This window comes from Salmo trutta, chromosome 21, assembly GCF_901001165.1.
Source record: "Salmo trutta chromosome 21, fSalTru1.1, whole genome shotgun sequence".
Lineage (NCBI taxonomy): Eukaryota > Metazoa > Chordata > Actinopteri > Salmoniformes > Salmonidae > Salmo > Salmo trutta.
Window position 1 is genome coordinate 13,255,970 of NC_042977.1, and position 144,179 is coordinate 13,400,148.

The window sequence follows — 144,179 nt, forward strand, 5'->3', positions numbered from 1 at the left end:
GGTGAGGAGTGAGGGCCCCCGGCCCAACGGGGATGCTCATCAGCCAGTCGTCTGGCTGCAGGTGGCTCTCTGTCAGTCTCCTGGAGGAAAGCAGAGCTGAGCAGAGTCAATGAACCAGCCACCTGCCTGCCATCTGAACATAGTCCTCATAGCAGGTCTCTCTCTGCCCTACAGAGACAGAAACCTGACAGAACTCTCTCTGTGGTTTTGAGGCCATTTATGGGTTTTCAGTGCTAGTTTTTCTCAACAGTGGCCTGGAGAGGGAAAGAGGGATGGGAGAGAAAGTGAGGTGAGGAATCAAGGTGTGGGTGGTAATTGGAGCTGAAGTAGCTGCATCATGCCAGGTCGAAGAGCACAATGGCCTAGTGTGGTGAGCTCAGGAAGTGCGGTGCATGGGACCATGGCATGACTACTAGGATAGAACTAGAACTGAGTAGAACACATACAATACCTGGGAAACATTCAGAGGTCGACCCAGGACATAAATCAATGTAAGTTGGGGCAGCAGTCAGTTGAGAGTGAACGTATGTATCAATGTTCTCTCTGTATTTAGTGTATGCAGTATGATGGACTGACAGTTTTAAATGTGTGTGATGTGAGAATGTACAGTATGTGTAATGAATCCTTTTAATGTAAGGTGATGCCAAAGAAAAATGGCCATCATGGATGGACAAAGTTTTATTCTATAATGGCATACGTTTTGTTACCCTCAAGATCAATTTTTTTCCCCCAACAAAATGTACAGTATATAATGAATGATTATTACATATGGCATCCCCTGCTTGTAGAATAATGACACACTGAATGAACCAATTACAAAACGGTTCCACTTCCGTAGAAGATTGTCTGTCACTCACTTGCACAGAGTTTGAGTCATTTCCTTTACATACCCACATAGTCAGTCCATGGCTGCCCAATACGTTTACTGGCACCGTGGCGTCATACATACAGTATAGCAGCTGACACAGCTAGAAAGCTAGAGTAAACTGCTCATCGAAGAAGACAAGAAACATCGCAGAAAATAGCACCCTAAATTTCCTGTTCAATGAACACAATGTTCTGAGACATTGATCTTGATTTCCGACAAGGAGAAGAACCAGAGAACTGTTATCTTCAATGAGAGGGAAAAAATGTTATTCAGAAGAACTTTATTTTCGTATAGTAGTAACTGTGCTGATATGCCATATTAACAGCCAAACACAGTCCTTGTAATAACCCTAGCAACTATGAAATCTCGGTCTCCCCTCCATGCCGTTTCAGTACCAGTTGCAATCCATAATCCTTGTACCCAGAATGATAACTGTTTAAAATTCTTTGGCTTATGAAAACATTTAAGGTTGTTATTAGCCAAATGATGTCCTGCAAGGATGAAGTGGCCTTCTCTGAGTGACTGAATGACGGTGGCACTGGAATGCCTGTGACCGGAGTGAATGACATGGAGAAAGGAGATGGAGAGTGGTAACAATCGAGTCCACAGCTTGGCCTTGGATGCTTTTATTCTTATTACGCTCTTATATGCAATTATCTCATGTGACCTAATTGGCAGGGCTTGGTAATTCTGTTGGCAGCTTCTCTGGTTCTTTAGCCTCGGGCCAGGGTGAGCAGCCATGCACCGGGCAAGCCATCGTTGGAGGAACACTCGTCTCGTGCAATGATACAATCTGAGTGTATATCTTCTGATATACACTCAACGGCCAGTTTATTAGGTACACTACCCCGTTCATGAAAACGGATCACTCTTACAGACAGTGAGTCACGTGGCTTTCTATATAAAGCATGCATCGAGGCATTCAGTTACTGTTCAATTGATTGTTTCAATTGGCTAAATGAGTGACCTAAGCAACGTTGAGCATGTATGATTTTCGGTACCACATACAGTACCAGTCAAAAGTTTGGACACACCTACTAATTCAAGGGTATTTCTTTATTTTTACTATTTTCTACATTGTAGAATAATAGCGAAGACATCAAAACTATGAAATAACACATATGGAATCATGTAGTAAGCAAAAAAAAGTGTTAAAATCAAAATATATTTTAGATCCTTCAAAGTAGCAACCCTTACCCTTGATGACAGCTTTGCACACTCTTGGCATTCTCTCAACCAGCTTCATGAGGAATGCTTTTCCAACAGCCTTGAAGGAGTTCCCACATATGGTGAGCACTTGTTGGCTGCTTTTCCTTCACTCTGGTGTCCAATTCATCCCAAACCACCTCAATTGGGTTCAGGTCAGGTGATTGTGGAGGCCAGGACATCTGATGCAGCACCCCATCACTCTCCTTCTTGATGAAATAGCTCTTACACGACCTGGAGGTATGTTGGGTCATTGTCCTGTTGAAAAACAAATAATAGTCCCCCTAAGCACAAAGCATATGGGATGGCGTATCGCTGCAGAATGTTGTGTAGCCATGCTGGTTAAATGTGCCTTGATTTCTAAATAAATCACAGTGTCACCAGCAAAGCACCCCCACACCACCTCCTCCATGCTTCACAGTGGAAACTACACATGCGAAGATCATCCATTCACCTACTCTGCGTCTCAAAGACACTGCGGTTGGAACAGATTTCCATGGGTCTAATGTCTATTGCTAATGTTTCTTGGCCAAAGCAAGTCTTCTTATTGGTGTCCTTTAGTAGTGGTTTCTTTGCAGCAATTCAGCCATGAAGGCCTGATTCACACAGCAGAGGTAACGGTAACTCTGGGTCTTTCTTTCCTGTGGCGTTCCTCATAAGAGCCAGTTTCAACATAGCGCTTGATGGTTTTTGCAACTGCACTTGAAGAAACTTTCAAGTGCAGTCAGATTGACTGACCTTCATGTCTTAAAGTAATGATGGACTGTCGTTTCTTTTTGCTTATTTGAGCAGTTCTTGCCATAATATGGACTTGATCTTTTTTCGTTTTAGGGGAAACTTGGTCGTTTACCAAACAGGGCTATCTTCTGTACACCACCCATACCATGTCACAACACAACTGATTGGCTCAAACACATTAAGGAAAGAAATTCCACAAATTAACTTTTAACAAGGCACACCGGTTAATTGAAATGTATTCCAGGTGACTACCTCATGATGCTGGTTGAGAGAATGCCAAGAGTTGTGCAAAGCTGTCAACATTTTTACATTTTAGTCATTTAGCAGACACTCTTATCCAGAGTGACTTACAGTAGTGAATACATACATTTCATTTTCATTTCATGCATTTTTTTGTACTGGCCCCCCGTGGGAATCGAACCCACAACCCTGGCGTCGCACACACCATGTTCTACCAACTGAGCCACAGGGAAGTCTCAGTTGCAAAGGGTGGCTACTTTGAAGAAATCTAAAAACAATTTTTATTTTTTTAACACTTTTTTTTGCCTACTACATGATTCCATAGTTTTGATGTCTTCACTATTATTCGACAATGTAGAAAATAGTAAAAACCCTTGAATGAGTAAGTCCATAGATTTGGGCCTAACACATTTATTTAAATTGACTGATTTCCTTTTGAACTGTAACTCAGTAAAATCTTTGAAATTGTTGTTTTTATTCAGTATAGACGGGTAGACGTAATAAACTGGCCGGTGAGTGTATATCTTTCAATAGGATCTTACTCAAGTGAACTACGTCTGACATGATGTTTGAAATTAGTGTATGAAGGGGACAGGAAACAAGAGACGTGAAATGAGCTTTTCTCAGTCCGGTCTTTACTGCAACAGTTGATGTTTACAAATGTAATGCACAGAGTTGACGCTTCCCGTGTACATACCAAATCAATCCAAGCGCTTCAAACAGTAGCCATGGAAACAAAACGTAAAGCGGCGGTGCGGCTCAAGAGGTGGAGGGGGGGGTGTGTGTGCGTGTGTCCTCCTGAGATAGACTTTACAGCTTTAAATTAGCTACATATACAATACTATCCAAAGATGGTCACGATTTATGTCAACAAGGAACTTCGACAAAGCATTAGGAGGAAGAACATTCTTCTAATGATATGAAAATATATTTTTCCTATAAAAACTTTCTGCAGTTGTCTCACTGGTTGTGATAGGACCACAAACCAACTAGTATACACCTAGGCTGTAATTGACCAACACTAACATTTCTGCACATGCTCAGTTATGTACCTGAACTTAACGGCCACCTGCATAAGCAATGATAGACGTGCCATGGGTACTTTAGGGAGAGAATTAAGTGCTTTTTTCTGCAGGAGTAGGAAGTTGACCCATGTTGGCATATACTATAGAGAATGACGGAGGCCTCTTGCGGCCAAAAAGCTATTTTAGCATGGGCCTCACTAAAATGTATTGAACTGAGTGGGACTTCCAACTTCATTGGCTGATTCCGCCTGGTGAATCTGTTGGAGTCATGTCCAGCCAGGTCATCAGGAGGGATCAGCCAATCGTGAAGAAAATGTACTACTGGAAAATGGAGATTGCACAGGGAACACCATTGAGGCAATCTAAGACGCCATAATGGGAACTATGTAGGGAAGCTCTCTTTCATTCTCTATGGCATATATACACACACACTACCAATGCAACCCAGGATGGCTTAGGAAAAAAAAAAAAAAAAAACTAACAAGAATTGAGAACCAACGTGCGTCCAAAAACCTATCCACATAACAAATAAATATACCTTGGGGATTTTCTGAGATTGTAAGCACAGTGAGCTGTGGTATCAAACACTTGCGTTCTCAAACTCATACAACTTACATAAATTAAATGCAATAAATCCAAAGCTTTAAAGTTGTAAAGCTAAACTTAACAAGAAAACACTGCCCTTTGAACTTAAGGCTTGGGCTACTAACTTCTATATTCCTATTGTCACAGTAGACACTATCATTCCTGCACATTCCTATGAAGTCCATAAATGTATGTATTGCAAAGAGTATAAAGCAAAACATGTTTGGGGATTAAAAATAAAATCAGTCAACAAGCATGTTACTGAAAATCGGATTGAATAATGGCCTGCATTGTGAAATACCATTGTTTTCATCGTCCAATTAATGCTTTTGGATGGGTAAAGCTAGAGGTTAAAATGCCACCTTGAGTTCAGAGGAGAAACAAATTGTCCAAAAAGGGCAGGAGATAATGCAGAACTGAAATTCTAGAGTTCTATATATATTTTTTTACATCTACATACATACATATATAGATGTAAAAAAATAAAATATATATATATAAACCTGCGGTTCCAGTTTAATGGGTAGTTCCAATTCCAACTATTTCAGCGAAAGAGGATAAAGATACCATTCACAGAAATGGGGGGGGGGGTCATAAAGAGCAGTAACTCTGTTAAAGTCCCAGCCGTGGTTTACAAAAATGTCCAAAGGGACATGGGAGAGTTTGTTCGTACTGGTACCCAGGGTTGGAGCCTCTTGTCAAGGCTGTGGGTGCCCAGAGATGCCCCACTCTCTGGGTGTGTGGTGAGTTTATAAGGAAGTAGAGAAAGAGGGTTATTCCATGATAGCTCTGTATATGAGAGGCTCGATATAGTCCTCTCTGTAACGGGAGTTGATGACTCGCTGTCTTTTGGAGCCCTGCTTCACCTCCTTCTCTGTGAAGATCCCGTCGAAGCGCATGTCTGACGCCTTGGACTGAAGGAGTGAGAGACACAGGCCATGAGAACGTTAGTGACCGCTTAGCAATGAGTTAAGGTGGTGCCATTAAAAAGGTAGTATCACATATCATAAATAGAATTGAAGAAATACATTTACATGCAGCACCAGTCAAACATTTGGACACACCTACTCATTCCAGGGTTTCTCTTTATTTTTACTATTTTCTACATTGTAGAATAATAGTGAAGACATCACAACTATGAAATAACACATATGGAATCATGTAGTAACAAAAAAAGTGTTAAACAAAATCAGATTATATATTTGAGATTCTTCAAAGTAGCCACCCTTTGCCTTGATGACAGCTTTGAACACTCTTGGCATTCTCTCAACCAGCTTCATGAGGTATTCACCTGGAATGCATTTCAATTAATACGTGTGCCTTGTTAAAAGTAAAATTCCACAAATTATTTCCTTATTAATGCATTTGAGCCAATCAGTTGTGTTGTGACATGGTAGGGGTGGTATACAGAAGATAGCCCTATTTGTTAAAGACCAAGTCCATATTATGGCAAGAACAGCTAAAGTTCATTACTTTAAGACATGAAGGTTAGGCAATACGGAAAATTTCAAGAATTTTTAAAGCTTCTTCAAGTGCAGTCGCAAAACCATCAAGCACTATGATGAAACAGGCTCTCATGAGGACCGCCACAGGAAAGGAAGACCCAGAGTTACCTCTGCTGCAGAGGATAAGTTCATTAGAGTTACCAGCCTCAGAAATTGCAGCCCAAATAAATGCTTCAGCGTTCAAGCAACAGACACACCCACATAAACTGTTCAGAGGAGACTGCGTGAATCAGGCCTTCATGGTCAATTGCTGCAAAGAAACCACTACTAAAGGACAACAATAATAATAAGAGACTTGCTTGGGCCAAGAAACACGAGCAATGGATATTAGACCGGTGGAAATCTGTCCGTTGATCTGATGAGTCCAAATTGGAGATTTTTGGTTCCAACCACCGTGTCTTTGTGAGACGCAGAGTAGGTGAACAGATGATCTCTGCATGTGGAGTTCCCACCGTGAAGCATGGAGGAGGTGTGATGGTGCTTTGCTGGTGACACGTTCTAATTTATTTAGAACGCAAGGCACACTTAACCATCATGGCTACACAGCATTCTGCAGCAATACTCCATCCCATATGGTTTGCGCTTAGTGGGACTATCATTTGTTTTTCAACAGGACAATGACCCAACACACCTCCAGGTCCAAGAGCTATTTCATCAAGAAGGAGAGTGATGGAGTGCTGCATCAGATGACTTGGCCTCCACAATCACCTGACCTCAACCCAATTGAGATGATTTGGGATGAGTTGGACCGCAGAGTGAAGGAAAAGCAGCCAACAAGTGCTCAGCATATTTGGGAACTCCTTCAAGACTGTTGGAAAAGCCTTCCTCATGAAGCTGGTTGAGAGAATGCCAAGAGTGTGGAAAGCTGTCATCAAGGCAAAGGGTGGCTACTTTAAAGAATCTAAAATCGAATATATATTTTGATTTGTTTAGCACTTTTTTGGTTAGTACATGATGCCATGTGTTAATTCATAGTTTTGATGTCTTCTATTATTCTACAATGTAGAAAATATTAAAAAGAAAAACCCTTGAATGAGTAGGTATGTCCAAACTTTTGACTGGTGCTGTAGATGGGTATTATAAACATGGACCAGATCCAATATTCCTTTGATAAATGAATGATTTGTGATCTCATTTCATATGACCTAATCTGATATAAATCAGTTCGTATAAAGGAACATTGGGAGAGAGTGCATCTCACCAGTCGGGACTTGACTCGTTTGGGCAGCTCCTCGTCTAGACTGTAGACTTCTTCCCTCTTGGCAGACAGCGACGACCCGTCCTCAAACTCCATCTGAGTCAGCACACAACAACAATTAAAAAAAGGAATAATGTATGCATGTGTTCTGTATGAAGTGCATGGAAAATATGTGAATTAGTATGTGAAAAGAGTAGCAAGAATAAACAAAATGTTTACATTAAAGAAAACAACCCTGTCCTGGAGAGTTACCCTCCTTGAGGTTTTCCCTCCAACCCCAGTTGTAACTAAAACCCGATTCAGCTTATCAACCAGACAACTATTAGAATCAGGTGCGCTAGATTAGGGCTGGAGTGAAAACCTACAGGACCGTAACTCTACAGCAACAGGGTTAGAGAGCCCTGCTATAGAGCTTGAAACTGTGGACCACATCTGTGTTTGATGTGTTATTAGAACACATGTACTTGCTACCCTTATTACAACCCACGCTTTCGCTGTAAATCTGATGAACGTGGTTGGGGCGAGGAAGTTAATGTGGTCCCTATTACCTGGTACATTGGGATGGAGTGCGACGCGACAAACTTGGCCCCGTAAAGCAGGTTGTCGGTCCAGCGCACCTGCACTACGTCGCCCACTGTTGGCGGGCCCAGCTTCACGCAGTCCCGATTCTGAAACCAAACCATAGACAGTCTCATCATATAGGTCATATGGTTAAATACACCCGAGGGGGTAACACTAAAAAGCAGGATCAATGAGTCAGCTAGCTCACTTTGCTGAACCAGATAACTATTGATTTCTGGTTTGTTAAAGAAAAGATAAACATAGATACACGTTTTAGTTGTTGAGTCAATGAGACCATGCCCATTTCAAAAATGATATTTCAAAAAATTTTAGCAAGATAGCTAGCTAACGCATTGATCCTGCTTTGTAGTATACCTGTCTGGATCATTAAAGCATGTCAATATAGCCAACCGCCCAAATGGATTGATTTGTTTCCACTTTTTAGGATTGGTGAATTTCTATGACCAATACTACCACTGTTTTTGCCATACCACAGTAGCCCACAGCTTGCACTGATAACAACAGATTCATCTATTGGCACTGCTGCATTAGGGCTCCTCATTGTAATACAATGACATAGAGAAAGGTAGAGTTACAGTAGAAACTGTCGCATTTGTTGCCATGGCGATTGCAGCTTGTTAAGCATATATACACTGCTCCAAAAAATAAAGGGAACACTTAAACAACACAATGTAACTCCAAGTCAATCACACTTCTGTGAAATCAAACTGTCCACTTAGGAAGCAACACTGATTGACAATACATTTCACATGCTGTTGTGCAAATGGAATAGACAACAGGTGGACATTATAGGCAATTAGTAAGACACCCCCAATAAAGGAGTGGTTCTGCAGGTGGGGACCACAGACCACTTCTCAGTTCCTATGCTTCCTGGCTGATGTTTTGGTCACTTTTGAATGCTGGCGGTGCTTTCACTCTAGTGGTAGCATGAGACGGAGTCTACAACCCACACAAGTGGCTCAGGTAGTGCAGCTCATCCAGGACGGCACATCAATGCGAGCTGTGGCAAGAAGGTTTGCTGTGTCTGTCAGCGTAGTGTCCAGAGCATGGAGGCGCTACCAGGAGACAGGCCAGTACATCAGGAGATGTGGAGGAGGCCGTAGGAGGGCAACAACCCAGCAGCAGGACTGCTACCTCCGCCTTTGTGCAAGGAGGAGCAGGAGAAGCACTGCCAGAGCCCTGCAAAATGACCTCCAGCAGGCCACAAATGTGCATGTGTCTGCTCAAACGGTCAGAAACAGACTCCATGAGGGTGGTATGAGGGCCCGACGTCCACAGGTGGGGGTTGTGCTTACAGCCCAACACCGTGCAGGACGTTTGGCATTTGCCAGAGAACACCAAGATTGGCAAATTCGCCACTGGCGCCCTGTGCTCTTCACAGATGAAAGCAGGTTCACACTGAGCACGTGACAGACGTGACAGAGTCTGGAGACGCTGTGGAGAACGTTCTGCTGCCTGCAACATCCTCCAGCATGACTGGTTTGGCGGTGGGTCAGTCATGGTGTGGGGTGGCATTTCTTTGGGGGGCCGCACAGCCCTCCATGTGCTCGCCAGAGGTAGCCTGACTGCCATTAGGTACCGAGATGAGATCCTCAGACCCCTTGTGAGACCATATGCTGGTGCGGTTGGCCCTGGCTTCCTCCTAATGCAAGACAATGCTAGACCTCATGTGGCTGGAGTGTGTCAGCAGTTCCTGCAAGAGGAAGGCATTGATGCTATGGACTGGCCCGCCCGTTCCCCAGACCTGAATCCAATTGAGCACATCTGGGACATCATGTCTCGCTCCATCCACCAACGCCACGTTGCACCACAGACTGTCCAGGAGTTGGCGGATGCTTTAGTCCAGGTCTGGGAGGAGATCCCTCAGGAGACCATCCGCCACCTCATCAGGAGCATGCCCAGGCGTTGTAGGGAGGTCATACAGGCACGTGGAGGCCACACACACTACTGAGCCTCATTTTGACTTGTTTTAAGGACACTACATCAAAGTTGGCTCAGCCTGTAGTGTGGTTTTCCACTTTAATTTTGAGTGTGACTCCAAATCCAGACCTCCATGGGTTGATAAATTGGATTTCCATTGATTACTTTTGTTATCAGCACATTCAACTATGTAAAGAAAAAAGTATTTAATAAGATTATTTATTTCATTCAGATCTAGGATGTGTTGTTTAAGTGTTCCCTTTATTTCTTTGAGCAGTATATATATATATATATATATATATATATATATATATATATATATATATTTTTTTATTTATTTTTTTTTCTTCTTTTTTTTATTTTTCTTATTCAATAAAAAAACTTTATGGTCCATTTGTTATAGCGAACAACAAAAAATATGTCTTTTGCTCCTTTTCAACACCTCCAGATAGCCTTTTATGACGCCATCAACCAACAATACAGGTGACGCTTCCTCACCTCAATGTCCTCTGGGAAGAGGTTGTCGCTGTAGGAGCCGTCGTCGAAGACGACCTCGTAGAAGGTGGCGATGGTCAGCTCCAGCACCTCACACTGGTAGTAGCGGCCATTTTTGTGCTTACAAATAACATTCTGGCCCACCTCTAGCTCTTGCATGGCAGCCTTATTGCGCTTGGAGATAAGAGGACAATAAATCACACACCACTCCAAATAGCAAGGCCGTTAGCCCCCAACAAAAACTACTCCCCGGCGCCGATGACATAGATGTGGATTAAGGCAGCCCCCCCCCACCAAAACTTTATGATTCAGACGGATTTGATTAAACGCGGAAGACACACACATCCCCTTTCCCTAGCACCATAAACGGATGACCATAAAGATAAGACACGTATATTTCCAATAAATGAATATACCATCTGGCAAGCATAAATACATTTGAAGGTGGCCTCGTAAAAGCATGTGCTTTGCTATTGTTTAACTGTTTTCTACTTTTAAAACAGAGCCGTATATTTAAATTATATCATTTCAAAATATATGGCTCTGCTTTTAAAGTTAACAGCTAAAATATTGAAAACTAGAAAATGCATAAGCCGGTTAAATGTTTAGAAAAAAATCTTGCTGCCATATTGAGCGAAGAGATTAAAATCAAATGTTTACAATTATCACACCATTCAATATAGCACCATAAAGATAACAGTTTATTTCTACTTAAAGATTAAGACACTTGGTAAGAATAAATAAATGAAGGTAAAAGTAATTTCAGTAGCGGTGAAATTCCATCTTCATGTTAGACATCTTTTTAAGTTAACTCAACAAAAAAGGTATTAAAATGCATGAGCCGTCGGTTAAGAAAAAAAACATTCAGACAACATTCATTTGCATTTCATTGAATATCAGTCCTGTCTTATTTTACAACAATCAAATCTTGCCCGATTAGGGAAATAAAGCACTGAGGCTGAGCTTCGACAAAAACCAGAGACCCTTCAGCTCCTTAGGAGGGGAAAAAGTTTAGTCTGCAACCCGCTGCACTGACTGACTACATCAGAGCAGCCAAAAGGCACAGAGACAACCAGCAGAGCAGAAGTGTTGATCTTCGCTCCAACCTTGTCTTTTAGGTTATTGTCCTGCTGAAAAGTGAATTTGTCTCCCAGTGTCTTTTCGAAAGCCGACTGAACCAGGTTTTCCCTCTATGATTTTGCCTGTGCTTAGCTATGTTCATTTATTTTTATCACCCCCAAAAACATAGTCCTTGCCAATGACAAGCATACCCATAACATGATGCAGCCACCATCATGCTTGAAAATATGAAGTGGTAATTGGATTTGCCCCTAACATAACGATTTAGTAACTTACTGTAAACAAGTTGCATGTTTTGGAATATTTGTATTTTGTACTGGCTTCCTTCTTTTCACTCTGTCATTTAGGTTAGTATTGTGGATTAACTACAATGTTGTTGACCCATCCTCAGTTTTCTCCTATCACAGCTATTAAACTCTAAACTTTTTGAAAGTCACCATTGGCCTCATGGTGAAATCCCTGAGAGGTTTCCTTCCTCTCCGGCAACTCAGTTGGGAAGAACACCTGTATCGTTGTAGTGACTGATTGATACACCATCCAAAGTGTAATTAATACATTTACCATGCTCAAACGGACATTCAATGTCTGCTTTATTTTTTACCCATCAACCAATAGGTGCCCGTCTTTGTGAGGCATTGGAAAACCTTCCTGGCCTTTGTGGTTGAATCTGTGCTTGAAATTCACTGCTCGAGGGACCTTACAGATAACTATAGTCCATGCAACCTATTATGTGACTTGTTCAGCAAATTTGGACTCCTGAACTTATTTAGGTTTGCAATAACAAAGGGGTTGAACACTTATTGACTCTAAAAATGTCTAAATAAATAATTCCACTGACATTATGGGGTATTGTGTATAGGTCTGTGACAAATTCTCAATTTAATCCATTTTAAATTCAGGCTGTAACAACAAAATGTGGAAAAAGTCAAGGGGTAGGAATACTTTCTGAAGGTACTTGATTGTGGAGGCAATAGAAAATGGCAAGAAACTCAATATGCAGAAGTAAACCTACGTGTAGGAATAATTGCTGTGATATTTGAGATATATATATATATTTTTTTTTTTTAAGAGTTAGAAAACTCTTATATAACCCTCTAGAAATATCTAATGCCCCAAAAGTGTATCATCATATGTTTGCACTACATGAACCCCTCCCCTGTAATAGCTACCTCCGGCAGGACGGGTGACTTGTGCCTGTAGCAGGTGACGTGGACGATGAATGGCCAGTCGTCAGGCTGCATGAGCTGGCCAGCAGCCTGGGCGCAGGTGGGGTGGACGGCGGTGGTGCAGCGGCCATGGGAACACTGCACACAACAGCCCACGTCCCTCTTCACGCGCCGCTTACAGTAGAAACACTTCTGCGGGGGGGGGGGGTGTATAGGGAGAAGGGAGATGGAGGAGAGGGAGGGAGAGAAGGAGCAGCGGGAGTTGGAAAAGGAGAAGAGAAACAGCAGTCGGAGGAGTAGAAAGAGGAGTGAGAGGAGGGTCAGAGGGAGGGTGGGAAAAAGTGTGGGGGAAAACAAAAACAGAGGGGAGGTGGAAGGAGACATGGGCATTGAGAAAATTACAATGTCTCCTTTCTCACTGTTTCAAACTCCCAGGTGCCACATTTTCTGTCATTCCCAGTCCAGTTAGAAAATTGCCTTTTCTCATCTGGGCAAAACCCGTCCTCCGTGAGCCGGAAACCAATAAGTGGTCAAAGAGATGTGAATTAGTTAGTAGGCAAACGGAAGAGTGTCCTCCCCACCTTGATAACCATTTTTCATAGAGGATACTCATGTTTATCCTACCGGAGTCCTCCACAGAAGAGTTTTGAAATCTGCCACGTTTAAAACTAAATTTCTTTTTAGCACTTTACACACTTATTTGGGGCTCCACCCCTGTAAACCTAATTTGCTTGATGATGCGCGAGTGGAGAAGGAGAGTCATTTCATACAAGCATACTTTCAATCAAGTTCCCTCTCCTCGCCGGCTCTCTTCGATTACAGTTGACCTTTTTCAAAAGGAGGCGAGAGAGGACGCACTGTAGACTAACATGGACAAACAAAGGAAGCATACAGAAGGGTTCAGGACCAGAGTGAGAAGTGAAAGCCATGAAAAAGAGACTGACCTACCAACATGGCGGAAGTATGATTTTAGTATGAAAAATGTAAGAGTTTGTGGTCATATGTACATCTTTAAAAACATATGGGTGCTGGGCTAATGAAGAATACTTAGAAAAACCCCCCAGAAAGAACAGAGTGTACTACGCTCATAATAAGGAAAACAAGTAGTCCTAAACTCACAACAGACAGTCTATAGGGAACTTGAATTCAGTATCTCTCAACAGTTGAAAAACAGTGTCAAATGACTCAACACCAAAACTGAAATAACAGGAAGTTGATACACATCTGTCACGTAGAAGTAACCTTGACCATGTTTGGGTCCTGTTGTGGTCTTGACTGTGGCTGTGGTGGAATGGTAGCTCACCAGTTGGAACCTGGCCAGAGGGATGTAGCTGAGGTCCACGGGATTGCGGTGGGTGATGTTCACGAAGCGCGCCTCCAGGACCGCGAGCGCACACAGCACGTGCACCCACCTGTGTCACAGGAAACAGGACAGCACATCAAACACAGAGTATGTGTGTGATACAACAGGGGAGAGTATCCACTGAGGAATTTTACTGGGCCTTCATTCCACCATTCAAGGAAACGACAACGTAGAAACGTTATTAATAACTATCAGTATGGCTCGGCTATATTAAACATATTTATTTGTATAAATACAAAAACGTTTGCGTCACATGTACTCTAGACAAAAATGGTTTCGTATTAGATCTTGTAATGCTACAGTATATAGGACATTTCCCTCATGCTAATGCTAAGCTACATGACTGTTTTGCTAGCACAGACTGGAATATATTCCGGGATTCTTCCGATGGCATTGAGGACTACACCACATTAGTCACTGGCTTTATCAATAAGTGCATCGATGTTATTAACTATGCATAGTCACTTGAATAACTCTATCTAGACTACCGTTCAAAGGTTTGGGGTTACTTAAAAATGTCCTTGTTTTGAAAGAAAAGCACATTTGTTGTCCATTAAAATAACATCAAATTAAACAGAAATACAGTGTACACATTGTTAATGTTGTAAATGACTATTGTATCTGGAAACGGCTGAGTTTTTAGGCCCATTATCAGCAACCATTACTCCTGTGTTCCAATGGCATGTTGCGTTAGCTAATCCAAGTTTATCGTTTGAAAAGGCTAATCGATCATTAGAAAACCATTTTGCAATTATGTTAGCACAGCTGAAAACTGTTGTACTGATTAAAGAAGCAATAAAACTGGCCTTCTTTAGACAGGTTGACCAGACACTTGACTAGACAGAGGGAAAAGCTAGCTTGGTCTGCAGGCATTCCCTGCCTTTTACCTTTACTGACTGAAGTGTCCTAGCTGCAGCAGGTAGAGTAAAGTGAGACCACTGGCTGCAGACTAGAGTGGTTGTAGCGTTGTGTTTAACTACATGCATTTAGCCTGGACGCCTTCCATTAAATGGGTAGCTCCTCAAATCGCTGCACTACTCACTTGTCGTTGTTGGCCCTCTGTAGAGCTCCCCCTCGCAGTGAACACAGGCAGCAGTCCTGAGGGAGAGAAAGACACACAGATGACTGACCTAGTGTTAAACATCACATTTTGGTTACACATGATTTTACAGCCCTTTGCTTAGTATTTACAGTACATAGAAAAATGTCATAGTAAAATTGTAATTACATAGTCATTTGCCTGGTAATAGGGCGGCACAATTGGCCCGGCGTCGTCCGGGTTAGGGTTTGGCCGGGGTAGGCCGTCATTGTAAATAATAATTTGTTCTTAACTGACTTGCCTAGTTAAATAAAGGTTAAATAAAAAAATCACTTGTGTTTATTTGGGATTCATTAAAACATCCCCATTTCATGCAACCTGGTGCCAGTCAGTTACCTACCGACTTAAATTCCTTCAAGTCATTACCAGAATGTACTCTTTATTTAAAAAAAAATTATACTAATTAATTTCTCCAGGTTGTCTATGGCAATACCCTTTTGCAAACAAAGCTGGCCAGAGTACTGCTATTTAAAGTCCTTGCTGTGCTGCCTGGCAGAGGGTTTTCCATTATCTTGTAATGGGTGACTTTTATGGACCTAGGAAGCAACTCTTGGGTTGCCAGAGACAAGTACTTGAAAATAAGTGAGACCTTCTGTCATTTGTTCGGGTTTGAGATTGCCTAACTTGCAGTCAGGACTGCACAAAATCACTGACCAATAAAATCACCTTGCACTCCAACTAATTACTCATGTGACTAAGATCAGCGATTCTGCTCCTGGCTTTGCTTAAATACATTGGGTACACAGAGACAAAAGCCAGAATGTAAATCACTTCTCCCTTTAAAAAAAAACCCACAGCCCTCTAGCGGTTAAGCTTGGTTATAACAAGTTGGGACTTCATCCAAAATGGACATGATTGACAAGTACTTGTATTCTGAGGCAGAAATGCATTTCACTAAATAGTCCAATAATCAAGAACCACACACCCATACTAAGATTCATGACTTGACGTGCGAGACCCCATATTGGATAGGAATTGAACTATCCAATATGGGGTCAGCAAATTTAATGAGGTTAAATCCAAGTTCTCCCCAAAGAATGTAGGAGGGGCGCTGCGCCACCCTGTGGACTGGCTGCCACACTATGTAATACAACTCCTGGGGAGAATCCTGAAATCCGATTTGGCCTGCTCTACCCAAAACATGGAATGATGTAACGGTTTGTTATTATGTTGTGCATTTCAACTCTGGCGCCTGTTCACATGTAACCCCAGGGTGAAACTGAGTGACCTGCTAAATATCAGAACCTTATTCAGAAATTTGTGAAAGGGCTACATTCAACCTAACACTCTTTTCTTAATACAGTCTGGGAGTAGTGTGACTGTTGTGAACATAGATCCTCTCTTTTTCCAAGGCATAGATGTTCAATCTATGAATGATTCGCATGTGTTGATTGTATGTTGTTTTACTCCATGTGTAACTCTGTGTTTTTGTATGTTGTCGAACTGCTTTGCTTTGTCTTGGCCAGGTCGCAATTGTAAATGAGAACTTGTTCTCAACTTGCCTACCTGGTTAAATAAAGGTGAAATAAATAAATAAAATAAATGTGTATGAGCAAGAGTTAACATCCAGTTAAATGTGATTTGATGCTATACTTTGTTGTCAGCTTTCATGTATACGAGCTTAGCGACAACATATCTCCTATCCAACCTAATTGTCAGTATTTATTCTACAATTATTTTAAAAACATACCGTAGCAAGGTCTCTTTCGCAAGGGAGCCAGCCCCACATCATACTGTATGGAGCTAGCGTATAAAGTAGGTGCTAAGATCGTGTAGTGGGGCTAGTGATATGGCTTCAGATTTACAGTGAGGGAATAAAGTATTTGATCCCCTGCTGATTTTGTACGTTTGCCCACTGACAAAGAAATGATCAGTGTATAATTTTAATTGTAGGTTTATTTGAACAGTGAGAGACAGAATAACAACAACAAAAAATCCAGAAAAACGCATGTCAAAAATGTTATAAAATGATTTGCATTTTAATGAGGGAAATAAGTATTTGACCCCTCTGCAAAACATGACTTAGTAGTTGGTGGCAAAACCCTTGTTGGCAATCACAGAGGTCAGACGTTTCTTGTAGTTGGCCACCAGGTTTGCACAAATCTCAGGAGGGATTTTGTCACACTCCTCTTTGCAGATCTTCTCCAAGTCATTAAGGTTTCGAGGCTGACGTTTGGCAACTCGAACCTTCAGCTCCCTCCACAGATTTTCTATGGGATTAAGGTCTGGAGACTGGCTAGGCCACTCCAGGACCTTAATGTGCTTCTTCTTGAGCCACTCCTTTGTTGCCTTGGCCGTGTGTTTTGGGTCATTGTCATGCTGGAATACCAATCCACGACCCATTTTCAATGCCCTGGCTGAGGGAAGGAGGTTCTCACCCAAGATTTGACGGTACATGGCCCCGTCCATCGTCCCTTTGATGCGGTGAAGTTGTCCTGTCCCCTTCGCAGAAGAACATTTTCCACCTCCATGTTTGACGGTGTGGATGGTGTTCTTGGGGTCATAGGCAGCATTCCTCCTCCTCCAAAGACGGCGAGTTGAGTTGATGCCAAGAGCTCCATTTTGGTCTCATTTGACCACAACATTTTCACCCAGTTGTCCTCTGAATCATTCAGATGTTCATTGGCAAACTTCAGACGGGCATGTATATGTGCTTTCTTGAGCAGGGGACCTTGCGGGTGCTGCAGGATTTCAGTCCTTCACGGCGTAGTGTGTTACCAATTGTTTTCTTGGTGACTATGGACCCAGCTGCCTTGAGATCATTGACAAGATCCTCCCGTGTAGTTCTGGGCTGATTCCTTACCGTTCTCATGATCATTGCAACTCCACGAGGTGAGATCTTGCATGGAGCCCCAGGCTGAGGGAGATTGACAGTTCTTTTGGGTTTCTTCCATTTGCGAATAATCGCACCAACTGTTGTCACCTTCTCACCAAGCTGCTTGGCGATGGTCTTGTAGCCCATTCCAGCCTTGTGTAGGTCTACAATCTTGTCCTTGACATCCTTGGAGAGCTCTTTGGTCTTGGCCATGGTGGAGAGTTTGGAATCTGATTGATTGGTTGCTTCTGTGGAGAGGTGTCTTTTATACAGGTAACAAGCTGAGATTAGGAGCACTGCCTTTAAGAGTGTGCTACTAATCTCAGCTCGTTACCTGTATAAAAGACACCTGGGAGCCAGAAATCTTTCTGATTGAGAGGGGGTCAAATACTTATTTCCCTCATTAAAATGCAAATCAATTTATTACATTTTTGACATGCGTTTTTCTGGATTTTTTTGTTTTTATTCTGTCTCTCACTGTTCAAATAAACCTACCATTAAAATTATAGACTGATCATTTCTTTGTCAGTGGGCAAACGTACAAAATCAGCAGGGGATCAAATACTTTTTTCCCTCACTGTACTTGATTGCAGTACTACTGACCTCAGTTAAAGCATTGGCCTCACAGCGGGCACACATCCACTCATCTGACACTTGGTCTGCAGAAACTCCATAGCAACCTGTGGGGGACAGGAAAAACATTTAGAGGCCACTTTCCTATTTAAAGAGGTGGCTTGTCACATCCTTTATTAGTACGGTAAATCCATTGACGAAAGTGCAAATTATTGTTTAATCGTTAATTATTTATGTAGATTTTGGAACGCTTGTTAGTAGTTGTAAAATCTGAACTCTGGAATTAACTGGATTTTCCCTGAGGGCATATCATTGATTACATCAAACATATTGAACACGTGCACTGTGCTCTAAACTATGGCTTGCCGTTTGGGTCTTCGCATGGCAAAAAATATATATGTCAAACAGTATTTGATGCATCAAATATGCTTGTTGACCAACCAGGACCTGAATACAACTGCACGTCACATACTTTAAAGTAGTCACATTAATTTTTTTACGTAGTTATTACACATTGATTACACTATCACTCGCATTTCATATGTCACAGCAATTCACCGATATGTAAGCTATGACACTGGTAAAGTTGTGTCTAGTGCACCTGTCGCTGCCGCACGAGCGCAGACAAACCTCCAAGCTCTGGGACAGCGGTCATAAAAAAAGCTAGCTAGCTGATGGATGCAAACAATGTTTTTCCCCAAAAACATAGCACAACAACAATCTGTTTTCAGTAGCTATAGTTCTCTTGCTAGGTGTCATCTAAAATACCCCAAATTTATAAAAACAAGCTTCAGCACACACAACCTTCTATAATAGAGCGTTGTTATTTGACGTAAAAGTGTTACTTGACATTTATCCTTTTTGACACGCAAAGACCCAAACGGCGTCCCATACTAAACAGCGGTGTTAAACGGACTGCTGGCATGAATTAACTGGGATTCAGCAAGAGCAAAACATTCGTTATCAATGAAAAACGTGCTGTCTAAGAACCCGGTGTAAATGAACTAGAATTCATTGAAAGCGTAGCCCACAACACTACAATCAACTACTAATTAAATAAATGATCAATCTAACAGGCTGTAAAACATGGTGATGGTGAATGAAGCTGGATTACTCACTGGCGTGAACGCGGACACAGCACTGGGAGCAGCTGACCAGGAGGCTGGTACCGTCCTCCTCCAGGTGAGGGGTGGAAAGTTGGCCCTCGCCGCTGTCGCTGCTGTTGTTGGTCTTGTCATTGGTGGTGCTGAAACACATCTCCGGGATCAGGGGCTTGGACCTCTGTCTGCCCCCTCGCCGGCCTTTTAGAGTGTAGCTGGGGTTGCCGCTAGACTCCGACTGTCGGAGAGGAGGAAAAAGGGACCCGTATTAGTAGGGTTAAATAGTCATTTATATGATTGTTATTATGCTGACCGGGACTTGTTAGCTGAATGGTTTCAGTAAATCAAAATTGTAAAAAACATTTTTTGCACCTCATTATTATGTTTTGCGTTATCAGTCAAATAAAAACATTGTTTGGGTGCCTATGAACAACAACTGAACTGTAGTTCGAGAAAGACAATGGAGTTATCTTACCTGGTCATATGTGTGGAAAAGCAGGCAGATGGAGCAGTACGGGGCCTGCAGGCCCATGAGTTTGTTGTATTCCCTCTCCGCCTGGGGGTTGTAGGGTCTACTCTGCCACAGCTGGGCCAGGGGCTTGGCCCACTCCTCCTTCTCCTCCTCCTCTGGTTCATCCTCCATATTCACATACAGCTCATCTGTAGGAGAGAATAATAGGGATAGAGAGAAAGAAACAGAGTGAGAGAGATGAACGAAGAAGGTTAAGTGAAAGGAGAAACAAAGTAGGGCTCTGTTCGAACACTCTGAATATGCACAGAACTTGCGTTGAAATCAGGGCTTCAGATAAGCTTTTTTTGCCATTTATCCTTCCGACAAGTAGAACTGATTTTTTACTTGTCCAAAAGCTCAAGTCACATAGAGAAAATTGTATTTTATGATGCAAGGAACCAAGTTACAAAATAAAATGCATTACTATATTTTTTACCATAGAGAAATCAGACAAAACATTTAGGCTACATTCAGCTTATTGGCTTCTTTGCATATTCAAGCCTGTCTCAAAATACAACACTGCCCCTGGAGGATGGTTGGCCACCCTTTGTAGCCTATAAAATATTGCAACCTTACAATTACAACCAAATACTTTTGTACATGTCCACAGTTCAAAACAGACTCTGGGACAACAGATACAAAATTCATACAACCACTGCAAATTACAAGGTGATTCTTTTTTTAAATGTTAAAGGCTAATGCAACAGATCAGACCGTTAAGCTTAAAATATTGATAAGGTTTAATTTCATCATATTTTAAGCTCAACAATGCACACATGGCGTCAGGCTATTTACGAATGTTCCAAAGTGCAACAAGCGGGGGGAGTTTCATGTGACAGAGATGAAAATATCCGTTAGAAATTAGGAAAAGGGGGGACCTAAAAGAGGTCTCAACTAGCATGGGTTACTGATATGACTGATATGAAAAATAAAATAAAGTTGATTTGATTTGAAAACCAATAGAACTGGTTTCAAAGGAAAATTATAATTAAAAAAATGCCCTTAACATTTCTATGGTCGCATTCTACTAATAAATTGACACAAAACGTCCAGGTTTTAAACAACTACAGTTGAAGTGGGAAGTTTACATATGCTTAGGTTGGAGTCATTAAAACTCATTTTTCAACCACTCCACAAATGTATTGTTAACAAACTATAGTTTTGGCAAGTTGGTTAGGACATCTACTTTGTGCATGACACAAGTCATTTTTTTAACAATTGTTGACAGATTGTTCACATACACTAAAGTTGACTGTGCCTTTAAACAGCTTGGAAAATTCCATAAAATGATGTCATGGCTTCAGAAGTTTCTGATAGGCTAATTGACATCATTTGAGGTGTACCTGTGGATGTATTTCAAGGCCTACCTTCAAAGTCAGTGCCTCTTTGCTTGACATCATGGGAAAATCAAAAGAAATCAGCCAAGACCTCAGAAAAAAATAATTGTAGACCTCCACAAGTCTGGTTCATCCTTGGGAGCAATTTCCAAACACCTGAATGTACCACGTTCATCTGTACAAACAATAGTACACAAGTATAAACACCATGGGACCACGCAGCCGTCATTCCGCTCAGGAAGGAGACGCATTCTGTCTCCTAGAGATGAACGTACTTTGGTGCGAAAAGTGTGAATCAATCCCAGAATAACAGCAAAGGACCTTGTGAAGATGCTGGAGAAAACAGGTACAAAAGTATCCACAGTAAAATGAGTCCTATATCGACATAACCTGAAAGGCCGCTCAGCAAGGAAGAAGCCACCGCTCCAAAACCTCCATAAAAAAGCCAGACTATGGTTTGCAACTGCACATGGGGACAAAGATCGTACTTTTTGGAGAAATGTCCTCTGGTCTGATGAAATAAAAATAAAACTGTTTGGCCATAATGACCATCGTTATGTTTGGAGGAAAAAGGGGGAGGCTTGCAAGCCAAAGAACATCATCCCAATCGTGAAGCACGGGGTGGCAGCATCATGTTGTGGGGGTGCTTTGCTGCAGGAGGGACTGGTGCACGTCACAAAATAGATTGCATCTTGAGGAAAGAAAATTATGTGGATATATGGAAGCAACATCTCAAGACATCAGTCAGGAAGTTAAAGCTTGGTCGCAAATGGGTCTTCCAAAATGGACAATAACCCCAAGCATACTTCCAAAGTTGTGGCAAAATGGCTTAAGGACAACAAAGTCAAGGTATTGGAGTGACCATCACAAAGCCCTGACCTCAATCCCATAGAAAATGTGTGGGCAGAACTGAAAAAGCATGTGTGAGCAAGGAGGCCTACAAACCGGACTCAGTTACACCAGATCTGTCAGGAGGAATTGGCCAACATTCACACAACTTATTGTGGGAAGCTTGTTGAAGACTACCAAAAACGTTTGACCCAAGTTAAACAATTTAAAGGCAATGCTACCAAATACTAATTGAGTGTATATAAACTTCTGACCCACTGGGAATGTGATGAAAAAAATAAAAGCTGAAATAAATCATTCTCTCTACTATTATTCTGACAATTTACATTCTTAAAATAAAGTGGTGATCCTAACTAACCTAAGACAGGGAATATTTACTAGGATTAAATGTCAGGATTTGTGAAAAACTGAGTTTAAATGTATTTGGCTAAGGTGTATGTAAACTTCCGACTTCAACTGTATGTTTATGGATAAATAGTTTCAAAATGCTGACTCCGCTCAGATTCAAGGTGGGTGATGTGCGGTGCGCAGCAGGCACTGTCCTTCACTCTCCGGTCTTGTGACCATTTGATCGGAATGAACCGTGCCTCAAGTGCAGCACATTCGGAAAGTATTCAGACCCCTTTACCTTTTCCACTTTGTTACGTTAAAGCCTTATTCATCCATCTACACAATACCCCATAATGACAAAGCAAAAACATGTTTTTACAGAAATACCTTATTTACATAACTATTCAGTCAGACCCTTTGCTATGAGACTCGAAATTGAGCTCAGGTGCATCCAGTTTGCATTGATGATCCTTGAGATGTTTCTAAAACTTGATTGGAGTCCACCTGTGGTAAATTCAATTGATTGGACATGATTTAGAAAGGAACACACCTGTCTATATAAGGTACCACAGTTGACAGTGCATGTCAGACCAAAAACCAAGCCATGAGGTTGAAGGAAAATCCGTAGAGCTCCGAGACAGGATTGTGTTGAGGCACAGATCTGGGGAAGGGTACCAAAACATTTCTGCAGCATTGCAGTTTCCCATGAACACAGTGGCCTCCAACATTCTTAAATGGAAGAAGTTTGGAACCACCAAGACTCTTCCTAGAGCTGGCTGCCGGATTCTCTGGTCTGATGAAACCAATAATAAACTCTTTGGCCTGAATGCCAAGCGTTACATCTGGAGGAAACCTGACACCATCCCTATGGTGAAGCATGGTGGTGGCAGCATCATGCTGTGGGGATGTTTTTCAGCGCAAGGGACTGGGAGACTAGTCAGGATCAAGGCAAAAATGAATGGAGCAAAGTACAGAGAGATCCTTGATGAAAACCTGCTCCAGAGCACTCAGGACCTCAGACGGCGGCGAAGGTTCACCTTCCAACAGAACAACAACCCAAAGCACACAGCCAAGACAATGCAGGAGTGGCTTCAGGACAAGTCTCTGAATGTCCTTGAGTGGCCCAGCCAGAGCCCGGACTTAAACCCGATCAAACATCTCTGGAGAGACCTGAAAATAGCTGTGCAGCGACGCTCCCCATCCAACCTGACAGAGCTTGAGAGGATCTGCAGAGAAGAATAGGAGAAACTCCCCAAATTCAGGTGTGCCAAGCTTGTAGCGTCATACCCAAGAAGACTCAAGGTTGTAATCGCTGTAAAATGTCCTTCAACAAAGTACTGAGTAAAGGGTCTGAATACTTATGTAAATGTGATATTTCAGTTTATATTTTTAAAACATTTCTAAAAACCTGTTTTTGTTATGTCATTATGGGGTATTGTGTGTGTAGATTGATGAGGAAAAAAACAATTTTATACATTTTAGAATAAGGCTGTAACCTAACAAAATGTGGAAAAAGTGAATAGGTCCGGATACTTTCTGAAAACACCATGTCAACAGAATCAAGCCTGTGGATGTTAAGTATCCTTCATTATATTTGTCAAACATGACTGATGTTTAGCCTATATTTCTGTAATTAAAAGTCTCATTAAAGTTTGGCTACATTTTCTGCCACCGCATGTCAGCATCGGTTTCGACATGAGGCTGTAGCCAATATGCATCACCTATACTTAGACATGTAGGCTTTTGTATTTATGTACAAGAAAAATAGATTTGAATATTATTTAAATGTTGGCCTCACTGATCCAATTCTGATCAGAGTAATTGTTTGAAATTGTGATGTGTGCATTTTTTTTTTTTTTTTTTACTTCATCTATACTCTTGTCCGACAATTATTTTTTTTATTTTTTTTTTTACATGTCCCCGAGTTAATATTGAGCCCTGCAAATGGTTGCTTGTTGTAAAAGTCCATGACGGCAATACATCCAGGTACTCACCATCATCACTGGAGCTTTCCCTGGGCCTGAGTAGTGGGTGCTGTTTGGGCAGCTTGCGGAGGAGAGGATGCGGTTTGCTCTTCATGCCCTTGCATGCCGTCTGCTTACTCTGACTGGAATCCGTCTGCTTACTCTGACTGGAATCCGTCTGCTTACTCTGACTGGAATCCGTCTGCTTACTCTGACTGGAATCCGTCTGCTTACTCTGACTGGAATCCGTCTGCTTACTCTGACTGGAATCCGTCTCCTTAATTGAACTTGAGTCCGTCTGCTTACTTGGACTTAAGTTTGTCAGCTTACTTGGACGTAAGATCGTCGGCTTACTTGGACGTAAGATCGTCGGCTTACTTGGACGTACATTTGTCTGCTTCATTAAAGTTACATCTGCCTGCACAGGGGAAAGACATTGCTGTGGAAAGAGAGGGGAAGAGGATGAGTAGCCATCAGCTGGCTCGTGTCGATCCACATCTAATGGCGTTTTCTGCTGTATGGCAAGTATGGAAACATCCATGTCACATTTTCATTTTTAACATATTCACCTCTTAATATCACTCAACTATCATCACAAACTACACTACTAACTTATAACCAAACAGTAATAAATTCAAAAAAGATAACGCCATGAAAGAGGGCAAACAAACCTTCCGCCTGTCCCTTCGGACCTCCGCCTTGACCCTCTTGGCTGTCCTGGTGTGTGCTTGGGTCTGGACAGGCTCTGGACTGCTAGGGGACCTGGCTTCGGACCTCTCCTCCCAAGCCTGGGCCTCGCCAGGATGCTGCCGCCATTTACCGAGGACTTGGGTCTGGGCTTTGGTTTCAACTGGTTCTTCCTTATAGGGAATCTGTGCGTCGGCCTGGTTCTGCTCTCCTTTGGTAGATGGGACGTGGGACTCCTGCTGCTCGGCCTTGACTTGGGCCTGGGGCTTGGCCTTGAGTTGGAGGTGGGGTTGGAGGTGCCGTGGCAGGTGCTCCCTGGCATAACTGTGCACATGGAGGTGGGTGTGGTGAATCTGCTGCTGGTTCTCACGAGCGTAGCTATGGACCTGCAGGGCCTCCTTAGGGCTCTGGGTCTTATGAAAGAGCAGGCTGGCCACCCCTAGCTTTCTGATCGGCTGGGTGGAGGGGCCAGTCCTGGCTGGAGGAGCCACGACTGGAAGGTGCCCGTTTCTGTGCGACTGGGGTTGAGCCAAAATGGCCGCCGCATGATTGCTGGTGGAGGGGATGGTGACTTTTTGCGGAGTAGGGCTTCTGCTGCTGTTACCCTGCATTGGGTCCGTCTTTACATTAGGGAGGTCCCTCAAGGTGACTGAAATACAAACATGTGTATAAGGAGAAGCAATGGGGATAGCATTTCCAAGTATCAGAGTCCCATTGAGAATCAGTGATGCCGATCTATTTACTACAATAATCTGATTTTTCACTTAAATGTTTTTATACCAAACAAAAAACATTGATTTCAAAGTTTAACAAACCATAGAACTCTATGCACAAGGACTAATTTTAACAGTCTCAGTGAAATTCCGTTATAGGGGAATTGCCCTAATACAAACACAAGAGGCCTAGATTCAAACAATTTGACATTTGGTGGTGGGATTTGAACACAAGCCTCCAGAGGCGCTGACATGATACATTAGTTAAATCAGAGGAAACATGAAAAAGTATCATACCATGCATCATCTGTGTGGAGGTTTCATATAATTGCACAAGTTTTAAATTGTGAAATTAAGTGATGAGGTAGAAAAGCACAGCCTTACAGCCAGTGAGGTTACCTGTATCTTTGCACTCCTCTGCTCCCGTGCCCTGAGTGGTGAGGCCTAGTCTGGCTTTCTTTCCATACTCCTCTTCCTCTTCTTCATCTTTAGGGACCACCTCATCAGGTACATCCAGACACACTCGGTGCCTCTTGGTCCCTATCCTCTGTGTGGGGCTGATGGGCCACAAAACATTAAAAAGTTCATTCGTTTTTCATGTCAAGCATTTTAGAATGGGAATTTAAATCCATATACCGTAAAAAAAAAAAAAAAAAAATCTGCTCGACCAACATAAAAATGAACAGATCTCTTCTGACCTCTTTCTCTCCCCCTCCGTGTTGAGCTCATCCACACATGGCTCATGGGAGATGGAGTCCTTCCCCTCCTCCTCCCCCAGGAACTCCTTGGCCTCTGGGGTGGGTCGTGAGTGGTCAATGGACCCCGTGTCCCGACCTGCCAGCCACTGCTCGTAGCGTTCCGGCTGGTACTTCTTCACAAACAGGTCCATGGAGATCTTCACCATGTCCTTCCTGCACGAACACTGGAGGCAAGAGGAAGGAACTATAAGCGCTAGAGAAGTAATCATGCCCCCAAAGAATGAAGGTAAAAAAAAACCCACAAAAGTAAAACTAGTCAGTCTGATAGAGGTTTATCAGACAGTATTGATAATAAAAGGACTGTCTTTTCCCAGTTTTCATCATTTACTAATATATATATTTACTAATATATATATATATATATAAAAAACAATGTCATCTACTATAGCAGTCCTTGATAATGACATTAATATAAATGGCTGTTTAAAAGTGCTACATGTAGAATGTCAGAATGGCTCCCCTATGTGGAAGGTAGGGGAATGCAACAACACTTGGCTACATTCAAAACAAATCTCCCCCCTCCCCCGCATCCCATTTCCTCGTAACATGTCGGAGACTCATGCTTAAGCCTTTTACTTTTGGTCCACCAGCATCAAACCCCTGTAAAAACTATACTGAGCCAAAAATATAAAACGCAACATGTAAAGTGTTAGTCACATTTTTCCTGAGCTGAAATAAAAGATCACGGAAATTTTCCATATGCAACAAAAAGCTAATTTCTCTCAAATTTGGTGCATATTTTTTAATTTTACATCCCTGTTGAGGATTTATCCTTCGCCAAGATTATCTATCCCCCTGACAGGTGCGGCATATCAAGAAGCTAGGGGACAATGAAAGACCACTCTAAAATGTGCAGTTTTGTCACGCAACACAACGCCACAGACGTCTCAAATTTTTAGGGAGCGTGCCATTGGCATGCTGACTGCAGAGATGTGCACCAGAACTGTTGCCAGAGAATTTCATGTTAATTTCTCTACCATAAACTACCTCCAACTTCATTTTAGAGAATTTGGCAGTACGTCCAACCACTCACAACCGCAGACCACGTGTAACCACACCAGCCCAGGACCTCAACATCTGGCTTCTTCACCTGCGGGACCATCTGAGACCAGCCACCTGGACAGCTGATGAAACTCTGGGTTTGCACAACCAAAGAATTTCTGCACAAACTAAGCTACGGACAACGAACACAATTGTATTTTATTGATGGCAATTTGAATGCACAGAGATATCGTGCCGGGATACTGAGGCCCATCGTTGTGCCATTCATCCTCCCCCACCACCTCATGTTTCAGCATGTTAATGCACAGCCCCATGTCACAAGGACCTGTACACAATTCCTGGAAGCTGAAAATGTCCCAGTTCTTCCATTGCCTGCATACTCACTAGACATGTCAGCCATTGAGCATGTTTGGGATTCTCTGGATTGACGTGTATGACAAAGTGTTCCAGTTCCCACCAATATCCAACAACTTCGCACAGCCATTGAAGACGAGTGGGACAACATTCCAGAGGCCACAATCAATAGCCTGATCAACTCTACACAAATGAGATGTGACTTGCTGCATGAGGCAAATGGGGGTCACACCAGATAGACTGTTTAAAAAAAAAAGGGATCTGTGACTAACAGATGTATATCTGTATTCCTAGTCACATGAAATTCATAGATTAGGGCCCAATTCATTGATTTCAACTGACTGATTTCCTTGAACTGTGACTTTGAAATTGTTGCATGTGGAGTTTATATTTTTGTTTAGTGTATATTTTTATGTTATTGATAAGATATTTTGAACAATGATTCCCTACAGTATTCAGTGCTTGTTTTCTCACATCAATTGAAATTGAGCGAACAGTGTAGAATTTTAGCAACCAGGAAATGACAGAGGGATTTCTACATTGGCCGCTTGCCCTGGTTCCCACTAGATAACACAACCACCCCATTTTGATAAAATAATCCGGCCCGGCGGGAGAAATCAATAGGCGAATATCACAGCCAATCACACACTGGCAGGTAAGTAATACGGTGAAACACTATCATTCCAATATTACTGCAGATGTAATGAAACATTTCTGAAATGCCCCCAAAAATACAAATCCTATGTATAGCACCTTTAACTTCTCTTGGGTAGGGGGCAGTATTTTCACAGCCGGATGAAAAACGTACCCAAATTAAACTGCCTACTACTCGGGCCCAGAAACTAGAATATGCATATTATTAGTAGATTTGGGTAGAAAACACTCTGACGTTTCTAAAACTGTTTGAATGATGTCTGTGAGTATAACATAACTCCTATGGCAAGCAAAAACCTGACAAAAATCCAACCAGGAAATTGAAAATCTGAGGCTGTAGTTTTTTTTAAATTAATTCCCTTTCCAAACTACAGTGACTTAGGGGTCATTTTGCACTTCCTAAGGCTTCCACTATATGTCAACAGTCTTTAGAAAGTTGTTTGAGGCTTCTATGGTGAATTTTGAGGGAATAACAGCCGGTTCAAGCAGTGGATTGTCTGAGGTCATGTAGTTACTTCATGCGCATTCACACATGGCTAACATTTTTTATTTTTCTTCTGTAATGAATACGCTATTGTCCGGTTGGAATATTATCCATCATTTATGTTAAAAACACCCTAAGGATTGATTGTAAACATCATTTGACATGTTTCTACAAACGGTAATGGAACTTTTGAGCTTTTCGTCTATTGATTTCCGCTCCCGCATCGTGCCTTTGGAATAGTGTTCTGGACGCGCCAACAAAACAGAGGTATTTGGACATAAATGATGGACTTTATCGAACAAATGAACATTTCTAGTGGAAGTGGGAGTCCTGCGAGTGCATTCCGCCGAAGATCAGCAAAGGTAAGAAAAGATTTATAACACTAATTTAGAGTTTCATTGATGCCATGACTTGGCGGGTAGCTGTATAGCTTTTTTTGATGGTTGAGCTCTGTACTCAGAATATTGAACAATGTGCTTTCGCCGAAAAGCTATTTTAAAATCTGACACAGCGGTTGCATTAAGGAGTAGTATATCTATAATTCTTTAAATAATTGTTATGTATTTTGTCAACGTTTATGATGAGTATTTCTGTAAATTAATGTGCACATTCACTGCAAGTTTTGGGAGGCAAACATTGTCTGAACATCACGTGCCAATGTAAAATGCTGTTTTTGGATATAAATATGAACTTGATCGAACAAAACATACATGTATTGTGTAACATGATGTCCTATGAGTGTCATCTGATGAAGATCGTCAAAGGTTAGTGCTTAATTTTAGCTGTATTTCTAGTTTTTGTGACGCCTCTCCTTGCTAGGAAAATGGCTGTGTGGCTTTTCTTGTTTAGGTGGTGTGCTAACATAATCTAATGTTTTGCTTTCACTGTAAAGCCTTTTTGAAATCGGACAATGTGGTTGCATTAAGGAGAAGTGTATCTTTAAAATGGTGTAAAATAGTTGTATGTTTGAGAAATTTGAATTAGGAGATTTTGGTTGTTTTGAATTTGCCGCCCTGCTATTTCACTGGCTGTTGGGTGTGTGTCCCGCAGGTGGGACGGTCATGTCCCACATACCCAAGAGAGGTTAAAGGAGGAACACTGAAAGAAAATAAACCTCTTCCTTACCAGTATGGCTTGCTTTCCATACTCAATCCATCTTTCAGTGGCAAAGTTAGTGGACTCTGCACAGTTATAGCCGTGGTTAAAGCCGGCATGGTAGCTATAGGGAAACGTCACCATGAATTCACCTGGCTCCTGAGTGATCTGGAAAACAAACAGGAAATAGCAATGATATACTAGACTCTGTATAAAGCTTTATATATCAGCATAAGAGTTTGACATCACACATTAGGCTAGTATTACCTTCTCAAATGGAATGCCATATTTCCTCAATATGGAGGGAGAGATGAGGGTCATCTTGTGCCTCAGGAAGGCTTCGCAATTTTGGTGGCTTCCAGGGAAAAAACCTGCAGGGGAACAACAGAAAACAGTGTGTTGGATTAAAGCTTGTTAAAAATCAGTTGTATTCTAATATGAAGGAGAAGAAAAAAGAAGAAAAAAAACCAGCATCACAACGTCATACATTATCATCCCTCTCACCTTGAGCCAAGCGCTCCATTCTTTTCCCATGCTCTGGAGGAACGCAGTACCTGTGAGGGCATCATAATGACAACAAATCAGTTAACAGCTGCCATTTATTTCTACTCGTTGAGTGTTGCTCCGATAACGACAAAGAGTCCCCAAACCACACCTACATGACCATCATCAGTATGTTGATGCTTAATAATGTGGCTCTTACACACACACACAAAACTACCAGGTAAATGTATTATGTGAGTAATAGTGTAGTTAGTTACCAGGACTTGGGTGCTCCAAAGTGGAGGTAGTTGATACTGTAGAGATCCATGTCTTCGGTGTGCCAGGCGAAGGTGGTCTTCCACATGCCAAAGTACAGGTAGGGCGTGTTCACCCCCTCGATGGTGATGCCACTCTCGTGCTCCACCGTGTCCAGGATGGTGTTCAGTTTGCCAATGTTCCAATCAGTCACATCCTGGAGAGAACGACAGAATAATGTAACTATAGTTGCTGGAGATTCGTCGTCATCGCTGCAGTGAAACAAAACCATTGCAACCTTGTGTATTTGTTGTGAATTGAAATTGCGGGTGCAACACATGATTCTGAGAGAAACACTTACAAGTAATCTACACAACCACAAAACATCTCACTCTCATCAGCCAACATCCTTATAAACAGGAACGATAACAATATGTTAACTTCTCTAGGGTAGGGGGCAGTATTTTGACGTCCGGATGAAAGGCGTGCCCAAATTAAACTGCCTGCTACTCAGGCCCAGAAGGTAGGATATGCATATTATTAGGAGATTTGGATAGAAAACACTGAAGTTTCTAAAACTGTTTGAACGATGTCTGTGAGTATAACATAACTCATATGGCAGGCAAAAACCTGAGAAAAATCCAACCAGGAAGTGTGGAAATCTGAGGTTTGTAGTTTTTCCAATTGATTCCCTATACAGTGACTTAGGGTTCATTTTGCACTTCCTAAGGCTTCCACTAGATGTCAACAGTATTCAGAACGTTGTTTTATGCTTCTACTGTGAATATGGAGCGAACAAGAGAGCCTGGAAGTAGATGAGTGAGAAAATGACGAACTCAGAGGCGCACACTCGCGTGAGAGTTAGCTGTGTTCCTTTTCTTTTCTTAACCTGTTGGGGCTAGGGGGCAGTATTTGGACGGCCGGATAAAAAACGTACCCGATTTAATCTGGTTACTACTCCTGCCCAGTAACTAGAATATGCATATAATTAGTAGATTTGGATAGAAAACACTCTGAAGTTTCTAAAACTGTTTGAATGGTGCCTGTGAGTATAACAGAACTCATATGGCAGGCCAAAACCTGAGAAGATTCCATGCAGGAAGTGGAAATCTGATTTGTGGAATCACCTTTGCCTATGAAACACACCGTGAGTTAGGATTCATTTAGCACTTCCTAAGGCTTCCACTAGATGTCAACAGTCTTTACAAAGTGGTTTGAGTCTACCTCCGGTAAAAACTGACCGAACGAGAGTCCTGGAAAGTTGGTCATAGAGGGAGGGCCATTACTACTAGGATGCGCGCGCCCGTGGGTACCCTCTCATTCCGAAACGTTTAGTAAGACAATGCAATCGTCCGCCTTGAATTTTATTGAAGCTCTGATTGAAAAAGGCCCTAAAGATTTATGTTATACAACGTTTGACATGTTTGAACGAACGTAAATATATATTTTTTGCACATTCGTGACGACAAGTCCCGCGCGCCTCGTACATTATGAGTAGCCTTCAGAACGCACTAACAAGAAGGACCTATTGGGACATAAATTATTAACTTTTTCGAACAAAACTACATTTGTTGCGGACCTGGAATTCCTGGAAGTGCCTTCTGATGAAGATAATCAAAGGTAAGGGAATATTTACAATAGTATATTTGATTTTAGATGGTTCCAAGATGGCGCTAACCTGTATCGCCTAGCCTATTTTTCAGAGCATAGCACCTCGTTTATTGCAAAGTGTGATTTCCCAGTAAAGTTATTTTTAAATCTGGCAATGCGGTTGCATTCACGAGATGTTAATCTATAATTCTTTGAATGACAATATTATATTTTACCAATGTTTTCCAATAGTAATTTTGTAAATTGTAGCGCTGATTCACCGGAAGCATTTGAGGGAAAATATTTTCTGAGCGTCACGCGCCAATGTAAAATGCTGTTTTTATATATAAATATGAACTTTATCGAACAAAAAATCCTAGGAATGTCATCTGATGAAGGTTGTCAAAGGTTACTGCTGCATTTAGCTGTGTTTTGGGTATTTGTGATGCATGCTAGTTGCTTTGAAAATGGCAGTGTGATTATTTTTGGCAGGGTACTCTCCTAACAATCTAATGTTTTGCTTTTGCTGTAAAGCCTTTTTGAAATCGGACAACGTGGTTCGATTCAAGTGAGGTGTATCTATAAAATGGTGTAAAATAATCATATGTTTGAGAAATTGAAGTTATAGCATTTATGAGGTATTTCGCGCGACGCGATTCCACTGGCTGTTGACTACGGTGGAAACGTCCCACTTTGCCCAGACAGGTTAACATTGGAATTGTCCGGTTGGAATATTAATAATGTTAAAAACGTCCTAAAGATTGATGCTATATATCGTTTTACATATTTCTACGAACGTAAATATAACTTTTTTTAAACTTTTCGTCGTGACATTTGCACGCACTTCCTGCATTTGGAGTGGTGGACTGAACGCGCGAACAAAAGGAGGTATTTGGACATAAACTATGGACTTTATCGAACAAAACAAACATTTATTGTGGACCGGGGATTCCTGGGAGTGCGTTCTGATAAAGCTCATCAAAGGTAAGTGAATATTTATAATATTATTTCAGAGTTTTGTTGACTCCACAAAATGGCGGGTTTGGTTTCGTGTTTGAACGCTGTACTCAGATTATTGCAAAATTTGCTTTCGCCGTAAAGCTTTTTTGAAATCTGACACAGCGGTTGCATTAAAGAGAAGTGTATCTATAATTCTTTAAATAACTGTTGAATATTTTATCAACGTTTTGATGAGTATTTCTGTAAATTGATGTGCTCATTCACCGGAAGTTTTGGGAGGCAAAACATTTCTGAACATTACACGGCAATTTGAAATGGGGTTTTTGGATATAAATATGAACTTTATCGAGCAAAACATACATGTATTGTGTAACATGAAGTCCTATGAGTGCCATCTGATGAAGATCAAAGGTGAGTGATTAATGTTAGCTGTATTTCTGGTTTTTGTGACGCCTCTCCTTTCTTGGAAAATGGCTGTGTGGTTTTTCTTGTTTAGGTGCTGTCCTAACATAATCTAATGTTATGCTTTTGCTGTAAAGCCTTTTTGAAATCGGACAATGTGGTTGGATTAACGAGAAGTGTATCTTTAAAATGGGATATAATAGTTGTATGGTTGAGAAATTTGAATTAGGAGATTTTTGTTGTTTTGAATTTGCCGCCCTGCTATTTCACTGGCTGTTGAATAGTGTGTCCTGCAGGGGGACGCTAGCATCCCATGTAGCCATCAGAGGTTAACATTGTAAACACCATAGAACATTAAAAACAACCCAGAGGGGATTCGTTATTACTCACGGGGTCATAGAGCGTTCCGTTTACATCAGCCCCGTAGATGGGCGGGTTAAAGGTTACGTTCTTCCAGTACTTCCTCTCCAGCTCTTCAAAGTCGGTATAGCGAGGACTGCAGAACCTATGTTGGGGAAAAAATAAATAGGGCCAATCGACACAGCTGAGTAGACATTTTTAAATGAGTGTCTGTAAAGCCACAGCCAGTCATTCTTTCAACCATATTAACTTTTGTAGCTGTATCATTTCCAAAATCATATTGCATGTCCACAGAGTGGCTTTCCTAACCACAGACCAAACATACAGTATAGCTTATTCATACACTAGGTTCAGTATGTTATAAAAATATATGTTACAGAGTTGGTACAGTCAGACTCACTTGTCGCTGTTGGCCGTCTTGCGGAACTCTCGGACGGTCATGGGCTTCTTCTGGATGTTGTACTGGGTGAACAGACCTGACTGGCCCGTCACTACCTGCTGGATAGGAGCTGGGATCACCAGGTCATCTATATCGTCATAGGACTTCCTGGGTTTCCAATCCTTCGGTGGCACGATCTGTAAAAACAAGCATTTTGCACCACAAAGTTACAGTTCTGAAAGCAGGTAAAGGTAATGCAAAAAAATCGTCACAAGGCAGAAGGGGTTGTGTCGTTGCTTACTTTAGCCAGCCCGGCTTTGTGTGCTCCCTGGGACTCCATGTAGGCAATGTAGCGGCTGAAGTTCTGGAACTCCTCAGTAGTGGGGTGAAAGGTCATGATCCCTTTGGAGCCGGGAGCCTGAGGCCCCGAATCGGACGCCATCCTAAATAGAATGGCCCTGCAGATCAGAATTAAACAAGTTTCAAGATCACAAGAATAGCGACAGTTTAACAACAGTAGTCCGGGAGCATGCATGTTATTGATAATGCTAAGGATGTCCGTTGGGGAAGAAGAAAAAAAATCTGTGGAGACTGGGTGACCAGATGGTGGGAAAACATCTGTGTGATGCATAATATGCTGGTTCATGACCAAGTCACAGCCCTTTGTTAGGCTGCTGAGTGTTTACAATGTGTTGGTCAGTTGTAAATAGCTATGTAAAACAACAAGTCAGTCGAAGTTGATTTAGTCCTTTGTCTCATGCATGTACCCATTGAGATCCTATTAAAATAATACGAGGGCTATGTCATAATCCCTCAAAGTCCCAGAATGGGGTCAAAATGGCAGCCATATTGGTCTGGGAGAAATCCAAACCAGTCTAATTGGAAAGAATGTCAGTAGAGGCATAATACTGACTTTACTTACGCAGGAAAATAAAAAAGGCATGTGATATCAGAAATGGTGTAATAGAATTGTTGTCAACCTAAAATATTGTAATATAATTATAAATACAGTTTATATGGGTTTTATACCAAGTTTCAGTATAATAACCTCTAAAATATATGTAAACAGACCATTTTTGTTTTCATGGAAAGCTGTGAGTGCTATTATATGATACAATATCAGTACTTGCTGTCCTAAGTCCTATCATCAACTAATTTCAGCCAGTGTGTGGCTGTGGATTGATTGTATTGTTTGAACGGAACATTGGCATATTGTCAGTTAATTTGAAAAATGTATGGAATCATTCCTGGTAAAACTGTCTGGCAAGCTAGTTAACAAAAATGTTAAAATGAAATCCACTTTCGAGAGGTGAAAGACGACGACCAGAGCTTACCCACGATGTTGCACAACAATGTAAGTCAATAAGTCATCATTTTAGTCTAAGTATGATATTTTTGGGCTTGAAGTGACAAAACCGAACTGCCCGCTTCGTGCCAATGATGTGAGTTTTCCTAATAAATGACGTGTAAATAATTTTTTTGTCTGTTTCATTTATGTGCTGGGTTTCATTTGAAATGGTGCCACCCACCAGCCACCCATGGCATTAGAAACACCTGGAAAGATCACAAGTCACGACTGAGCAATATAATAGATAATCTTTGGCTAAAGTAAAGATGGTGGATAAATGAAAATAGTTCACCAAGGCCTTTTACGATAAAAAAAATGTGTCTCCCATAGACACCAATGCAAAGCAGCTGGGTCTGGTCTACTTAACTTGGCTGCCTAAGCCATGGAACAAATTAAAATAGGGGGTGTAAACTTGTGCTTTTGGGCCCCCACTTATTTCCCCCTGCAAATGAAAATAATGTCAAGTTACAGTTTATCTGTATAAAAAAAACATACGTCCATTTATTTAAAAAATGTTAGAACCACGCTCCCCCCAAAGAACTCTTCACCCACCCGGGGCACCAGGCCATGCAAAACGAACGTGCCTATTGCTTCAATAATTAGGCTATCCATATTACCGGAGCTTATAATATTTATATGGCAGATTCACAACCATAGAATAAAGCATTGCTATATATATAGTGCCTTTGGAAAGTATTCAGACCCCTTGACTTTTTCCACATTGTTACGTTACAGCCTTATTTATATATATATATATATATATATATATATATATATATATATATATATATATATATATATATATATATATATATATATATAAATAATTTAGAATATATATATATATATATTTTTTTTTTTCCCCATCAGCAATCTACACACAATACCCCATAATGACAAAGCGAAAATAAGTTATTCATTTTTTGCAAATGTAGCACACGCTCCAGCAGGTATATCTCACTGGTCACCTCCAAAGCCAATTCCTCCTTTGGTCGCATTTCCTTCCAGTTCTCTGCTGCCAATGACTGCAACGAACTGCAAAAATCCCTGAAGCTGGAGACTCATATATCCCTCACCAGCTTTAAGCACCAGCTGTCAGAGCAGCTCACAGATCACTGCACCTGTACATAGCCCATCTATAAACAGCCCATCTATCTGCCTCATCCCCATACTGTATTTATTTATCTTGCTCCTTTGCACCCCAGTATCTCTACTTGCACATTAATCTTCTGCACATCTACCATTCCAGTGTTTAATTGCTATATTGTAATTACTTTGCCACCATGGCCTACATATTGCCTTAACTCCCTTATCTTACCTCATTTGCACTCACTGTATATAGACTTTTTGTTTTCTTTTTTTCTACTGTATTATTGACTGTATGTTTTGTTTATTCCATGTGTAACTCTGTGTTGTTGTATGTGTAGAATTGCTATGCTTCATCTTGGCCAGGTCGCAAGTGAGAACTTGTTCTCAACTAGCCTACCTGGTTAAATAAAGGTGAAATAAATTTTTTTAAAAATAAAATAAACAAAAAACAGAAATACCTTATTTACATAAATATTCAGCTCAGGAACATCCTATTTCCATTGATCATCCTTAAGATATTTCTACAACTTGATTGGAGTCCACCTGTGGTAAATCCAATTGATTGGACATTATTTGGAAAGGCACACACCTGTCTATATAAGGTCCCACAGTTGACAGTGCATGTCAGAGCAAAAACCAAGCCATGGGGTTGAAAGAATTGTCCATAGAGCTCAGAGAAAGGATTGTGTTGAGGCACAGATCTGGGGAAGGGTACCAAAACATTTCTGCAGCATTGAAGGTCCTCAAGAACACAGTGGCCTCCATCATACTTAAATGGAAGAAGTTTGGAACCACCAAGACTCTTCCAAGAGCTGCCCGCCCGACCAAACTGAGCAATCGGGGGAGAAGGGCCTTGGTCAGGGAGGTGACCAAGAACCCGATGGTCACTAACAGAGCTCTAGAGTTCCTCTGTGGAGATGGGATAAACTTCCAGAAGGACAACCATCTCTGCAGCACTCCACCAATCAGGGCTTTATGGTAGAGTGGCCAGACGGAAGCCACTCCTCAGTAAAAGGCACGACAGCCCCCTTGGAGTTTGCCAAAAGGCACCTAAAGACTCTCAGACCATGCGAAACAAGATTCTCTGGTCTGATGAAACCAAGATTGAACTCTTTGGCCTGAATGCCAAGCGTTACGTCTGGAGAAAACCTGGCACCATCACTACGGTGAAGCATGGCGGTGGCAGCATCATGTGGTGGGGATGTTATTCAGCGGAAGGGACTGGGAGACTAGTCAGGATCAAGGCAAAGATGAACGGAGCAAGGTACAGAGGGATCCTTGATGAAAACCTGCTCCAGAGCACTCAGGACCTCAGACTGGGGCGAAGGTTCCAACAGGACAACGACCCTAAGCACACAGCCAAGACAACGCAGGAGTGGCTTCGGGACAAGTCTCTGAATGTCCTTGAGTGGCCCAGCCAGAGCCCGGACTTGAATCCGATCAAACATCTCTGGAGAGACCTGAAAATAGCTGTGCCACAACGCTCCCCATCTAACCTGACAGAGCTTGAGAGGATCTGCAGAGAGGAATGGGAGAAACTCCCCAAATACAGGTGTGCCAAGCTTGTAGCGTCATACCCGAGAAGGCTGTAATCGCTGCCAAAGGTGCTTCAACAAAGTACTGAGTAAAGGGTCTGAATACTTACGTAAAATGTGATATCAGTTTATAAATTTGCTAACAATTTCTAAAAACCTGTTTTTGCTGTGTCATTATGGGGTATTGTGTGTAGATTGATGAGGGGGGAAAAAACGATGTAATCAATTTTAGAATAAGGCTGTAACGTAACAAAATATGGAAAAGGTCAAGGGGTCTGAATACTTTCTGAATGCACTGTAGCTAGCTCGCTGAAATTATGAGAACGAAGAACATAGCTATTTGATAACGTCCGTGTGCATGTCCAAATATTAATGACGTGTGGAATCCGACACAGCTTCACTAGAATTATCAAAAGGGCAGGAGTCAGACAGGTCAAATCTTAACATGTATAAAGCTCATATAGGCATGGTTTAGCAGAAACGTATCTTTTGACACGTAGGCTGGTAGTCTTTTTCTGAAATTATTATTTTTACTTGACTTAAGGCGTCAGCATGCTTCAGTACGGCTGGCGCCTAGCTCGGCTTGGCAAACCGAACGAGTGTTCTCGCATACTGCCTTAAAAGACATTTACTTGAAAAACGAGAAAGAAAGCATCAATTTTACAGTTTGTCCATTTTGAGACACAGTAGACACTTACTCAAAATAATCAGAATGAATCTAAGATAATTCAAGAAATCTGTCATAAATTTTGCAGTTTTTGCCAAGGAGCGCTTGATGTTTTCGCTTAGTCGCGCGATTTTACATCTAACTAAGATGTTTGGTGCAGCATTTCTCAATGAAAAAAAATGTGCATGGAAACGAGTCGACTCTCAATGAATGACAACAAAGACTTTATTGAATAATCCCTACTGTTGACCAATCACTGACAAAGGAGCGTAGACTTCAGCTTGCCTCAAGGGAAACAAAATGTGCCCGAAAAGCTGAAATAACCTTTACAGAAGTCCAAAATTAACAAAAACGTCATCATAATATATGCTCCAACTCTTCTGAACTGTTTCGGCTGAGAAACATGCGGACGCCTTAACAGTATGCCTGTCTTAACTGAAATGGTGCTCACTTAACTTTTGGGGCGGCAGGTAGCCTAGTGGTTAGAGTGTTGGGCCAGTAACCGAAAGGTTGCTGGATCGAATCCCCGAGCTGACAAGGTAGAAATCTGTCGTTCTGCTCCTGAACATGGCCACTGTCCCCCGGTGGGCTGTCATTGTAAATAAGAATTTGTTCTTAATTAACTGACTTGCCTAGTTAAATTGTCTAAAAAAAAAAAAAAAAAAAATAGCTGGCTATGGTTAGCTTAGCATGCTAGCTAGTTACATTGACAGCTGTCATTCAGTGCCCTATGTGTTGACATGTCTCTGCTACAACTGAAAAGCACCACAACATTCCCACCCAAAATTCCTGAATATGTATTGTGTCAGTGTCAGTCTTCCAGGTGGAACCAATTATTTATATACGCTAGATGACTGACAGGGGGCGTTGTTTTGAAGCCACCGTGCCTCCCTCTTGGGACTCCCCCACCGTTGTAAAAAATACTTTGGAAGCTATTAAAATATATTTATAAATGTATACATTTATTTTTGCCATATTTATTCTAAACATGAAAATAAAAATATATAAAAACATTTCTTAAAGTATACTTTTTTAGATAGTACAATTGTTACTGTCTCCACCACAACAAAAATACATGTAATGTTATCCAAGAAGCATTTAAATAAAATACTGTAGAATACTCTATTTATTCCTATTGAGGACTACTTTTCTGAAGACTGACAATATGGCCGACCAGTGGCTTCAAAGCCTCTCATTAGCCAATACATAGCATCAGCAATATATTAATCCTAAACAAGAATTCACGGTCTAGGACTGAAATTACTCAAAATATATGTAGCAACTTCCTCTGAGGTGGGCCTTTAAAAATCATTATTATACACAATACACAGCACTGGCCAACCATAGTTGACCAACTCCCTGACCAAAATGGCTGACATTTATCCTATCATAAGAAGGTTCATTCCATTCTAGTATTATAATTCTATTTACTAAACAGACCAAAAGAAAAGCAGCAACCTGATTGGTCGAGAGCAGTGTCTCTTAAAGTCAAGTTCGGCCTACCCTGAAGTGCATCTAGTTAACAGCTCTAGTTAACGGCTAACAGCTTATAGCAAATGTTCTAGCCTAATGTTATGCGTGTCATAAACAATATAAATAATAACACGTCAATAAGAAATCATGTTTTATACTAACTAAATATCTCGCTTATAATACATAGAAAATAGCTAAGTTAGCTAACTAGCAAGCCATCTTATTGCTAACGTCTGCTAGCTAGCTAGCCATTGCAATTTCAACGACGTGTTCATGATGAACAAATCCACATATGGCGTTAAGTTACAACTTTAAAATAATATAACTTACCAACAATGTTAAATAGCTTCAACCGATAATTATTGGGCAGTTGTTGTCTTGATATCAATAGTAATTCCGATTTTACCCCGAAGAGAAGGACCTGTCCTCCATTACTACCAGTACGCAAGCGCACGCTCAGATGTTTACCATCATACGCATAAATTCAGACGTAGCTAGCGAGCCAATCACTGAACGATTTTGTCGACGTGCAATATCAGCCAACATCTTTTTCCAAATAAATTAGATTATACTAAACAAATATAGATTTAGACTGGGTTAAAAGAAAACGACATTATCGTTGGTTGATGCATGGTGGCATTTGATGTGAAAAGGCTCGTCTCTTGATGAAGGAACACTAACCGTATTCTACAACGGTATGATAAGAATACAGTAAGTAATCTAACGTAGCCGAAGAAAACGAAACACCTGAAACAAGATTGGCCACATACTGTGATGCGTTCAGTTCGCTTAAACGTTTGCTACGTTGCCGAACCACAGTTCTTGAACAGACTTTGAGGTACGTTTGCTCCGGTTTGGTGGGTGGGTGTGGTTTGAAGCAACGAGTTACGTATTTAAAGGGCAGTAGCCATGCTGACACATTTGTGATTTGCTGAACTAAAAGGACTACAGTTCCCAAAGTACAACTGATGTTACCAAGCTACGGCTGTGTCAAGTCGTGGTTGTGTGATTGCGTTGTGTTGAACAGAAACTATCATACAACTGTCTCCTGAAGTGCACATATGTGACCTACCGGCTCTTTTTGGTCTTATGTAGCAACATTTAAAATTTAGTTTTTTTTTACATTTGATAAACTTGTAACAACACTTTTGAGAAAATGGCCCTTGAATGTTTTTGTGCATCTGCTATAGAGCTCTTCTTTGTCTACACAACCATCCGTTCACACAATCTAAAGCCTTAGCCCCAGACATCTCTTTTAAGGATTCACATGTGAGGCCAAGTGCTAAACAAGTGAGTAAGGCAGTGTACTAAACAACCAAAGATTTCAAGACTAAAGGCTGGTTTATACTACGTCTATCGACATGTTTGTATATAGTTGTCGCAGTGACATCATGAAAATTCTATTGTCGTTCGAAATCAAACTTGTTGTTGCTGTTATGAAAAGGATAAACTCAAAAATGACAGGCTGCATGACATCAGCAGCCTGGTGGTCCAAGATAGCATAAATTGTGTAATTTAACACCAATAAACTAATCTGTTTTAAAAAATAATTTAGTATATGTCAATCTAGCAAACCAGGCAACTAAAAGCAACTTTCTAAACAATGTTTTGGTTCGTTTCTAGCTTGTCTCCGGATTACATCTTCAAAATAAGGGCAAACATGGCATCCGTGACAGAGAGGGAGAAGCGTTCATCCATGTATACGGGTAGCTAGCTACATTTTCAGATATTATACGTTTCTAATTTTGTCAGAAAGTTGTTTTCATTGCAAGTTAAAGCGTACTGTTAGCTAGCTAGCTAACGTTAGCTAACGTTACGTGTATGATCTGTGTAGTAACATTATTCGTATCTCAGAACCATTTACATTGCTAGTTATAGCCTAATGGTAGCTAGCTAGCCTCTTACATCTAGACGTTCCGCTAGCGGAACACCTGCTCCAATATCCAATGATAGGCGTGGCGCGAATTACAAATTCCTCAAAAATACAAAAACTTCAATTTTTCAAACATATGACTATTTTACACCATTTTAAAGACAAGACTCTCCTTTATCTAACCACACTGTCCGATTTCAAAAAGGCTTTACAGCGAAAGCAAAACATTAGATTATGTCAGCAGAATACCCAGCCAGAAATAATCAGACACCCATTTTTCAAGCTAGCATATAATGTCACAAAAAACAAAACCACAGCTAAATGCAGCACTAACCTTTGATGATCTTCATCAGATGACACTCCTAGGACATTATGTTATACAATACATGCATGTTTTGTTCAATCAAGTTCATATTTATATCAAAAACCAGCTTTTTACATTAGCATGTGACGTTCAGAACTAGCATTCCCACCGAACACTTCCGGTGAATTTACTAAATTACTCACGATAAACGTTCACAAAAAAACATAACAATTATTTTAAGAATTATAGATACAGAACTCCTTTATGCACTCGCTATGTCTGATTTTAAAATGGTTTTTCGGTGAAAGCACATTTTGCAATATTCTGAGTAGATAGCACGCCATCACAGGCTAGCTATTTTGACACCCACCAAGTTTGACCCTCACCAAACTCCGATTTACTATTAGAAAAGTTTGATTACCTTTCCTGTTCTTCGTCAGAATGCACTCTCAGGACTTCTACTTCAATAACAAATGTTGGTTTGATTCCAAATAATCCATAGTTATATCCAAATAGCGACGTTTTGTTCGTGTGTTCAAGACACTATCCAAGGGTGACGAAGGGTTACGTGACAAAAAAATTCTAAATATTTCATTACCGTACTTCGAAGCATGTCAACCGCTGTTTAAAATCAATTTTTATGCCATTTTTCTCGTTTTTGCTGCCTTCTGAGAGCCCATGGGAGCCGTAGGAAGTGTCACGTAACAGCAGAGATCCCCTGTTTTGGACAGAGATGATCAAGAAGGCCAATAAATGGTCAGACAGGGTACTTCCTGTACAGAATCTTCTCAGGTTTTGGCCTGCCAAATGAGTTCTGTTATACTCACAGACACCATTCAAACAGTTTTAGAAACTTTGGAGTGTTTTCTATCCAAAGCTAATAATTATATGCATATTCTAGTTTCTGGGCAGGAGTAATAATCAGATTAAATCGGGTACGTTTTTTATCCGGCCGTGAAAATTCTGCCCCCTATCCATAACAGGCTAGCTAACATTGAATCTAGTTGGTTAGCTTAAGCTATCTGTAGATTCATGCAGGGTAGTAACATTATGAGCTGGGATTATGGTTCATTGTTTAGCTAGCTACATGTCCAAACAAAATACTCCACTATGCAAGTAACCATTTCACTGAACCGTTTACACCTTCTGTATCCTGTGCATGTGACAAATAAACTTAGATTTGATATAGTGTGTATTTACCAGAGAGGGTAATGTGAAGAACAACATGACCTGCACTAAAGTTACATTTACATTTTACATTTTAGTCATTTAGCAGACGCTCTTATCCAGAGCGACTTACAGTAGTGAATGCATACATTTCATACTTTTTTCTTTTGTACTGTTAAATTAGGATATAACGTTAGGCCAATGAGACAGTGTCCAAGTTCTAAAATTCTCCAGTATATGCCCTGCTTTTATTTTGTCACACTCACAACCGTAAGCTATTTTCTGTAATTTCTTCGCCATTAACTTGTAAATAATTATATTTTTGTGAGTTTAATTTCTAGTAATAATGAATACAAATTAGCCAAAATGAATACGTTGTCAGCTTTATGATATGGTCATTATTTTCTCAAAAGTGGAGTTACAAGTTTATCAACATTCAAATAAGAATTACTTTCCCATCGTTCCTCAACTGTAGTGTATGATATACCATTTTCTAGAGCTGAGTCTACTTTTATCAAATGTTGCTACATAAGACCAAATTGAACCGGTCAGTCACATATGTGCACTTCAGGAGACAGTTGTATGATATTTTCTGTTTAACACAACGCAATCACACAACCATGACTTGACACAGCTGTAGCTTCAGGTGTACTCTGGGAACTGTAGTCCTCTTAGTTCAGAAAATCACAAAGATGTTTTTGATTATGTTTCATTTTTGTTGAAGACTGATCTCACCAAATCAGAAAGACAACAGTTCATCAGACTTTGGTGTAGGGTACAGTACATTCTGACTTGGTTCCCCTTCCCGGTGGCTTGGTTCCCCTTCAAGTTAGTTTTTTTAGATCATAACACATTCCCTTAACCTGAAACTAAAGCATGTAGAAAATGTAAATGTAATTCTCACTAAAAGATAAGACATTAAATAATACATTTTCTTTCATTCACCCCAACTGACATAAGTGTAATTCTTGTGATTGCTATATCAACAGAGTTAATTGGACATTGTTTCAATCCAGCTCATGCAAATAAGAACAGTACACAGTAAAAAACAAAACACCATAAAAGAAAGCATTCATATTGCATCAATACTCTAGATATTGAGGCCCACTATACATACTAGGGACAACTGCTAACCAGAAGAGTATTGTCCTCACTAAAGTGCCTGTGAGAGGAAGCTACTAGACTATTGAGATGCAGCCCCAGTGCGTGTCCTCAAGGTGAGGTGTTGAATGTACCCCCCAGGGATCGGGGGGATGCGAAGGGAGAGAAGTCCTTGTGGGCGAACATGATGACGTCACTCGGTTTTTCGTAGTAACCGGAAGTATTCTGCAAGAAGTCGGCCATCGTGGCGGCGGAGATCCGGCTGCTGCCGTAAGTATGAGGCGTGTTCGCCTTCAACTCCTCCTGTAACACCATGTATAACACACACACTCACAAGTCAGGTCATGTTGGAAACTTAGGGGTTAGTGGTTTGAGGTAAGGGGCTAGGCCAGGGTGAGAGTAGGGGAGTAATGGTAGGGTATAGGGAAATAATAATCCAGGAAAGTGCATCTACATGTCCTCCTAAACACACCAGACGCCTCTTTTCAAACACTGGCTTATCATCCCTCACCTCAAACACAAGTACACCCAAACATGTAAATAGGGGAACACTCTTAATAGTGTGTGTGTGTGTGATGTCCTCTTACCCGTCAGGTAGGAAGTAGCAGTGCCAACACTGAGGAAGATCTATTAACCTGAGCCATGGTGCACCCGGCTATGGCCCGTGACATGAACAAGAAAAAGTAGTGAGGGAGGGTCGCCCTTCACAAGTCGAACAGTAATCTGCGCCGCTTGGTCAAAAGTAGTAGGCTTGATCACCAACAACGATGAGACGGCCTATAGGGAGGAGGTGAGGGCACTCGGAGTGTGGTGTCAGGAAAACAACCTCTCACTCAATGTCAACAAATCAAAGGAGATGATCGTGGACTTCAGGAAACAGCAGAGGGAGCACCCCCCTATCCACATCGATGGGACAGCAGTGGAGAAGGTGGAAAGTTCCTCGACGTACACATCACGGACAAACTGAAATGGTCCACCCACACAGACAATGTGGTGAAGAAGGCGCAACAGAGCCTCTTCAACCTCAGGAAGCTGAAGAAATTTGGCTTCTCACCTAAAACCCTCACAAACTTTTATAGATGCACAATTGAGAGCATCCTGTCGGGCTGTATCACCGCCTGGTACGGCAACTGCACCACCCACAACCGCAGGTCTCGACAGAGGGTGGTGCAGTCTGCACAACGCATCACCGGGGGAAAACTACCTAACCTCCAGGACACCTACAGCACCCGATGTCACAGGAACGCCAAAAACCACCCGAGCCACTGCCTGTTCATCCCGCTACCATCCAGAAGGCGAGGTCAGTACAGGTGCATCAAAGCTGGGACCGAGAGACAGAAGCTATTTTTCAATCTCAAGGCCATCAGACTGTTAAACAGCCATCACTAACACAGAGAGGCTGCTGCCTACATACAGACTTGAAATCATTGGCTACTCCAACAAATGGATCACTAATCACTTTATTAATGGCACTTTAATAATGATGTTTACATATCTTGCATTACTCATCCCATATGTATATACTGTATTTTATACCATCTATTCCATCTTGCCTGTGCTGCTCAGTCATTGCTCATCCATATATTTATATGTACATATTCTTATTCCATCCTTTTAGTGTTTTTTGGGGAATTGTTAGATTACTTGATATTGCTGCAATGTCGGAACTAGAAGCACAAGCATTTCGCTTCACTCGCAATAACATCTGTTAACCATCTGCTAACCATATGTATGTGACCAATAAAATTTGATTTGATTTGTCAACAAGGCAGCATGGTGCATCGTTCAGAATCATTCATCGCTTTTCCATAAAATATGTCTTTGAATTTTCAAACTCGTTTTTCTTTGGGAAGGCAGATAGTGCTTTTTATCAAAAGCAATCACTTTTGCATGTGAAAGCACAGAATCCTACCCATTACTCCATGTGCTTAACCTTCGTCACTTTTGTTTTGAGCTGACTTCGACGTCGGCCAGAGCAGGGCACCTGGCTGATGCCCGGGAGGCAGCCCGGATCCAAATTGAGTGCAATCAACTTTCATCCTTTGCAAAACACCTTCACGGGTGCCCAGGCGATATTAATCAACAACCTCACTGCCAAGTGGCTGGGATGTCCTCCACTGAGTCCACCATCCTCTTCACCCCAAACACCTCCATTGTTTCCAGATACATAGACAGTTAGGCTGTTTGGAAAGAGAAACAGAGTACATTCCTCTTAGTCCTGAATAATTTACTTGCGGACAAAAAAATATGTACTTTTTTCAGTGGTTATGTCACGGTTGCGTGGTGGTGCTTAGCACCTGCAGATTTCCCCTTCCCCATTAATCAAGATCCACGACCCCGCTCTAGCTTGCGCTGGAATGCATGTCCTCGCTCCTGCACATGCTGGGATTGGGCTCAAAGGTTGGGCTCAACTGGGCTCCAGTGCTAGCGGGCACGTAGTAATGGGATCCTGATACCGGAACTAGCAAGATGTCAGCCCCCAAGAATCGACGTAGGCGACCGTGAGTAGATTACCTTAAAAACAACGGTCGGGCTATCTCTAGTTCTCATTATAGCTCAATAGTATACCTGGGATGGCGTGCTTCCCGACTGGAAACCTGGCCCCTTGGGGTATCTGGTCAATATAATGGATCATCAGTGGTTAACGTCCAAAAGCGGAAGTTGCATCACAGGCTCTCTTTCCAAAACGGGATCATCCAGTTGTTTGGGACTCGGCAGAGGCTACAGTAGCCTAAACAGAGGTGGCTCCCCAGGCCTCAGAGCCAGAAATGTACACTCAAAACGTCATGGTTACTTTTGTCTGTCACAACAAAATTGTCCTCATTCATTCGTTCATACAGTCATTCACAGAAGAGCAAAAACAACCATATAATGCAAACATTTGTTTTAATTCATGCCAGGAAAGGCACATTCATACACTCAATTGAACAGTTCGATATATCAGAATTTTGTATGCATATACATTCAGGCAGTGCATGAGTTCTGATGTCCATGAATAAATGCATCAATTACATTCAAACATTTTGAACCACAAATGATAGCACACTGGGTAGGAACACTGACCGATTTGTATACATTTAGCGGAGGAAGCAAATGTGCGCGCGCCCTGCAGTCCATATTGCTGTTGGATCAATCTATACAGTGCAAAAACAGACATTACATCAGAAGCACTTCATGGTAGTGGACAGTCCCCATGAATTCATTTTCTTTTCAACAGCTGGGTCGAACTAGTTTGTTCCTCAACCTATTTGTTTCCATTACTTATTAGTACATTATCTTAGTCTACAGTTCATAACTTCTCTTTTCTCTGTTGAAATTGCATCTTTTCTCAGAATAATGCATATGCAATAAACAGTGTGCAGCAGTCGAAAAGACCGAACTGGAAAAATGCCTTACTGTGCTTCATACTTCTTAATCGCAGATTAATCACACATTCTCATTATGAGACACAAAAACATTCACAAATGAGCACCTGATAACGTTATGTCCTTTAGTTTATTATCATGGTTGACCTTTGACATTGCAAGCAGTAAGCACATACAGATTGACTGGAGGGCAGTGGAGGAAAATGCTTTGCTACACTAGCTTGTAGACTGGAGAACAACATCATTCTAAATGGTGTTACATCAAATTCTGAGGTAAAACGAGTTGAACTTGCAAGATTGGATGTTTAATAACTGGCATCACTATTATTAAATAATAGTTATAGAATACTCTTACATAATTTCAATGACTACTTATCACTGAAGCTTTGGTCCAACTTCTTCTCTGTCCATAATGACCCTTAGATTATACTCTGAGGACACGGGAGGTTTTTGGATTTCTCGACTGTCAAAGTATGTTGTCAAGAAAATCCTCGAAATATCTTAAAAAGCCCATTCATGAAACAACTTCAAATGGTCTAGTTAGGTTAGATAATGCATACGCAAGTGTAGACGCATACAGTAAGCATAGGTTTCTAAATACATAACATTGGACAACACCGCAAAATGTTCTTAAGGCAAAATACTCCACTCCATGTTGTGCATAGATGAATCATTAGGTTTCAAAAGCAAACCGATACCCTAAACTTCAAGCGTGAGTTAATGCACAGTGTACAGCAAAGTTGACAGATGCTGACTGTAACTGACAGATACGTAGTTTGCTCAAGGATATGTTTTAACAGCTTTCCTTTGGCGTGATGATATTTGATGAGGCTGTTGAAATTGTATGGTGAATTTGTTTAGGTGTGTGGTGTGGTGTATGTCTTTATTATGCCTGCAACATACTTTATGTAATTATTTATTGCATGTTTATTTGCCATAACAATTTCCAATCCATTCACCACTACTTCCATCCAGTCAACACTTGAGTCTATAACCTGCTTAATAAGGGATGATTATTGAGGATGACCTCATGCAAACTGGGCGATCTTATTCCCATAACACACCACAGTCACCCATTGGCTAGCATTATCTGGATAGTTTCTCAGTTATCCTATTTAGTTAATGGTTCCCTTGAAGAGAATCCATAATATGGACCCAGTCTTGTAAGATCCTTAACTTTAAACTGATGACAGGAGGACACCTATCAGCAGTGATATATTATTCAAGATAATGGACGAGAGATAGTAAGGCAATCCACAGACCATTTAATAGTCATGCCTTCCTCACTTTGGTTGACAATGGCCCACTCACCAACCCAAGTTTGGTACTTCAGAGCATTACGAATGGATATTGTGTTTTAAAAACATCCTCTGGACCCAAGGTCTATCTGATTACAAACACCACATTACAAACAGCACAGACAGCTGTCAAAGGGGAAACAGAAACACCCATCTCTGTCATTGTATTAGATTCCACCTCTCTTCTTTCCATAATTTCCTGTCTTCTTTCGACAGTGCTAAGTCCCATTCAAATGCCACTCTAGCTTGGCGCACCAGTTGCCTCCCCTCCACTTCAACAACCAACTCTGGCCCGGTTAATAACAGCTTTCAGCCTGCGAGCAGCCCTAAGACCACATGCCACCTGCCAAAGACAGGCCCTCGGATTGGGGTTGCTCATGTAAAATGAAACTCCTTACTGGTTATTTGTCCATGGGCTTGTTTGGTTTTGGTGTCTGGACGACAACGCCATTGACCGTAACAGTCTTGTCAGGATCAGTCTTAGCTGTGTCCTTTTTGGACATGTCGGGCTCCCATAGGAAAAACTCGTGCAGGAGAGTGTTGACTGTGTCAGGGCACTCCATCATCACCATGTGACTGCCCTCCTCAATGACTTTCAGGAACGCAAACAGAAGGATCTGAAATGAAAAGGATAATAGTTACAATCAAGATACAAAACAGTGGTACAGATAACGTTGACCATATTCAATCTAATATTAGTCATTGAAGATGACAGGCTTGTGATATGATAAGAACTGTTCATAATTCATATCATAAAACATTCATTGATATAATTTTTCTTTTGTTCATGAGTAGTAGAGCTTCTGAACTAAATTCACATGGATTGGTATTCATTTATTTATGTCTCCTTACCTCTGCCATGCGTTGGTCCTCATCCATAGGCACAAACTTGTCGTACATGCCGTGCACCAACAGGATGGGGACAGTAAGCTCAGCATGGTACACCTCATCCCCCTCGGGCCAATACTGCCCACTCATCATGGCTCGCAGCACAAATGGATTCACATTGAAGGCATTGCCCTGCTTCAACAGTTGCTTCTCTTTGGCTCCCTGACGGGCAAACCCAGCCCTGAACATGTTGGAAAAAGAGGTCAGACTCATAGCCCAATGATATATTTTTGTTTTTGTATACCCTTATTTTTCCGGGTAAGTTGACTGAGAACACATTCTCATTTATAGCAACAACCTGGGGAATAGTTACAGGGGAAAGGAGGGGGGGATGAATGAGCCAATTGGAAGCCATCAGTATTATCTGATATTCTAAATTCTGTGTAAATTCCCCTTACTTTGTGTATGCAGTAGTAGTTAAGCATTGACAGTGTACGTCAGGGGTCCCCAATTACATTCAGCTGTGGGACGATTTTACCTTGGTTGGTCAGGGACCCAGAACATAGTTATAAATAACTTGTGCACTACAAAAAAGGTACCGCAAGAACCCCAAACAGATATATTATTTGACAAAAACAGAATAATTTCAAATCTTGATTCCCTGGGGATACGATCACATATGCGTCTCTCTTTATGCGCGGGAAAACTTGGGAACAGATTTCCTAAATTAAAATAACTTTGAGCTGATTTCCTGGGGCCTCATGTATAACATTTGCGTAAATATCTGCGTGCGTAATTTCTGAAAAATAATGAGATTTATCAACTTGGCGCACACTAGAGGTTGGCCGATTATGCTTTTTCAACGCCGATACCGATGCCGATTATTGGAGGCCCAAAAATCCGCTGCCGATTAATCGGCCGATTTTTGGAAAATATATATATATTTGTAATAATAACAATTACAACAATACTGAATGAACAATGACTACTTTTATTTTAACTTAATATAATACATAAATAAAATCAATTTAGTGTGAAATAAATGATGAAACATTTTCAATTTGGTTTAAATAATGCAAAACACAGTGTTAGAGAAGAAAGTAAAAGTGCAATATGTGCCATGTATAAAAGCTTATTTTATATTAACGTGTATGTTCCTTGCTCAGAACATGAGAACATATGAAAGCTGGTGGTTCCTTTTAACATGAGTCTTCAATATTCCCAGTTAAGAAGTTTTAGGTTGTAGTTATTATAGGAATTATAGGACTATTTCTCACTATACCATTTGTATTTCATATATGTTCTTATAGGCACTTTAGTATTGCCAGCCTAATCTTGGGAGTTGATAGGCTTGAAGTCATAAACAGCACTGTGCTTCAGGCATTGCTAAGAGCAGCTGGCGAACGCAGTAAAGTGCTGTTTGAATGAATGCTTACAAGCCTGCTGATGCCTACCACCGCTCAGTCAGACTGCTCTATCAAATATCAGATCATATACTTAATTCTAATATAATAAACACACAGAAATTACGAGCCTTTGGTCATTAATATGGTCAAATCCAGAAACTATCATTTAGAAAACAAAACGTTTATTCTTTCAGTGAAATACGGAACCCGTTCCGTATTTTATCGAATGAGTGGCAACCCCAAGTCTAAATATTGCTGTTACATTGCACAACCTTCAATGTTATGTCATAATTATGGAAAATTATGGAAAATTAATTACGGTCTTTGTTAGGAAGAAATGGTCTTCACACAGTTTGCAACGAGCCAGGCGACCCAAACTGCTGCATATACCCTGACTCTGCTTGCACTGAACGCAAGAGAAGTGACACAATTTCCCTAGTTAATATTACCTGCTAACATGAATTTCTTTTAACTACATATGCAGGTTTAAAAAAATATACTTGTGTATTGATTTTAAGAAAGGCATTGATGTTTATGGTTAGGTACAATTGTGCTTTTTTTCGCGAATGCGCTTTTGTTAAATCATCACCCGTTTGGCGAAGTTGAAGTAGGCTGTGAGTCGATGATAAATTAACAGGCACCACATTGATTATATGCAACGCAGAACAAGCTAGTTAACCTTGTAATATCATCAACCATGTGAGCACATTTTCACGTCAACTTTTGTGTGAACTGGTGCACAAATGTTTTGCAGTCTATTTTGGGGGGGTGGACAAATACAATTCCTTGTGGGCAGCCGACTATTCGGGAACTCTAGTGTACAGTATACTTTCTGTATGAAGAGTTTCTTGGTTTTGTTTTGTCTACAGCGATAGATTGGTGTTCTCTTTGTTGAGCGATTTGTTGTTATTTTGTCTACAAAATGTTGTTTTGTCTAACAACGGGTTGTTGTTTTGTCTAGCAACGGGTTGTTGTTTTGTCTGCACTGCAATATTGTTTTGTCTACAAAGAGATGTGATGATTTACTTACTTGAGAAAGCTCCAGGCCAGACAGGGGGAGAGGCAGTGCAGCACACAGGAAGGCAGCTGGAAAATGGAACAGAGGCTGGGCTCCAGAGCTGTGGGCCCCCCTCCATTGATCATCACCACCTTGTGAACCTGGTCTGGATACTCATGGGCCAGGAAGGTACAGAACGATACCCTGAAAAGGGATATAATCAAACAAGTGAAAATAACGTCTTGGGAACCTGCTCTCGGATTGGTCCATTCATCATGACATCATCATAACCCTGCTCTCTGATGTGTCCTTCATCATGACATCGAATAACCTGCTCTCTGACTGGTCGCTTCATCACGACTTCATCATAACACAGCTCTCTGATTGGTACATCATGCCATCGTCATAACCCTGCTCTCTGATTGGTTCTTCTTCTTCAGACATAGTCAGGACCAGTTTATGGTGTGTTTCAGGGTATGTTCAAATTGTCACGTCTGCTCCCGCTCTTCCCTCCCCCTGGCGCTTTAGGGCGCCAGATTACCCTGCATCACGCACTCCTGCCATCCATCACCCACACCTGCCTTCCCTCGTCACTCGCATCAGCATTATTGGACTCACCTGGACTCACTTATCTCCTGTTTATTTCCTCCCCTATATCTGTCAGTTCCCCAGCTCTGTTCCCCACTACGGCATTGATTGTTTTTTGTCTTAGTTTCTGTTTGCTGACGCTGTGCTTGTCTCGTGATATGTCCGCTATTTATTAAATGTTATTCCCCGTACCTGCTTCGTCTCTCCAGCATCATTCCGCGTGACACAAATACTGTAATTATTTTACTATCATGATATTCCTTCTGTTAATTGACCTAAGACATAAGATGATACTTGACCATTTTAACAGAGAAGCAAGCATACTGACCCATAGGAGTGCCCGACTAGGATGTTGCGTTTACGGGCGTATTTCTTGAAGATGGCGCGCATGTCCTCTGCCAGGGCATAGAAGGTGTAGGCCGCCGTGATGTGGGGTGCTGTGCTGGCCCCGTGGCCCGCCAGGTCAAGGGCGATGACCTCATACCCCAGCCGCGAGAAGAAGTCCAGCTGGCTGCCCCAGATGTCCAGCGAGCCGCCTACCCCATGTACGAAAAAGAGTGCCACATCTGAGTGTGTCCCCTTGCAGCTGGAAATCTCCCTCTCTGAATCAATCATCAATGTGCGCTTAGGCTTGCGATGGCGCCGGCGAGGAGGCGCCGCGGGTTTCAGATCCCCGACCGTGGGTAAAGGAGGCGCGGGTTTGGGTTCAGGGGAGGTGGGCACTTCCTTATAGTCGGCCAGTTCCACCTCCACGGTGCTGCAGGGCTCCAGGTCTCCATCCTGGCACTGGAGGATCTGCGAGTGCAGCACGTCACCCAGGTTCTCAATGACTAGCTGACCGTTGCGGTAGACAGTGATCTTGCGCTTGCAGTGCACACTGCTGCTGTTGTTGCTTCCACTGCCCTTCTCCTGCTCTGGCTCCTTTACCTGGTCCTCCTCCGTTACCACTGATGACTGGCGCTCAGGGATGATGTGGCGAACCCTTAGGACTCTCCCGGGCTTCACCTCCACAAACTCAAAGGTGTCAGCTGGCTCAGAGGACTCGACGGGCATCACCAGGCTGGCAGCCTTCCCAGTCAGACAGCACAGGATCCCGTCTGTAATGCTGGTCAGCATGGTGCCTGCCTGCAGAGACACATACCCATGAGGAATGTCAATGAGCAATTTTAACAAAACCAACACGACGTGATGGATTATGCTTGAAAAAAGAACAAAATGTTCAACTGAATAGGTAAGTACTGTGGTAAGAACATGAGGCAAGTGTTTTGTATGCATAATATTGTGAATAACATTAGTTATTTTATGTAATTAAAATACAACACAGCCCCCATTTTGGTCTGAGACAAAGTCTTAGGTTGGAACTTATAAAAAACATAATATAAGAACAAAACAGTCAGAAGTGCCCCAGGAGGGGTGCTGTGAGTTTCCATTATTGTTCTGACCATACACATGATCTCCCCATACATCACAACACATGATAGGGACGATCTGGTAGGCTTAACAGACAACAAAGATCAACAGACATCTTTGAACTAAAAGACTCCACTGGCTCTCACCACAACAATTCACAACACGAAAAAAACCGTCAAAACAGTTGTTTGAACCTGACATTTGCTCCATGATAAACACGCTAGGGTTTCTCAATAATCAAGCTTTCAATTAAAAAACTCACCAGCATAAATGACCAGTTTAACATTGGGTTCAAAGTCAGTCCATACACAACAGTAACACAATACCTGCGTTGAAATTAGTTCCAGTATGAAGAAGCAGAATCAATTGACAAAGTGACCTAGTCAAAAAAACTAAGAATGATCACGGATCTTCCAAAATGGCCCATGGTCCCTAGAGTATAAATAGATGTCAGCAAAGACACAGCGGGGTTCATGCCAACTGCTCACTCTATGTATTACATGTGCCAATGGAGAGTGGTTATTAGTACACCAGCAGACGATGGTCTTTCCCAGGATGGTTATGTCCAGTCATGGCTCAAGAGGTTTTTGGCAGTCTGGTAAATTGAGAATTTCATGTCACACGGTTTAAATATAGACACACAGATTATCAAGGGGAAGCAGAACAGAAGTGTCATATCTACAGTATGTGTTGGAACTTAGATAAAGGCTTCATGGTTTCCTATGTTACTGTGTCTCCGCTAACTAAACAGAATATAAACTGTTGGTTGTGTTCTATTATTAAATGATCTTATGTAAAGCTGGAGTATATGATCTACCTATGCTCACAGATTATGATGCCTGCAACGCTAGACATCTGATTGAATTGCATTTCTAGTCAACGTTCACCGATATTATTAGATCATGCTCATAGCTACAGTCGGTGAGGTCTGGGGAAAACTGCGGCAGCCATTCTCGATCCTCAGAAAACTGTTGCCTACACAGAAGGGAGGCTTTTCTAATGATGAGTTTGTGGAAACCCTTCGTATAAAAGCTGACCTGACACACTGGCTTTAATCAACACATATATTTCTCTCCTGGTATTCACTCCAAGGTCACACCATTGACTTATATACATGTCAAGCCACACACACACACACACACACACACACACACACACACACACACACACACACACACACACACACACACACACACACACACACACACACACTAATAATGGCAGAGCTCTGATTAATGTCCATAGCTCTCTCACTCACCCACCTCCAATCCCCTTCAACCCCGGATTCATATTCTAGATTCATACATTATTTATTCACAGTGAGGGGAAATGTCTAAATTCAATCAAATAAAATTTGATTTTATACCACATACATAGTTAGCAGATGTTATTGCGAGTGTAGTGAAATGCTTATGCTTCTAGATCCAACAGTGCAGCAGTATCTAACAGGTAATATCTAACAATTCCACAACAAAACCTAATATCTAACAAATTCCACTACAAAACCTAATACACACAATCTAGTAAAGGAATGGGATGAGAATATATAAGTATAAAATATATGGATGAGCAGTGACAGAGCGGCTAAGATGCAATAGATAGCATAGAATAGATAGTGAAGGATACAGTATACAATATATACACATGAGATGAGTAATGCAAGATATGTAAACATTCTTAGTGGCATTATTAAAGTGACTAGTGTTCCATTTATTGAAGTGGCCAGTGATATCAAGTCTGTAGGTAGGCAGCCGCCTCTCTGTGCTAGTGGTGGCTGTTTAACAATCTGATGGCCTTGAGATAGAAGCTGTTTTTCAATCTCTCTGTCACAGCTTTGATGCACTTGTACTGACCTTGCTTTCTGGATATCAGAGAGACGTCAACTTACCAGCACAACCAGCACTACAACCAGGAATACGACTTTCCCAAAGTGGGTCTTTTGTCTGCACCTCCCAGGGCATTTGAACTGATTCCAGAGGCCGACCCAAAACCATGCCGTCGGATGAGAGGTTGCCGGAGCGGTCTTCTAGTGAGGCTTCGGATGCGCGCACACCACCCAGCGTTTCCGAGTATATTACTCGCTACTGTCCAGTCCCTAGTTAACAAAGTCTACAAAATTAGGGCAAGAGTTGCTTTCCAAAGAGATATCCAGGATTGTAACATACTCTGTTTCACGGAGACATGGCTAGCTGGGGACACGCTGTCGGAGTGCACACAGCCAACAGGATTTTAATTGCATTGCGCCGACAGAAACTAACATCTCTCTGGTATGATGAAGGGGGGGTATGTTTCATGATTAACGACTCATGTTGTAATTGTAACAACATACAAGAAGTCCTTTTGTTCACCTGACCTAGAATTCCTCATAATCAAATGCCAACTATATTATCTCCCAAGAGAATTCTCCTCGTCACATTCGTGTATATCCCCCCCGGAAGCGGATACCAAGACGACCATCAAGGAACTTCACTGGACTTTATGCAAACTGGAAACCATATACAGTGAGGGGAAAAAGTATTTGATCCCCTGCTGATTTTGTTTGTTTGCCCACTGACAAAGAAATGATCAGTCTATAATTTTAATGGTTGGTTTATTTGAACAGTGAGAGACAGAATAACAACAACAAAAAATCCCGAAAAACGCATGTCAAAAATTTTATAAAATGATTTGCATTTTAATGAGGGAAATAAGTATTTGACCCCTCTGCAAAACATGACTTAGTACTTGGTGGCAAAACCCTTGTTGGCAATCACAGAGGTCAGACGTTTCTTGTAGTTGGCCACCAGGTTTGCACACATCTCAGGAGGGATTTTGTCCCACTCCTCTTTGCAGATCTTCTCCAAGTCATTAAGGTTTTGAGGCTGACGTTTGGCAACTCGAACCTTCAGCTCCCTCCACAGATTTTCTATGGGATTAAGGTCTGGAGACTTGCTAGGCTACTCCAGGACCTTAATGTGCTTCTTCTTGAGCCACTCCTTTGTTGCCTTGGCCGTGTGTTTTGGGTCATTGTCATGCTGGAATACCCATCCACGACCCATTTTCAATGCCCTGGCTGAGGGAAGGAGGTTCTCACCCAAGATTTGACGGTACATGGCCCCGTCCATCGTCCCTTTGATGCGGTGAAGTTGTCCTGTCCCCTTAGCAGAAAAACACCCCCAAAGCATAATGTTTCCACCTCCATGTTTGACGGTGTGGATGGTGTTCTTGGGGTCATAGGCAGCATTCCTCCTCCTCCAAACACGGCGAGTTGAGTTGATGCCAAAGAGCTCCATTTTGGTCTCATCTGACCACAACACTTTCACCCAGTTGTCCTCTGAATTATTCAGATTTTCATTGGCAAACTTCAGACGGGCATGTATATGTGCTCTCTTGAGCAGGGGGACCTTGCGGGCGCTGCAGGATTTAAGTCCTTAACGGTGTAGTGTGTTACCAATTGATTTCTTGGTGACTATGGTCCCAGCTGCCTTGAGATCATTGACAAGATCCTCCCGTGTAGTTCTGGGCTGATTCCTCACCGTTCTCATGATCATTGCAACTCCACGAGGTGAGATCTTGCATGGAGCCCCAGGCCGAGGGAGATTGACAGTTCTTTTGTGTTTCTTCCATTTGCGAATAATCGCACCAACTGTTGTCACCTTCTCACCAAGCTGCTTGCCAATGGTCTTGTAGCCCATTCCAGCCTTGTGTAGGTCTACAATCTTGTCCCTGACATCCTTGGAGAGCTTTTTGGTCTTGGCCATAGTAGAGAGTTTGGAATCTGATTGATTGATTGCTTCTGTGGACAGGTGTCTTTTATACAGGGAACAAACTGAGATTAGGAGCACTCCCTTTTAGAGTGTGCTCCTAATCTCAGCTCGTTACCTGTATAAAAGACACCTGGGAGTCAGAAATCTTTCTGATTGAGAGGGGGTCAAATACTTATTTCCCTCATTAAAATGCAAATCAATTTATAACATTTTTGACATGCGTTTTTCTAGATTTTTTTTGTTATTCTTTCTCTCACTGTTCAAATAAACCTACCATTCTTTGTCAGTGGGCAAACGTACAAAATCAGCAGGGGATCATATACTTTTTTCCCTCACTATATCCTGAGGCTGCATTTATTGTAGCTGGGAATTTTAACAAAGCTAATCTGAGAACAAGGCTACCTAAATTCAATTAGCATATCGATTGCAGTATATGAGCGAGTAACACACTCTACCACTGCTACTCTAACTTCCGCAATGCATACAGTGCCCTCCCCCGCTCTCCTTTTGGCAAATCTGACCATGACTCCATCTTGGTGCTCCCCTCCTATAGGCAGAAACTAAAACAGGAAGCGCCGTGATTAGGTATATCCAACACTGGTCTGACCAATCAGATTCCACTCTTCAAGTTTGCTTCGATCACGTGGACTGGGAAATGTTCCGGGTAGCCTCAGACAATAACATTGACGTATATGCTGACTCGGTGAGTGACTTTATAAGGAAGTGTATAGAAGATGTTGTACCCACTGTGACTATTAAAACCTTCCTTAACCAGAAACCATGGATTGATGGCAGCATTCGCGCAAAACCGAAAGCACGCACCACCGCATTTAACCATGGCAAGGTGACTTGAAACATGGACGAATACAAACAGTGTAGTTTTCCCTCCGTAAGGCAATCAAACAAGCAAAGCGTCAGTATAGAGACAAAGTGGAGTCGCAATTCAACAGCTCAAACACGAAACGTATGTGGCAGGGTCTACAGACAATCACGGATTACAAAAAGAAAACCAGCTCCCTCGCGGACATCGACGTCTTGCTCCCAGACAAATTAAACAACTTCTTTCTGCGCTTTGAGGACAATACAGTGCCACCGACACGGACCACTACCAAAGACTGTGGGCTCTCCTTCTCCGTGGCCGGCGTGAGTAAAACATTTAAACATGTTAACCCTCGCAAGACTGCCGACCCAGACGGCATCCCTAGCTGCCTCCTCAGAGCATGCGCTGACCAGCTGGCTGGTATGTTTATGGACATATTCAATCAATCCCTATCCCAGTCTGCTGTCCCCACATGCTTCAAGACGGCCACCATTGTTCCTGTTCCCAAGAAAGTCCCTGTTCCCAACTAAATGACTATCGCCCCGTAGCACTCACTTCTGTCATCATGAAGTGCTTTGAGAGATTAGTCAAGGATCATATCACCTCCACCCTACCTTTCACCCTAGACCCATTCCAATTTGCTTACCGCCCCAATAGGTCCACAGACAATGCAATCGCCATCACACTGCACACTGCTCTAACCCATCTGGACAAGAGGAATACCTATGTAAGATGCTGTTCATTGCCTACAGCTCAGCATTCAACACCATAGTAACCTCCAAACTCATCATTAAGCTTGAGACCCTGGTCCCGGACTTCCTGATGGGCCGCCCCCAGGTGGTGAAGGTAGGAAACAACATCTCCACTCCGCTGATCCTCAACACTGGGGCCCCACAAGGGTGCGTTCTCAGCCCGCTCCTGTACTCCCTGTTCATCCATGACTGCGTGGCCATGCACACCTCCAACTCAATCATCAAGTTTGCAGACGACACTACAGTGGTAGGCTTGATTACCAACAACGACGAGACAGCCTACAGGGAGGAGGTGAGGGCCCTCAGAGTGTGATGTCAGGAAAATACCCTCTCACTCAATGTCAGCAAAACAAAAGAGATGATTGTGGACTTCAGGAAACAGCAGAGGGAGCACCCCCCTATCCACATAGATGGGACAGCAGTGGAGAAGGTGGAAAGTTAACCTCAGGAGGCTGAAGAAATTTGGCTTGTCACCGAAAACCCTCACAAACTTTTACAGATACACAATTGAGAGCATCCTGTCGGGCTGTATCACCGCCTGGTATGGCAACTGCACCGCCCACAACCGTAGGGTTCTCCAGAGGGTGGTGCGGTCTGCACAACGCATCACCGGTGGCAAACTACCTGCCCTCCAGGACACCTACAACACCCGATGTCGCAGGAAGGCATATAAGATAATCATGGACAATAACCACCCGAGCCACTACCTGTTCACCCCACTTCTATCCAAAAGGTCTTCCCGGCTGTATGGAATAACACTTAAGGTTTTCTGGGCTAACAATGTAAGAAATAATACATTAAAACACTAAATACTGCACAGTGTCCTAAGGACTTGAAGCGAAGCTGCCATCTCTATCAGCGCCATCTTGCAGTTATTAATATTCGCTTTTGCTTTTCAAACAGAAAAAAATTATATATACAGTTGAAGTCGGCAGTTTACATACACTTAGGTTGGAGTCATTATAACTAATTTTTCAACCACTCCACAAATTTCTTGTTAACAAACTATAGTTTTGGCAAGTCGGTTAGGACATCTACTTTGTGCATGACACAAGTAATTTTTCCAACAATTGGTTACAGACAGATTATTCCACTTGTAATTCACTGTATCACAATTCCAGTGGGTCAGAAGTTTACATACACTAAGTTGACTGTGCCTTTAAACAGCTTGGAAAATTCCAGAAAATGATGTCATGGCTTTAGAAGCTAGGCTAATTGATATAATTTGAGTCAATTGGAGATGTACCTGTGGATGTATTTCAAGGCCTACCTTCAAACTCAGTGCCTCTTTGCTTGACATCATGAGGAAATCAAAAGAAATCAGCCAAGACCTCAGAAAAAAAATTGTAGACCTCCACAAGTCTGGTTCATCCTTGGGAGCAATTTCCAAACGCCTAAAGGTACCACGTTTATCTGTACAAACGATAGTACGCAAGTATAAACCCCATGGGACCACGCAGCCGTCATACCGCTCAGGAAGGAGACGCATTCTGTCTCCTAGAGATGAACGTACTTTTGTGTGAAAAGTGCAAATCAATCCCAGAACAACAGCAAAGGAACCTTGTGAAGATGCTGGAGGAAACCGGTACAAAAGTATCTATATCCACAGTAAAACAAGTCCTATATCGACATTACCTGAAAGGCCGCTCAGCAAGGAAGAAGCCAGTGCTCCAAAACCGGCATAAAAAAAGCCAGACTACGGTTTGCAACTGCACATGGGAACAAATATTGTACTTTTTGGCGAAATGTGCTCTGGTCTGACGAAACAAAAATAGAACTGTTTGGCCATAATGACTATCGTTATGTTTGAAGGAAAAAGGGAGAGGCTTGCAAGCCGAAGAACACCATCCCAACCGCAAAGCACGGGGTGGCAGCATCATGTTGTGGGGTGCTTTGCTGCAGGAGGGACTGGTGCACTTCCCAAAATAGATGGCATCATGACAAAGGAAAATGATGTGGATATATTGAAGCAACATCTCAAGACATCAGTCAGGAAGTTAAAGCTTGGTCGCAAATGGGTCTTCCAAATGGACAGTGACCCCAAGCATACTTCCAAAGTTGTGGCAAAATGGCTTAAGGACAACAAAGTCAAGGTCTAGGGTGGCCATCACAAAGCCATGACCTCAATCCAATAGAACATTTGTGGACAGAACTGAAAAAGTGTGTGTGAGCAAGGAGGCCTACAAACCTGACTCAGTTACACCAGCTCTGTCAGGAGGAATGGGCCAAAATTCACCCAACTTATTGTGAGAAGATTGTGGAAGGCTACCCAAAACGTTTGACCCAAGTTAAACAATTTATAAGCAATGCTACCAAATACTGAGTGTATGTGTAACAGTATAGCTTCCGACCCTCTCCTCGCCCCAACCTGGGCTCGAACCAGGGACCCTCTGCACACATCAACAGCAGTCACCCACGAAGCATTGTTACCCATCGCGCCACAAAACCCGCGGCCCTTCACAGCGCAAGGGGAACAACTACTTAAGGTCGCAGAGCGAGTGACGTCACCGATTGAACCGCTATTAGCGCGCACCACCGCTAACTAACTAGCCATTTCACATCGGTTACATATGTAAACTTCTCACCCACTGGGAATGTGATGAAAGAAATAAAAGCTGAAATAAATCATTCTCTCTACTATTATTCTGACATTTCACATTCTTAAAATAAAGTGGTGATCCTAACTGACCTAAGACAGGGAATTTTTACTAGGATTAAATGTCAGGAATTGTGAAAAACTGAGTTTAAATGTATTTGAGTAAGGTGTATGTACACTTCCGACTTGAATTGTACGCTTGCTCTGAGAATGTGATCCGGAGCCTCCTTACGAATGGTGTGACGCAATTGTGGAGCATCTGGAGGCTTGCGGAGGCATAATCAAGCTCTGTAACGCATGGCCGTGCGCATCCCAAATGTTTTAATAATGCGGAGGGCTCCGTATAGCTTGACATTGACATGACTGTTTGACGGTAGGTGGGGGAGAGAGGTCCTATATATACAATAAGTTCACTACCTTGAATAATTCTTTCACAACAACTCTACTACGTGAAGAGCAAAAAGTGTGTTTGCTCAGACTTCTGCATCGCAGTAAATGCAGTACGGCTACTGCAGATATCGGATTGGCCATGCAGAGCCTTTAAGTCTCATTGATCTCTACACATCTACAGTACCAGTCACTGGGTACTCATTAAAAGAAAATCGTACATTTTTATATTTTCTACATTGTAGAAAAATAGTGAAGACATCAAAACTATGAAATAACACACATGAAATCATGTAGTAACTAAGAATTAAACAAATCAAAATATATTTTAGATTTTAGATTCTTCAAAGTAGCAACCCTTAGCTTTGATGACAGCTTTGCACACTCTTGGCATTCTCTCAACCAGCTTCACCTGGAATGCTTTTCCAACAGTCTTGAAGGAGTTCCCACATATGCTGAGCACTTGTTGGCTGCTTTTCCTTCACTCTGCGGTCCAACTCTTCCCAAACCATCTCAATTGGGTTAAGGTTGGGTGATTGTGGTTGGCAGGTCATCTGATGCAGCACTCCATTACTCTCCTTCTTTGTGAAATAGCCCTTACACAGCCTGGAGGCGTGTTGGGTCATCGCCCTGTTGAAAAACAAATGATAGTCCCACTAAACGCAAACCAGATGGGATGGCGTGTGGCTGCAGAATGCTGTGGTAGCCATGCTGATTACGTGTGCCTTGAAGTCTAAATAAATCACAGACAGTGTCACCAGCAAAGCACCCCCACACCATCACACCACCTCCTTCATGCTTCAAGATGGGAACCACACATGCGGAGATAATCCGTTCACCTACTCTGCATCTCACAAAGACACGGCAGGTTGGAACCAGAAATCTCAAATTTGGACTCATCAGACCAACGGACATATTTGCACTGGTCTAATGTCCACTGCTCGTGTTTCTTGGCCCAATCAAGTCTCTTCTTATTATTGGTGTCCTTTAGTAGTGGTTTCTTTGCAGCAATTCGGCCATGAAGGCCTGATTCACGCAGTCTCCTCTGAACAGTTGATGTTGAGATGTGTCTGTTACTTGAACTCTATGAAGCATTTATTTGGGCTGCAATTTCTGGTAACTAGGGTACATGGCTGGTAACTCTTATGAACTTATCCTCTGCAGCAGAGGTAACTCTGGGTCTTCCTTTCCTGTGCTGATCCTCATGAGAAACAGTTTCATCATAGCTCTTGATGATTTTTGCATTGACTGACCTTCATGTCTTAAAGTAATGATGGACTGTCGTTTCTCTTTGCTTATTTGAGCTATTCTTGCCATAATATGGACTTGGTCTTTTACCAAATAGGGCTATCTTCTGTGTACCAACCCTACCTTGTCACAAGACAACTGATTTGCTCAAACGCAGGAAAGACATTCGACAAATTAACTTTTAACAAGGCAACAAAGCAAAGGGTGGCTACTTTGAAGAATCTCAAATATAAAATATTTTTTGGGTTACTACATGATTCCATATGTGTTATTTCATAGTTGATACGTCTTCGCTATTATTCTACAAAGTAGAAAATAGTCAAAATAAAGAAACACCCTGGAATGAATAGGTGTGTGTCCAAACTTTTGACTGGTACTGTAATTGAAATGTCCACCTGTGTAATGTGTGGCATGCAAATTCTGAAAATCAGCAGATAAAACAGCTTTATGCATATATTCCAATTCCAGTATACAAGTGTGCTATTTGCTGACCTAGCAAAGTTGATTACAGTTTTTCTCAATTGCTCACAAGACATTTTTGGATCTGTGTTGAAACATACTGTATCTACAGCAGAACTGCAATAATCAAATGCTCAAATACATTTACAGACCTTCTGATAACTTGATTGCTTTTGTACCTGACTTTCATATCTTAGACCACCTTTTGCAAAACTTTAAATACAAATTCCTAAGTGTTTCTTCACAGAATATTAACACATTCTTTCATCATAAGAGAAATATGTGCAATATGGTGTTTACCGATCTGGCAATAAGTAAAAGCTACTGCATAAAATTCTAAATCACCTCATCAGTGTCATACCATGTACAATATAGGAAAATGGGGAATCTAGGCAATGGGGAATGTCAAATTATTATAATTTTTGTACAATATTGTGGACTAGCAGAAATGCAGAAAATGAAGTTAGGTTACTTCTAAGTAACTTTGGGTTACTACTAAGTCGTCTGCATCATCTCCAACATCAACTTACATTATCGAGCTTTGCTTAGTGGATTAAGGTCTATACATTCATATCAGTTGTTTTCTCCATTGTATTCATCTTTCCTTATTTCTATTGTGGATTGTGTTTCTGTGCGCCAATGGAAAGTCTACAAAACTATGAGCAAACCAGCCTATGTATTGAATACATGAGACTGGATTGTGATGATACCGATGAATGAATCCTGCACACAATGTGTTTGTTTTTTGTTTTCTATCAGGAATAATATTTGATTTGATGTGTATGGAAAGGTTTGGTGAAATATGTATGAAAGGAGAGTAATTATTGCCCATGATGCTGCACCTTTGGATAGATGTACGTTGATCATCATGAATTAGTGAATGCAAAACATGTTTTATTGTTCTACTGGGATTTTTAAAAGACACAGACATTCTGTTTTGTCTGCTTGGACTCAAGAAATAAGTATGGTTGCGTTAATCTTTTGATGAATGTATTTGCAATTTTAACGGTATACTATAGTTTTGATGAATGCATTTATGTTTTGAGAAAGCAACTACATTTTGAAAAACGCATTTGCTGCTTTGCAAAAGGCCACAGAGCTCAGTGTCTAGTGCACTTTGTTAAGAAAATCGACAACATTGTTTCAGAAAATGCTTGTACGCAATCGAGAAAAACGATGAAAATTAGGTGCACAGGACAAGTGAGCAAAGGAAAGTTCATTTGAACACACACATGGGAAATCGGAAAGCGGGTCATGGTAATGGGGAGAGAGGAGGGGGCATTGATCCTGGTAAATGATGCCTCTGCATGAGGTGCAGCTTACTGCTCACTGTTTCTATGCATCCACACACACAGGGGAGCTCATTAACGTATTGAAATGGCACACAGGGATCAATGTCTGGCTGAGAGGAGTAGAGGCAAGGAGAGAAGGTAAAAGGGAGAGAGGGGGGGAGAGAGAGAGAGAGATAATTTATTGAGAGTGTTGTGAAGGTCGGTGCATCCTGTACTATCCTGTTTCATGAGCCAAGTGAATTTTGTGATTTCCCTTCCTTGGCAAATCAAAATGGTGGGCCTCTAGGAGCAGTGAGCGCGTCATTAATCATACAATCAAATGCTACCATCACAACATTCATTAGACACAGCTGGCCTCTAAATCATTGCAATACGTTTAGGGGTCAGGATACTGGATAATGTGTGTGTAAGCACTATGAAAGCCCAGACATGACCTACAGGCATATATGTCTATACACAGATACTGTATGTATCTCATGTAATAACTGATATCATATTGAGGTTATCATCATCCAATCATATCAGGTTTGATATAAGACTGAAAAGAAAGTATGTTGGAGGTGGACTTCCCTCCAGGGGATGTGGTGGCCACTCTTGCAATGAACCAGCGCATGAATGATAAACTGCGAGGAGACTTGCACTACACTCCAAGATCACTACATTACTCCACAACCAGAGATTAAAATGCAAAAGGCCATCCGACTCAACGTTCCTTGCCATTTAAATCCCACTGTCAAATTAAGGTCGAATATGAAAGTGAAACTTGAATATGATTGAGTTTTCCAGTGGACTGCCCTAAATTCTCTCAACCATGTTATTCAGCCATTTTACTATTTGATCTGCAATGCAGAATTAGGTTGATTATCCAAGCGTCATGTTTAACACACATTTGGTACACTATGTGCTCTACTTTTCCACCCACACAGTACATCAATACATTCTGATGCATATATGTACAGTATTCAAAATACAAATGTATAACTCATAACTAGTTGAATTATGTTGGTACTAGGGCATAATACTACCTGTAAACATCAGAGATTACATAATGTACCATTTAGAGCAGACAAATGAAGCCTTAGCCAAATGAGCATGCATACATTATTTTTTCAAAACTGTTATGAAAGATTTAACCATTTGCAAACAAAATATATATATATATATGCCAACAACATAAATCAATATTGAGTGGGTGTGTTGCGCAATGTATGTCACAATGCCAACGCATTATGATTGACACCTATTTATCTGAATTCCCATTATGAAATCTGAAATACTCTGTTGTGGGTATGGTATCAACATAAAACCCTATACCCAGTAATTGCCATATAACGATTAATGATGTTAATGATGCATGTGACCATTTTCTAACCAAATCCTTACCTTACTGATGATTAAGGATGAGAAATAGGATGCTCCTCTTCCATAAGACGCTAGTCAATAGGTTGATAATAATGAACTGCAGTTGAAAATCTGTTGCATTGGTATAATTCAAAAGCAATCTGCAATATGCTAATTGGGCATCTGCAGATGGTTTACATCTTACTAATCAACAAATACACTACGGTTTTAAATCTAAGTAATGCTCACTCGGTAGGTGTGCCAATTTAAATTTTAAAATGCCCATGCTGATGACAGATCAATGCTCTTTCGATCAGCATCGTTCGGCGTTGCGCACACGGGCGAGATTCTACCAACCCTTTTGGTCTTGTTGTATTCTGGTTGTACTCAGCGTCTACGGAATTTTCCTGTCAACTTCCTTCTGCATTTGAATGACAAGAAAGATAGCGAATAGGCTACAAGCCTTAGTCCTACGAAAGCCAATAGGATGTCTTGTATTCCAGTTGCTAAGCCCGAGTGGGTAAACTAACAACAGATTCCCATACCGGGTGTGTGTGTGTGTTACCAAGCAATTTAACTATACCAAATAGGCTATAATACAAATGAAAAAACTTTGAATGTAGCCTTATATGCATCAATACGTTTTATTAATGATATCTGAAAGAAAAAAGTCATGGATGATAATATTCTTGGTTTGTAACTGCAAAATCAGTTTTATGTTTATGTGTTGCCATGGTGTTTCTTTCAGTTCAGACCTCACCAGAGTTTATTTTTTTTTAACCTTTTCCCTTGATGACCTTGACAAGTGGACCTCCCTAAGGGTGATGAGTATGCCTACGCTGCCTATGACAGCTCCCTGTCACTTAGCGGAAGATTCACTTCCATAAGCAGCATCGACACCAAAACATCTGGGGTTCCCTCCATCTCCTCTAGAGAGCTGCCAGTAAGCTCTGTGGCCCCTCAGGATGGAATGCTTCTGGCTGAGGCCCCACTGCAGCAGCCTATAGTGATGAGGTGCTGACCACTGGTGGAAACATACACTCCTTCGAAGTAGCCTTGTAGCAGGGGAGAGACCAAGGCAGCAGAGAAAGAACTGTCCTCCACCAGCCTCTCCACTGCTACAGGTGGGAGGAAGAAAACCGTAAGAACTGTCTGCTTCCAGGGACTCTGGAGAGCACTGAGAGGCAGAGGAAAGGAGAAGCAGCCTGTAAGCAATTACTAGTAATCATACTGTAATACTTTGTTGTACTCTTGTTCATTTCTTAAATATACAATGGTAAATCTCATGAGATTTGTATCAAATAGATACTTGGAAAACATGATTAGATATTTGAATGCAGTTGTCATTGTAGCAACACATCCTGTTAACACAGAATATTATATAGAAAATATGTTGTGAATAACTGTCATTTCTTTTTTCAGGCTCACCGAGTGGCAATAAAATAGCCTACAGTCTGTGACCGCCGTAAATCTCCCCGGCAGGAACACAGAACCTAACAGAAGGAGGCTGGGGTTGTGGTGGGAGCAAGAAGCCAGAGCATAGAACTTTTTAGATTTTCCAGTGATGAAGACATGGGTATCTCATGGTATGGTGGGGTATGCAAAATAGGTCAACTTTGAGCACCTTGATCTCGTGAATGTTTTGGCATTCAGGTCCAAAAAGTCACTTTCGAAACGCTTCTACAATGGGCAAATATATATGGAAGGTTTTGTTCAAAATAAAAAGGGGTGCGGACAAAAAGTGATTGAATTCAAATAGTTTACCCTACTGTCTAATATGAGAAAAATCCACTGTGCACATACATGAAATGAAACTGAGAAGTAGGCTACAATACTAGAAATGCAGGATTTAAAGTATGAAATTGCATTATTCTTAGAACAGACTAAGTCAGAACTGTTACAAAAGATATTCAGAGTCATTAGAAAAGCATCTGCCTGTCAAACTGTTACTGGAGGCCATGAAACGCCCTGAAGTTTCATGAGAGACATGAATATTCAAAGACATGAATATTCAAAGACAAGGCATAACATTTTATTTAAATTAGCATAAAATAACTAGGTTCCCACATGTGTAATAGGCTACAGTAGTCTAGCGTAACCATACTCGTTGTTTTCATGTACCCTAGGTGCTCGATGAGGCTAATAGTAGCCCTAATAAAATAATCTTAGAATCTCTGTCATAGGCTATGGAAAATATTTTTATATATGGTAATAAATAAATGCACTTACATACAGTACAAGTCAAAGGTTTGGACACCTACTCATTCAAAGGTTTTTCTTTATTTTTACTATTCTACAGTAGCCACCCTTTGCCTTGAAGACAGCTTTGCACACTCTTGGCATTCTCTCAACCAGCTTCATGAGGTAGTCACTGTAACGTAGACGCTGGGAGTCGGGAAGCAAGTGCAGGTGGTGAATTTAATAATAAACGGAACATAAGAAACACGAGTAGCGTACAGAAATGAAACACAGTCAAGACTGCCTGGGGATTGGAAGTAAGGGAGTGACAGATATAGGGGAGGTAATCTGTGAAGTGATGGAGTCCATGAATGCCAGGTGCGTGTAATGATGAATGCCAGGACTGGTGGTTAGTAAACCGGCGATGTCGAAAGGCGGAGGGGAGGAGCAGGAGTAGACGTGACAGTACCACCCCCCCAGAAGCGTGGCTCCAGCCACAGGACGACGGCTAAGAAGGAAATCACAGATGTTGGGGTCCAGAGTGTCCTCCAATGGAACTCAACACCCCTCCCAGTCCACCAGGTACTGGAGCCGACCCCCACGACGTCGGGAGTCCAGTAGGGATCTGTCAGCATATGCGGGACCTCCCTCGATGTCCAGGGGGGAGATGGGGTGTCATGGGGGACAGCATCAGCCAGGGGACCAGGAACCACCGGAAGGGAGACATGAAATGAATGTGAGATAAGCTGCAGCCTATACGTCACCTCACTGACCCTCCGGAGAACCTTCAGGCCCCACAAACCGGGGCTCAGCTTCTTGCAGGGATGGCAGAGTGAGAGGTTCCTGGTGGAGAGCCAGACGCGATCACCAGGATGGAACGCGGGCGCCTTACTGCAGTGGTGATCCGCCTGCTCCTTCTGACAATGGACGGCACGCTGGAGCCTCACTCCAAACCTCTGCATGCCGGAGGAACCAGTCGTCCACCGCAGGGGCCTCGGTCTGGCTCAGAGTCAATGGAGCCAGGGCAGGCTGATAACCCAGGACACACAAGGGAATAAGTCCGGTGGAGGAGTGACGTAATGAATTCTGGGCACATTTCGCCCAGGAAAAATATTAAAAATAAATAAAATGAATGAATAAATATATATATACACTGCTCAAAATAAATAAAGGGAACACTTAAACAACACATCCTAGATCTGAATGAAAGAAATAATCTTCTTAAATACTTTTTTCTTTACATAGTTGAATGTGCTGACAACAAAATCACACAAAAATAATCAATGGAAATCCAATTTATCAAGCCATGGAGGTCTGGATTTGGAGTCACACTCAAAATTAAAGTGGAAAACCACACTAAAGGCTGATCCAACTTTGATGTAATGTCCTTAAAACAAGTCAAAATGAGGCTCAGTAGTGTGTGTGGCCTCCACGTGCCTGTATGACCTCCCTACAACGCCTGGGCATGCTCCTGATGAGGTGGCGGATGGTCTCCTGAGGGATCTCCTCCCAGACCTGGACTAAAGCATCCGCCAACTCCTGGACAGTCTGTGGTGCAACGTGGCGTTGGTGGATGGAGCGAGACATGATGTCCCAGATGTGCTCAATTGGATTCAGGTCTGGGGAACGGGCGGGCCAGTCCATAGCATCAATGCCTTCCTATTGCAGGAACTGCTGACACACTCCAGCCACATGAGGTCTAGCATTGTCTTGCATTAGGAGGAACCCAGGGCCAACCGCACCAGCATATGGTCTCACAAGGGGTCTGAGGATCTCATCTCGGTACCTAATGGCAGTCAGGCTACCTCTGGCGAGCACATGGAGGGCTGTGCGGCCGCCCAAAGAAATGCCACCCCACACCATGACTGACCCACCGCCAAACCGGTCATGCTGGAGGATGTTGCAGGCAGCAGAACGTTCTCCACGGCGTCTCCAGACTCTGTCACGTCTGTCATATGTGCTCAGTGTGAACCTGCTTCATCTGTGAAGAGCACAGGGCGCCAGTGGCGAATTTGCCAATCTTGGTGTTCTCTGGCAAATGCCAAATGTCCTGCACGGTGTTGGGCTGTAAGCACAACCCCCACCTGTGGACGTCGGGCCCTCATACCACCCTCATGGAGTCTGTTTCTGACCGTTTGAGCAGACACATGCACATTTGTGGCCTGCTGGAGGTCCTTTTGCAGGGCTCTGGCAGTGCTCCTCCTGCTCCTCCTTGCACAAAGGCGGAGGTAGCGGTCCTGCTGCTGGGTTGTTGCCCTCCTACGGCCTCCTCCACATCTCCTGATGTACTGGCCTATCTCCTGGTAGCGCCTCCATGCTCTGGACACTACGCTGACAGACACAGCAAACCTTCTTGCCACAGCTCGCATTGATGTGCCATCCTGGATGAGCTGCACTACCTGAGCTACTTGTGTGGGTTGTAGACTCCGTCTCATGCTACCACTAGAGTGAAAGCACCGCCAGCATTCAAAAGTGACCAAAACATCAGCCAGGAAGCATAGGAACTGAGAAGTGGTCTGTGGTTACCACCTGCAGAAGCACTCCTTTATTGGGGGTGTCTTGCTAATTGCCTATTATTTCCACCTGTTGTCTATTCCATTTGCACAACAGCATGTGAAATGTATTGTCAATCAGTGTTGCTTCCTAAGTGGACAGTTTGATTTCACAGAAGTGTGATTGACTTGGAGTTACATTGTGTTGTTTAAGTGTTCCCTTTATTTTTTTGAGCAGTATATATATATATATATATATATATATTTTTTTTTTTATTTTATTTTTTTTAATTTTTTTTTAATTATAAATATAAAATCGGGCCCACTCCCCATGCCGGTCCTGGTGGTGACTCCTCAGGAACCTCCCCAGCTCCTGGTTAATCCTCTCCACCTGCCCGTTGGAATGAGGCCGGTACTCGGAAGGGAGGCTGATCATGACCCCCAGTTTCTCCATGAAAGCCCTCCATACCGTGACGTGAATGGGGGGCAATGGTTGGAGACGATGTCCTCCGGAAGACCTGATGGAACAGTGCCTCAGCAACCTGGAGAGGGGTAGGGAGACCAGAGAGAGGAATAAACCGGCCTGATTTAGAAAATCTGTCCACAACCACCAAAATGGTGGTGAAACCATCAGAGGGGAGATCGGTAACAAAGTCAATGGACAGATGAGACAAGGGATGCTGAGGCACGGGAAGGAGTTGCCTTGCTGGAGCGTACCGGGGAGACAGTTTGGGCACACACAGAACAGGAGTTGACGTAACGAGTAACGTCCTGCGCCAAGGTAGGCCACCAATACTTTTCGGAGAGCGATTGTATAGTACGGGGATCCCAGCTTTTTTGTAAATGACATCGCCGAAGTCGCGGATCGGTAGGATGGTCAGTTTTCCGAGGGTATGATTGTCAGCATGAGTGAAGGATGCTTTGTTGCGAAATAGGAAGCCAATTCTAGATTTAACTTTGGATTGGAGATGTTTGATGTGAGTCTGGAAGGAGAGTTTACAGTCTAACCAGACACCTAGGTATTTGTAGTTGTCCACATATTCTAAGTCAGATCCGTCCAGAGTAGTGATGCTGGACGGGCGGGCAGGTGCAGGCAGCGATCGGTTGAAGAGCATCCATTTTGTTTTACTTGTATTTAAGAGCAGTTGGAGGCCACGGAAGGAGAGTTGTATGGCATTGAAGCTCGTCTGGAGGGTTGTTAACACAGTGTCGAAAGAAGGGCCAGAAGTATACAGAATGGTGTCGTCTGCGTAGAGGTGGATGAGAGACTCACCAGCAGAAAGAGCGACATCATTGATGTATACAGAGAAGAGAGTTGGCTCAAGAATTGAACCCTGTGGCACCCCCATAGAGACTGCCAGAGGCCCGGACAACAGGCCCTCCGATTTGACACACTGAACTCTATCAGAGAAGTAGTTGGTGAACCAGGCGAGGCAATCATTTGAGAAACCAAGGCTGTTGAGTCTGCTGATGAGGATGTGGTGATTGACAGAGTCGAAAGCATTGGCCAGGTCAATGAATACGGCTGCACAGTATTGTTTCTTATCGATGGCGGTTAAGATAGCGTTTAGGACCTTGAGCGTGGCTGAGGTGCACCCATGACCAGCTCTGAAACCAGATTGCATAGCGGAGAGGGTACGGTGGGATTCGAAATGGTCGGTAATCTGTTTGTTGACTTGGCTTTCGAAGACCTTTTGAAAGGCAGGGTAGGATAGATATAGGTCTGCAGCAGTTTGGGTCAAGAGTGTCCCCCCCTTTGAAGAGGGGGATGACCACAGCTGCTTTCCAATCTTTGGGAATCTCAGACGACACAAAAGAGAGGTTGAACAGGCTAGTAATAGGGGTTGCAACAATTTCGGCAGATAATTTTAGAAAGAAAGGGTCCAGATTGTCTAGCCCAGCTGATTTGTAGGGCTCCAGATTTTGCAGCTCTTTCAGAACATCAGCTGACTGGATTTGGGAGAAGGAGAAATGGGGAAGGCTTGGGCGAGTTGCTGTGGGGGGTGCAGTGCTGTTCACCGGGGTACCCAGGTGGAAAGCATGGCCAGCCGTAGAAAAATGCTTATTGAAATTCTCAATTATAGTGGATTTATCGGTGGTGACAGAGTTTCCTATCCTCAGTGCAGTGGGCAGCTGGGAGGAGGTGCTCTTATTCTCCATGGACTTTATAGTGTCCCAGAACTTTTTTGAGTTTGTGTTGCAGAAAGCAAATTTCTGCTTGAAAAAGCTAGCCTTGTTGGCTTTTCTAACTGCCTGTGTATATTGGTTTCTAACTTCCCTGAAAAGCTGGATGTCACGGGGGCTGTTCGATGCTAATGCAGAACGCCACAGGATGTTTTTGTGTTGGTTAAGGGCAGTCAGGTCTGGAGAGAACCAAGGGCTATCTCTGTTCCTGGTTCTAAATTTCTTGAACGGGGCATGCTTATTTAAGATGGTGAGAAAGGCATTTAAAAAAAATAACCAGGCATCCTCTACTGACGGGATGAGGTCAATATCCTTCCAGGATACCCGGGCCAGGTCGATTAGAAAGGCCTGCTCGCTGAAGTGTTTCAGGGAGCGTTTGACAGTGATGAGTGGTTGTTTGACCACTGACCCATTACGGATGCAGGCAATGAGGTAGTGATCGCTGAGATCTTGGTTGAAAACAGCAGAGGTGTATTTAGAGGGCAAGTTGGTTAGGATGATATCTATGAGGTTGACCGTGTTTACGGCTTTGGGGTTGTACCTGGTAGTTCATTGATAATTTGTGTGAGATTGAGGGCATCAAGCTTAGATTGTAGGATGGCTGGGGTGTTAAGCATGTCCCAGTTTAGGTCACCTAGCAGCACGAGCTCTGAAGATAGATGGGGGCCAATCAGTTCACATATGGTGTCCAGAGCACAGCTGGGGGCAGAGGGTGGTCTATAGCAAGCGGCAACAGTGAGAGACTTGTTTTTAGAGAGGTGGATTTTTAAAAGTAGAAGTTCAAATTGTTTGGGTACAGACCTGGATCGTAGGACAGAACTCTGCAGGCTATCTCTGTAGTAGATTGCATCACCGCCCTCTTTGGCCGTCCTATCTTGTCTGAAAATATTGTAGTTAGGGATGGAGATTTCAGAGTTTTTGGTGGTCTTCCTAAGCCACGATTCAGACACTGCTAGGACATCCGGTTTGGCAGAGTGTGCTAAAGCAGTGAATAAAACAAACTTAGGGAGGAGGCTTCTAATGTTAACATGCATGAAACCAAGGCTATTACGGTTACAGAAGTCATCAAAAAAGAGCACCTGGGGAATAGGAATGGAGCTAGGCACTGCAGGGCCTGGATTCACCTCAACATCGCCAGAGGAACAGAGGAGGAGTAGGTTAAGGGTACGGCTAAAGCTATGAGAATTGATCGTCTAGGACGTCTGGAACAGAGAGTAAAAGGAGCAGGTTTCTGGGGGTGATACTTTGAATAATATGAAATATATTTTGATTTGTTTAATACTTTTTTGGTTACCACATGATTCCATGTGTGTTATTTCATAGTTTTGATGTCTTCACTATTATTCTACAATGTAAATTTGCAAGGGTTATTGACGACGGAAAATGTGACGATCTCCCAGGCTCCTAAGCCTGTGTAGGGACCAGACATGGATAATTTATTGGTTCTACTAAGCTAACATATGGATTTTTTTTAAGATGGTCATACCATGGATCATTTAGCCATTTCATTTTGAATTTTAGGACTCCAAGTATAAAATGCATTTGATAAAATATTGAATTAGGTTTTTACCCTTATAGCCCATAGTAGCGCATTGAATAACACATTCAGAAATGACAAAAAAGACAGCCAAAATACATTGTGTGTGTCCTATATGTAGGAGTTATAATAAAGCTCAGGAAATGTTTTTTGACACATATTTAACCCCTTACTTTTGTTGGCACCAATCTACCTCCATACTTCCATTCATTTGTATGGGTTACCTTCAGACGAGTCCGGAGAAAACCATTGTGTTCCTGAGTCTCCCCTTTCCATAGAGTGGTCATATTAGTTTGTCGGCCAAACAGTTCAGAAGCACCAGACGTTTTCACGAAAATAATGATTTTCGGGATGTCTCATGGTCTGACAAATAGACTCTTAAGGATTTAACAGATGAAGGAGGGAGCATTTTGATGACTGATTTTCAGGTAGTTAATGAGTATTTGTAGCTTATAGGATATTTTTATTTTTCATCCCTCACAGTAGGCGGCTGCAATACAACTTTTGGATGTAGTCTGCCATAAAACCCCCAATGACGAAGACAATTAAAAAAAAATTACCAAAGATTTTTATAACTAACCCAAGTTAGACCAGAGGCTGTCGTTTACAATTGGAGCAAATTCATCATAGGGTGAGTTAGTAGATAGCTAGAAGTACATTTACGAACGCACCCATAGTGGGCAGAGCCAAGCACGCGCTAGTGAGATCATATTGGCATGTTCTAGCATTTATTAAGTGCGCAATAACAATTGGCCCTTGAATTCCTTCTAAACAACGCAATGTTGTTTTACTTTGGCAATGGGTAAAGTCTACAAAATACAGTCCACTCTGTTTGTTACAGATTCTAGTGTTGGAAACAGAAAACTGTATGGAGATCAAATGTTTCACCGTTGAGAAAATTTTCTGAATGTCGGCCAAAATCCATCTCGCTTCATCTTCTCCAACTCACGGCCACTGGGCTTCCTCTTATCACTTTACAGCTACCCTGGGTACGCTCTGACTTCATCGTATACCGTGGAGTATATTTTGTAGTGATTGGAAACGCCAACCGGATACTTCATATTTATACATCCGGAATTTAAAAATAATAATAATACATTATAAATCCGGTGAAATATTTGGCTCGTATCTGTAAGACGCATTTCGATTGGATGAAAAACGCAAGCCAATCATAGCTCTGAATGGAACGAGGCTATTTCGCAATTCGATTACATTCATGGTTTAGAACCTGTGCGTTGATGTTGTTTCAATGTCAATGAAAAAAACGTGAATATTGTATACGATGAATACTATAAGGTCGTCGGTTTACCGGTTTCATGGAGTGATATGTTCCACCAGGTAATTACATTCTTCAAATTAATATAAAATGGAATGTTTGAGAAGTCATGGCAAGGTATTTTGAGGTTCAACCTCGGCAAACTAGCGCTAGCTAGGCTAACTCTGGATATGTACACCTTAACGGTACATTCTTGGGCTAGATATGTACTTAAATGATGCTGCAGCAGTGTTGCAGGCTTTCTTTGCACGTTTGATTGTGGCTTCGACTGTAACGAAGCTAGTTTAATTACACCCACCACTAACCATATCAAATATGTTGCTTGTGTGATTAATCAGGCTGTTAATTTTCATTAAAAGCCAAGTATGTTGAATAAAATGTACATTTGAATTTACTATCGTCCAATATGCTTGTCCAGTTGCAGGTGGTGAATTTGAATTTAGAAAATGCTCAATTATTAAATTTTTTTATTTTTTTTTATTTTAATTGCTGGATTAAGTAATCAAACGATGTGCACGCCGCCAGCTTCTCTATTTCAAATCTTATCTCATTGTTTGAGACAGGTGGGTGTCCACTCCAAAGGGCTGCATGTCATGATACCTGTCTTTGAAATAGACAATGTTGGATTACTTCTTGGAGCAATTTTTTATTTATTTTTATAATGGATCATTTTCTAAATTCAAACGCACCAAATGCAACTGGACACAGACATTTTTGAAGATACATATTTGGCTGAATCGAGAACCAAGATAGTATCACCAATACCAGGTTAGTTGAAAAATCTATATTGCACCATTTTGTATAGGCAAACCTGTAACTTCCAGTAATAACCAAAGATTTTTGGTATCCATATCACATTATCTGCTGTACAATCTGTAGCTAGAGTAAACAATACTTTCCTGTGGATATTTTGTCTCAAATTTCAACCGGTATAGTAAGTTAAAATGATGGTTTTTCTCAACATTCTGGCTTGATTGATTTTGCACACCAATGTTTCAGGCTGTATATACCAAGTAATTGTGAATTATAGCCTGATAAATCAGACAAATATTGCCTGCTTCTGTTTTCCTTCCAATGATTGAACTTTGAGTGAACTAGCTATCCATGAACACATTCTAACTAACCCTTATGACCAAGTCTGCTTTAAAAAGCAAACTAAGCTAGCTAGTTATAAACTTTCACAAACCAACAGCCATGTTTTCCTAAAGCTTGAATGCCTTAGCACTCTGCTGAATAGTTTACATGGTTAAATCATGAAACTGACATTTCATACTCTTATTATCCAGCAGGATTTTTGCACTACAGCTTCCAGGATCCAGTGGCGCCCAGCTGCGATCACTGAGTGATGGGGTTCTGTCCCGGGCCAGTGTACCTCCCCTGACCTCTCGGTGTGGTCCTCTCACATCACAGGCAGAGGGGTCAGGAGTGTTCCAGCAACTCCCCTGGCACCACCAGCAGGTTCGCACAGGGAAGCGGGGCACAGAGTACCAGCCCAAGAATATAAAGCGGAAGCGGACCCACGGCTGGATCAAGAGGATCAGCACGCAGGGTGGCATCGAGGTGATTCTCCGTAGGATGCTAAAAGGACGGAAATCCCTCTCACACTAAGCACCCAATGGACTATTTTGTCAGTAAACTTATCAAAGTTGTGGTGCAAAGGTGCCCAGGTTTTACTACCATGTGGAAGATGCAACACAAATAGGCACAAAAAATGGCGATGCCTTCCAATTATGTAGTCAACACCATGCACATTTACATTAAAACATTCCAAACAGTCCCTTTACAAGTAAGAATGTTGAATAAACTTCATTTGAACTTACTCTGTTGATTGTCTGGTGTCGGTAGACATTTTTGACAAAATATCCACAGGAAAGTATTATTAGCCTGACTTTGAAACGTGGGTCTCTGTGTGTAGCAATCAAGATTTGTTTGCTCATGACCAAAGGCACATGCACAAGATGGAAGTACATGCACGTGATGCATGCATGTAACCAACGTCTGCAGGTGTTGATATGGTTTTCCGCATGTTCCAGGTGATATACATTTCAACGGCAGTACCTGCGCTCTAAAAAGTGGGGTAAACAACACTTTCCTATGTATATTTTGTCAAAAATGTTGAGTGGCTGAAGGACCAACCACACAGGTAACCAGTAGAGTAAATTCAGATGTCATTTTATTCAACATTCTGGCTTGTAAGGAAAACTTGATTTCACATTAAAGTCTGATTTATTAGGCAATCTAAGAACCTGCAGACTTGTTGGTCCAGTTTTGTGTAGAGCTGGATGTCTGAGTTATTGGATATGTGAAGGCAGCAGTGGCGGTCAGTGCCATTTAAGATGAGGGAGGACGCAAAAAAATAATCGTGAGCGTGGCCTTATTTCCCTTACAGCATGTTGGATGACTCATTCGTATTCCATTCACCCAGTTCAGTGTAACAGCGATAGGTTTAGGCTAAACATCATGAGGTTGCACAACCTAGCCTATGAATGAAAGTTTACAATGTAGGTTGAGAGAAAAATTTGACGTGACAGTGACACATTCAATACCACCTTGCACACTCTTGCCTGCATCGAGCTGATATAGGTTGTAGTCATTAGTCCAACAGTTGCAAACGAGTTTCTATTGAACAAATTCAGTTATGTTTATCCCGTTCCGTTTTTCAACAGAATCGGCGGAGTAAATACACCCCTGATCACGCGTAAACACAGTTCACTTTCATAGCAGCCACGTCGTATTCCTTCTCTCATCTTTGCACTCTCCTCCTCTCACCTTATCCCTTCACATCAGCTGAAAATAATATTTCCAAGCCAAACCATATAACCACTACACACAGCCTACATCTTTGTCACCATATTAGCTAAAGTAACGTCATAGTCAAAATAGCAAATAGAACTAACACGTTAGTAAACCCGCTACAATCATTCAGTAACATTATAGTGTACAGTCAATAAGCAGTTTAGCACTTACACCGGCGGGCCACGGTGGCAATACATTTGTAAAATCAAAAGCTTACCTTGACAGAGTTCCAGTGTTGTGTTGGATAGTCATAGCCAGCTAGCTAACATAGCATCCCTCTGTTTGAGTAGGCTAAACTAGCTAGCAGCATTTTCTAGCTAAGTAAGTGAAATTGAAAGTGAAAAACATTGACAATCTCTCTCTTGCTTCTTCAGTTTGGAAGAAATACATTTGTTCAAAACTGTTTAACTATTGTCTTTCTCTGTCTTTGAGTCAACTCACCACGTTATGCACTGCAGTGCTAGCTAGCAGTAGCTTATGATTTCAGTACTAGATTTATTCCCTGATCCTTTGATTGGGTGAACAACATGTCAGTTCATGCAGCAAGAGCTCTGATAGGTTGGAGGACGTCCTCCGGAGGTTGTCATAATTACTGTGTAAGTCTATGGAAAGGGGTGAGAACCATGAGCCTCGTAGGTTTTGTATTGAAGTCAATGTACCCAGAGGAAGACGGAAGCTAGCTGTCCTCCGGCTAGACCATGGTGCTATCCTACAGATTGTTGTTGAGGCTACTGTAGACCTTCATTGCGAAACAGTATGTTTTAATCAATTATTTAGTGAGGTGAAAATATTTAGTATTGTTTTATCAAAAAAGGACAACTTTTTATATGTTTTATAATTTAAATTTTTATGAAATTCACTGAGGAGGATGGTCCTCCCCTTCATCCTATGAGTAGCCTCTACTGGAAGGCAGATGTATTTGACCATGAAAAGGATTTTCAATGTCTTTCTCATCTATTTCAGACTCAATCTTGGAAAGACTTGGTAGGTTGGTGCAGTAAGTCCATTTAGCATAAATGGCATATGGAAGCAACTGTGATAAAGTAGTTTTACTTATGCACCTGTCAACATGCTGTGGTGCGGTTGAACTAGTTCCTGAATTTGAATATTGGACTTTTAATATGCAAGTGCTGGGATATAAGCATCTGTGCTGTTTGTGTAAGCTATTTAGTTGCTGCGAAAATAAATACATCTTCGGACCTTCATACCATGCTGATACACAGTTGTCATTCAAGTTTGTATCTTGCTTAAGTAAAAATACTGTGTTTCAGGGGGGGAGGAAATAAGCATTTTTATTAGCATGAATGAGTGATGGAAGAAAACCATGGTTAACGTATTTTATATCTCTATGTCTGTGTTAATATCTCCTTGTGAGAATAATTTCACAAACGTTGATACTGAATAACAATGAATTTGTATGCCATGGCTAGCTACTGCTTATCACTGCCTCTTCGCCATCAAATCACTTGACGGGATCCTATTGGCGGGCTGGTTTCTCGTGTGAAAACTAGTGACCTATTGAGCATTGTCCTTTTACGACCGTCCATCCTCTCCTGCAGCCAATGGAGCACCAGGCAAGAAGAAGAGGAACGCCCATATACGGACTAGCAACAAATATGGAGTATATGGAATTGTTATGCTAACTTGCGTGCTAGCTAGCCAGCCATCAAGTATGCTTGATTATTCGATTCAAAATAGTTTGATTATCTCAAACCGAATTTCACAAAAACAACATCTCATGATTTGATTGTGTCATAGTCTACGCGAACTTGTAAATAACCAGCGGTTTCTTAGCTACGACAAAACACTGTCTAGTAGCAAGCTAGCTAACGTTAGTGAGTTGCTAGATAGAAATAACGGGTTGTCTAGTTAGGAAACTGGTGTTCTTGCTAGCTTATAGAATACTTGTAAATGACTAGGAATTGATGCACACATTCCTTGTACTTTGTGCAATCTTGAATATTTCAGATAGCCAACGCTGTAAAGCGTATTTTGCTTTAATTAAGTTAGCAAGCTACGCATGTTCGTGTTACTGTAGCTAACATTTTCCACGCGCATCAGCTAACGCATCATCTTTTAGTCTGTTGTCTTTCTGTGGTAGAAAGCCACCATGGATAAGGTAACGTCTTTTTCTTTTATGTAGCTTTCAAGCTAAAAATATTATGTTTACAGTTGACTGCTAGCTAACTAAGTTACCCTGTTTTGACTATGAACTAGTTCAATTTTGGCCCTGTATTTACTTATTCGTCATCAAGCTGGCTTAGCTAACAGCATATGACAGCTAGAAAAAAGAAAGTTGAATAATATATGCTTAACGTTATGTTGTCCCTTGATAATACATTAGATAAGTAGCTATCTAGTTAGGTAGGCCAATGTCATTTGGGTAGGTACCACAATTGTTCAGTTGGCTACCCAGGAAGATATTTCCCAATCCCAATGTTCAGAATTGAAGTATCCTAAAAAGCTAGAGTAACGTTAGTCAGCTAGGTTCATTTCTCACATTTGCATTCTTTCCTAAACAGGCAGAGTTTTTAAAAGGACTACCTGTCTACAACAAAAGCAATTTCAGCAGATTTCATGCAGACTCTGTCTGCAAAGCGTCAGTAAGTGTCTTCTTGCCCTTAGTTCTGTATGTCAAAGTAATTCCATATTAATGTGATTGTTTTTGCGTTGTCACCAGAGAGCATGAATTGCTAATGGCCAAAATAGATATTGAATTTAGTGCCAAACAATGCATATTGTAATTGGTCTTTATATTTCTCGCCTGTTGTTTGGGTTAGTCAGTTAGTGGACACATACTTGATTTAGACCCTCTCACCTATTTCTCACCTATTTCTGTCTCTTTCAGAACCGGAGGCCGTCTGTGTATCTCCCAACTCGGGAGTATCCATCAGAACAGAGTGAGTGTCCCATCAGATTCAAATGATACTCTGTTCTCACAGTATATGCGTGCTAGTGTGTACTTCGGATCTGAATGTTGTGTAGTTTGACAGATAAAGGTTACACATTATTGATTAGCCTTTAGACCCAACGTTGAATTGTATTGGATTCAATAGAAGGATAGTATAACTTTACTGGTTGTCCATGTGGTTGGTTCTTTTGCAGGTAGGAATGTGAGACAATATATCCACAGGAAAGTATAATTACATCAACTTTTCAAGGCGCTGGCAGTGTGTTCAGATTTTGATCACCTGAAGCATGAGCAGAACCATGTATTCACGTGCACGAGCTCGGGAAGTATGCATGTGTCTCATGCATGCATTTTTATCACCTGAAACACATGCTTCAGGTGATAGTAATCTGAACGCATTACCAACGGTTGAAAAGTTGATGTAATGATAATATATCAACAGGAAAGTGTCTCACATTCCTACCTGCAAAAGGACCAACCACATGGACAACCAGGAAAATAAGTTAACTCATTTTATTTAACATTCTGTCTTGTAGAGGATACTTTCCTCATCCAAACGCTCATTGATATACAGTACCAGTCAAAAGTTTGGACACACCTACTCATTTAAGGGTTTTTCTTTTTTTTTTACTATTTTATTCGTTGTAGAATAATAGTGAAGACATCACAACTATGAAATAACACACATGGAATCATGTAGTAACCAAAAAAGTGTTAAACAAATCAAAATATATTTGAGATTCTTCAAAGTAGCCACCCTTTGCCTTGATGACAGCTTTGCACAGTCTTGGCATTCTCTCAACCAGCTTCACCTGGAATGCTTTTTCAACAGTCTTGAAGGAGTTCCCACATATGCTGAGCACTTGTTGGCTGCTTTTCCTTCATTCCAAAGTCCAACTCATCCCAAACCATCTCAATTGGGTTGAGGTCAGGTGATTGGAGGACAGGTCATCTGATGCATCACTCCTCCTTGGTCAAATAGCCCTTACACAGCCTGGGGGTGTGTTTTGGGTCATTGTCCTGTTGAAAAACAAATGATAGTCACATTAAGCGCAAACCAGATGGGATGGCGTATCGCTGAAGAATGCTGTGGTAGCCATGCTGGTTAAGTGTGCCTTGAATTTTAAATAAATTACTGACAGTGTCACCTGCAAAGCACCATCACACCTCCTCCATCTCCTCCTTTCTTGGCATTTCCCGAATTGACTGACCTTCATGTCTTAAAGTAATGATGGGTTTCTCTTTGCTTATTTGAGCTGTTCTTGCCATAATATGGACTTGGTCTTTTACCAAATAGGGCTCTCTTCTGTATACCACCCATACCTTGTCACAACACAACTGATTGGCTCAAATGCATTAAGAAGGAAAGAAATTTCACAAATGAACTTTTAACAATATACACCTGTTAATTGAAATGCATTCGAGGTGACTACCTAATAAAGCTGGTTGAGAGAATGCCAAGTGTACAAAGCTTTCATCAAGGCAAAGGATTGCTATTTTGAAGAATGTCAAATATAAAATATATTTTGATTTGTTTAACAGTTTTTTGGTGGTGTTACTACATGATGCCATATGTGTTATTTCATAGTTTTCATGTCTTCATTATTATTCTAAAATGTAGAAAATAGTCAAAATTAAGAAAAACCCTAGAATGAGTAGGTGTGTCCAAACTTTTGACTGGTACTGTAATTGAAATGTCCACCTGTGTAATGCGTGCCATTCAAATTCTGAACATCAGCAGATAAAACTGCTTTATATGCATATATTCCAATTCCGGTATACAAGTGTGTTATTTGCTGACCTAGCAAAGTTTATTACAGTATAGTAAAAATATAGACAAACCCTTTGAATCAGTAGGTGTGTCAACTTTTGACTGGTACTGTACATTCTCTTGTGATTTTATATTGTTTTTTGATCAGATATTTTTTCTTCTAAGTCATTGTCACAGAGAAGACAAATATCCTATTGAGATATCTTCACCAACAGTGGGACAAAAAGGTAAAATATTGAGGAAGTTGATACCTTCCTAATGCATTGTTTCTTCACACGATATAGACACTGTATTGTAGTTTACTGTAGGTGAGCTAGTTTTCCAACCCCTCTCTGTATTTTGTCTCGACAGAATGCGGCCAAAAAGCGGGAGCAGGAGCAAGCTGAGGGGGAGAACACTGCACCCCCACGGAAAATTGCCAGAACCGACAGTCGGGAATTGAATGAGGACTCATAGAGTGCTGTACACACACAGAACTACAGATAAAGAAGCACACAGGCAAAGTTGCATTTGACAGACAGGACATACCACTTCCTACATCGTACAACATGATCTTGGGATGTTGACAGTTTTGTCTTTGTATTTTACTTTAGCATTTTTTATTTTCCCTTAACTGTACTTTTTTAAGTCTTTGATTGGCACATAGCTGAAAAGCTCTGTCTTCATAACAATAACATTACCTCCTCCACCCTAGGACTCATATTTAATTGTTGCTTGACCATGTTTTTACGTGAGGAGCATTTTCAGTGCCCTTGTTTGCTTTCATTAGTTTATTTGTACTATATGTGTATTTTGACCTGCATGTTTTAAAGTCATGTCCATTTTTAATCAATTAGGTTCTATGCCATTTATGTACATCCTTCTGGGCTTGGAGTAAATAGAATATGGTCTCCACAGCCTCTTATTTTAGTTTGAGATAAATACGATGATGGAGGTATACCATAACACTGAAGGATTTTTGTGAGATCCCCAACAATTGTTACCGTTACTGAAAAGGGAAGACTGTGTCTAGACTTCATATTGAATTAGTCTCAGGTTGTTATGGGGAATGCTGCCTCAGAAGGCTGCATTCCTGAAAGTCTCCTAGTGATTTATTTGCCTTAATGGAAATGTTTCTTGATCAATTAAGGACCCTCACTCTGTTTACATTGTGATGACAGTGGAGGAAATGTACACACTGTTGAGTTAACGAGGGGATTAATGGTGTGAATATGGAGAATGCTCCTACAGGCTCATATTGGGGCAAACCCTTTTACAGTATAAAAACAGACCAATTTTGCAGCAATACATAACACACGATGCTCGATGTTTGTCAATGTGCATAAACGTTGTTTCCCCCGTAGACGTGCTACAATCTACCACTAGCAGCTAGATTGTCATCACATCTAGAAAAGTTATCTTGATGCAGATATGTGTCTGGATAGTATAGGGAAGTGGACTTACCTGACTCTTAACATGACATGGCTCCACAAGTAAAAGCATAGCTGCTGAGTTGCAACTTAGCTCAATCGATCTGTGTGAACCTATAGGATATGCCTTGCTAAAAGGACTTAAGTCTATGTGGGGTAAATGTGCCATTCAGGTGTATAGAATCTTGTCTCAAAAATAACCCGCTGATGTTAAACTGTTAATGTGGGGCATAGTTTGACAAGTGTAAATACTAAAATGGGGCGTATTGTTCCTGATATGCTCTCTATCCCTCTGTTGCTATTTACAACGATCTGGTAGTGTAGTTGTGAATCCAGTCCAAAACTATGGGCTGTGTATACATGGTTTGTTACCTTAGACCATTATCAGGTAATAGTTCAAGGACTCGCAGTGTCCAGAACCTTTAGAACCATTAGATAATGATATCTTACCTGAAACAGTCACACTTAATTGTTGTTTGAACACATGTACAGTATAAACTCTGCAGGCCATATGTTTTAGGTGGCGTCAGCTCATCTTGTTTGAGGTGATCTTGAGGCTGGCTGACGATCAGCTACCATTATGTTCCTTGGTGATGCTAGCTGTCTACATGTGTTGATGTTGAGAATTCTTTCCACAGGTAGACAAGTGTTTTTTTTAATTTTTTTATTTTTTATATAAAGTAAGTTAACCTTAATAGACATTGTGTGCTGTGATTTAAACTGTGTGAATGTGGGGCTTGGCACATTCACACAGTTCAAATCACAGCACACAGTGTCTATTAAGGTTATCACGCTGTTTACTATTGAGAATTGAACGAAGGAGTGCTTCATCTTACTTTATAAAGAAACAAACACATTCTCAACATTAACACGTAGACAGCTCGCATCACCAAGGAACAGAATGGTAGCTGATCGTCAGCTAGACTGAATTCATATGGAAATGACCCTCTGAAAAGATGTTCTCAATAAAGTTACCTGGGTATTGTGTTGATTTGCTTATGAATTTTTGTTTCTACTGAGCATCTGTGAGGTGTTTTTTTCTCATGTTGGAATTCACTGAAACATATTTCCTATACACACAAAGGTGGCTAGTCAAGAATGTAACTACAGATGGTAGGAATAGGCAGGCTACATGATAAAGAAGTTGCCATGCTAGCTCATGTTATAGTTATATGTGCGAATATACCTGAAGGGGAGCCTGCTTCTTGTTAGTCGCCACACACACCTGTCAACTAATCAACCAGCTCACCAACTCCTGAAAGGGGTGGGGCTAGCCCTTTAAATACCCCGTCTGCAGTGATTAAGTCCTCTCAACCAAACAGCACGGACCACTAGAGAGTGGTTATTGACTACAGTACCAGGTCGCTACATCTATCAAATCATCATCTGTTACACCGTCTGAAGCCCTTGTAACAGGATTGCTTCTGTCCCTCTCCTTGCCCCAACCTGGGCCTGAACCAAGGACCCTCTGCACACATCGACAAAAGTCACCTTCGAAGCATTGTTACCTATCGCTTCACAAAATCTGCGGCCCTTGCAGAGCAAGAGAAACAACTAGGCCTACTTCAAGGTCTCTGAGTGAGAGACGTCACCCGATTGAAATGCTACTAGCGCGCACTGCTAACTAGCTAGCCATTTCACACTGGTTACACCTACAAAGACCAAAGACACAATCTATTCAATAAAAGGTCATCAGGCTACCCTCTCCTTGTGTTCTTGCAGACATATCCATTGCCTTGCCTCCTACCCAGACTTTAAGCTACACTACATGATCAAAGTATGTGGACACCTGCTCATCTAAAATCTCATTCCAAAGTCTTGGGCATTAATATGGAGTTGGTCCCCCCCTTTGCTGCTATAACAGCCTCCACTCTTCTGGGAAGCCTTTCCGGTAAATGTTGGAACATTGCTGCGGAGACTTGCTTCCATTCAGCCACAAGCGCATTAGTGAGGTCGGCACTGATGTTGGGCGATTAGGCCTGGCTCGCAGTTGGTGTTCCAATTCATCCCAGAGGTGTTCGATGTGGTTGAGGTCAGGGCTCTGTGCAGGCCAGTCAAGTTCTTACACACCGCTCTCAACAAACAATTTCTGTGTGGACCTTGCTTTGTGCACGAGGCATTGTCATGCTGAAACAGGAAAGGTCATTCCCCAAACTGTTGCCACAATGGCGGTGAGCTTTACACCATTCAATCCGACGCATGGCATTGCTCATGGTGATCTTAGACTTGTGTGCGGCTGCTCGGCCATGGAAACCCATTTCATGAAGCTCCCGACTAACCGTTATAGTGCTGACGTTGCTTACAGAGGCAGTTTGGAACTCGGTAGTTTGTGTTGCAACCAAGGACAGACGATTTTTATGCGCTAAGCGCTTCAGCACTCAGCGGTCCCATTCTGTGAGCTTGTGTGGCCTACCACTTCGCAGCTGAGCTTTTGTTGCTCCTAGATGTTTCCACTTGTTGCACTTCACAGTTCCACAATAAAAGCACGTACAGTTGGCCAGGGCAGAAATTTGATAAACTGACTAGTTGGAAAGGTGGCATCCTATGATAGTGCTCTTTAGTAAGGCCATTTTACTGCCAATGTTTGTCAATGGAGATTGCATGGCTGTGTCCACATACTTTGTATATATATATATATTCCATATATAGTGTATTCTATTTTATATCATAGTTATCATCCTTGGTGTGGTAGAATGTGTTCAAAACGTGATGCATTACATTTCCTCTGGTCTCATGAAGTTTATTGGAGTGTGTTTTGCATCATTGAGGTACATTCACTATTTCATGTAATAAAATAATTAATAGAAAAACAAAGAAAAAGAGAAAAATAGAATATCTGTCAGTCACAGTGAATGTACTCATTCTGTACTATTGCAGGAATAGAAGTTGTCTTTGGCTAATAAGGTGCTTAATAAGACATTTATTTCAGGCATGCAGATGTTTCGCCATGCTTTTTACACATCAAATCTGATGAATGGAAAGACAAAATATGGGATGGAATAAACTGCCATCCAGATCTTACAGAATTGCTTCATGATGATCAGAACCACAAGTCATGCAGTCTTATAACTGCATTTAGTTATGGTACTAGGGCGGGCCTCATTCAAGGGGGTAAACTGTTACAATTTGTAAATAGTATCCACTTAGGGTGTCAGTATATAGAACAGATATAGCCTATATTTACTGTCATATCATTTGGATGGTGGAGAATGAACCCAAAACTTGACCTTACATTCTGACCTTACATTACATCTTAGCTTATTTAGTTTATTCAGTATGACCTAAACCATGTTGACATGTTAACAAGAATAACAAGTTATTGTTCTTTGCATCCCTTTCTTACATTTTACATATTGCCATGATGATTGACTAACACTTTGAGCCAGAAGTGTCAGTATCGTTAGATTGTCTTGTTTCTCCCCTCTCGCTCTCAGACGAGGGTAACAACTCGCCTGAGGGAGTTGTATTCAGGTCCTGCCTGGTGGGCTGACTGTTAGGAGTCGTTTGGGGGGTAGCATCGCCTGGTTTGGACGGCTGAGGCCCGTTCACACACACCACTGCCCCCTCTGATCTGCTAAAGCTGAACACCTTCCCTGAGCTGAAGGTCCTGTTGGGGGACTGGGACCTCTCCTGGTTCACGGATGCAGCCGTCACCACGTTCCCCGGTGCTGGTGTTACCGACAACGGCTCCTTCTTCAACTCCGGAGACTTCCGGAACTTGAAGCTGAGGAAGCCTGCTAGTTTGGCTTCTCCCCCGGTTAGGGACTGAGGGGAGAGGGCCGTGCCCGAGGAGAACTTCCCCTGCTGGGGGAAGATCTGCTTGAGCTTCATTACATTGCTGTTGCCCAGCAGAGAGCTGGGTCTCTTGGGCTTGTCCACAGGCTTCCACTGGGTCTTCTCATGGTGGTGCTGGTTGTCAGCCTTGTGGTACTCGCTTTCCTGCTGGGCCTTGGCCTGGAGCTCCACCTGACGCTGCAGCTCCTCCTCCTCAAGCTGCCTCCTCAGCTGCTGCTGGGAGTACTGCTGGGCCTGACGCTCGTGCTTCTGCATATGAACAAGGTAATACTGTATGTATAATATGTGGCAGAAAGAAAGCAGAATTGGCAAGCAACACTATCTGTAACCACGTTCCCATCCACAGTTTTTATGCGAGTAAAGTCATATATCATAAGTTTCAGTGTAATTTTCTAAATGCCGACAGATAATTTGTTCATTCGAAATGATGGGATCTTTTTGTGTCGGTAAAATGCATTATGCTGGAAATGGCGGTGGAAATGCCTTTATATGCAAATATTGATATAATAACCATCACGTCATCGTAAATTTGGAGACACCCGATGATATGGTATGTGGTCCTCCCACTACGACTCGGGAAACAGTTATTAGGCTACACTACAGTTTGTTAGGTCGGCACTACTCGCTGCCATTTCCGACTCACTCTTCCACGCCGAAACTCCAGCCATGTCTTCCTTCAAAAACACAACAGCCCAAGAAAGTCTTCTTCTTAGGCCTTGGATATCATTCACCGTTTAGTCCACTTTTTTTCCTACTTCAAACTTTGAATTTCGGCGGGTCTTTGGACAAACGTCAGTGGTGCGTGAAAACGTCACCATAACATACTGACCATACCACTCTCATTACGCGTGCGAGCGCTGCAAAATAAATGTACACATACATGTTATTCAATCATTTCATCCAAACTGCTCGCGAGCGTCTGCATAGCCAGGTGCTACAATATAACTTGGTTCTATTTTTGACGCTTGACCCGCTGCAAGTCCCGCCTCGCTGCAAGTCCCGCCTCTACCAACTCCTCATTGGTTTTAGGAGCATATACCCACGTGGGTGATTGAAAGCTGAACTGAGGTCCATACACTAGTCCAGTTGGTGGTGGCAATGCACCTTAAAGTTGGTTGCCAACCGTCATATAAAGTCCACAGAAGAAGACTGAAGGTTTATTAAAAAGATTATTAAAAACTAACAAAATGTCCCATTTTTTCTGTGGATTAACTGTCGGAGTAGAAAACACACAATTTTGACTCAAAATGGGTCAAAATTCTACAAATATCCAGGAAAAAAAGGACCTTGTGCATTTCAGGTAAAATAACACCCTAATGTTTATATCCCAGGACAAATTAGCTAGCAACAGAAAGCTAGCTAGCTAAATTACCATTCATATTTAATGCTTTTCGACCTGTCCCCAAATTAATATAGTTGGTTCAGAGTTCGGTTTGATATTTCAACCTGCGTGTCCTGATCGCGTCTGGTGTAGGTGGACAAAATCAACATGTGCGTGAGTGGTCTGGTCAGCATGTAAGAGTAGAGCGTTCGTTCTCCGCTGATCAAATTTGATCAACTAAATTCTCAAAAGAGCAGCATGGCAACTTGTCTTGTAGCGCTGTTTTGTGCAGTTAACTGTACAAAACACAATTATTTGTTGCCACTCCTGTCCCTGTCGCAGAATGCTTCCTTATGACTGCATGTGATAACATAGCCTACCACAAGGGATTTTATTAACCAGCTTCATGAGGTAGTCACCTGGAATGCTTTTCCAACAGTTTTGAAGGAGTTCCCACATACGCTGAGCACTTGTTGGCTGCTTTTCCTTTAATCTGCGGTCCAACTCATCCCAAAACATCTCAATTGGGTTGAGGTCGGGTGACTGTGGAGGCCAGGTCATCTGATGCAGCACTCCATCACTCTCCTTCTTGGTCAAATAGCCCTAACACATCATGGGGGTGTGTTTTGGGTCATTGTCCTGTTGAAAAACAAATGATAGTCCCACTAAGTGCAAACCAGATGGGATGGCATATCGCTGCATAATGCTGTGGTAGCCATGCTGGTTAAGAGTGCCTTGAATTCTAAATAAATCACAGAAAGTGTCACCAGCAAAGCACCCCCTCACCATCACACCTCCTCCTCCATGCTTCACGGTGGGAACCACACATGCGGAGATCATCCGTTCACCTACCCTGCGTCTCACAAAGACGTGGCGGTTGGAAGCAAAATTCTCAAATTCGGAATCATCAGATCAAAGGACAGATTTCTACCGTTCTAATGTCCACTGCTCATGTTTCTTGGACTAAGCAAGTCTCTTCTTCTTATTGGTGCCCTTAAGTAGTGGTTTCTTTGCAGCAATTCGACCATGAAGGCCTGATTCACGCAGTCTCCTCTGAACAGTTGATGTTGAGATGTGTCTGTTACATGAACTCTGTGAAGCATTTATTTGGGCTGCAATGTGAGGTGCAGTTAATTTACGATTTCTGAGGCTGGAAACTCTAATGAACTTAACCTCTGCAGTAGAGGTAACTCTGGGTCTTCCTTTCCTGTGGCATTCCTCATGAGAGCCAGTTTCATCATAGCGCTTGATCGTTTTTACGACTGCACTTGAAGAAACTTTGAAGGTTCTTGACATTTTCTGGATTGACTGACCTTCATGTCTTAAAGTAATGATGGACTGTTGTTTCTCTTGGCTTATTTGACCTGTTCTTGCCATAATATGGACTTGGTCTTTTACTAAATAGGGATATCTTCTGTACACCAACCCTACCTTGTCACAACAAAACTGATTGGCTCAAACATATTAACATTTAAGTCATTTAGCAGACGCTCTTATCCAGAGCGACTTACAAATTGAGAAAATAAATTCCACAAATTAACTTTTAACAAGGTACAACTGTTAATTGAAATGCATTCCAGGTGACCAATGCCAAGAGTGTGCAAAGTTGTCATCAAGGCAAAGGGTGGCTACTTTGAAGAATCTCAAATATAAAATATATTTGTATTTTTTATTTGACTTTTTTGGTTACTACATGATTCCATATGTGTTATTTCATAGTGTTGATGTCTTCACTATTATTCTACCATGTAGAACATTGTAAAAATAAAGAAAAACCCTGGAATGAGTAGGAGTGTCAACTTTTGACTGGTACTGTAAACTTACATGAAAAAGTACATTTTGTGTGCACTACATCATCACGCACAGTTTTTTTTTAAATCCGCAACAAGTCTTTTTGGTGGAAACATACCACTGGTGGGGAAATTTGCAGATTCTGGAATACATGCAAATCTGTCACCAATTGGATGGAAACCTAGCTTGTGACCAGCTTTGATTTGTTTCATGACTGTGTAAAGTTAGATGCCATATGCTGACATCAGCTTTCATGACTGTATGAAATATGTTATGTAATGACATTATGACAGCATTATGTTATTATGAAGGCCAACGTTACCAGAGGGTTCAAATGAAGTGTCATACATACTTTTGTCAGTACAAAAGGATTCCCTACAGTGGTTATATGTATCAGAAAATGCAAAGAAAATCCACCAAAAGGACACAAACTTGGAGGATGATAGTGATTGACAAGGGTGAGATGCAAAGTACAGCTTGCTCTGTGGATTTAGCCAAAAGTTTTTTAGAGCTATGCAACTGTACCTTGAAAGCCTCCCTTCGACGGTACTCTAGTTTGGCCATCTCATCTGCGACCCATCCAGGAATATCAGGGATGGCCACATGGATGACGTATTTGAGGAGGATGGCAAAATGCTGTATATCCCAAAACAAGAAAGGAAACAAACACTGACATGAGAACACAGAAAAGTATAGATTGCTGGTATCAAATCCTAGATGCCATTGCCTGCCATTGTGCCCTTGAGCAAGGCACTTAAACCCCCCCCCCCCCCACAACAACTGCTCTGCGGGCATCCAATGTGGCAGCCCCCTGCTCCAACCTCTCCAACCTATAAATGTACGTGTGTCTTACGGAGGGTTTGGGATAAAGCGGAAGTCAAATTTCGGTTAGACCTTGTGTACAATTGATGAATAATGTGATCTTAACCTATACCAGAGCGGATAGAGTATGTGTGATGTTGCAATGCTGTGTGTGGTGTGTAGAGGGAGCTGCTTGCTCTTCTCAAGCCCGGCTAGATCAGCCAGTAAAGCATGAGGCTCTTACTCTCAGGGTTGTGGGTTTGAGACGCACATTGGGCACAAACATTTTAGCAATAGTTTTTCTCAATCACCTGTCCTTTCCTTTTTAATTTTGAAGACAGCACAATGTGGATCTAACTTCTTGTACAATGCTGCAATTGATATTCAAAACAAGATGTCATCTTTGAGTGAAGGCTATTCACTTGTGTTTAAAAACGACACCTCCTCCTTCTTTTTTTGCTATGCTCCATTGTTTTATATTCTGTAATCTTTGTGGATTTATGTACAGTGTCCTTGGTTTTGATAAAGGTAGTATATAAAAAGTACCACCATTTCTACGATTGTTGTCTGTAGTTGTGGCATCGATCTACTAGGTGTCAGAGTGAAGACAAAATGGCTGGCTGCGTTTTACCTCCAGTACCACGATGGAGATGATGACCATCTCAGGGCTCAGCCAGGGGAAGAGACGCTGCAGCTGACCACACTGGCCAATGAGATAACAGTTCACCATAATGGCTATCAAGCCCATGGCCTCCATTGCTGTCTGCACACAGAGAGAGTGAAATCTCTGAGGAAAAATAACTTTATGAAATAAATAACTGTTAGCATGCTTTTTTGCAGAGATGCTTGAAATGCCTGATTCTAAAATGGTTCTCTGAGCTTAATTGCAGGTGGGGTAAATATACACTGAGTGCACAAAACATTATGAACACCTGTTCTTTCCAAGATATAGACTGACCAGGTGAATCCAGATGAAAGCTATGATCCCTTATTCAAATCAAATCAAATTTTATTGGTCACATACACATGGTTGGCAGATGTTAATGTGAATGTAACAAAACGCTTGTGCTTCTAGTTCCGACAGTGCAGTAATATCTAACAAGTGATCTAACAATTTCCCAACAACTACCTAATACACACAAATCTAAAGGGGTGAATGAGAATATCTACATATAAATATATGGATGAGCGATGGCCGAGCGGCATAGGCAAGGTGCAATAGATGGTATAATTACAGTATATACATATGATATGAGTAATGTAAGATATTTAAAAATAATTAAAGTGGCATTATTTAAAGTGGCATTGTTTAAAGTGACTAATGATCCATTTATTAAAGTGGCCAGTGATTGGGTCTCAATGTAGGCAGCAGCCTCTCTGAGTTGGTGATTGCTGATTAGCAGTCTAATGGCCTTGAGATAGAAGTTGTTTTTAAGTCTCTCGGTCCCAGCTTTGATGCACCTGTACTGACCTCGCCTTCTGGATGGTAGTGGTGTGAACAGGCAGTGGCTCGGGTGGTTGTTGTCCTTGATTATCTTTTTGGCCTTCCTGTGACATCGGGTGCTGTAGGTGTCATGGAGTGCAGGTAGTTTGCCCCCGGTGATGTGTTGTGCAGACCGCACCACCCTCTGGAGAGCCTTGCGGTTGAGGGCGGTGCAGTTGCGTGATACAGCCCGACAGGATGCTCTCGATTGTGCATCTGTAAAAGTTTGTCAAGGTTTTGGGTGACAAGCCAAGCCTCCTGAGGTTGAAGAGGTGCTGTTGTGCCTTTTTCACCACACTGTCTGTGTGGGTGGACCATTTCAGTTTGTCTGTGATGTGTACGCCAAGGAACTAAAACTTTCCACCTTCTCGAAGTGCAGTACCTTCGATGTGGATAGAGGGGTGCTCCCTCTGCTGTTTCCTGAAGTCCATGATCATCTCCTTTGTTTTGCTGACGTTGAGTGGGAGGTTGTTTTCCTGACATCACACTCTGAGTGTCCTCACCTCCTCCCTGTAGGCTGTCTCGTCGTTGTTGGTAATCAAGCCCACTACTGTTGTGTCGTCTGCAAACTTGATGATTGAGTTGGAGGCATGCATGGCCACGCAGTCGTGGGTGAACAGGGAGTACAGGAGGGGCTGAGCACGCACCCTTGTGGGGCCCCAGTGTTGAGGGTCAGCGAAGTGGAGATGTTGTTTCCTACCTTCACCACCTGGGGGCGGGGCGTCAGAAAGTCCAGGACCCAATTGCACAGGGCGGGGTTGAGACCCAGGGCCTCCAGCTTGATGATGAGCTTGGAGGGTACTATGGTGTTGAATGCTGAGCTGTAGTCAATGAACAGCATTCTTACATAGGTATTCCTCTTGTCCAGATGGGATAGGGCAGTGTGCAGTGTGATGGCGATTGCAACGTCTATGGACCTGTTGGGGCGGTATGTAAACAGAAGTGGGTCAAGGGTGGCCGGTAAGGTGGAGGTGATATGATCCTTGACTAGTCTCTCAAAGCACTTCATGATGACAGAAGTGAGTGCTACGTGGCGGTAGTCATTTAGTTCAGTTATCTTTGCCTTCTTTGGTACAGGAACAATGGTGGCCATCTTGAAGCATGTGGGGACAGCAGACTGGGATAGTGAGTGATTGAATATGTCTGTAAACACACCAGCCAGCTGGTCTGTGCATGCTCCGAGGACACCGCTATGGATGCCGTCTGGGCCAGCAGCCTTGCGAGGGTTAACATGTTTAAATGTTTTACTCACATCGGCCACGGAGAAGGAGAGGGGGTGGGCGCAGTCCTTGTTAGCGGGCCGTGACGGTGGCACTGTATTATCCTCAAAGCTGGCAAAGAAGTTGTTTAGTTTGTCTGGAAGCGTGACGTTGGTGTCCGTGACGTGGCTGGTCTTTTTTCTGTTGTCCGTGGTTTCCTGTAAACCCTGTCACATATGTCTCGTGTCTGAGCCGTTAAATTGCGACTCCAATTTGTCCCTGTACTGGCATTTCACTTGTTTGATTGCCTTGCGGAGGGAATAACTATACTGTTTATATTCAGCCATATTCCCAGACCTCTTTCAATGGTTAAATGCGGTAGTTTGCATGAATGCCATCCATTGTTTCTGGTTAGAGTAGGTTTCAATAGTCACAGTGGGTACAACATCTCCAATGCACTTCTTTATAAACTCACTCACGAGTCAGCGTATAGATCGATGTTGTTATCTGAGGCTGACCGGAACATATCCCAGATGATTCCAGTTTACATAGAGTCCAGTGACTCCACAGGGATGCTGGCCCAAGTTGACTCCAATGCTTCCCACAGTTGTGTCAAGTTGGCTGGTGGACAGTTGAGTGTGAAAAATCCAGCAGCGGTGCAGTTCTTGACACAAACATGTGCGCCTGGCACCAACTACCGTACCCCGTTCAAAGGCAATTTTTTCCTTTTGTCTCAAGGCTTAAAAATCCTTCTTTAACCTGTTGTCTCCTCCCCTTCATCTACACTGATTGAAGTGGATTTAACAAGTGACATCAATACACTCAGTGTAAATCTATATACTGTGTGCTATTCAGAGGGTGAAAGGCAACACAAAAGGAAAAAAAGTGCCTTTGAACGGGGTACGGTAGTTGGTGCCAGGCGCACATGTTTGTGTCAAGAACTGCAACGCTGCTGGATTTTTCATACTCAACTGTCCACCAGCCAACTTGACACAACTGTGGGAAGCATTGGAGTCAACTTAGGCCAGCATCCCTGTGGAATGCTTTCGACACCTTGTAGAGTCCATGCACAGATTAATTAAGGCTGTTCAGAGAGGGTGCAACTCAATATTTGGAAAGTGTTCTTAATGTTTTGTATACTGTATGTCTATATACTGTATGTCTAAATTATGTGAATATACTCTATGTCCTGGGTTATTCCAGGATAAACTCATATTGGAGAGTAGGAGTGCTGACCTAGGATGATTTTTGCCATTTAGATCATAATGAATAGGATTATATGAACAAGGGGGACCTGATTCTAGATCAACACTCCTACTGTGAAACATATTTTGAATACGGGCCCAGATGTGAGCGACCAATGACCTGCCACTGTCCAATGCTCTCCACCTTCTGGCCAAAGGGCCTCTGCAGGCCTGTGCAGAGCTTCAAGGCGTCACTCCGGATTTCGATGATGTTGTTGATGAGGGCCCACATGGCAGCCAACGGGAAGGCGGAGGAGAAGAGCACCACGTAGCCAAACTGGATGAACATCTCCTGGTAGTCCTGCAGGGTGTCCTGTTGGGTCAGAGGTCAAAGGTTAGAGGTTAAAATCACAAAGTCACATAGAATAGCATTTGTGTTTCAAATCACTTTTTACTTTAAATGTCAATGTACTGCTGCATGTACCAGCTACTAACACTAGCCAGAAATACTGTCCAAGTCCATTAAATTAAACTAAACTTGTGTCCAATATAAACCGACAGCAGGTCAAGTTCATAACAACAGATCTGATGACTAAGACACACCTCATATGTCTGCATGCAGCTCTCAACCTCTGCTTGGCTGAGAATGACAGACTTGGGCTCATCAGGCGGTTCAATCCAGGACTTTGTTGCCTCTTTCTCTGGGATTGGACTCTTCCATCTCTGACATACTAGCGTGTCATAGCCATTTGGTGGGGAGACACTAGTCTCCTTGGTCTCAGAGGACTCATAAGTGTCAATGTCAGTGACTATCTCAAAGATGCTGGAAGGATCCATGCCCTCCTCCACCAACGTGGGACTGTCCTCCAAGAAGCTGTCCTCTGGCTGGGTCGCCAAGGCAATGTCCCTGGCAACATGCACCTTCTCATTGAAGCTAATCTTCCGTTGCTTCAGTGTGTAATTTATGTCCCACTCTGCCTCTGTAAACCTATAGCCAGCTTTTAGATCTCCTCTCTTCTTCTGTTCTGTCTGTCCAGGAAGTGTGGCAGGGCCTTTGGGGCTTAGCAGGGACTGGATAGTCCATGAAGCCTGGGCCTTTCCTAGAGCCAGGCGGCTGTACTTGAGCACTATGGCCTGGAGAATCTCCCACACGACCTTGGGGGTAAATACTCCTAGTTTGTGATGCTCGTACAGATAAGGCTGGAGCACTTCCTTGATGTTCTGGAGGAACTGGCGGAAGATCAGGAGAGTGGCTAGCGTCTGAGGAGACAGTGTGAGATATTCAGTTGCTATTCTTTGGGGAAAATAATTTTGTTCAATCATGTTTTCCATTATCCGAATCTAATTGACAGATTTTACCTCCTTCAGTCGCTCCATGTCCTTGAGGTAGAATCCGATGTAGAAAAGGCTAAGGTAAGAATTGATAAACTCAAACTGCAAAATGAAGAGAAGGACTTTAAATCAGACATGCCATTTCTAAACATATATACAAAAGTGTTAGTCAATAATACACCCCCGTGAATAACAGTGGTTAGTATGGTCTAAATAAAAAAATAAGAAATATCTAACTTACAAAAACCATTTTAATGATGAGATTATTCTCATAGGCACTCTGAAGTCTGTAGTTCTCTGTAAGAAAATAATACCAATCATCAAAAGACATTGCTCCATTTGATACTGATTACTGAACAAACCTGTGTGATCACTTTGTACAACACTACGTACCTGGTTTGAGGAGTTAGCGAGGTAACTTTGGTCAATTTTTGAGTTCAACTCGGGATAACCGGTACTACGAAAGTGGCTCACATTTTAGACAGGTACATTTATATGGCAACGATTCCTTCAGAACTAACCTGCTCCAGGGCTGGCTAACTCAGGGCTAACTCTATTAATCCTGAATGAAATGTCTGAGCTGCAAGTTGAGGACCAATTAAAACAGATTTCCTCCCTTTGACAAAGATTGCGTCATCGGCATCTTCATTTGAGGAAAAGGACTGATTTAAATATTGTTTTTTTGTGTGTTAAGAAATAGTCATGTTAAAATACTTAATAAAAATTATTTTATCGATAGGAATGGGAAAAAAAGCACACATTAATAAGCACAACAAAGACAGCATTAACAATAAGTAATAAAATAAAGACGGGACTTCTAAAAGCCTATTTCACACCATAGCCTGCTAAATCTGCAAGATAACTTTTCTTACATTTTGACATCGGCACAAATGAAAATGTGGCACTGAATCGCCCATGGATGTTTCAGCATGGTCTCAATGAAGAGTTCGGCATTCGTCTAGCCACGTGCGACATGCACACACAGTTACAAGTCTGCTAGAGTTAGTGGCAGGTGGACAAGCAATATCTACCGTCAGTGGCGTAGCGGTGCCTGGAGAAGTGGGTATACTCTAATTTTGCTAAACAAAATCCAAACGGTCCGCCCGGTGAAGGAAAGGTGCCCTGTGTGAAAAATTCTATGAGAAACCGTGACGTACTCTGAATGATCTAAATTGATGAATCCCATATTGGTGTTTCACAGTCAAGCCAACCCAAGCTGTACTGAGCAAGTAGGCTAATAGTAAGCCTACTATTGAAATAGATAAATGAGGCTGTCAACTGAGTCAGAAATTCACAGGATTCAGATTTCTTTTTTTAAATCTTCCGGTTTTCACTCTCAAACTCACACTTTTATTCATAGAAAAACAACAAATTGCATGTTCTAGTCCACAACAATGCTTAAACCACATCAGGTGACCACTTTTGAGGTCTGGGAAAAATCAGATATTTAATTTTTTTTGTGTTGTTACCCTTTTATTCAAGTGTGCAGGCTCCTAGCACTGATGTTTGGTTAGCGGTGTTTCAGTAGCGCACATGAGATGGAGTTTGCAAAACAAATGGCCACTGTATTGATGCAAATAATCAATATATTATTCTGCCAGGTTAGGCTACTTTATAGCTAGTTAACATTTAATTGAAAAGATTTTTGGGAAAGCCTTTCCATCTACAAGAAGACAGTTAGGCCTATCATTAGCTCCAATATATTTTTCCTGTTCCTTAATGTTTGAAACATGGACGTTTTTACTTCATATTGTGAGGCATGTCTTACCTTGTTTCAAAGTAGCCAAGCCAAAAAACGATCAATTTTTTTAAACACTTCCTCATATTTTCTCTCCTGTTCTATTTGTTTTCAAATCAACTTTCTTTCATTGTCTAGCAGCCAAAGGCATTATCCTAGTCACACAGTATTAGCAACCCATGATAGTTGTTGCATCTTTAGATCTCCCCCTTTCTAAAATTCAAACAGATATCTCCATCTCTGTCCATGAAACCACTTGCTTGCGGTGAGCATTTTAGAACAGTGTTTTCCTACAAATTGCATTTTGGAACATTTGCGTGTAGGGCCTACAGTACCACCATATGCACATTGCTGCACTTAAAATGTGAAAAAATACAATTTTATAAAAATTCTAAGCGAAACATTCAGATCTTTTCCATCAGCCTTATTAATTTATACTTCGTGTTCCTCCACATCACTAATTTGATACACATCAGTGGGGATTAAGAAATTAGTATATGCAATGCCGACTGAAGAAAAAGTGGGTATACGGCGTATACCTGCGTATAGCCTCCACTACACCATTGTCCACAGTCGTAATACGGATGAAAAGCTAACTGAAGCTGGCTATCTTTTGAAAACCCTTTGTAGATCTAGCTTGCATCGTAGTATACACCTCTATAGAGATCAAAGCCAGTATTCTTAAAGCATCTCAGACTAAGAATGCTGATCTAGGATCAGTTTTGCCTTGCATATCATAATGAATAAGATTACATGGACAGGGAGGGACCTGATCCTAGACCCGTACTTCTATTCTGAGATGGGTGCTCACTGTTCCAATCATTCCTCACCTGGTGCTGATATTAATGAATCTCAGCTGCACAGCTTACCCATATAATTGAGCCAATGGGCAATCTTCCTATACACCTCATCACATACAGTCACAACGATGGCCAGCAACATTTTAGGAATGAATCTTGTGATACTGGGTAATTCCTTAATTTCCATCACAAACTCCTATAAAAAAAGGAGATAAACCACAACATAGGTATATTTAATTACAGAAAGACAGGTTAATTAGCACTGTAGCCATTCTCTTTTATTTTAAAAGTGCTTACTTCTCAAAATGTAATTGGTTTGCATGTGATTTAAATGGGATAGTGTATTTAAATGGGGCGGCAGGTAGCCTAGTGGTTAGTGTTGGGCCAGTAACTGAAAGGTTGCTAGATTGAATTCCTGAGCTGACAAGGTAAAAATCTGTCATTCTGCCCCTGAACAAGGCAGTTAACCCACTGTTCCTAGGCTGTCATTGTAAATAAGAATTTGTTCTTAACTGACTTGCCTCGTTAAAATAAAAAAATCTATATATAAAAAAATGCACTAATCGTACCTGACATTAATACTACCAAGTGCTTTGATGAAAGGAGCTCCCCTCTAAACGTGTCAGCAATACATATTATTAATGGGAATTAAGCTGCCGCCCTGAACCTTCTTGCAATACCGGACCATGTTTGATGATCATAACTTTGGGAATATGTCTGATGAGGCTATTTCCTGTTGACTTTCCTGTCTCTTACCTGCATCTCCAGACAGACAAGCATGGCCAAGAAGACGAAACAGAGACAGAGAAGACAGATGGGGAGGCTGACCATCCACCTGAACATTGTCCTCTTCCAGGGTGGGTAGTATAACTCCTCGCAGCCTGTTATTGGACTGCATCGCTTCACACCCTGCACACAGAGATGCAGGCTTAGTCGAACACCAACTAAAATGCTTGCGCCCAACGTGGGGCTCAAACCCACAACGCTGAGAGTAAGAGTCTCATGCTCTACTGACTGAGCTAGCTGCCACTTTATAAACCACAGGAGGCATGTGTCCCCCAAAGATAAGCCAGTAGTTAAGAAGCATCTAACACATTTCCACACCATGTGGGGCTTAAACCACCAACCCTGAGATGAAGAGTCCCACGCTCTACCACATGAGCTAGCCAGGCCTGATAGAAACAGTGACAACGGCCTGTTTAGAAACCACAGGAGGCATGTGTCCCCCAAAGACACAATGGTAGTTGAGAAGATCAGGAACACCAGCTAAAATATTTACGCCCAACGTGGGGCTCAAACCCACAACCCTGAGATTAAGAGTCTCATGCTCTACCGACTGAGCTAGCCGGGCCTGATAGCAACAGTAACAACTGCCCGTTTAGAAATCTCAGGAGGCATGTATCCCTGCCCCAACCCTTGGAATTCACACAACACTCTCCAAGCCTAGAGCTCATATTACTTATCACTGTAGACCTGTAAACTCTGGCCCTGGAACAACCCTGGAAAAGCTATTTGAGGCTGGTGATGGAATTTATACTCTGGCCATAGTCCTGAAGGAAACAAAAAGCACTGGTAGTAATCTAAGGCTGGGATTCAATCTAAGGTGTGTTGTAGAGCGCTATCGACAATACGTCTTTTAAATGCAATGTTCCCACAGTAGATGGCGGCTCAATTCGGAAAGTACCTTTAAATGTCAATGGCTCTACATCGCGCCTCAGATTGAATCTCGGACTAATCTCCAGAACTAAAGTACTGCGTAATTGGTCCACTGCTCGATCAAGTTCTGGGTCCAAACATTTTAAGAGAAGAGATGAAGAGATGCCAGAACAAGGAGCGGAACCAGAACGAGGAGCTCCACCCTCTCTCTTTGCACGTTCCATCCCCTTCTAAAATTCGAAAGATTCTAACACCTTTGAAATCGTGATATGTCCAAATAACCAGTGACTGCTGCTCGTTACCCCACGCATCCCATTCCTTCCCGACAGATTCTACGGTACCAGTTATGTTTACATAGATCTGTCCGCGAGAGATTAATCTCAGCCTAACTCTGAAATTAATAGGATGCAATAATAGGACACTCACCCGAAACTGGCGACGGGGCTCCTCAAGGGGCTCGGCAGGTGTGTCCAGTGTTCCCCACATGTATGCCAGCTCGGCCTCTCTCCGCTTCCATCTCTCCAGGAAGAGCGTCGCCCACACCACGTTGAAAAGGGCAAACACTACACAGCAGATGTCCTGGCTGGTCTGTTGGCGAGTGGGTGAGCCACATGAGATACATACAAATCATAGGGACCTTTGTACAGTAACTCAAAAGAACAATGGACTGTATCATTTTACATTGAAGTCATTTAGCAGACGCTCTTATCCAGAGTGAATTAGATGAGCAAAGTGCCTCGCTCAAGGGTACATCGACAGATTTTTCACCTTGTCGGCTTAGGGAATTGAACTACTAGGCTACCTGCCATGTCACAGGGATAGTAAGAGCTGTGGTGGGTGATACAGTTTTGAAGTATAGGCCAACACATCCATGTTTTGTTACATGCTGTTTTATGCATTGATTGTGAAAAGAAACACCTTCGCATATTCCCACAACAGGTGAGTCATTTGTATTGTATAACTGTGAAATCCCATTGTGTATGTTAGCTACATTTAGCCTAGTCCACGATCTGTTTGTGCTATCTTGCCAACTCCTATGTCACTGTCACTGGCAGATTAGGTAGTAGGTTGAACTACATTGTGTATGATACATTAGTTACTGTATATTGACAGGTTTATTGACCAGTGTGTGGTCTCCATTGAGGCATGTGATGCTGGATCACCTACCTGGTCAGCCTCTGCCAGGATCCACATCAGGAAGCCAACGACTGCAGGGTACAGCATGGAGTTGGTGTAGAAGCCCAGCCAGGCAAAGTACATGCCGATTTTCACCCCAAAGTAATCACAGACGTCATCTAACACACATGGACCAACAGACATGGACCAACAGACATGGACCAACAGACATGGACCAACAGACATGGACCAACAGACATGGACCAAAAGACAGACAAAATGGGTTATTGGCTTCAGCTAGTGAATGATCATTTGAAGAAATGTGTATCTTTCCATTGATATTGCATTTGTAGTGCTGATAATTGTAACAATATGTAATGCTGTATTGTCTCAACAGGTGCTGCTCACCCAAAGGCTGTCTCTCACAGACAGCTTGGACCCACGACGTCATCAGCTGACTGAGGATCCGTTGCTCGTGTAGAGGAAACACTTGACAGATTACTCCTCTGGCCACCAGCTCTGGAACTATAATAAAAAGTGAATACCATTCATCAGATGATTTTATCCATTGCAACTGACAGTCATATGCGTGCATATCCTGACGTTACAAACCAACTGAGCAATAGAGGAATACATTATTCATGTCCCTACTCTCCAAACATATTTAAACGTTTGAGATCAATCAACATAGTTATCAGTCAATAATGAAGCCGTCTTACTGTATATGTTGTTATGCTGTAGAGAAAGGGATTGATGAAATACAAAAATAACAGTTTACTGATTGGTTGTCCCTCCAGGAAGTGGATGTTGTGAAGGACCGCCCCTGGTTTGGCACGTAGGTTATCCAGCCAGTACTTGATGATACTCTGACGCTCCTAAAGACAAGGTAAGAGCGGAACAACCACATAGATTAAGGGAATAATGTAAAAGTCAGCAACAGGACATACACTATATATGCAAAAGTATGTGGACACCCCTACAAATTAGTGGATTCGGCTATTTCAGTCACACCCGTTGCTGACAGGTGAATACAATCAAGCACACAGCCATGCAATCTCCATAGACAAACATTGACAGCAGAATGGCCTAACTGAAGAGCTCAGTGACTTTCAACGTGGCACTGTCATAGGATGCCACCTTTCCAACAAGTCAGTTTGTCAAATTTCTTCCCTGCTGTTATTGTGAAGTGGAAACATCTAGGACCAACAATGAAGTGGTAGGTATGCCAGACAAGCTCACAGAACCGGACCGCCGAGTGCTGAAGCGCCTAGCACGTAAAAATCATCTGTCCTCGGTTGTAGCACTCACTACCGAGTTCTAAACTGACTCTGGAAGCAATGTTAGCACAAGAACTGTTTGTCGGAGGCTTCATGAAATGGATTTCCATGGCTGAGCAGCCACACACAAGCCTAAGATTACCATGTGCGATGCCAAGCGTCGGCTGGAGTGGTGTAAAGCTCGCCACCATTGGACTCTGGAGCAGTGGACAAGCGTTCTCTGGAGTGATGAATCACGCTTCACCATCTGCTGGTCTGACGGACGAATCTGAGAACGCTACCTGCCCGAATGCATAGTCCCAACTGTAAAGTTTGGTGAAGGAGGAATAATAGTCTGGGGCTGTTTTTCATGGTTCGGGCTAGGCCCCTTAGTTCCAGTGAAGGGAAATCTTAACGCTACAGCCTACAATAACATTCTAGACAATTCTGTGCTTCCAACTTTGTGGCAACAGTTTGGGGAAGGCCCTTTCCTGTTTCAGCATGACAATGCCACCGTGCACAAAGCGAGGTCCATACAGTAATGGTTTGTCGAGATCGGTGTGGAAGAACTTGATTGGCCTGCACAAAACCCTGACCTCAACCCTATCAAACACCTTTGGGGTGAATTGGAATGCCGACTGCGAGCCAGGCCTAATCGCCCAACATCAGTGCCCGACCTCACTAATGCTCTTGTGGCTGAATGAAAGCAAGTCCCTGCAGCAATGTTCCAACATCTAGTGGAAGCCTTCCCAGAAGAGTGTAAGCTGTTACAGCAGCAATGGGGGGACCAACTACATATTAATGCCCATGATTTTGGAATGAGATGTTTGACGAGCAGGTGCCCACATACTTTTGGAAATGAAGTGTATATCAGAGATGTTTAAATATGTATGGAGATTATGCCCATAACGGACACAAACCTGTGAGGTGAAAAAGCACAACTCGCTCTCTATGTTCTCATAGATGTTATCTTCCTCACAGGAAAACCTGCGTGTTCCGCCTCCGTACTGTGGTTTCACCACTTTGTGCATTCCCAACAGCTCTGCACCACGCAGCAAGCTGAGGAGAAATGGAGAATGAGGGGAATTAGGATTTTAGCCGGTCAGATATTGCCTTTAATTTACAGTCCTGTTTCAGTCTCTATTAACCTATCCTGATCCCATATCTGACTTTGCTGTCTTGCCAAAGACTCCTATGGTCATTGTGATACAAAACATTGCAACACAGAACAAAAATATCTGGAACCAGGTCACTATTTCCGAATTTTAAGTTTACGAATGATGTGGTAACAATGTGAGTACTTCGGCTGCCAAATAGTGGTGCTTGTTTCAAACAATTACACAGAAACAAAATAGTCCTTATTAGGTAATTATCAAGTTTTCAAGTTTTAATGTCATATGCACGAGTACAGTGAAATGCCTTTCTTGCAAGCTAACCCCAACAATGCAGTAATAAATATCAATGTAGCACTAAAAATTACATACAGTAGAACACACAAGAAATAAAAGGAAGAAATGAGAAGAACATGAGTAAGTAAGCATACTATACAGTATGCCCATAGGGGCACAGGGGCACAGGGGCATACTATACAGTATGCCCATAGGGGCACAGGGGCACAGGGGCATACTATACAGTATGCCCATAGGGGCACAGGGGCACAGGGGCATACTATACAGTATGCCCATAGGGGCACAGGGGCATTGGGGCACAGGGGCATACCATACAGTATGCCCATAGGGGCACAGGGGCATACTATATAGTGCCGTCGGAAAGTATTCAGACCTATTCACTAAGAGACCCTGTGAGCTAACAGACCAGCCCAGTGTCTCACAGATACAGGAGCCAGATGATTCTCTGCGGCGAAACGCCTTCCAATTCAATTCAGCAGGCGACACAAAATCAAATCAAATTTTATTGGTCACATACACATGGTTAGCAGATGTTATTGCGAGTGTAGCGAAATGCTTGTGCTTCTAGTTCCGACAGTGCAGTAATATCTAACAAGTAATCTAGCAATTCTACAACAACTACCTAATTAATACACACAAATCTAAAGGGGTGAATGAGAATATGTACATGTACAGTTGAAGTCGGAAGTTTACATACACCTTAGCCAAATACATTTAATCTCAGTTTTTCACAATTCCTGACATTTAAATCTAGTAAAAATTCCCTGTCTTAGGTCAGTTAGGATCACCACTTTATTTTAAGAATGTGAAATGTCAGAATAATAGTAGAGAGAATTATTTCTTTCAGCTTTTATTTCTTTCATCACATTCCCAGTGGGTCAGAAGTTTACATACACTCAATTAGTATTTCGTAGCATTGCCTTTAAATTGTTTAACTTGGGTCAAACGTTTCAGGTAGCCTTCCACATCTTGAGATGATGCTTCAATATATCCACTTAATTTTCCTACCTCATGATGCCATCTATTTTGTGAAGTGCACCAGTCCCTCCTGCAGCAAAGCATCCCCACAACATGATGCTGCCACCCCCATGCTTCACGGTTGGGATGGTGTTCTTCGGCTTGCAAGCCTCCCCCTTTTTCCTCCAAACATAACGATGGTCATTATGGCCAAACAGTTCTATTTTTGTTACATCAGACCAGAGGACATTTCTCCAAAAAGTACAATCTTTGTCCCCATGTGCAGTTGCAAACCGTAGTCTGGCTTTTTTATGGCGGTTTTGGAGCAGTGGCTTCTTCCTTGCTGAGCGGCCTTTCAGGTTATGTCGATATTGGACTCATTTTACTGTGGATATAGATACTTTTGTACCTATTTCCTCCAGCATCTTCACAAGGTCCTTTGCTGTTGTTCTGGGATTGATTCACACCTTTCGCACCAAAGTACGTTCATCTCTAGGAGACAGAATGCGTCTCCTTCCTGAGCGGAATGACGGCTGTGTGGTCCCATGGTGTTTATACTTGCGTACTATTGTTTGTACAGATGAACGTGGTACCTTCAGGCATTTGGAAATTGCTCCCAAGGATGAACCAGACTTGTGGAGGTCTACAATTTTTTCTCTGAGGTCTTGGCTGATTTATTTAGATTTTCCCATGATGTCAAGCAAAGAGGCACTGAGTTTGAAGGTAGGCCTTGAAATACATCCACAGGTATACCTTCAATTGACTCAAATGATGTCAATTAGCCTATCAGAAGCTTCTAAAGCCATGACATCATTTTCTGGAATTTTACAAGCTGTTTAAAGGCACAGTCAACTCAGTGTATGTAAACTTCTGACCCAGTGGAATTGTGATACAGTGAATTACAAGTGGAATAATCTGTCTGTTAACAATTGTTGGAAAAATTGCTTGTGCCATGCACAAAGTAGATGTCCTAACTGACTTGCCAAAACTATAGTTTGTTAACAAGAAAGTGGTTGAAAAACTAGTTTTAATGACTCCAACCTAAGTGTATGTAAACTTCCGACTTCAACTGTAAGTATATCAATGAGCGATGGCCGAGCGGCATAGGCAAGGTGCAGTAGATGGTATAAAATACAGTATAAACGTGATATGACTAATGTAAGATATGTAAACATTATTAAAGTGGCATTATTTAAAGTGCCATTTCTTGAACACTGCAGGTCCTCGCTGCCACTCAGAAGCATCATGCCCATAGGGGCGCAAGGGCAAGTATACAGTGCCTTCGGAAAGTATTCAGACCCCTTGACTTTTTCCACATTTTGTTAAGTTACAGCCTTATTCTAAAATTGATTCATGCCATCTTGCTGTGGGGGAACCAGCCCAAATCTCTCCGCGTACACATCGACTCTGGGGCCGATGAGAGCTTTATGGACGCTACCATGGCGTCCGAGCTGGGAATTCCCACTCAGCCCCTCTCCATTCCCATGGACATTAGAGTGGTGGAAGGGCACTCTATAGGCCGGGTCACCCACAATACCACCCCATCAACCTACGTGTGTCAGGGAACCACAGCGAGCGAATCCAATTTCTGCTTATTAAGTCTCCTTATGTTCCCGTTGTATTGGGATTCTCTTGGCTCCAGCTACGCAATCCCTTTATAGACTGGTCTGCTGGTGCCAACATGGGCTGGAGCCCGTTCTGCCACTCTCGCAGCCTGCCCCGGGACATCTTCCTGGCGGCTCGGAATTTCTCCGGACCTCTCCGCCATTCCTGCGGACTACCAGGACCTCCCGGAGGTGTTCAGTAAGGCCTGCACCAACCCTATGACTGCGGGATCGACCTTCTCCCTGGCACCACTCCGCTCCGGGGACAACTGTACTCTCTGTTGGGTCCTGAGACCAAGGCTATGGAGACCTACATTGAGGACTCCCTAGCTGCAAGGTTCATCCGTCTTTCTGCCTCCCCCTCCGGCGCAGGGTTCTTCTTTGTGGAGAAGAAGGACAAAACCCTGCAGCTGTGCATCGACTATCAGGGCCTCAACGACATCACTTGAAAACCGCTACCCGCTACCACTCATCTCCTCGGCCTTCGAGCCGCTCCAGGGGGCCACCGTGTTCTCCAAGCTGGACCTACAGAACGCATACCACCTGGTGAGGATACGGGAAGGGGACGAGTGGAAGACTGCCTTCAACACAGCCAGCGGTCACTACGAGTATCTGGTCATGACATTTGGCCTTACCAACACCCCTGCTGTGTTCCAGGCTCTGTTGAATGATGTTCTCCACGACATGTTGATCAGGTTTGTCTTCATCTACCTCGATGACATCCTCGTTTTCTCCTACTCCGCACAGGAACACGTGCTCCACGTCCGACACGTTCTCCAACGCCAACCGGAGAACCAGCTTTTTGTGATAGCAGAGAAGTGCGAATTCCATCGCTCCACCATCCTATTCCTGGGCTACATCATCGCTGCAGGGAGTGTACAGATGGATCCCGGGAAGGTGAGAGCGGTGGAGGATTGGCCCCAGCCTACATCCAGAGTGCAACTGCAACGTTTCCTGGGATTTGCCAACTTTTATTGACACTTTATCCGGGGTTACAGCACCCTGGCTTTTCCCCTGTCTGCACTCACCTCTCCCAAGGTTCTGTACCTTATGGACTCTGATCTGGATTACTGACCCCTGCCTGCCCTTGACCGGTCGTTTGCCTGCCTCCTGTTCTAGTAATAAACTTTTGTTACTTCGACACTGTCTGCATCTGGGTCTTCTCCTGAAACGTGATAGTATGTGAGTGCGTGTGCGTGTGTCAATATAAATGTGTGTGCATGTTTTGTGTGCGTTGGAGTGTCAGTGTGCAAGAGTGTGTAGAGTTCTGTGAGTGTGCAAAGAGACAGTGCAAAAGGGTCAGCTCAGATAGTTAACATATAACCATTTAATTTCTGACAAAAATGTCAGGTCAGAAGTGGGATATCTTACTTCTCGAATGAGCTTGTAATGCAGAACGCATATCCCTGTGTGTGTTGATGCTGTCTGATCTGGATTGTAGCTTGTGGGATTCCCAGTCGGATATGGTTCAACAGCCATAGCAAGGTGTGGTCGTCTATGGAGTCTACAAAAAAAAGAAATGGTCAGTTTCTATATCAGCTTTCGCATTCATTTTATGTAGGAGCCAATTTCCATGCATTAATATTGAACCTGTCCCAATTGCTTGACCATTTTTATTACACTTTATATTCTAGTCATTCATCAGACACTCTTGGAGCCATTTAATGAGTGTATTCAAATAAGGATGTTGAAACAACGACATTCTCCAGAGCTTGGCAGAAGTAGCAGCAGTAACCGTGGGAGGACGGAGCCGTAGAAAGGTCAATCCAATCAAATAAGGTAAACACCTGAGAGTATATGGGGCAAGGCACCACTGCATTAATGTCATCCCTTCTAGCAGGAATCAGTGCAATAATTAATATACAATTTTGATCCATGTTGGAAACTTGGTTTGACTTTGATTACTGAAATTGATCCATGTGTAGCATGCATTCCCACAGCACGTGCAGAATCCTAGAGTACCTTACTCTGTAATAAACATACAGGTAATGCAGGGCTGCCCAACCCTCTTCCTGGAGATCTACTGTCCTGTAGGTCTTCAGTCCAACCCTCTTCCTGGAGATCTACTGTCCTGTAGGTCTTCAGTCCAACCCTCTTCCTGGAGATCTACTGTCCTATAGGTCTTTTGTCCAACCTTCTTCCTGGAGATCTACTGTCCTGTAGGTCTTCTGTCCAACCCTCTTCCTGGAGATCTACTGTCCTGTAGGTTTTCAGTCCAACCCTCTTCCTGGAGATCTACTGTCCTGTAGGTTTTCAGTCCAACCCTAATTTATCATATCTGATTCAGCTAGTTAAGGTCTTGCTGGGCAGCTAATTAGTAGAATCAGGTGTGTTAAATTAGCGTTGGACTGAAAACCCACAGGACGGTAGATCTCCAGGAAGAGGGTTGGGCAGCCCTGAGTTAATGGATGTGATTCAGTAGTCCCCGTGAACTGTTCCATGTCACGTCTCCGAGTGATTGGCTCATTGCCCACAACAGCTAATAAGATTCCCGTCCACATTTCCCATCATGATTGAGGGGACTGAACCATAGAAGGTGAATGTGGTGATTAAGTGTACCTGAGAATGTCATTAGGATATCACAGTCTTCTGTGGGAACCATTTTCAGCCAGGATTTATGGGACATGATGTACTGCCTGGCCTGCGAGAGGCGTTTCCCAAACAATTTATCTAAAGGGGGAGAGGTAGAAGGGAGGAGAGAGAGGGAAAAGGGGGGATGCATAGACAGATGGAGGGTAAGAACAGTTCTCATCAGTGCGGTGTAATGGGGAAAGAGGTGACAGAAGGAGAGAGGGAGGATTCTACCAAAGTGCCAAATCCTCACTGCCAGCTTTGTCACTTTTCTACTCATCAACAAGGCCAAAGCAGTTTGTTACTCCTTTCTCTCCTCAGACAATTTGATATGCGCACAGATCATCCCAAATCATGAAAGAATCAGAAATGAGGCTCACCATAGTTTTTTGCACAACAGAACATGAGGCTCACCATTACATAAACACCAAACAAGTGTTTACTCTACTAAGCTGCAGTACTTGTAGGGTAGCTTTTGAAAACTGCTCTCGAAAACCAACCACTACATTGGAGGTACAAACCACAGGCTACAACTTAATCAGGTCAAACAACAGGATAACAATGAGAATCTCGAATGCTCTTGTCAGTGCATTTACCCACTGAAGTGGGAGCTCACTCATAAGCCACCTATTACTGGCATGAAAAGTAGTCCTGTTCTCTCTCACACACATACAGACACCCACAAACACCACTAGGCTGTAGTGGGTGAGCCGTGTATAGCTTGTGCTGTGAAATGTATCCTATCCTTCCCCTTTCTTGCACAACCATATCTTATACTTTTATCTTCACTGACAAGTTACAATGTTTAAACCTATGACAGCTCCATACCCGGGATTTCTAGTGCTGGGACTGTTAAGGGACTAGTAGCTATACTATACTAAACATAAATGTAAACGCAAAATGTAAAGTGTTGGTCCCATATTTCATGAGCTGAAATAAAAGATCACAGAAAGGTTCCATATGCACAAAAAGCTTATTTCTCTCAAATTTTGAGAGAATAAAATCAAGAATTATCAATCAAGAAGCTGATTAAACAGCATGATCATTACACAGGTGCACCTTGCGCTGGGGACAATAAAAGGCCATTCTAAAATGTGCAGTTTTGTCACACAACACAATGCCACAGATGTCTCAAGTTTTGAGGGAGCATGCAATTGGCATGCTGACTGCAGGAATGTTCACCAGAGCTGTTGCCAGAGAATTTAATGTTAATTTCTCTACCATAAGTCGACTCAAACATAGTTTTAGAGAATTTGGCAGTACATCCAACCGGCCTCACAACCGCAGACCATGCTTTTTTTAATGGTATCTGTGACCAACAGGCATATCTGTATATCCAGTCATGTGAAATCCATAGATTAGGGCCTAATGAATTTATTTCAATTTACTGATTTCCTCATATGACCTGTAAATTGTTGCATGTTGCGTTGATATTTTTGTTCAGTATAGTAGCAGCACGTAAAATACATCTATCAGCAAATATAGAAAACGTTCCTTTGTGATTGTACCTACTAGGGCTGTCCCCAACTAAAAAAAATGGGTCGACCTAGAGTCGTCTGTTCTTTCGACCAGACAACTCTAGGTCGACCAATTTCTTTTTGTGATTTTTTTTTAATGATTGGTCGAAGTTTTAAAACGTGTATTTTTCCGTATATAGACATATCCTATGTGTTTTTCTTTTAGTTTTTCTTGTGTGTTTTTAAAAATAATTGTACCCCCTTTTTCTCCCCATTTTCGTGGTATCCAATTGGTTGTTAGTCTTGTCTCATCGCTGCAACTACCGTACAAACTCGGGAGAGGCGAAGGTTGAGCGCCGTACGTCCCCCGAAACACAACCCGGCCAAGCCGCATTGCATCTTGACACAACACCCGCTTAACCTGGAAGCCAGCTGCACCAATGTGTCGGAGGAAACACTGTACACCTTGCTACCGTTTCAGCGTGCATTGCACACGGCCCGCCACTAGAGTCGCTAGAGCGCGATGGGACAAGAACATCCCTGCCGGCCAAACCCTCCCCTAACCTGACGCTGGGCCAATTGTGTGCCGCCCCATGGGTCTGCGTGAATATTAGGGGTGCCAAACAGGTGCTGTTAGATTACAATATCATATTTATGACTGTTTGAAACAATGTAAACAACACTATAAAAATGATAAGCGTACCAGAGAGTCTGTTGTAATGTTTAAAAAAATTTTTTTTTAACCTTTAACCTAAACACTAAAAACAGTTGAACGCAATTTCCGAAATGGAACAGTTTATTTATTATTTACGCAAATTTTTCAAGGGTCTCTTTACTTTATTTATTTTCAAACTAAAATGTATGATTTTATTTCAAATATGGAATGACTCATATGGTGTGTGATGACATGAACGAAGGAATGCTTGATTGACACAGTAGCCTATATAAGTATTGAAATATAGGCCTCAGTAAGTTACGGTACTAAGACTAAACACGATGCGCTCTTTGGCCTACAGCTCGATGGTGGTTATACAAGGCTGTTATACTAAGCCTACTAATGATAATGACATGACTTATTATTATAATGAGGATCATAATAGTAGTAACAACAATAAGAAGGAGATCAAGAAAAAGGAATGTTATTATTATAAATATAATTTTTCTGACAATTTGAAAGAGTGTAAACATCACTAAATACATTCTAAGTAATACGAGAGAGGCTGTTCTAATGGAAAAAAATGTGTAAAGCCTTTATTACAGCATTTCAAAGATTAAAAACAGACGGATTTGTGAAATTGTTTATCCGACATGTTGTGGTTGCATGAGTCTTGGTGCTCACGGAATCAGTAGGCTATTAAACAAACACTCAAACAGAAGCAGGATCTGTCTTATTTCTGTAGATATATATGTATGATTTATAAAGCCAGACACATTTAACAGTTAGGCATTGATTATAAACCTAATTAAGTTGCAGTTTCCTCTCTCCTCTCACTTTTCTTAGACAATTAAGGCAAGTGCTGTTTTCTCGTCTCCTAACTCCGCTGCTGCCTCCGCCGCATTGTTCTCAACACCAATATGCAGGTTAACTTTGCTATTATGCACATAGCAACATGGTCTAGGAAAAGGCGCCAATTCAACAGCGCACAGATGTTTCAGAACTGCGGATAGCGACCGCTATCCAATGCGGGAGAAAGCGCATTTGTTATAAAATAATATTATTTTTATTAGTGTTGCACCATTGTTCTTATGTAATATAACCCTATACAATTTCAGTAGCACATGTCTTAGTAATGGACTGTGCCATCCCCATGGCCTCCACAATGGATTAGTCCACTTAGACAGGCGCAAATCAAACAGGTGTCTTGTACACCATGAAATTATCATTTTTTGCTACTGCTCGACTAAAGAAATCTTGGTCGACCAACAGCCTATCAATCGACCAGTCGACTAAATGGGGTCAGCCCTAGTACCTAATGCCTTTACTATGGTGTTATTTTCCTAACCAAAGCTTTAATTTGAAGACCAATTCAATTTTGCCCAATTTTGTTAATTGTATGTGTGTAAGTGTATGAGTGTGTGTGTGTGTGTACTGAATGGAGAATACTTTAGTCTAACAGTAACATTTTTACAAATGCAGTCCAAAGCCTTTAATATGGGCTGTCCCCTCATCCAATAGCACATTGGGCCCATATTCATATCCTAGATCAGTGATCCTACTCCGAGATGCTTTATGAATGCATGTACTGAGCATCACCTCATTATCCCCCAGTAATTATTTTTCAATTACATCATTACTCATAGGCTTCCCCCACATTGCTAGATAACAGTGACAGCTAGGCATTGGCAGCAGAACACTTCAAGAATATAATATATTAGATTACAGATGAAGGGATTCTTATCTATTGACCTCCATCTCCAAATTCACAGAAAGGCCAAATCCTGTGCCATACTGTTTCCTCTGCTGCTCTTTGAGGACTTTCTTCAACCATTGCAAAAAAATACCAGTCAGTCAGCTCTCACCTCTACCACATAGTTGTGACAGAATATGCTATGCAGTAAAATGTGTCTGTGATGTTCTCGCCTTGACATCTTCATGATATGTCATCATTGTGTCCTGGGTATATGTTCACTGGTAGAGTAAACACATGCAGAGTAGGCTAAGCGTGTTCACTGGTAGAGGGGAATGGGGAAAGGGGGATACCTAGTCAGTTGTCCAACTGAATGTACTCAACTGAAATGTGTCTTCTGCATTTAATCCAACCCCTCTGAATCAGAGAGGTGCGGGGGGCTGTCTTAATCGACATCCACGTCTTTCGGTGCCTGGGGAACAGTGGGTTAAACTGCCTTGCTCAGGGACAGAACGACAGATGTTTGCCTTGTCAGCTCGGCAGGTAGCCTAGCTAACCACTAGGCTACCTGCCACCCCCAGTAAACACATGCAGAGTAGGCTGTGTGTTTGGTTGTTTCAGTTTAATGTAAATGTTAAAGATGCACTATGCAGGAATCACTACCTAATTTCCTGGTTGCTAAAATTCTAATAGTTTGCCTAATTTCAGTTTATGTGACAAAACAAGCAAGTATAGTGTAGAGCAGTGTTTCCCAAACTCGAATATCCTGGATATTGCAGCTTTAAGTATAGGCCTACAAAAATGTGGACTTGGAAGAAATATGTGTGGTTGCTTAATGTCATGCACAATGCAGTTTTTCAGGAGAACAAAATTGTAATAAAATAACCACTGTAGGCTACTAAAATCCAACATTAAATATTTTGTTTTTAATCTTACAGTTTCTGTTTAAAATAACTGTCCAGTGTTGCCAGATTTCTATGAAATATGACCTATAATTAATTACAATATGAGTGAAATAGTTTTTCCTTTCAATTTTTCTGTGTTAGAATGGTGTGGGCATACTCCAACAACAGAATGGTGTGGGCGTATACCGGTCATTAAAAATATTCACGCAAGTAGAGCGCTGATTGGCCAGCTCACCCTCCTTAGGATGATGACATCATCATATGTGAGGAAATATCAAGCATTTTTAAACAGTCTGTTTGAGACACAAGTTTGAGGTTGGGCTTTTGAAGTGTTTTTTTCCCCTCACATTTATGCTTTGGCCACAAATAGGAGTATAGGATGAGTCAACAACATTATTTGTGTATGAGTTAACAGAATATTAACTTTTAAAAGTGAGATTTTTACTGGACAATTACTTTACCACTTTGACAGCTAGACCACTGAAATAAATAATCAACATCTAATATTTATCAAAATACAAAGGCTACATTAAAACAATATAATGAATGAAAATGCAGTTGTATTGCCTTGGACTAGGCTACACCTGTGGGACCACAAAAGCCAGCCCAGCCGCAACTTGGCCCTCCTCATTCTCATTGGAATGCGCACAATGTTATAGGACACGATGCACTACCAAATAAATAAAACATGTGGTATGAAAGATGAAGGCTAACCTCGAAGGTTGGGGTCAATTGCATTTTTCGTGAATGTATGAGAACACGGCATCATAGTCTACCACCACAAATAGCATCATTTATAATTATCCTCTCTGTAACCATCGATCTCGAATTTACGCACCCTGTCACGACGACAAATGCTGTGTTCCTCAAGACACTTACCCAGTACACCAGACGACATTGAAGATATTTGCTCTTGCTTAGTTATCTTGTCCTCTTCGGTGGGCACTGTCTTCTCCATCCTCTCCCCTGCACTGTCGCTGTCTGCGGTACAGTTCTGTTTACAGAAGCGGCGGTATTAGGTGCCGCACGCTCACGTCATAAGTTTGGTGCATGAATTCACTATCAAGTGCAGGTCCTGTGCTGGAAAGACAGCACTGCAACTATGGAAGATGATGTTCCATGAGCGTTGTATGAACAAGGTTGGGGATACTCGCGTAACCTACCTGATGATGGACTGCACACGCCAGTCTTCCCTGACTGAGCAGTGAAGAAGGAGGAGTTAGCAGGTCGACACTAAATCCCGTCTAATATAGGAATGAAGACAACTGATGGTAGAGCTACAGCAAAGGTGGATCTCTTTTTGTTTTGCAATATCTGTCTTCAATGATGCAGTGATAACAAATATATAAATATCTGCTACCTTCCATTGGAGTGGAGTAAAACATTATGTGAGGTGGTTTTGTGACATGAACGGGCTATAAAAGGGCATCGTCTATTGCAACTCCATCCATCATGTAGGCTAGACATAACATAAAAGGCTAATCAGACAAAGATTCCTGGAAGCACTGTGGAGTTATATCTGTGTTGTAGCCTACATTCAGGTATAGGATTCATGCGTCACAGACAATTTGCTACTTATTGAACATACTGTATGTATAGTGCATTCAGGAAAGTATTCTGACCCATTGACTTTTTTCACATTTTGTTACGTTACAGTCTTATTCTATAATGGATTAAATCGTTTTTCCCACTCACCAATCTACACACAATACCCCACAATGAGGAAGAAAAAACGGGTTTTTAGGCATTTTTGCAAATGTATAACCCCCCGGAAATATCACATTTACATAAGTCTTAAGACCCTTTACTCTGCACTTCCTTGAAGCACCTTTGACAGCGATTACAGCCTCGAGTCTTCTTGGGTATGACGCTACAAGCTTGGCACCCCTATATTTGGGGAGTTTATCCCATTTTTCTCTGCAGATCCTCTCAAGCTCTGTCAGGTTGGATGGGGAGCGTCGCTGCATATTTATTTTCAGATCTATCCAAAGATGTTCAATCGGTTTCAAGTCCAGGCTCTCGCTGGGCCACTCAAGGACATTCAGAGACTTGTCCCGAAGCCACTCCTGCGTTGTCTTGGCTCTGTGCTTAGGGTCATTGTCCTGTTGGAAGGTGAACCTTGGCCCCCAGTCTGAGGACCTGAGCGTTCCGAAGCAGGTTTTTAATCAAGGATCTCTCTGTACTTTAGTCCGTTCATCTTTCCCTCTATCTTGACTAATCTCCCAGTCCCTGCTGCTGAAAAACATCCCCACAGCATGATGATGCCGCCACCATGCTTCACCGCAGGGATGGTGCCAGGTTTCCTCCAGACGTGATGCTTGGAATTCAAGCCAAAGAGTTCAATCTTGGTTTCATCAGACCAGAGAATCTTGTTTCTCATGGTCTGAGAGTCTTTAGGTGCCTTTTGGCAAACTCCAAACAGGCTGTCATGTGCCTTTTACTGAGGAGTGGCTTCCGTCTGACCACTCTACCATAAAGGCCTGAGGGTGGAGTGCTGCAGAGATGGTTGTCTTTCTGGAAGATTCTCCCATCTCTGCAGAAGAACTCTGGAGCAGGGGTCTTGGTCACCTCCCTGACCAAGGCCCTTCTCAGTTTGGCCAGGCAGCCAGCTCTAGGTGTCACGTCCTGACCATAGTAAGATGTGATTTTCTATGGTAGAGTAGGTCAGGGCGTGACAGGGGGTGTTTTTCTATGTTTAGGTTCTGATTTTTCTATTTCTATATTGTTTTTTTGGGGTTGATCTCCAATTGGAGGCAGCTGGTCCTCGTTACCTCTGATTGGAGATCATATTTAAGTAGGGGTCATATCTTTTGAGTAGTGTTTGTTTCTCTCTGCGTCACGGTTTGTTGTTTTGTAAATTCAGTTATTTATGTTTTGCAAAGTTTCACAGATTTAATCAAATGTGGAACTACAACCACGCTGCACTTTGGTTCGATCCTTTAGACAACCGTGACAGAATCACCCACCACCAAGGGACCAAGCATCGTGATATGGACCTATGGACATTTGAGGAGATAAGGAGGAGTATATCTAGGGCTTTGGAGGATTTAGGGGCAGGAGAAGAGCGCCTCCCAGGGGAACAGGTGGAGGCAGCAAGAGCGCAACAACAAGGGAAGCACGAGAGGCAGCCCAAAAAAACATTTTTGGGGGGGCACACGGGTAGTTTGGCAGGGTCAGGGGTGAGACCTGAGCCAACTCCCCGTGCTTATCGTGGTGAGCATGTGCCTACCTCTCGCACTCTCCCTCCAGTGCGCCTCCATAGCCCAGTACGTCCTGTGCCTGCTCCTCGCACTCTCCCTCCAGTGCGCCTCCATAGCCCAGTACGTCCTGTGCCTGCTCCTCGCACTCTCCCTCCAGTGCGCCTCCATAGCCCAGTACGTCCTGTGCCTGCTCCTCGCACTCTACCTCCAGTGCGCCTCCATAGCCCAGTATGGCCGGTGCCTGCTCTGAGCACCTGGTCCTCAGTGCGTCTCTCCAGTCCGGTGAGACCTGTTCCAGCTCCACAAGAAAAGCCTCCAGTGATAATCTATGGTCCGAAGCCTGTAGAGATGATCCATGGCACGAAGCCTCCAGTGATGATCCATGGCCCGGAGCCTGTAGGGATGTTCCATGGCACGAAGCCTCCAGAGATAATCCATGGCCCGGAGCCTGTAGGGATAATCCATGGCAAGAAGCCTGTAGGGATGATCCATGGCACGAAGCCTCCAGTGATGATCCATGGCGCGGAACCTGTATTGATGATCCATGGCAAGGAGCTTGCAGCAACGGTCCCTAGGCCGGAACCTACAACGACGCTCTCCAGTCCGGAGCCTCCGGCGACGCTCCTCAGTCCAGAGCCTCCGGCGACGCAAACCAGTCCGGAGCCTCTGGCAACGCTCCCCAGTCCGGAGCCTCCGGCGACGCTCCCCAGTCCGGAGCCTCCAGCAACGCTCCCTAGTACGAAACCTCCAGCGATGGCCTGCAGCCCAGAGTCTTCAGCGACGGCCTGCAGCCCAGAGCCTCCAGCGGCGGCCTGCAGCCCAGAACCTCCAGCAATGATCTACAGTCCTGTTCTTTCGACGACGATCCACGGTCAGGTGGTGATAAAGCAGAAGGATCAGCGGGTGGAGCAGGGAGTATGCCCCGAACCGGAGCCACCTCCTCTGCTGGAGGTTAAGGTTCTGTGGACTGCATTTGAGCCGCCATAGACAATTGTCACCCTCCCTACCCTCCCTTTTGTTTTGTGGTTTCTTTTGTTTTAGGTGCATTCGGAGTCTGCACCTTTTGGGGGGGGGGGGGAACTGTCACGTCCTGACCATAGTAAGATGTGATTTTCTATGGTAGAGTAGGTCAGGGCGTGACAGGGGGTGTTTTTCTATGTTTTCTATTTCTATGTTTAGGTTCTGGTTTTTCTATTTCTATGTTTTTTTGGGGGGGTTGATCTCCAATTGGAGGCAGCTGGTCCTCGTTACCTCTGATTGGAGATCATATTTAAGTAGGGGTTATTCTTCCTGGGTTTTGTGGGTGATTATATATTTTGAGTAGTGTTTGTTGACCTTCAATGCTGCAGAAATGTTTTGGTACCCTTCCCCCAGATCTGTGCCTTGACACAATCCTTCGACCTCATGGCTTGGTTTTTGCTCTGACATGCACTGTCAACTGGGGGATCTTACAGGTTTATGCCTTTCTAAATCATGTCCAATCAATTGAATTTACCACAGGTGAACTCCAATCAAGTTGTGGAAGTATCTCAAGGATGATCAATAGAAACACGGTGCACCTGAGCTCAATTTCGAGTCTCATAGAAAACAATCTGAATACTTGTGTAAATAAGGTATTTTAGTTTTTTTATTCTTATAACATTTTCAAAAATATTTAAAACCTGTTGTCGCTTTGTCATAATGTGGTATTGTGTGTAGATTGATGAGGGAAAAAAAAGATGTAAAACATTTTAGAACAAGGCTGTAACGTAACAAAATCTGGAAAAAGTCAAGGGGTCTTAATACTTTCTGAATGCACTGTGGATGTGTAATATATCCATGTATGAGATGTAGTCATGTTCCCTCTATACCCATCATGTGACACTTCAACGGCTCCCTTAAGAGAAAAAAAACTTACATTTCATGTGATCACGTGATTTAATGTGAAGCAACAGGTGACAACATGTGAAGCAACATAAAACTACATGTTACATGTAGGTGACATGTGAGAACATGATCTCATGTGAAATTTACAGTGAGGGAAAAAAGTATTTGATCCCCTGCTGATTTTGTACGTTTGCCCACTGACAAAGAAATGATCAGTCTATAATTTTAATAGTAGGTTTATTTGAACAGTGAGAGACAGAATAACAACAAAAAAATCCAGAAAAACGCATGTCAAAAATGTTATAAAATGATTTGCATTTTAATGAGGGAAATAAGTAGGCAGCATTCCATAGGCAGCATTCCTCCTCCTCCAAACACGACGTGTTCAAACTTCAGACGGGCATGTATATGTGCTTTCTTGAGCAGGGGGACCTTGCGGGCGCTGCAGGATTTTAGTCCTTCACGGCGTAGTGTGTTACCAATTGTTTTCGTGGTGACTATGGTCCCAGTTGCCTTGAGATCATTGACAAGATCCTCCCGTGTAGTTCTGGGCTGATTCCTCACCGTTCTCATGATCATTGCAACTCCACGAGGTGAGATCTTGCATGGAGCCCCAGGCCGAGGGAGATTGACAGTTCTTTTGTGTTTCTTCCATTTGCGAATAATTGCACCAACTGTTGTCACCTTCTCACCAAGCTGCTTGGCGATGGTCTTGTAGCCCATTCCAGCCTTGTGTAGGTCTACAATCTTGTCCTTGACATCCTTGGAGAGCTCTTTGGTCTTGGCCATGGTGGAGAGTTTGGAATCTGATTGATTGATTGCTTCTGTGGATAGGTGTCTTTTATACAGGTAACAAACTGAGATTAGGAGCACTCCCTTTTAGAGTGTGCTCCTAATCTCAGCTCGTTACCTGTATAAAAGACACCTGGGAGTCAGAAATCTTTCTGATTGAGAGGGGGTCAAATACTTATTTCCCTCATTAAAATACAAATCAATTTATAACATTTTTGGCATGTGTTTTTCTGGATTTGTTTGTTGTTATTCTGTCTCTTACTGTTCAAATAAACCTACCATTAAAATTATAGACTGATCATTTCTTTGTCAGTGGGCAAACATAGAAAATCAGCAGGGGATCAAATACTTTATTCCCTCACTGTATGTGAAATAAATGTGACAACATGGAGATGCATAATGTAAACATGTGAGAACATGACCTCATGTGAAATAAATGTGACAACATGAGGATGCAAAATATCAAGAGGTCATACCATGACGTGACAACATTTGAGCACATGTGAGAACATGACCTCATGATTTTTTTTTACAATATGGGGATGCAACATTTCAACATGTGATACCATACCTTAAGTAAAGGCCTCTCTTTTGTCCCCACATATGGAACAAACTCTTCTGAGCTAATGACTCCAATGATACACAAAGGCCCTGTGTTCAAACACAAGAGTATATTTGTGCCTCAAGTATTGAATCCTTCCATTCACACCTGTAGAATTGCGGAACAGGATGTTTTCAACTTTTGTCAGTCCAAACCAACTCATTCTCCAAAGAATGTGAGCCGAGATGGAAGACTAGCCATTCAGGAACTTGCTAAAGATACTCGGAATGACATTAAACCTGCCGATAAGGGAGGAGCTATAGTCTATCAGACTATATGGCAGAGAGAGAGGCCGATCGCCAGCTTGATGAACATTTCTATAGGAAACTCAGAACTGACCCTACGTCTGACTTCTAGACAAAGATAACCAACTATCTGACATTTGCTCTTGATCAGAACTGGATCTCTAGGCATGAATTTGACTACCTTCGTTGCAAATTCTCTGTCATACATGTTTTCGATACGCTACCTAAGATCCATCAGAGCCTATATAAACCGTAGGGCAGACCCATCTTTGCCAGCTACAAAGTTTCTCCCTGCAGGTGGTCACTGAGTCTGAGGTCCTAAAGGAGCTCCTTAAACTTGACCCCAAAAAAACATCTGGGTCAGATGGATGTGTCACTGCAACCTTAAAAGTCCTCATTGATGTCACCGTTGCCCTTGATTCTAAGCAATGTTGTGCTGCTATTTTTTATTGACTTGGCCAAAGCTTTTGATACTGTAGACTAGAGGTCGACCGATTAATCGGAATGGCCGATTAATTAGGGCCTATTTCAAGTTTTCAAAGCAATCGGTAATCTGTATTTTTGGACACCGATTTCTTTTTTTTAACACCATTATTTAACTAGGCAAGTCAGTTAAGAACACATTCTTATTTTCAATGACGGCCTAGGAACGGTGGGTTAACTGCCTTGTTCAGGGGCAGAACGACAGATTTTTACCTTGTCAGCTCGGGGATTCAATCTTGCAACCTTACGGTTAACTTGTCCAACGCTCTAACCACCTGCTTTACATTGCACTCAACAAGGAGCCTGCCTGTTACGCGAATGCAGTAAGAAGCCAAGGTAAGTTGCTAGCTAGCATTAAACTTATCTTATAAAAAACAATCAATCAATCAATCAATCATAATCACTAGTTAACTAAACATGGTTGATGGCATTACTAGTTTATCTAGCCTGTCCTGCGTTGCATATAATCGATGTGGTGCGCATTCGTGAAAAAGGACTGTCATTGCTCCAACGTGTACCTAACCATAAACATCAATATCTTTCTTAAAATCAATACACAAGTATATATTTTTAAACCTGCATATTTAGCTAAAAGAAATCCAGGTTAGCAGGCAATATTAACCAGGTGAAATTGTGTCACTTCTCTTGCGTTCATTGCACGCAGAGTCAGGGTATATGCAGCAGTTTGGGCCACCTGGCTCGTTGCGAACTAATTTGCAAGAATTTTATGTAATTATGACATAACATTGAAGGTTGTGCAATGTAACAGGAATATTTAGATTTAGGGATGCCACCCGTTAGATAAAATACGGAACGGTTCCGTATTTCACTGAAAGAAAAAACGTTTTGTTTTCAAGATGATAGTTTCCAGATTCGACCATGTTAATGACCTAAGGCTCGTATTTCTGTGTGTTTATTATATTATAATTAAGTCTATGATTTGATAGAGCAGTCTGACTGAGCGATGGTAGGCACCAGCAGGCTCGTAAGCATTCATTCAAACAGCACTTTCGTGCGTTTTGCCAGCAGCTCTTGAAGCATTGCGCTGTTTATGACTTCAAGCCTATCAACTCCCAAGATTAGGCTGGTGTAACCGATGTGAAATGGCTAGCTAGTTAGCGGGGTGCGCGCTAATCGTGTTTCAAACGTCACTGGCACTGAGACTTGGAGTAGTTGTTCCCCTTGCTCTGCATGGGTAACGCTGCTTCGAGGGTGGCTGTTGTCGATGTGTTCCTGGTTCGAGCCCAGGTAGGAGCGAAGAGAGGGATGGAAGCTATACTGTTACACTGGCAATACTAAAGTGCCTATAAGAACATCCAATAGTCAAAGGTATATGAAATACAAATCGTATAGAGAGAAATAGTCCTATAATTCCTATAATAACTACAACCTATAACTTCTTACCTGGGAATATTGAAGACTATTGTTAAAAGGAACCACCAGCTTTCATATGTTCTCATGTTCTGAGCAAGGCACTTAATCGTTAGCTTTCTTACATGGCACATATTTGTCGTGTCTTTGGCTATGCCGGATTAATTGATATGACATGCTAACTTATTAAATTATTTCTCTGTAATTAATATTACCTGATTAAGCTAATCATGTAAATGTAATTAACTAGAAAGTCGGGGCACCACAGAAGAACGTTTAAAGAGCTGTTATCTTCCGAATAAATTCTTAAAATACTTAGTAATATTTTACATCGATAGCAGTCAATATTAACCCTTATCTTATTTTCAGTCTCATCATGAAAGTTGTAAATTCTTGGTTATCTTCACGAACCCTGGCTAACAAGTTGAATCAGCAATACAAAATTGGGTTTAATTATTTATTTACTAAATACCTAACTAATCACACAGAATTACAAATACACAGAATACAATGATGTCATACAGAATTCGCCCTGGTGAACGGAGCCTGTATCATGGCTGGTTACACAAAGAAAAGGGGGGTTGGGCTTGAATGAAAGAGCGGGAAGATTTAGGAACAAAGAAACAGCAGCTATGCTATCGTAAATACATTATCTTATGCATTCTAAATTACCGCCCATTTGGAAAAGGAAAATGCAATAAATATTTACTCTGAGCTGCGCTTCGGTAGATTGGTCGTAGATGCTGGCCGGGTTGGCCACCAGATCTTCCTGTAGTGGTAATGGATGTCAATGGTGGTAAATTGGGTACGTGGTGGTATCTTCGTCTGGTTGTTAGACTGGATCCGTCGTCCGTCCTTTCCTAGCCCACGTTAGCAGCGGCTAACTCAACGGCTAGGAAGTATCACTTCTGTAGTGAATAACTCAAAGTTCATACCATTCGCCATCAAAGCTCACGCCGAGGTTGGCTTAGTTCTGTTCTTGATATGTGTCTGTCCTTCTAACGTAGAGGCTGCAGTCCTCACGTACTGGAACACATGATTGTCTTTTCGTCAAAGACTTATATAGTGGAGAGGAGGGAAGGAGGTGTTTCATCGTTTATAACCCCATGTCTCTACAAAGGGTTGGGCCACTGATCGACAGGGCACTTTCCTTATGAAAACCCAATTCTCTCATTTGGAAGCTAAAATTACATTTAATCTCCTAACAAACAATTTCAATATCAAACATTTCAATTGCATAACAATTCCATGTGACTCTGATAACTAGAGGGTGTATACTTTCTCAGGTACAGTTTATGTCGTCCTGTCATCAATCATAATGTCTCAGATAACAATGAACTGACATACATACTCATTACGTTATCAAGCATATTTCCAACTGGTTTTATTATCAAAAGATGGTTCCTTTCCCCATTTGTTTGATGTTCCCAGACTCTATATTTAACACAGGCTATTCAAGTCCTTCAGTAGGGTCAGAGAGAGAGGGGAAGGGAGAAGGTATTTATGGGGGGGTCATAAACCTTACCCACAGGCCAACATCATGACATATTGCACTTTTACTTTCTTCTCCAACACTTTGCTTTTGCATTATTTAAACCAAATTGAACATGTTTCATTATTTATTTGAGGCTACATTGATTTTATTGATGTATTATATTAGGTTAAAATAAGTGTTCATTCAGTATTGTTGTAATTGTCATTATTACAAATTACAAATTAATAAATAAAAAAATCGGCCGATTAATCGGCAGCGCCCCCCCCCCCCCCCCCCCCCCGGTCCACCAATAATCGGTATCGGCGTTGAAAAATCATAATCGGTCGACCTCTACTGTAGACCATTCCATTCTTGTGGGCCGGCTAAGGAGTATTGGTGTCTCTGAGGGGTCGTTGGCCTGGTTTGCTAACTACCTCTCTCAAAGAGTGCAGTGTATAAAGCTGCTGTCTCAGCCGCTGCCTCTCACCAAGGGTGTACCCCAAGGCTCAATTCTAGGCCCTACGCTCCTCTCAATTAACATCAACAACATAGCTCAGGCAGTAGGAAGCCTTATTTATACTCAGCTGGCGCCTCTCTGGATGTTGTGTTAAACGCTCTAAAACAAAGCTCGCTTAGTGTCCAACAAGCTTTCTCTGCCCTCAACCTTGTTCGAACACCTCCAAAACAAAGGTCATGTGGTTTGGTAAGAAGAATGCCCCTCTCCCAAATGGCGTGATTACTACCTCTGAGGGTTGAGAGCTTGAGGTAGTCACCTCATACAAGTATTTGGGAGTATGGCTAGGCGGTACACTGTCCTTCTCTCGGCACATATCAAAGCTGCAGGCTAAAGTTAAATCTAGACTTGCTTTCCTCTATCGTAATCTCTCCTCTTTCACCCAAGCTGCCAAACTAACCCTGATTCAGATGACCATCCTACCCATGCTAGATTATGGAGACGTAATTTAGAGATCGGCAGGTAAGGGTGTCCTCGAGAGGCTAAATGTTCGTTACCATTCGGCCATCAGATTTTCCACCAATGCTCCTTACAGGACACATCACTGCACTCTATACTCTTCTGTGAACTGGTCATCTCTGTATACCCGTCGCAAGAACCACTGGTTGATGCTTATTCATAAAACCCTTTTAGGCCTCACTCCCCCCTATCTGAGATATCTACTGCAGCTCTCATCCTCCACATACAACACCCATTCTGCCAGTCACATTCTGTTAAAGGTCCCCAAAGCACACACCTCTTTTGGTCGCTTGTCTTTTCAGTTCACTGTAGCTCACGAAAAGAACAAGCTGCAACAAACACTCAAACTGGACATTAAGCCTATTTTGTAAAAACTCCCAGCATTCGTCAAAGATCCTACAGATGTGAAAAACAAAATATCAGAACTGTCTAATCTCCCTGACAACATCATGTTGGCTCTACATAAATATCTGTAATGAAAAAGGCCTAGATGCTAATTTATATGTGTGCTATTTTGAGCAAAAGTTTATCTGTGATGAGACCAGGAACCCTTCTCCATGATCCTCAAATGATTCAGGTATATAGATGAAATTCTCTGTGTGTGGATTGGCACTAAACATTAACTCCATGAATTCACTTCCTTTTTGAACAGTATGAACACTGACCTGAAGTTCTCTGTTGAATATGACCACAAGCGGGTCCATTTCTTGGACATGTGGATAGAGGTTGCTACTTGGGAACTTTATCGCCACTCTATATCAGAAAGAGACCGGCAGAAACACTTTTCTCCTAGCAAGTAGCGCTCATTTTAGTGCCCTTTAAAGAGGGTTACCCAAGAGCCAGTTCTATAGGCTCAGACGTGTGTGTCATTCGACAAAGGACTTGACTGATAAAGCTGTCAACGTGAAACAAACGTTTTCTGGACAGGGGTTACTCCACCCACTGTGCGTAAGATGCCTACCGAATTGCGCTCTCTAAACCTCGCCAGGATATACAAAAAAAAAGTGTTAACTTCTAAGGAATTCTATTACTTGCATATCTACATTTACCCCCAAAGCCTATATGATTAAAAACATAGTAATTAAGCACTGGCATATGCTCACCTCAGACCCAGAGCTCGACCAGGAATTCAAGGAACCCGCCCTTTAATTGTCTACAAACGGGGCCCCAATCTTCGCAGTAGACTAGTCAGAGCCAGCTTCAACATGGGCTCTAAACAAACCGTCCTTATGTAACCGATGTGAAATGGCTAGTTAGTTAGCGGTGGTGCGCGCTAATAGCATTTCAATCAGTGACGTCACTCGCTCTGAGTCTTGAAGTAGGGTTTCCCCTTGCGGCTTTTGTGGTGCGATGGGTAACGATGCTTCGTGGGGTGTCAGTTGTTTATGTGTGCAAGGGTCCCTGGTTCGAGCCTGGGTTGGGGCGAAGAGAGGGACGGAACCTACACTGTTACACTTACTCCACTGAGAGATGGAAACCACCCTTATGGCAATTGTGCTCATCGCAGGATGATAATAGGCTGAATCTACCGCACACCCAAAGCTGATTTGTTAAGACGCTAGAGGCAAAAGGCAAAACTGGAGAAACAGGAAAAAGTCTCTGCACACTTCCAGTCAGATGCAAATGTATTTTAATTATAGCTGATCATATCAGAGCATATCACCACAAACAATAATGGGGGACAGATTATTTCCACACAGTGAGCCACAAAGAAGGCAAGATGTAGCCTAATAATTATTTTTCTAGCACAAATGTTTTTGTTTTCTTCTAGTGCGCTTTTGTTGTTTGAGGAATGTTAGAACATTTGCAGAGAAAACAAAATAAAACATCCCCTTATTTGTATTGATAGTGTGTTATATTCTGAATACACATCCATACTTTACACATTTGGATACCTGTGTGTATGTTTGTTTACTACATGTACGACAAACATTTATTGCAAACTGCTATGCCCTCCACACAGAAAAAGCAAAAGCCACAAGTGTTTTTCATTTATACTATCGGTGCCTAATTGGTGCTTCGTGTGCTTATTCAAATGATGGTTTGTGTGTACTGTATTGACGCAATAACACCAATTTTTTAAAGAGTTTAAAGAGTTTTGCAAGAATTGTTTGCTTTTGCAAGAAATGTGTAACGTTTTGCTGGTTTGGTGTACGGTTTTGTGGTTAGTGTGTAGAGTTTGCAAAAATATCCTAGTTTCAAAGATAGTGCCTAAGCAATCAGAAAAAAATTTAAAAGTTGTTTCGACTATTTTCACCGCAACTCAGTAGCCGGTAACTTACTATAAAATGACAGGATTTCTTTAGATGTGCCATAAGAGCATCCTATAAGTTTAAATGCAATTGCAAGTGAGGCGTGCCAAGTTCATTAAGTTAAAAAGTACCCAAGTGCATTGCGATTCACATTAAATAGCAAAACACTATTACTGTGCACATTTTGTGTAAAATGACAAAAATGTATCACAAAATTAATAGCAATGGCTACCAGTGTAGTTTCATGTTGTCACATATTAAACCACATGATTTCAGATGTGGAAAATCACATTATTTCACATTGTCACGTTCTGACCAGTAAAGGAGTCTATTTGTTATTGTAGTTTGGTCAGGACGTGGCAGAGGGTATTTGTTTTCATGGTTTTGTATATGTGTTTAGATAGAGGAATATTTTGTGTAGAGTGTTTCTGGGGTTTATTGGTGTAGTGTCTATGTAGAGGGGGTAGTTGATTTAGGTGGTTCGGGGTGTGTGTGTATTGTAGAGGGGTATTGGATTTATGTGTTCTGGGATGTTGGGTATGTTCTTGTGTTTGTATTTCTAAGGGGCTGTTCTAGTTTTGTATTTCTGTGTTGGCCTGGTATGACTCTCAATCAGGAACAGCTGTACATCGTTGTTGCTGATTGAGAGTCATACTTAGGTAGCCTGTTTTCACCTGTCACTTTGTGGGAGATTATTTCCGTGTTTAGCGTTATGCCTTACAGGACTGTCTATCGTCGTTGTGTTTTTGTATACGTGTTTGTTTTTGGTTTACCTTCTTTGTCCAAATAAAAGAAGATGAGTGTACATATACCCGCTGCGTTTTGGTCTCAATCCTACGACTACCGTGACACACATGACATGTGAAAACGACATGTCACATGTGAAATCATGTGAAAACACGCATTTTTGGAACACTTCAAGTGACATTTCACATGTGAAAACGTGTTTTTGGAACACTTCACGTCACATTTCACATGCGAAAAATATGTGTTTCTGGAACACTCCACTTATAAATATATTTTTTTACTTCAAGTGATCACGTTTTCACGTGCAATTACATGTGTTATCACTGTTCAGTTAAAGTGTCATTAGTTTTACACTTAAGACATGACTCTGCTGTTATGCTGTATAATTTGGGAATTTAGTCTCTTGTATAATACATTCTATACATTTGTTTATACTGGATTAAGTGTAAATGTTCATTAATTGTAATTTTGTTAGTTATTCTCCAACTTTCTTTTTAAGTATTGGTTCTGATAGCTTATATTCTCTTGTAAGAGATTGTCAGTTGGATATGCTCTCTGTAAGGTGTAAACATACCATTAATCTAACTCAAATAATCTTTTCACAAATAAGCAAAAGACTGAAAGTGTTACTTTTTTCTGCGGTCTCCCCTACTATGTAGAGCAAGGGGGGTTAAACTCATTTTCCCTGCGGGCCACATTCGGAGGGCCGCACTTAAATTATTTCCTCACTGTCAACATTTTCAGAAAAAAATACTCTGTAGTCTATCTATCGCTTTTGGAATTTTCGATGCTCCCTGACTGTCTAGCTTTCGTTTCGCTGACTCTTAGCAAACTGGACAGAGTAAGACTATAAATGTGTCCATTATCATTTCTATACAGTTTCCATTTGGTTTTAGTAATTTCAATGTCGATTAAGATATATATATATATATACACTGCTCAAAAAAATAAAGGGAACACTTAAACAACACATCCTAGATCTGAATGAAATAAATAATCTTATTAAATACTTTTTTCTTTACATAGTTGAATGTGTTGACAACAACATCACACCAAAATAATCAATGGAAATCCAATTTATCAACCCATGGAGGTCTGGATTTGGAGTCACACTCAAAATTAAAGTGGAAAACCACACTACAGGCTGAGCCAACTTTGATGTAATGTCCTTAAAACAAGTAAAAATGAGGCTCAGTAGTGTGTGTGGCCTCCACGTGCCTGTATGACCTCCCTACAAAGCCTGGGCATGCTCCTGATGAGGTGGCGGATGGTCTCCTGAGGGATCTCCTCCCAGACCTGGACTAAAGCATCCGCCAACTCCTGGACAGTCTGTGGTGCAACGTGGCGTTGGTGGATGGAGCGAGACATGATGTCCCAGATGTGCTCAATTGGATTCAGGTCTGGGGAACAGGCGGACCAGTCCATAGCATCAATGCCTTCCTCTTGCAGGAACTGCTGACACACTCCAGCCACATGAGGTCTAGCATTGTCTTGCATTAGGAGGAACCCAAGGCCAACCGCACCAGCATATGGTCTCACAAGGGGTCTGAGGATCTAATCTCAGTACCTAATGGCAGTCAGGCTACCTCTGGCGAGCACATGGAGGGCTGTGCGGCCCCCCAAAGAAATGCCACCCCACACCATGACTGACCCACCGCCAAACCGGTCATGCTGGAGATGTTGCAGGCAGCAGAACATTCTCCACGGCGTCTCCAGACTCTGTCACGTCTGTCACGTGCTCAGTGTGAACCTGCTTTCATCTGTGAAGAGCACAGGGCGCCAGTGGCGAATTTGCCAATCTTGGTGTTCTCTGGCAAATGCCAAACGTCCTGCACGGTGTTGGGCTGTAAGCACAACCCCCACCTGTGGACGTCAGGCCCTCATACCACCCTCATGGAGTCTGTTTCTGACCGTTTGAGCAGACACATGCACATTTGTGGAGGTAGCGGTCCTGCTGCTGGGTTGTTGCCCTCCTACGGCCTCCTCCACGTGCCCTGATGTACTGGCCTGTCTCCTGGTAGCGCCTCCATGCTCTGGACACTACGCTGACAGACACAGCAAACCTTCTTGCCACAGCTCGCATTGATGTGCCATCCTGGATGAGCTGCACTACCTGAGCCACTTGTGTGGGTTGTAGACTCCGTCTCATGCTACCACTAGAGTGAAAGCACCGCAGCATTCAAAAGTGACCAAAACATCAGCCAGGAAGCATAGGAACTGAGAAGTGGTCTGTGGTCCCCACCTGCAGAACCACTCCTTTATTTGGGGTTCTTGCTAATTGCCTATAATTTCCACCTGTTGTCTATTCCATTTGCACAACAGCATGTGAAATTTATTGTCAATCAGTGTTGCTTCCTAAGTGGACAGTTTGATTTCACAGAAGTGTGATTGACTTGGAGTTACATTGTGTTGTTTAAGTGTTCCCTTTATTTTTTTGAGCAGTGTATATATATATATATATATATATATATTTTACTCAAACCAACCACATTTGTATTGTACTGTAAGAGAAGAAAGAACATGAGCCAATCAGAGTACTTTTATGTCAAAAGGACCCCTTACCTCACATAAAAAAGGCTACCCTGTCATAACTCTTGTGCATAACAGATAATGGTGAGCATGAGCTGATGTTGTGATCCGCAAGTCATTATTATAGATGCTCACCATGTGAGTCTTTGGACAGACCAATTGGCAATGAGAAACCGGTCTTTGCAATAGATATAGCTTGTGTTTAAAAAGTCCCTCTGAAATCCATTGGAGGCACCACTTTGTAGAAGATCCTACTTCTCAATTCCATCAGATACAGTATTTCAGATCCTCCATTACGATATAATGGCCGCTAGAGAGAAGTTGTGTTGAAGTGTGAGAAAAGGCATGTTTCCCATCCAAAACAGTTTGTACATATATTATGACGACATTTTGTGACGTTTTTGTTCGTTTTGGTGTTTGGCAAGGTTTTTTTGGGCTGTTTGTGCACGCAACATGTTTTTGTTAGCCGAAGTCTACGGGCCTTCGACGGTGATTGGTCAACAGTAGGGATTCTTGAATTCAGTGTTTGTTGTCATTCAACAAGAGACAACTAGTTTTAATGCACATTTTTTCACTTGAGAAATACTGCACCAAACATCTTAGCTAGGTGTAAAATTGCTTGACTAAGATCTCCTCTGCAAAAATGTCAAAAATCACAGATTTCTTGAGTTGAAGAAGTGTATACTGGCTATGGCATCTCAAGATGGACAAACAGTACTATTTTTCTCTAGTTTTTCAAGCGAAGGTCTTTTAAAGGAGTATGCGTGGCAAAAATGTTCACTTTGCCTGGCCACGTTTTGTTAGGAGCAAACTGAACTTAGTATGCGGACACCTAAAGAGAGATATACTTCTTATTGGTTGGTATACAGGGCAAGAGACAGAAAACCCTGATGAGGTGCCAGGCTGCTTGCTACCTTTAGCCCCTAACCTCCTCTAGGGAACACTGGGTGAAGGATCTGGGCCGGTATGCATAAAGGGTTTTAGAGTCAGAGTGTTGATCTAGGATCAGGTCCCCATGTCCACATAATCTTATTAATTATGGTCTAAAAGGTTCAACTGATCCTAGATCAGCAATGGGCCCAAATATGGGGTAGTGTCTGACTGGCTCTGCTGAACTGAGTAAATGATCTGTAGTCCACTGTCTCTCCCTACTCTAGCGGAATACAATTGGGTCTCTCTGTTTGATGGAAAATCAATGGGGTTGATAGATTACAGTAAATCTAGTCTGGTGACATGCTAAAATCGAGCAGAATTGCCATTGAGGATTATTGATGATCTTGTTAGCCTTTTGTTGAGGAGAGGCCATGAGTCTATGTACCGGGAAAAAGGTTTTAATCATGTATTTAGTATTCATTGTACATTTCCGTTTAGTCTTAGTTTGAATAGGATTGTAACATTCGTTTTGAAATACAAGTGAGAAACTTAGTATACATTTTCAATTGCTTACAATAACTTTACGATTAGAAATGAAAAGATACTAGACTTCCGAGCAGCGCTACAGGACTGAAGGTCCCCTTCAAAAAAACATAGATGACTGGGTCATCTAAAATGAAATGTGCCGATGTAACTGATAGTAATGCAATGACAAGTGCTTGACCTGACACAAGAGGCCAAGGTGAGCTCAGGTTATGTATGTTGGACAGATCCAGGGACGCCATCGAGGCTCATTGTTTCCTTCCAGCTGCTTCCACTGTTTACCACAGCCTCGACTATCAACAAGAGAAAGGTTTTGCCCTCTAATGTTTTTACCAGTCTGGCGGCCACGGGACTGAAGGGACCAGCCAAATAGGAAGTGTAATTAGCAATCATGGTCAATAGGGAACGTTAGTAGCCAGAGACAAAAGGGGTCAGAGTTCTGCAACCCCGGGTAGGAAGGAGGTAGCAATAATAAGCGGCCATTCCTTTCCTGCACTTTGGGCGGAGTGGGGAGATGTGGCGCCCCTGGCCTTTCTGGGCTCCAAATGGCCACTAAAGTCCCCCAGACCAGAGCAAATCCAGTATTCTCAGACACCATTGTGACACCAATCTGCGTCATCTAGAAGGGTTTTGACCTAATCGGCCTCAGATACCTGGGAACGCCCAATAGCAAATGACCCGTGGCAGTAGAAGACAAGCAGAGATAACCTAAAAAGGTTATTGTGAATACTACCCATCATGCTTTCATGTTACTGAACCTACAACACTACAGCAGGCAATTCTTCATGCAGTTGAAGTCGGAAGTTTACATACACTTAGGTTGGAGTCATTAAAACTCGTTTTTCAACCACTCCACAAATTTCTTGTTAACAAACTATAGTTTTGGCAAGTCGGTTAGGATATCTACTTTGTGCATGACACAATTAATGTTTCCAACAATTGTTTACAGACAGATTATTTCACTTATAATTCACTGAATCACAATTCCAGTGGGTCAGAAGTTTACATACACTAAGTTGACTGTGCCTTTAAACAGCTTGGAAAATTCCAGAAAATGATGTCATGGCTTTAGAAGCTTCTGATAGGCTAACTGACATAATTTGAGTCAATTGGAGGTGTACCTGTGGATGTATTTCAAGGCCTACCTTCAAACTCAGTGCCTCTTTGCTTGACATCATGGGAAAATCAAAATAAATCAGCCAAGACCTCAGAGAAAAAATTGTAGACCTCCACAAGTCTGGAGCAATTTCCAAATGCCTGAAGGTCATTAAATGCCTGAAGGTCATTCACGTTCATCTGTATCTGTACAAACAATTGTACGCAAGTATAAACACCATGGGACCACGCAGCGTCATACCGCTCAGGAAGGAGACGCGTTCTGTCTCCTAGAGATGAACGTACTTTGGTGCGAAAAGTGCAAATCAATCCCAGAACAACAGCAAAGTACCTTGTGAAGATGCTGGAGGAAACAGGTACAAAGTATCTATATCCACAGTAAAACGAGTCCTATATCGACATAACCCGAAAGGCCACTCAGCAAGGAAGAAGCCACTGCTCCAAAACCGCCATAAAAAAGCCAGACCACGGTTTGCAACTGCACATGGGGACAAAGATCGTACTTTTTGCAGAAATGTCCTCTGGTCTGATGAAACAAAAATAGAACTGTTTGGCCATAATGACGATCGTTATGTTTGGAGGAAAAAGGGGGCCGCTTGCAAGGCGAAGAACACCATCCCAACCGTGAAGCACAGGGGTGGCAGCATCATGTTGTGGGGTGCTTTGCTGCAGGAGGGACTGGTGCACTTCACAAAATAGATGGCATCATGAGGCAGGAGAATTATGTGGATATATTGAAGCAACATCTCAAGACATCAATCAGGAAGTTAAAGCTTGGTCGCAAATGGGTCTTCCAAATGGACAATAACCCCAAGCATACTTCCAAAGTTGTAGCAAAATGACTTAAGGACAACAAAGTCAAGGTATTGGAGTGGCCATCACAAAGCCCTGACCTCAATCCTATAGAAAATCTGTGGGCAGAACTGAAAAAGCGCTGCGAGCAAGGAGGTCTACAAACTTGACTCCGTTACACCAGCTCTGTCAGATGGAATGGGCCAAAATTCACCCAACTTATTGTGGGAAGCTTGTGGAAGGCTACCCGAAACATTTGACCCAAGTTAAACAATTTAAAGGCAATGCTACCAAATACTAATTGAGTGTATGTAAACTTCTGACCCACTGGGAATGTAATGAAAGAAATAAAAGCTGAAATAGATCATTCTCTCTACTATTATTCTGACATTTCACATTCTTAAAATAAAGTGGTGATCCTAACTGACCTAAAACAGGGAATTCTTACTCGGATTAAATTTCAGGAATTGTGAAAAACTGAGTTTAAATGTATTTGGCTAAGGTGTATGTAAACTTCCGACTTCAACTGTAAATCAAATTATGATGAGTAGACACAGGTTTAAAGGGATGTTCACCTATAATACATTTTTAAAAGATTTTCTTTTCTTTTGTTGGTTGTTGTTCATTGATCCAGTTTTAAAGTCCATATTTTGGTTGTTTGGTTAGTTTCAGCAGCATCTGTCTACTAGCGCACCTCTGGGCAGGGCTGGACAGGGCTAACTGTAAGTAAGTGGACATTTCCTCCCCAAAGTTAGTCAAGTTAGCCAGCTAAGTAGCTTGAGTTATTTAAAAAAATATTAATACAGTCAACCAGGTTAGATACCACTCCAACACTCTTTTGCTAGATACCAGTAACACTGCTTCATAAAGTCAGCGTACGTTTGATGAGTTTAATTGATTTATTTGAAAATCAGCAACGTCTGCAGTTTTGATGTCTCTATCTCAGGTATTTTCAATGGAAAGAGTAAGAGACAATGTGGTCCAGTGTGGCAGAGTGTGCTAAAGTGGAATCAGATCAGAACACAGACATACAATCTCCTCATGGCTTCTCTCAAGGTGAATTGGAGGTCCAATCGTCCTGACTGGAAAAACACTTGATGTTAATTAAACAAAGGATTTCCTTGAGACAGGATAGAGGTCTCCCGTCCTGAACTCTACCATATATTAGTTGTCAAACCACTTTACGTATTTAAAATGTTTGAATTAACAGTTGGTTCCCTTGGGCATTGTTTCCAACAGGGTGTTTGCCACCAACATTTCTCAGTCGTTCTACTGTACTACTTTAATTGTGCTTAATTTATGCCAGATGGTGTGCCAGATAGGGTTTGATTTGATTCAGGAATTGAACAGGATGTGCTAATTTAATAGAATAACGCTGTGCAAATGGTTTATGGGTCGTTTGAGATTCCTTTGAGACAAATTGAAATGGAACTGTGGCACGCAATGGATGATCCTCTGTAGCTCTGTTGGTAGAGCATGGTTCTAGCAATGCTAGGATAGTGAGTTTGATTCCCGGGGCCACCTATACATACAAAAATGTATGCATGCAAGTTGCTTTGGATAAAATGTAAGTTGCTTTGGATAAAAGCTGTTGGCCTAATGGCATACTGTATAATATCTGGGTTGGCATGTTCCTAGATGTAATTTAAGCATGCTATTTTCCCATTGAAGCAAGAATGCTGTTATAGACTGATAAAGTTAGTGTTTGTATTATTGGACAAGGGGTTGCTGGGATACTCTTTCCAATAGTTTATATATCCCATAGACACAGCAATAACAAAAGAAAACATTGTTTGGTGTTCAAGGCTATTTTAGGGGCTGGTTTTGGGGAAAGAACATACTGAAGATTTGATGGATAACTTTATCCTTCCGTCTCTCAATGTTTTTTATAAGATTGTTTCATGTTCTTATTAAGTGTATGGAAATATATAGTCTGTAGCCAGCCCAAGAGGTATTGTTAATGTTGGGTTTTGTATACACCAGTGTTTGTACCTTTCCCTCCCATCCGCTCCAATTGGTCTGACAGGTTGGCAGACATAAACATAAACATCTTGGTCGGATAAAATTGTCTTCCAGTAAATGATGTCTGTAACGTGACGAAGGGGAGGGACTGTCAGCAGTGGGACTATTATCCTCACAATGGGTGACGCAAATAGGGACAAACAATTCATATCCGTCTTGGATGGGGTACATGTTTCTGAAATCAGCGGTGTGAAATTCAAAGTAGGGCCTTAAACATTGAGGTCATCACACATCATTCATAGAACAGGAGTTACAATAACTACCCTTTTGTTTTAATAAAAGTATGTATAGTACATTCAAAACAGATTATTTATGACTTTCATGCCTTTTTCCTGACTAAATCAACATATTCAAATAATATACATTCGTATTTGTTTACCAATGACATTCAAGCCCCCAAAAAGTGCAAAAATGTAATACATGTCACAATAGCAACAGATCTTCTTTTATGATATATTACAATGCAGCTGCAGCTGCTGCTGATAGAAATTATATTATACATACACGGGATGTACAAAACATTAAGGACACCTTCCTAACACTGAGTTGCACCCCCAGTCTCAATTCTTTGGGGCTTTGACTCTATAAGGTGTAGAAAGCATTCCACAGGGGGATGCTGGCCCATGTTGACTCCAATGCTTCCCACAGTTCTGTCAAATTGGCTGGATGTCCTTGGGGGGTGGACCATTCTTGATGCACACAGGAAACTGTTGAGGGTGAGTAACCCAGAAGCGTTGCAGTTGTTGACACAAACTGGTACCTACTACCGTACCCCGTTCAAAGGCACTTACATCTTTTGTTTTGCCCCTTCACCCTCTGAATGGCACGCATACACAATCCATGTCTCATTTGTCTCAAGGCTTAAAAATCCTTATTTAACCTGTCTCCTCCCCTTCATCTACACTGATTGAAGTGGATTTAACAAGTGACATCAATAAGGGATCATAGCTTTCACCTGGATTCACCTGGTCAGTCTGTGTCATGGAAAGAGCAGGTGTCCTTAATGTTTTGTACACTCAGTGTATTAACATACCATAAGTCAATATGAGGAGACTGGGTTTTATAGTAGAGGGTCCCATTCCTTCTCCATTTTCCTCTGAGATTCCATGGATTACCCAGATACTCTGCAGACAAGAAGAAACAATAGAAATACTTGTTCAGTTCATTGTGTCTACTGCAGGCAGCAGATCACATTTGAATGTTATCACTAAATGTTCTCTCAGCCATGTTGAATTAAAAGGTCTAGGAAACATGGTAATTTTTGGCACAAGCACATTTATTTACGGGTCACTTTGCTGTACAGGGGGTTTGAACTCACTCTGAGCCGGAGTTGGGTTTGGAATACTGCTGCAGCTCGCGTAAGTATTGATTGATATTTGCTGTGGAAAAAACAGAACAACATCATTAGCCATCACCCATAGCATATCAGTCTTAATAAGAAGTGATGTTTATATCAAGCCTTGATACTAGTATGTCTTACCTAAACTGTAACCATTGGCGCTATCCAAGCCTGGTCCGATTTTCTTTGCAACACCTGATGGTGACCCGGCACCACTCAGTCCTGTCCCTCCTGATCCCCTAGTACCCACTCCTGTTGCACTTGACCCTGCCCTGCCCGTTCCTGTGTTGCCAAACACTGTATTGCTGTTTCCTGTTGCAGATGCAGATGCGCCCCACCCACCTATTCCTGCCATCACACCTGTTCCAGCAGCTGACCCCCTGTTACCTTGCCCTGTTGCACTCGACCCTACCCAGCCCACCCCTGTGTTACCAGTTGCACCCGGGCTACCCATTCCGGTCTGAAACATAATAAGACAAAGAGAATGATGTTAGGTGAAAATACTGTCATAAAATATAGTCAAATATAAGAATGAGTTATACATCATTTATAATCACAGATAATAATAATAGTACAAACAAAGCTTATAATTTAAGGTGACTTTCGTATACCGCGGTTCTATGAGAATATATGTGCGCTATCTCACTATGGCAGTGGTTCTCAATCCTGGTGCTGGGGACCCAAAGGGATGCACGTTTTTGCATTGGCAGTACACGCCTGATTCAAATCATCAAAGCTTGGGCTTTCAAAGCTCGAGCGGCAGGTAGCCTAGCGGTTAAGAACGTTGGGCCAGTAACTGAAAAGTTGGCAACTAGGGGGAAAATCTGTAGATTTGGCCTTGAGCAAGGCATTTAACCCTAATTGTACCTGTAAGTCACTCTGGAAAAGTGTATGCTGAATGACTAAAATAAAATAAAAAACAATGTATATAAAGGATTATGAGTTGCTCATTTGAAAAATGAGCACCCCTTTGGTTCCTCAGATACCTCTGGTGGAACGACCCTTTCTGGGCTGTAAGCCTTGCTATTATATACAATATCCTCCACTATCCAAAGATAGCCTTTAACTAGTTAGGGGGCCTCTCTTGCAGGGAGGAGCCCAAAAAAATGCAGGGGTCGTTGTCGCTCTAGTACAATACTCTCGCTTTCATCCAAGCAAATGCGCAAGACGCATGCTGGACACAAATTTTGGAGAAGCGGGTGTAACCACAAGCTCCAGGGAGAGACAACACAGTTTGACCCCAGGCATACAGGCAGAGTTTAGGTTCCAAGGTACCCAGGAGGACGCCGGGGCAAACTGAAAGCATGAACGGGCGGGCTGACAGCACTTGCAACCCACTCACTCGGTTTGCAGGCGTAGGGTAGACAGAAAAGGGGGTGCTTTCCTGTGGCAAAGAAAACCCCACCTGGGTACATTTTGGACTTTCCCATAGCTTTCATTTTCAACTAATGTCTTTTCCTAGAGATAATTGTCATCGTAAATCTCATTCACATGATTAGATCTTTTGACCAGCGTCTCAACTCTATCCCTACAGCAAGGACGGAAACAATTTCTGGCCTCAGTTTGACTTCTAAATCATTTTCTGTCTATATTTAAACACCCCTTATCTCTGACCTGGATGAAAGCCCAGTACTAAACCACAGAACAGATCTTCCTTTACCCTGGAGCCACAGTTGGCCAGGGAGGCGTTGAGGCTCCGGATCTTGTCGTTGAGGATTTTGATCTCGCCCTCCTTCACCTTCATCGCTGCCTCCCCCAGATCCTTGTCCCACTGCAGCTTCTTGCTGCCCGTCAGCAGCTTCTCCATCTCTAGGTCGTATTTCTCCTGGGCCTTCTGCAACTTTTCTTGGTGCTCCAGGGCCATGGCGCTGCGGTTCTGGCTGCACCAGTGGTGGTCCTCGGCTAGCTGGTCTTTCTCCGCCTGCAGCCTGGCGCTACGGCCCTGGATCTCCGACACCTGGGAGCCTACGTTGTCCAGGTAGCGCTGGAACTTGGTCTCCACCTCGCGGGACAGACTGGAGCAGTTGTTGCGGATCTGTTCCAGAGAGTCGCGCTGCTTCTCGCAGGTGAGCAGGAAGGGGCTGACTTTAGGCAGGAGGGTGTCGATCTTCAACAGGAAGGCTTTGGAGACGTTGGAGATGCCGCCGAGGGATTGGATGAAGTCCTCCTTGCACTTCTTCCTGTAGCTCTCCAGCTGTTTCAGCAGGGTGGTCTTGTCCCTCCGGAGGGATATGGCATCCAAGGTGAGGGTGTTCCGGTCCTTGGCTGTGTTCTCTATCTCAATCTTCATGAACTGCACCGTCTGACTGAAGTTGGCGTTCACTAGCTTTAGCAATTGCTCTAGGTGCTGGACCTGGTTTCCTTGTATATTGTTATTGTTGCCTGGAAATGTTTTTGAGGAAGGAAAAAAAAGAAAGAAACATGTTTTGTGTTAATACTTCTGAACCACTATCAGATCTTGTCCTGGATTCAATCCGAGGAGCACTGGCGGCTTGGATTGAACCCCAGCCCTGTGTTGGTTTTAAGGGAATTCAGAACGGCAAATAAATCATTGAAATTATATTTTCACTATTTGTATTCTTACTTAGGTACTACAACAGCAAGCATTTTCCAAAACTGTGAAGATAAAATATCATTGCCAAGTTGTAATTTGCGCCTTGCTTACTCTTGTCCAAAGAAATACCAGTTAGGAAAGTTAGGAAACCTAATATGAATAGGAAAGCTCATCTGTGAAATACAAGGATGAGATTCTGTGTGAACATATGTAACACTAGTGCAGAGCAGAGCAATGAAAGCATTGGTTTGTCTTAAAGTTCAATTGTCTTACCATTTAGTGTTATCATTGGTGTCATGGCTCTGGGGCATCGGTTCATGCTAAGTTGAATCTGACAGCTTTTCTTATCATTATCGCATTGATTCTGTGGATATTAATAACAGATATGCATTACATTTTGTCAGCTAAAGAAAATTTGAGTGCAAGTTTCACCTACTGTGTACATGCAGATTATGGTTGACAGTTGTTTTATGCATATATTTTATACAACTGAAAAACTTAAATCTGAACGTAACTAGTGATTGTTAATGTTTATGTAGTAACACTGTTTTAACCTTTTCAGGTATAAATTTGCTGAAATGAATGGATATAATGATCGGTGAAATAATAATGGATATGATATACATAATATACCTGAATGTAGTGTGTTTTTTGTTAGGTGTGTTATTTCATGTTCAATTACACTAAAATCTAAATCAGTTACCACATTAAACAACATACAGGAACTCAAGTCCTACAACTAAACTGCCATTTTAATATTCTAACAACAACATACAGGAACTCAAGTTCTACAACTAAACTGACATTTTAATATTCAATCAACCATTCACTGTGACCCCACTGTATGTACTGTACTGATGTCGTTGTGTTGAATATAAAAAAATGAACTATTCTCTAAAGTATTTCCAAATATCAAAAAACACCCACCGCAACCCTCTAGCATTGACCACTGAACCAGTCTCAGCACTTACCGCTTGGTCTCTGAGATGGGTGATGAATATGACAGATTTGTTTGCAATTTGACGCAGATTGATAATTTCCTTGTTGTTGCGCATCTTGTCAGTCTGAGTGGCATTCAGGAGAAGCGTCAGATTCTTTTTCTGCTGCCGGTGGTTCAGGTTGTCAATGGAGAGGCGGTTGATGCTCTTCTCCAGGTCTTGGATCCGGCTCTCGGCTGCCGCGTCCAGGGACCTCCCGTAGACCAGGAAGAGAACGAGACTGATGATGATGAGCGACTGGATCAGAGAGGAGAAGAAGAAGACAACCCTCATGTAGTAGCCACAGCTCTTTCCACTGGGCTTCTGGATCTTCCTCC

At 42.2% G+C, this 144,179-nt stretch overlaps 4 protein-coding genes, 1 long non-coding RNA gene and 1 other non-coding gene across 15 annotated transcripts in view; 2 read left to right on the plus strand and 4 right to left on the minus strand.

The window, feature by feature from the left end:
* Window positions 1–3,665: 3,665 nt before the first annotated feature.
* On the minus strand, window positions 3,666–41,255 carry LOC115156721 (lysine-specific demethylase 4A). The gene is made up of 22 exons (XM_029704345.1): window positions 41,168–41,255; window positions 35,027–35,183; window positions 34,747–34,922; window positions 34,377–34,491; window positions 31,058–31,251; window positions 30,801–30,850; window positions 30,564–30,667; window positions 30,327–30,464; window positions 26,648–26,871; window positions 26,349–26,506; window positions 25,221–25,885; window positions 24,580–24,988; window positions 20,034–20,218; window positions 19,577–19,796; window positions 18,489–18,565; window positions 15,014–15,069; window positions 13,912–14,020; window positions 12,612–12,800; window positions 10,366–10,536; window positions 7,914–8,033; window positions 7,369–7,461; window positions 3,666–5,576 (listed from the first exon to the last, which is right to left on the minus strand). Exons 2-22 carry the CDS (start codon window positions 35,165–35,167, stop codon window positions 5,436–5,438), a joined length of 3,735 nt encoding a protein of 1,244 aa, XP_029560205.1. The 5' UTR covers window positions 35,168–35,183; window positions 41,168–41,255; the 3' UTR covers window positions 3,666–5,435.
* A 301-nt stretch (window positions 41,256–41,556) lies between these two features.
* LOC115156722 (uncharacterized) lies at window positions 41,557–45,959 on the plus strand. 2 transcript variants are annotated; one of them, XR_003868312.1, is made up of 3 exons: window positions 41,557–41,675; window positions 45,424–45,552; window positions 45,877–45,959. It is a non-coding gene; the product is annotated as an uncharacterized LOC115156722 (long non-coding RNA). The 2 variants fall into 2 exon arrangements; XR_003868313.1 differs by having other exon boundaries at window positions 45,881–45,959.
* Window positions 45,960–48,151: 2,192 nt separating this feature from the next.
* Window positions 48,152–118,407, minus strand: LOC115156723 (protein ABHD8). Of its 8 annotated transcripts, XM_029704348.1 has the most exons (21): window positions 118,256–118,407; window positions 117,972–118,086; window positions 112,371–112,481; window positions 111,183–111,315; window positions 106,762–106,900; window positions 105,364–105,460; window positions 104,994–105,110; window positions 104,637–104,764; window positions 103,896–104,057; window positions 102,570–102,722; window positions 101,883–102,009; window positions 99,517–99,572; window positions 99,303–99,377; window positions 98,547–99,203; window positions 98,125–98,316; window positions 94,709–94,840; window positions 93,802–93,912; window positions 54,093–54,889; window positions 53,210–53,380; window positions 50,798–51,014; window positions 48,152–50,562 (listed from the first exon to the last, which is right to left on the minus strand). In XM_029704348.1, the coding sequence occupies exons 2-21, from the start codon at window positions 118,048–118,050 to the stop codon at window positions 50,347–50,349; spliced, it is 3,870 nt and encodes a 1,289-aa protein (XP_029560208.1). In that variant the 5' UTR covers window positions 118,051–118,086; window positions 118,256–118,407; the 3' UTR covers window positions 48,152–50,346. The 8 variants fall into 8 exon arrangements, with proteins under 8 accessions (XP_029560208.1, XP_029560207.1, XP_029560209.1 ...); XM_029704347.1 differs by having other exon boundaries at window positions 117,972–118,407; XM_029704349.1 differs by lacking the exons at window positions 106,762–106,900; window positions 111,183–111,315; window positions 112,371–112,481; window positions 118,256–118,407 and having other exon boundaries at window positions 117,972–118,040.
* Window positions 80,874–87,360, plus strand: LOC115156725 (DET1- and DDB1-associated protein 1). Of its 2 annotated transcripts, XR_003868314.1 has the most exons (6): window positions 80,874–82,397; window positions 82,801–82,881; window positions 83,127–83,178; window positions 85,126–85,187; window positions 85,312–86,914; window positions 87,278–87,360. XR_003868314.1 is itself a non-coding variant. In XM_029704355.1 (5 exons), exons 1-5 carry the CDS (start codon window positions 82,389–82,391, stop codon window positions 85,414–85,416), a joined length of 309 nt encoding a protein of 102 aa, XP_029560215.1. In that variant the 5' UTR covers window positions 80,874–82,388; the 3' UTR covers window positions 85,417–87,360. The 2 variants fall into 2 exon arrangements, 1 of the variants encoding a protein (XP_029560215.1); XM_029704355.1 differs by having other exon boundaries at window positions 85,312–87,360.
* trnak-cuu (transfer RNA lysine (anticodon CUU)) lies at window positions 103,092–103,164 on the minus strand. Its single transcript has one exon. It is a non-coding gene; the product is annotated as a tRNA-Lys (tRNA).
* A 20,799-nt stretch (window positions 118,408–139,206) lies between the features above and the next one.
* LOC115156726 (plasmalemma vesicle-associated protein) overlaps window positions 139,207–144,179 on the minus strand; it is a 5,316-nt gene continuing 343 nt past the window's right edge. The window contains exons 1-6 of the mRNA XM_029704357.1: window positions 143,836–144,179; window positions 143,138–143,228; window positions 141,971–142,692; window positions 140,452–140,770; window positions 140,290–140,350; window positions 139,207–140,095 (exon numbers count right to left, since the gene is read on the minus strand). The exon at window positions 143,836–144,179 is cut by the window's right edge and continues 343 nt beyond it. Coding sequence (XP_029560217.1) covers window positions 140,083–140,095; window positions 140,290–140,350; window positions 140,452–140,770; window positions 141,971–142,692; window positions 143,138–143,228; window positions 143,836–144,179 — 1,550 coding nt within the window. The 3' untranslated portion in view covers window positions 139,207–140,082. The remainder of the gene's footprint in view (window positions 140,096–140,289; window positions 140,351–140,451; window positions 140,771–141,970; window positions 142,693–143,137; window positions 143,229–143,835) is intronic.

Excerpts from the sequence above, each read along its gene's own strand:
- LOC115156721 (XM_029704345.1), bottom strand. The coding sequence starts at position 35,167 with ATGGCGTCCGATTCGGGGCCTCAGGCTCCCGGCTCCAAAGGGATCATG. Across the intron at positions 34,923-35,026 it reads ACAAAGCCGGGCTGGCTAAA|ATCGTGCCACCGAAGGATTG; the intron begins GTAAGCAACGAC and ends TTGTTTTTACAG. Across the intron at positions 30,668-30,800 it reads AATGGAGCGCTTGGCTCAAG|GTTTTTTCCCTGGAAGCCAC; the intron begins GTGAGAGGGATG and ends GTTCCCCTGCAG.
- LOC115156723 (XM_029704348.1), bottom strand. The coding sequence starts at position 118,050 with ATGGAGAAGACAGTGCCCACCGAAGAGGACAAGATAACTAAGCAAGAG. Across the intron at positions 105,461-106,761 it reads TGTGCTTTTTCACCTCACAG|GAGCGTCAGAGTATCATCAA; the intron begins GTTTGTGTCCGT and ends CCTTGTCTTTAG. Across the intron at positions 50,563-50,797 it reads AGGACCAACGCATGGCAGAG|ATCCTTCTGTTTGCGTTCCT; the intron begins GTAAGGAGACAT and ends TTTTCATTTCAG.
- LOC115156725 (XM_029704355.1), top strand. Across the intron at positions 82,882-83,126 it reads ACTCTGTCTGCAAAGCGTCA|AACCGGAGGCCGTCTGTGTA; the intron begins GTAAGTGTCTTC and ends TGTCTCTTTCAG. Across the intron at positions 85,188-85,311 it reads ACCAACAGTGGGACAAAAAG|AATGCGGCCAAAAAGCGGGA; the intron begins GTAAAATATTGA and ends TTGTCTCGACAG.